General features: G+C 43.8%; 3 protein-coding genes and 1 long non-coding RNA gene across 5 annotated transcripts in view; 3 read left to right on the top strand and 1 right to left on the bottom strand.

Moving 5' to 3' along the window:
- The first annotated feature begins 4,359 nt into the window (after window positions 1-4,359).
- On the top strand, window positions 4,360-51,522 carry LOC129811698 (E3 ubiquitin-protein ligase pellino homolog 2-like). The gene is made up of 6 exons (XM_055863215.1): window positions 4,360-4,708; window positions 26,062-26,191; window positions 39,277-39,378; window positions 42,769-42,966; window positions 43,328-43,516; window positions 48,509-51,522. Exons 1-6 carry the CDS (start codon window positions 4,632-4,634, stop codon window positions 49,085-49,087), a joined length of 1,275 nt encoding a protein of 424 aa, XP_055719190.1. The 5' UTR covers window positions 4,360-4,631; the 3' UTR covers window positions 49,088-51,522.
- A 10,175-nt stretch (window positions 51,523-61,697) lies between these two features.
- On the top strand, window positions 61,698-93,203 carry LOC129811697 (transmembrane protein 260-like). 2 transcript variants are annotated; one of them, XM_055863213.1, is made up of 17 exons: window positions 61,700-61,859; window positions 62,229-62,336; window positions 66,942-66,973; window positions 68,644-68,807; window positions 80,056-80,233; window positions 80,487-80,600; window positions 80,722-80,901; window positions 81,022-81,062; window positions 82,104-82,190; window positions 83,690-83,798; window positions 84,435-84,607; window positions 85,323-85,494; window positions 85,701-85,840; window positions 88,316-88,492; window positions 90,675-90,728; window positions 91,029-91,113; window positions 91,210-93,203. In XM_055863213.1, the coding sequence occupies exons 2-17, from the start codon at window positions 62,231-62,233 to the stop codon at window positions 91,462-91,464; spliced, it is 2,067 nt and encodes a 688-aa protein (XP_055719188.1). In that variant the 5' UTR covers window positions 61,700-61,859; window positions 62,229-62,230; the 3' UTR covers window positions 91,465-93,203. The 2 variants fall into 2 exon arrangements, with proteins under 2 accessions (XP_055719189.1, XP_055719188.1); XM_055863214.1 differs by lacking the exon at window positions 82,104-82,190 and having other exon boundaries at window positions 61,698-61,859.
- Window positions 93,204-107,075: 13,872 nt separating this feature from the next.
- LOC129811696 (uncharacterized) lies at window positions 107,076-109,493 on the top strand. The gene is made up of 2 exons (XR_008752929.1): window positions 107,076-109,072; window positions 109,168-109,493. It is a non-coding gene; the product is annotated as an uncharacterized LOC129811696 (long non-coding RNA).
- Window positions 109,494-122,236: 12,743 nt separating this feature from the next.
- LOC129811694 (homeobox protein OTX2) overlaps window positions 122,237-123,746 on the bottom strand; it is a 5,288-nt gene continuing 3,778 nt past the window's right edge. The window contains exons 3-4 of the mRNA XM_055863211.1: window positions 123,375-123,526; window positions 122,237-123,014 (exon numbers count right to left, since the gene is read on the bottom strand). Of these exons, the coding sequence (XP_055719186.1) occupies window positions 122,391-123,014; window positions 123,375-123,526 (776 nt within the window). The 3' untranslated portion in view covers window positions 122,237-122,390. The remainder of the gene's footprint in view (window positions 123,015-123,374; window positions 123,527-123,746) is intronic.

Here is a 123,746-nt window from a genome sequence, read left to right as displayed (position 1 = left end):
AGCAGAATAATGTTACGCTGTCCTCCCCTTTCAAGACAAACGTCTTACTGTCATGTGGTTGGTGTAATTTTTGTTTTAGCTGCCTCGCTTCTAGTCCTTAGGAAACTTTGCGGTATTTTGTTGTACATTGTTTTGTTGTACATTGTTAGCCCAGAAAATCTTAAGTGTTATTACATACAACCGGGAAGAACTATTGAATATCAGAGCGGTGTCAACTTACCAGCACTACGATTCTATACTATCTGTTGCATCTTAGCCTATGCCACTCTAACATTGCTTATCCATGTGTGTATTAGGGATTTGTTGTGGAATTGTTAGATATTACTTGTTAGATCATTTGCTGCACTGGCAGAACTAGAAGCACAAGCATTTTGCTACACTCGCAATAACATCTGCTAACCATGTGTATGTGACCAATACAATTTGATTTGATTTGATACAGTGAGTACAGTCATTGCTCTGCTCTTGTTGTCGTCTGTAAATCTGCATGTGGTCCTTCAGGACTGTAGAAGAGTAACACAAAGTAACAAAACAACTTTTGTACAGCAAGGGGTCAGGGGAGAAAGCAGCACAGGATCAGCACATTCCAAACATTCTCCCACACTGTCATTGTCACGTCCTGACCTTAGTTCCTTTTTTATGTCTCTATTTTAGTTTGGTCAGGGCGTGAGTTGGGGTGGGCAGTCTATGTTCTTTTTCTATGTTGTTGTATTTCTGTGTTTGGCCTGGTATGGTTCTCAATCAGAGGCAGCTGTCGATCGTTGTCTCTGATTGAGAATCATACTTAGGTAGCCTGTTTTCCTACTATGATTTGTGGGTAGTTGTTTTCTGTCTTTATTTGTTACCAGACGGAACTGTTTCGGTTGTTCTTTGTTTGTTTATTTTGTATTTTAGTGTTCAGTACATTTTAATAAAATGACGAACACTTACCACGCTGCACATTGGTCCGATCCTTGCTACTCCTCAGACGAAGAGGAGAACCGTTAGTCATGCTGTAGTCAGCTGATTGTGGGCCTGTCATGGAGACCTAGCTAGCGACAAACAGGCTCCACACCATAACCTCAGTATACCCCTATATACACTGATATGATACAGGCGAGGCCTTTTCTATGGTACATCAGTGCCTCTGTCAAACCCCTTATCAGATGTATGCAACCTATGGAATAAACACAGTTGATTCACTTTCCTACACTGCAGATCTCCAGGAATCCAGTCACTAGATTTCTCCAGTGTTGGGGAAGCTACTCTGAAAATATTGTTTGCCAAACTACCAATTACTTCACACTGGAAGACACACTGTAAGAAGTTTAGCTACCCTAAAGAAAAATATAGTTTACTTAACTAAAGTTACTTTGAAAAAGTAGTTCACTACATCCAAACTACTTATCATTAATAAACATTATCACATCTATAATATCATTATTATCATATCTACACCTAATATGTAATAGACTACAAATTGCAAGAAGAGATCACTCTTCAATCAGATGTTAACATAATGTGTACTGTACCCTATTAAACACAAAACAGTGAGCATTAGGCACACAGTGTTTCAAGTGAGAATAAGCCAGGTCTGTTGCTGAAAATGCAAGGAAAGTCTTTCCTGTCACCCATATTTTATTGTATTTAAAAAAGAAAAATTGTGTGTAGTTCCAGTAGTTAGCTACACAACATGAAAAAAAGTTATGAACTACTGAAAACACAACCAATATTAGAATTTAGTTCAACTACCACCAAGCTACTGCAAAATTAAATTAAATTACTAGTTGAACTACATGTAGTTCACTACTCCCCAAAACTGGATTTCTCACACACATGCATGCATTTTCCTGTGACGCATGTCTCACTCTGTTTAAATTATGACTCATGTCTGATCTTGTCATGTCCATAAGAGTGTTTAAATGAGAACCATGTGAAGTTATGGAAATGTAGCTGAAATAGTAATCTACAACAATCACATCCCACATCCCACAAACTCTTAACAACACACACATGTACACACTCTCTCTCACATTCTAAGACTTCCAGGGAACTTAACCACAGAGGAGGGGAGGGCAGGGAGGGAGTAGGAAGTAAATAGGAGCTTTGTCTTTATTACATCATCATGGCTCATACAGTTAGTCACTATTGTGTGATTTCTTGCATTGAGTCTCTGTTCCATACCTATTACTAAGAAATATCAGACTTTGTACACAAACAAGCCAGACCCACCTCAACAGAGCAGCTCCCTCTCTGCATCTGCTTCCCATCAGTGTGGTATGTGCTAGAGAGCCTTTGATCCATCCACTCTAAGTGTGTGTATGTGTGCACTAAACTGTGTATGTGACGAATACAATTTTATTTGGTTTGTGTGTGTGTGCATGTGTGTTTGGTGGAAGCAGGGGGGGGCGGGGTATATGGAAAGGGAGTCTTACTGTGCTCTTTTAAACAGACAATATGCTCTCAATGAAATGGGGGGACAGAGACTGTCACACACAAATGTAAATAGTCATTATACCCCAGGCTGTTAAGACTAGCCTGGGGGGCAGAAAGTTGGTGTTCACAGCACAAATAGCTTGATCCTAATATACAGACAGACATGGAGGTTTATCTGTAGTAACAGTACTATTAATGGCCTGATATGGAGAACTATGAATGTAACCAACAAATGCCATGGTTTAAAGTGGGTTGCAGTATTACTTACAGATAGACATGATTAGTACATCAAAAATAACATCAAAGTCTCAGAGCTGCCAGAACTCCTTTTGGTGATGCATTACATATGAAGTATGAAATGTAAAGTAACACTCCTTAGACCGCCGTGCCCCCCCCCCCCCCCCCCCTCACCGACCTTTTGTTTTTGTGTTAACTGTTATTGCACTTTGAAATGTGCTATTGACAATGGAGAGTTAGGAGGTATGGGGCACTTAGCCAAGCAGAGCCTTGTGAAAACAGGACAGAGACAGCCAATTGTTGATGCAGACAGAACTGTAGAAGTGGCACATTCACCAGAAAGGTGTGACAATGACTGGACATACAGGATAGGGAGACCGGAGGGATTTCCTGAGTTGAAAATGTGAGATTAATTTAACATTGGTTTGGATTCTGCTACTCTTAGCTCAGTAAGACGTTCGAGAAAAGCATTGAATAGTGAATGGCACTGTCTTTTCTTTTATGCTCAACACATACAGTTACCTATCTAACAATATAGGATGACTCATGGGCCGTTATGTGGCTCTTTTTGCAGGAGATAGCAGTGTGTGCCATAAAGGGGCAGGTTTCCAAGTGGGGTAGCGAGAGTGTAATGTTAATGCCTTGTGAAGATGGGTAAAACAGGCCCATGAAACGTTAGCTGCATATACTGTAACTTGATGAGTGGTCAGAACCTCACCACTGGGTTACAGTGAATCACACTAAAGTGAGGCTAGAAGCTGGAAGGTGTAGGTCAGAGATATTCACTCCTGGAGGTAGACTAACTTATATTGAAAGGGAACTTTTCCCCAGCTCCTCCATTATTGTCACCAGATTGCAGCATTGTGTCTAACGGCAGTTGCTGTGTTATTCACTTGAGGTAGAACTGCTGACTTTTCTTTGACCAAATAGAGAATGGTCTAATTCGACCCTTGTCGCCCCTCATTCTAGTTAGTCACAGCAGTCCACAGTATTTACATTTGCATCACTTGCTCTCAACACAAAACCGAGAGAGGATATAATTTCGACTGCTTAGTTTTATGCTGCATTCTGATAATCAGGCAATATGTTTAGCCATAGTCATATGCACCGCCACCTACTTCTGTCCACATAAGAAGAAATCCCGGCATAAATTGATGCGTTTTTGGGATACTCACCTTATGGACAGCCTAAAGAATCATAATTCACAGGTGGGCTCTGCAAACTATATTAACATAGGAATCGTCTTGGACCCCCTGCCCATAATAGGACAGGTCTCATCTAAGTCTACGCTGTTATGGTCTGAAAATGAGAAAAATAGGCCTAAGGACGTGTGAGTTTCAAATGTTCTGTTCTTTCAAAATGATATGAATGTGGCAGTGTGAAATGTGAAAGCTATGATCCCTTTAAGAATAGCCAGATTGTACTCTTTGTTTACATAAGAGAAGGTGCCGCCTCATTCTAGCCATGCCCATGTGAGATATCGAACAAGGGACGTCTGTTCTAATTTGTCGTATTTATTTGACAAAAATGTATTATAGAAATCAAATTATGAAAAATAAATTATCAAATACCTATATCAGCTTACATCGATAAAGTGTTGTGTAAACAAATGGGTCCAAAAAAATGGTTGCGAGGAATGTGTCTAAAGGTCCCCCCTGTTTAAAGTAAAGGACTGCTGAATGGTATGGTCCACCCCTGTGCCTGGGTGTTTATGCATCCGCTTTTAGAGCGGATTGAACTGGCAAGTTGTTTTAATTACGACTTGCTTGTAACATGTCTAACACAAAAGTAATTATATTCGATTAATAAAAAAAAAAGAAGACGGCTATATATGGTTGTAAAGACGTATACGACGTGCTATTGTGTGAAATGGCAGCTGCTTACACTCTTTGAAGTGAATTTCCTATGATCTTTTGAATTTGGGCGAGTGCATTGAGATTGAGGGGCGCCTGCTGTCCATCGAAGCAAGAAAAAGACTAATGTTTTCGCCAAACCAGGAGGAACACTGCGGCCCGACTAAAGACCCAATAAAATACGGGGAGCTGGTAGTATTAGGGTAAGTTGGAGAAAGGCTTGTGTATTTTCTAAAGTCAACAAGTATAGCTAGCTAACATTTTGTAGGCTAGGTGAAAAAGTCGAAGCTATGGTTGTGAACGCCAGAACTTTTTTCCTGCACAGAAAACACGGGCTGGAGTTAAATATTTTTTCTGTGAATAAATATTCATGCTTGACTTCGATTTAGCTGTCGACATAACGTTTAACTTACATGCACACTAATAATTGTATATTAAACTAATTCAAATCAACTTGTATTTGTCACATGTGATGAATACGAAAAGTGTGGACTTTACCTCGAAACGCTTTACGAGCCCAAGTCACAGTCTGTACTCTCTGCGATCACCCAGCATGCAGCATGCAGTACCAGAGTGCCAACAATGCAGTTAAAAAGTAAGAAAATTAACTAATTGGTAAGAAAATAGTAACACAATAAAATAAGGTAGTTGGGGTGATTTAAGGTGATATGTACATGTAGGTTTGGTTAGGTGATTGCTTGAAGTACTAACTATGTACATGTAGGTAGGTGGCGAATAGCAGAAAGTCCATGTAGCTGTTTAATAACTGTAAAGCAGTCTTATAGCTTTGGGGTGGAAGCTGTTTAGGAGTCTTTTGGTCCCAGACTTAGCACTCTGGTACTGCATGCTGGGTGATCGCAGAGAGTACAGACTGTGACTTGGGTGGCTAGAGTCTTTGACAATTGTTAGGGCCTTCCTCTGACACCGCCTGGTATAGAGGTCCTGGATGACAGGGAGCTCGGTCCCGATGATGTACTGGGCTGTACACACTACCCGCTGTAGTGCCTTGCAGTCGGATGCAGAGCAGTTGCTATACCAAGCAGTGATACAGCCAGTCAAGATTCTCTCAATGGTGCAGCTGTAGAGTATCTGAGGGCCAATGCCAATTTTTTTTCATCCTCCTGAGGGGGAAGAAGTGATGTTGTGCCCTCTTCACGTGTTGGTGTGTTTGGACAATGATTGGTCCTTAGTGATGTGGAAATTGATGAACTTTAAGTTCTTGACCGTCTCCTCTACAGCCCTGTTGATTTGAATAGGGGCATGCGCGGCCCTCCGTTTCCTGTAGTCCATGATCAGCTCCTTTTGTCTTGCTGACATTGAGGGAGAGGTTGTTGTCCTGGCACCACACTGCCAGGTCTCTGACCTCTTCCTTGTAGGCTGTCTTAACGTCATTGGTGATCAGGCCTACCACTGTCGTGTCATCAGCAAACTTAATGATGGTGTGGCCACACAGTCGTGGGTGAACTGGGCGTACAGGAGGGGGCTAAGCACTTACTCCTGAGGGGCCACTGTGTTGAGGGTCAGCGTGGCGGATGTGTTGTTGCCTACCCTCGCCACCTGCGGGTGGCCTGTCAAAGTCCAGGATCCAATTGCAGAGGGAGGTGTTTAATCCCAGGGTTTAGTCCTTAAGTCCTTAACCAACAATGCATTTCAATAAATAGAGTTAAGGAAATATTTACTAAATAAACTAGTGAAAATAATTATAATAAAATAACACAAGAAAATTACATAACAATAACGAGGCTATATACAGGGGGTACCAGTTCCCGAGTCAATGTGCGGGGGTACAGGTTAGTCGAAGTAATTTGTAAAGTGACAATGCATCATTAATAAACAGTGAGCAACAGTGTGAAAACAAAGGGGGGTCAATGTAAATAGTCCGGGTGGCCATTTGATTAATTGTTCAGCAGTCTTATGGCTTAGGTGTAGAAGCTGATAACGTCTCTGGTACAAGTGGGACGCTAGCGTCCCACCTCAACAACAGCCAGTGAAATTGCAGGGCGCCAAATTCAAAACAACAGAAATCCCATAATTAAAATTCCTCAAACATACAAGTATTATCCACCATTTTTAAAGATAAACTTCTTGTAACTCCAACCACAGTGTCCGATTTCAAAAATGCTTTACTGCGAAAGCACACCATGCGATTATGTTAGGTCAGCACCTAGTCACAGAAAACCATACAGCCATTTTTCCAGCCAAAGAGAGGAGTCACAAAAAGCAGAAATGGAGATAAAATTGATCCCTAACCTTTGATGATCTTCATCAGATGGCACTCATAGGACTTCATGGTACACAATACATGTATGTTTTGTTTGATAAAGTTCATATTTATATCCAAAAATCTCAGTTTACATTGGCGCGTTATGGTCAGAAATGCATTGTCTCAAACAAACATCCGGTGACAGTGCAGAGAGCCACATCAAATTACAGAAATACTCATCATAAACATTGTTAAATGACACAAGTGTTAAACATACGAATAAAGATAAACTTCTCCTTAATGCAACCGCTGTGTCAGATTTCAAAAAGGCTTTACGGAGAAAGCACACTTTGCGATTGTTAGGTCAGCACCTAGCCACAGAAACCCATACAGCCATTTTCCAGCCAAGGAGAGTGTCACAAAAGTCAGAAATAGCCTTAAAATTAATCACTTACCTTTGAGGATCTTCATCTGGTGGCACTCCCAGGTCTCCATGCTAGACAAATGTTTGTTTTGTTCGATAATGTCCCTCTTTATGACCAAATACCTCCTTTTTGTTCGCGTTTTGTCCCGTAATCCAAATGCTTAAGGCGTCCAGACGAAAAGTTTTTAAAAAGTTTTTAAAAAGTACAATAAAAGTTAGTAGAAACATGCCAAACTATGTTTAACATCAATCCTCCAGTTGCTTTTGTCATAAATAATCAATAATATTTCAACCGGACAAAAGCTTCGTCAATAGGAAAGGAGAAACAAGAAAGGTGCGTTCCCAATCAGGCGCATGGCTGATGAATGGAAATTTCCAATGGCCACTGATTGAAAGTGCTGTATCTCCCTCATTTTTTAGAGTAAAAGCCTGAAACAATGCCTGAAGACTGGCCACATGCAGAGGAAGCCACAGAGCTCGTGAACTGGGTCCTAAGTCTTTGTATGGTGGATAGGCCTTCAATGGAAAAACAGCCTTTCAAAATAATAGTACTTCCTGGTTGGATTTTCCTCGGGTTTTCGCCTGCCATATCAGTTCTGTTATACTCACAGACATTATTTTAACAGTTTTGGAAACTTTAGAGTGTTTTCTATCCACATCTACTAATTACATGCATATCCTATCTTCTGGGCCTGAGTAGCAGGCAGTTTAATTTGGGCACGCTTTTCATCCAAAATTCCGAATGCTGCCCCCTACCCTAGTGAAGTTAAGGAGCCTTTTGGTCCTAGATTTGGCGCTCCGCTTGCCGTGCGGTGGCAGAGAGAACAGTCTATGACTTGGGTGACTGGAGTCTTTGCCAATTTTTTGGGACCCATATGGTCAGATGCCGAGCAGTTGCCATACCAGGTGGTGAGGATCTGGGGATCCATGCCAAATATTTTCAGTCTCCTGAGGGGGAAAAGGTGTTGCCGTGCCCTCTTCATGACTGTCTTGGTGTGTTTGAACCATGACAGTTCGTTTGTGATGTGGACACCAAGGAACTTGACTCTCGACCTGCTCCACTTCAGCACCGTCAATGTGAATGGGGGGCCTGTTTGGACCTCCGTTTCCTATAGTCCACGATCATCTCCTTTGTCTTGCTCACATTGAGGGAGAGGTTGTTGTCCTGGCACCACACTGTAAGGTGTCTGACCTCCCTATAGGCTGTCTCATTGTTGTTGGTGATCATTCAGCAAACTAAATGATGGTGTTTGAGTCGTGCTTGTCCATGCAATCGGGTGAACTGTGAGTACAGGAGGGGACTAAGCACACACCCTTGAGGGGCCCCAGTGTTGAGGATCAGCGTGACAAATTTGTTGCTGCCTGCCATTACCACCTGGGAGCGGCCCGTCAGGAAACCAGGATCTAGTTGCAGAGGGAGGTGTTTAGTCCCAGGGTCCTTAGTGATGAGCTTTGTGGGCACTGATGTTGATCGCTGAGTTGTAGTCAATGAACAGCATTCTCACATACAGGTCCTTGCAAAAGTATTCATCCCCCTTGGTGTTTTTCCTATTTTGTTGCATTACAACCTGTAATTTTAAATTGATTTCATGTAATGGACATACACGAAATAATCCAAATTGGTGAAGTGAAATAAATAAAGATATGGAAAAGTGGTGCGTGCATATGCATTCACCCCCTTTGCTATGAATCTCCTAAATAAGATCTGGTACATCCAATTACCTTCAGAAGTCACATAATTAGTTAGTCCACCTGTGTGCAATCTAAGTGTCACATGATCTGTCACATGATCTCAGTATATATACACCTGTTCTGAAAGGCCCCAGAGTCTGCAACACCACTAAGCAAGGGTCACCACCAAGCAAGTGGCAAGGAGCTCTCCAAACAGGTCAGGGACAAAGTTTTGGAGCTGTACAGATCAGGGTTGGGTTATAAAAAAAATATCTAAAACTTTGAACATCCCACGGAGCACTATTAAATCCATTATTAAAACATGGAAAGAATATGGCACCACAACAAACCTGCCAAAAGAGGGCGTTAATCAGAGGGGCAACAAAGAGACCAAAGATAACCCTGAATGAGCTGCAAAGCTCCACAGTGGAGATTGGAGTATCTGTCCATAGGACCCCTTTAAGCCATACACTCCACAGAGCTGGGCTTTACGAAAGAGTGTCCAGAAAAAACTGGGAAACTGGTCAGAATTGAAGGAATGATGGATAGTGCTAAATACAGGGAAATTCTTGAGGGAAACCTGTTTCAGTCTTCCAGAGATTTGAGACTGGGATGGAGGTTCACCTTCTAGCAGGACAATAACCCTAAGCATACTGCTAAAACAACACTCGAGTGGTTTAAGGGGAAACTTTTAAATGTAATGGAATGGCCTAGTCAAAGCCCAGACCTCAATCCAATTGAGAATCTGTGGTATGACTTAAAGATTGCTGTACACCAGCGGAACCCATCCAACTTGGAGCTGGAGCAGTTTTGAAGAATGGGCAAGAATCCCAGTGGCTAGATGTGCCAAGCTTATAGAGACACCCCAGGAGACTTGCAGCTGTAATTGCTGCAAAAGGTGGCTCTACAAAGTATTGACTTTAGGGGGGTGAATAGTTATGCGCGCTCAAGTTTTCAGTTTTTTTTCTTGTTTGTTTCACGATTTAAAAAAATATTTTGCATCTTCAAAGTGGTAGGCATGTGTAAATCAAATGATACATTTTAATTCCAGGTTATAAGGCAATAAAATAGAAAAAATGCCAAGTGGGGTGAATACTTTTGCAAGCCACTGTAGCTGTTCCTTTTGTCCAGGTTGGAACGGGCAGTGTGGAGTGCGATTGAGATTGCCTCGTCTGTGGATCTGTTGGGACGGTATGCAAATTGTAGTGGGTCTGAGGTTTCTGGCATGGTGGTGTTGAAGTGAGCCATGACCAGCCTTTCATAGCACTTCATGGCTACTGACAGGGCGGTAATCATTCAGGCAGGTTACCTTCGCTTTCTTGGGCACAGGGACTATGGTGGTCTGTTTGAAACATATAGGTATTACAGACTCCGACAGGGAGAGGTTGAAAATGTCAGTGAAGACACTTGCCAGTTGGTCTGTGCATGCTTTGAGTACACATCCTGGTAATCGGTCTGGCCCCGTGGCTTTGTGAATGTTGACCAGTTTAAAGGTCTTGCTCACATCGGCTACGGAGAGCGCGATCACACCGTCATCCAGGACAGCTGGTGCTCTCATGCATGCTTCAATGTTACCTCGATGCGAGCAATGAAGTAATTTTGCTCGTCTGGTAGGCTCGCGTCACTGGACAGCTCGTGGTTGGGTTTCCCTTTGTAGTAATATTTTTAAAGCCCTGCCGCATTCTCGACGAGCGTCAGAGCCGGTGTAGTAGGATTCAATCTTAGTCCTGTATTGATGCTTTGCCTGTTTGATGGTTTGTCTGAGTGCATAGCGGGATTTCTTCGATTAGTGTCCCACTCTTTGAAAGCGGCAGCTCTAGCCTTTAGCTTGGTGAGGATGTTTGCCTGTAGTCCATGGCTTCTGGTTGGGAAATGTACGGAAAAAAAAAATGCTCACCTGCCAAGGGGACTGGTAAATTAAAAAATCCACCAGTTAATCATATTTTTTACCAGCCAAAATAATAAATTTCCTTTTTGTGTCACATATACATTAATTTCAGTACGTTTCATTGAGATCATGAGGTATTATGTTGATTACAAACTTAGAGGCCAGAGCAAATTTTGAAACAAAATGATTTTATTATATTGATCAATGGTTAATCAAATCAAGTTTATTTGTAGAGCACATTTTAAAAACAACTGTAGTTGACCAAAAGTCCTATACATAGTGAAGAAATGCCAAACAGTGGGCACACAATGAAATAAACAAAACATATCAGATACAATGAATAAGCGTACATGGAAGTCAACAGGGCAACAACAATGGTAAGATAGAATTATGAGAAGTGCAGTGGACAGAACTGGTGCTCTCCTGATACGAAGGGGAAGCAGGTCTACAAATCCTTTACTTTGAGTAGAAATACCCTGAAAAAATACAGGTATAATAGAGACTTATCAGATGCTGGTTAATTTTGGCTGTGGCTAGATTTAATTTCCCAGCCTGAATACAACTGAAGAAGTCTTCAACTCAAAATTCTACTGAAGTATTTGCTATTAAATGTACTTACGGATCAAACATAATAGTAAATTAGGTTTTGTAAACCTATCAGATGCTTAATAAACTTAAACCTCATCAGACTCCTCACTCTCTACCGCAATCACCCTCTGCACGGTCCATGAAGTCTGGCCTCCTGCTCCTGACAGAGTCCTGGTGCCACAGTGTCACAGTTTTTATCAGACCATACTCCCTGATCTCTGGAGAGGACTGCTGGACCATAAGGAGATCTGACAGTGTATCAGACCTTAGGTTGGACCGCCAATCGGTTTTTATCCGTTTCATGGTATTAAAACCTTCTTTCACATTCATCTGTGGAGGCTGGGAAGAACAGGACCAAGTCAACCAATGCCGGAAATCGGGGCAGGACTGCTGATGGCTCCTGTTGACATGGAACCAGGACATCTTCTGCAGGGACTGGGGCTCTTAGTACATCAGCACCTTCAGGACAGTCCACTGGTCAGGGATCCTTTCAACATGGATGTCAGAGGTCTCGACAGGCTTGTAGTGGTCCACCAGGGTTTCCTTTTCAGTGTCTATAGAATAACTGTATACATTACAACAAGCATCATGCAGTTTTAATCCTCAAACTATAAAAATATGATGATGAACCTGAGCCTAACCTAACTGCCCTGTAATACAACATTAAGTAACCTGCTGCATCTCCTGGCTCTGGCCAGTTGGTGAAGCTGACCAGCTTGGTGGCACACAGGACCCGTAACACTCATACTCTCGACTAGCCCGTCAAGCGTTTTGTCCTGTGAGGTGACGAGGGTCTTGCTGTCACCTCTGTTCAATGAAATTCTCTCATCTGTTGGCAATTGTGGCCATCATGGGCCCATCTCTGATAAAAGGCTAATTTTACCATCCTTTCAGAATTTCCCTTTACAACACACTCATTCACTCTCTCCCTCTCTTATTGATGTATTTCTTTCTCTTGATTCTTTTAAGTTAGTATTTCTTATTGCAGCTTAAATAAACATACCTAGTTTTGTACTTTTTAAGTACTGCCTGTGTTGAGGAGCTGTGGGCTTCTGCCATGGTGATGGTGGCCCTCGGCAGACTGGTTGCTCAGGTGTGTTAGTGTGTCATGCAGGAAGCCACAGAAACGGATAACAACAGCCTCCCTCGCAGTACTGGAGTATTTCCTGGCCTTGGCCTGCTGGACACCTCTGACATTTTGGGCATTAGCAGATTGAATCTGAAATACATAAAGAACAAAGACATACAAACAGACAATTAATTGCTTTCCAAAAACTCTATTAGATATGACACATTTTATCAGTGCATAAAGCATTGAAACATGATGTTACCAATCGTAACCGTGTTTGTTATTATTTACTGGACATTACATATTGATGACTTTGAGTACTTAGCATGGCAATCTAGAGTCACTACCTGTTCCAGGTGCTGGACAAGCCCCTGATAACCTCGCAGGAAGTGGTCCAGTGCACATAATAGCTGTCCTACCCATCGGGTCCCGCCAATTCTGGTGGGCACCAGTGGTGTGTGCCCAAGAGCCTGGAAGCTGTTTACCAGGTTTGCCCTGTTCAGTGGACTGGTGTGGTAGAAGGTGTAGAGCCCACTGAGGAGGTCTTCTACTTTCTGAAACATCACGTTGGACCGGATGGCATCAGAAAAGGTCAGTTCAAGGCAGTGTGCCATACAGTGGATGCTGACGATGTAGGCCCTGTCCCCCTTCAGCCGGCTGACCACACCATTCTTGGCTCCGGTCATCACAGCAGCTCCATCTGTTCCCAGAGCGACCGACTTGCTCCCCCACTCATCACACACTCCCTCCATGATGGCACTGATGGAGTTGCTTATGTGTGCCGCGTCTGCCTTCTCCACCGACTTGATGCCAACAAACTTCGACTCGATCTTGCCCTTGTGACAGAATCTGCCATAAATTAACTCCTCCTCTTTCACAGAACTGTCTGTGGAGAGAGATTTGGTGTTTTTCAGATTCTCTCTGATATTGTTTCTCTCCACCTCTGTGATATGGGGCATAAGCTCTTTGGCCTGCTTCTCATTTCTATTTGTTGAGCCCACAGCGATTCCTCTCTTTCATCCAAACTGCAAAAATCAAACATCAAATTAATTCAATAATAATTAAATATACAATCATGTTATCTAATATAGCTGGCAGTTGGTTGTGCTAAATTAGCCTTCTACCCTTTGTTTTCTTCAGGATCAACACTATAAGGCTGGTAAAGTCAATTGTGTCACAATGCTTTAATATGTAAACAGCATCTGGAGAAAAACATTAAAATAGAATGTTACAGAGCCATAGGAAAGCGTGGAGATCCATGTCAGAAATAAAAAGATGAAGCTGGAGAACAATCGTGACCATGAACACAGCAAGTTTCACATTGAGCCCGGGACAAAGCACGGAGATCCATGTCAGCATCAGTAGGCCTATCACTTTATGGTATTTATACACTATTTTGAGGTGAACCAAAGCTTATCAAGAGCTGAGAAATAACCTACAATACTGGACCACGTCTGCTAAATAGACTTTAAAAAACTAGCTACAAAAGTACTAGTCTAGCAACAAGAGTAACAAAATTTTCACTTACTGGCACATCCACTCCAAGTCAGAAAGTGGTCTCGCCTTCTTGCCAATGGCATGTACAGTCCTTAACAGTATCTTCATCTTCGTGCTAGTCTGCTCTGACATTGCCATTAGCACTGTCACAGAAGGTATCAAGAGGAGAGGCTCCGAGTGAAACTTGCTGTGTTCATGGTCACGAATGTTATCCAGCTTCATCGTTTTATTTCTGATGACAAATGAGTTGTTTCTGCTTTTAATTTTGCCATACTGGCGACATACAGAACAACTCATCACTACAGCCTCAGCATCATACTGTAGCCAGCCTCTTGAAACTCCTTCATCTCCAAACCTCCATTTCTCACTACTTTCTTTTTTTTATGTGATTCATCCTCTTTTTCGTCGGTGGGTTTTTGTTTCAAAGGTTTGCTTACTCCAGGTAAATGTCGCCACAACAGCTATTTAATGAACGGTAGCTAGCAGCAGACCCGTGGCAAGTGAGCGATGTTGAGTAGCTGATGTCCCGAATGGTAAACAGTGCCGTGAAACTAGGAGCACTATGAGACGGTCTGTGGCTGGCAAACATGAGTAATTTCCTTCGAGCCATCATGACAGATATTTTATTACATGACTATTTTGGTATTAACATTTGCCCGCCAGTGTGGCGGATAGCCTTCTGAGATTTACTCGCCAAAATCTACCCGCATTTGGTGCTTTGCAGGTGTTAATTTCGGAACCTGGTACGGTCAGTGTGGGGACGACGTCGTTAATGCGCTTATTGAGGTGTAGTCGAGCTGTAGTCGATGAACAGCATTCTCAAGTAGACGCTCCTTTTGTCCATTTGGTAAAGGGCAGTGTGGATTGCGTCATCTGTGGATCTGTTGGGGTGGTATGTGAATTTTAGTGGATCCAGGGTGTCTGGGATGATGGTGTTGATGTGAGCAGTGACTAGCCTTTCAAAGCAGTCATTTAGACGGGTTACGTTCGCGTTCTTGGGCATGGGGACTATGGTGGTCTGCTTTAAACATGTGGGTAGTAGACACTTGCTAGCTTTTCGGCGCATGCTCGAAGTATGCTTCCTGGTAATCCGTCTGAATGTTAACCTGTTTTAAAAGTCTTACTGACATCGGCTACGGAGAGCTTGATCACACAGTTGTCCGGAACAGCTGGTGCTCTCATGCATAGAAGGCATTTAGCTTGACTGGTAGGCCCGCATCACTGGGCAGCTCGTGGTTTGGGTTTCTCTTTGTAATCTGTGACTGTTTCCAAGCCCAGCCACATCCGACGAGCGTTAGAGATGATGTAGTAGGATTTGATGTTAGTTCTATATTGACACTTTGCTTGTAGGATGGTTCGTTGGAGGGCTTTGCGGGATTTCTTATTAGCATCCGGATTTGTGTCCCGCTCCTAGAAAGCGGCAGCTCTAGCCTTTCGCTCAGTGCGGATGTTGCCTGTAATCCATGGCTTCTGGTTAGGATATGTACGTACGGTCACTGTGGGGACTACGTCATCGATGCATTTATTGATGAAGCCAGTGACCAATGTCGTAAACTCAATGCCATCAGATGAGTCCCGGAACATATTCCAATCTGTGCTAGCGAAACAGTCCTGTAGCTTAGCATCCACTTCATCGGACCATTTCCGTGTTGAGCACATTACTGTTACTCCCTGTTTTGAGTTTTTGCTTGTTAAGAAGGAGTTATGATCAGATTTGCCAAATGGATGGCGAGAGAGCTTTGTATGCGTCTCTGAAGCGTAGAGGTGATCTAGTGTTTTTTTTTTTTCTAGTTGCATAGGAGACATGCTGGTTAAACTGATTTCTGTTTCCCTGCATTAAAATCCCCAGCCACTAGAAGCACCGCATCTGGGTGAACTTTTTCTTGTTTGCTTATGGCCTTACACATCTTGTTGACTGCGGTCTTTGTGCCAGCATCGGTTTGTGGTGGTAAATAGACATCTATGAAAAATAGACATTAAAAGTCTCTTGGTAAACATTGTGGTCTACAATTTACCATTAGCTATTCTAACAAAGGTGATCAGAACTTCAAAACTTCTTTAGTATGACAGATTGCGTGCCAGCTAGGGTTCAATGGCGGGAACCTGGTTACTGAGATTTATCGCCCTAAACCACTCCCTTTTCCCGGATTAAAACTTCCAGAAACTGGTCAATTATTAATGAATTATTCATATGAACAGCATGACGTGGAATGGAACTGTGAAGTTAAATGCAATGTTCTTGCGCGAGATAGTACGCAGCATCATCTGGATATGTACGCAACAAAAGTTCAAAATTCACCTTCTGCTACCATTTCTGTCAAGCCGGCTACGCATACAATTTGACTCATATGTTCGATAAATCCAACATGTGCACCACACTGCAACTGCCTCTGCAACGCAATTCTGCAAGGCAAACGCAGGGTTTCATTGGAAATTAATGTAATTCTGGTGTACCAAAATGTGATGACACTGCCGGGTGTGATCGAAGCATAATAATACAACTATTGCAGTTGCAAGATTTTTTTGTTGTGAGAAGAGAAATCCATGTGGGGATGTTGTATTTGCGCTTGCGCGACCATCTGCTCACTCGACCACATTCCGCGTGCGCTCACGGGACCCATCCTCTGTGCGCTCGTCTCAGTGTTTGCTTGCTCACTGATGTTTAATCTTTCTCAACAGTGTCACCTCATCCTCAATGGACTTTAGAGGCTGATTTGACGCCATACCTGGCAATACAATGTCACATCAATCTTACTCTATGTTGAAGAATACCCATCGCAAAGAGCAAATCTGAACACACTGATTTTTGCGGGTTTCACAAAAAGAGATGTCCCACAGATTTGAACGTTCTTAGCACGGCACTTGCTTTACATTTGGGCTGTATAACGCCTAAATATCATAACAGACAGTATTGGGATTTTCAGACATGGGTAACAACTGCCACATTGTTTTCAAATGATTTATGTATTTTGAGGACCACATTGACATTTAGTGAAAACAGATTGGTTTACTGCAGTTTTGTAGAATTCTCACACAGCATCCATTGTTTGCCAGGTGAACTGACAGGACTACTCACATAATGAAAGTTATAAAGTATGTTCTCTCATTTTCGATAAAAATGCCGTTTAGGGAATTTAAAACTCCTTAATTCAATAAACATCTCCCATTGACCCATTTTCGGAAAATCCAAAACATCAGTAGACATGTTTCTAACATTTTACAAAATTGCATGCTATACAGTAAGTATGCCTTCACTACACAGCTTTTGTTGAAATTCTCATGTAGCTATGTGCCATAGATGTGATGTGTGTGTGTGTGTGTCCATGTATTAGCTCCTAAAACACTGATGGTGTAGTAATACCCCCCATGGGGCTAAGAAAAGCACTTTAATCTGAATTTTTCTTATCTTAGTGATGAGTTTCCGAGCCTGTTTTGGTGGGACATTGATTATTAATGGTCTGCCTGTCTTTACCATTGTAGATGTTACTTTCATTCAGCAGTGCTTAGTAGCTATCCTCCTTGGGCAACATTTCATTGTGCTTCAGGCACAACCACCTAGACTTTATTTCAACAACAACAAAAAACAATCTGGAAGAGAAGTGTGGCCTTGCAGTGCTTTCATTGTAAGGTGTTATTAAACATTTATGGAGAGAGAACGAAATAATACATCAGTCATTTCTCTGGTGTTTGGTGCTTTTGTGAATTTCATGTATAGAGCATCTGTTAAAAGCATTTTACATTTAAAATGTTTATGTGTGGCCTGTGTCCCCTGGACCCAGGGTTCTACACTAACCTTTTCCACTGGCGGCACTGAAAAGGTTGGTAGCACCAGCACATAATTTGGTCGCACAATCTTTTAAATTAATATAATAATTGATCATGACCTGGCCTCTGTCCCATAATATGCCTTTATTCCATTTAGAACCCGGCTAAGAATGACTTGCCACATTTTTAAATTAGCATGCCTTTGTGTTCTTTAATTAGGATAGATTTACTGTAACAGCAAAGAAAATATACTTAAAATAATGTGCAAAATGTATTTATTACGGATGTCAAAGTTACATTAGTTTTTTTCTGTTTTTTTTTCTGCAAAATCCTCTATAGCAGAGGTGTGGGCCACAAAACATCTGAACTCATGAGGGGCCGCAGAGACTCGTCGGTCTGCGTACCCACATCTCCCACAGGGCGGCGCACAATTGGCCCAGCGTCATTAGGGTCGGCCGGGGTAGGCTGTCAATGTAAATAAGAATTTGTTCTTAACTGACTTGCCTAGTTACATAAAATGTAACTACATCAGGGGACCATTTTGAGATCTGGGAAAAATCTGAGAAATTGAATTTTTGTTGTTGTAGTTAGCCTTTAATTCAGGTAAACGCCAGGCAGTTGTTTGGCCAGCGGTGTTTCTGTAGTGCACTTAGGATGGAGTTTCAAAATAAATGGCCACTGGATTGATGCAAATAATCCTGATTCTGCCAAGAAGGCGCAGGCTACTTTGTAGTTACATTTTTATTGTCTTTCCATCTACCTGAAAACGGTTAGCCTACACAAAGCATGGCTAATGGCTACACATAGTTGTGCACCGCACAAAGCAGGGCTCCACATTCAGGTAAATTTGCCAGGGGCACACTGGGCCAGTGCCAACTGAAAGCTACTTGCATTAAGTTGTTTATTGGTTAGTGGCTATTTATATCTTTATTTGGTCGAAATTGTGATAGCTACCTATGCAGGGAAAAAATTGTGGGGAAAAAAAGTTGTGTCTTTTGCTATCGTGGTTAGCTAATAGATTTACATATTGTGTCTTCCCTGTAAAACATTTTAAAAATCAGAAATGATGGCTGGATTCACAAGATGTGTATCTTTCATCTGGTGTCTTGGACTTGTGATTTAATAATATTTAGATGCTAGTATTTACTTGTGACGTTATGCTAGGCTATGCTAGTCAGCTTTTTTACTGATGGGGGTGCTCCCGGATCCGGGATTGTGACCAAGTAGTTAATTAAAGTATATACTGGCCCGGGACAAGATCTGACAGGAAATCAAATGATGAGTGTGTAGCAATTAGCCTATACAGGGTACATACAGACATTGGCACGTCAAATACCTTTTTTGACTAGGCCTACCTATTGTCATTATGCATTGACATTCACATTATTATTACATTCTAAAATATGTCAGAATAATGTGGGTATTGCCTGGCTAAATAGACAGCATGCTCCCGACACAAACACACTAATGAAGTCTGTCCATGTGTAAGGTTGTCAGCCTCGCCATTTGAGATGTGTTGCTGTATTATATTTTAAAATGAGAAAGCGACCAAAAAAGCGGGTTCCCTTTTGTAATGGGACACTTTGTAATTGGACACTTTGAATGGAAAACCAAGTTGAACCAACATTTAGATGTCTTGCGGTTAAACCATGTGCGGTTATTATGAGCAACAGACTAGCGCAACATCATTAAATTGAAACGCCGGGAAACAAATGGAAGCGCCTACGTCTCATAAACGGATCAGAAATGAAATCACAGAATAATTAGTGCCTTAAAGTATTCTTACCCTTTGACTTATTCCACATTTTGTGTTACAGCCTGATTTCAAAATGGATTACTTTTATTTTTTCCGTCTACACACAATACCCCATAATGACAAAGTGAACGTTGTTTTTAAAATGTTAGCAAATTTATTAAATTAAATACATAAATATCTCATTTACATACAGTACCAGTCAAAAGTTTGGACACCTACTCATTCCAGGGTTTTTCTTTTATTTGTACTATTTTCTACATTGTGGAATAATAGTGAACACATCAAAACTATGAAATAACACATATGGATTCATGTAGTAACCAAAATAGTCAAATCACAATACATTTCATATTTGAAATTCTTCAAAGTAGCCACCCTTTGCCTTAACGACAGCGTTGCATGCGCTTGGCATTCTCTCCAAATGTGGAGGAAGTTGAAAAAGATAAAACAGAAGGCTGTCGTAATCAGGAGACAGGTGTTTTATACATCTTCAAACTAAGGGCAAACATGGCATCCGTGACACAGAGGGAGAAGCGATCATCCATGTATATGGGTAAGAGTGTAGCTAGCTACATTTTCATATATTACATGTTTCTAATTTGGTGAAACTTGTTCCGTGCAAGTTAGTATACTGCGAACATTAGCTGGCTGGCTCGCTAGCTAACGTAATGTGTATGATCTGTGTAGTAATATTTGCATCTCAGCCATTTGCATTGCTAGTTATAGCCTAATGTTAGCTATCTAACATTGAACCTAGCTGTTTGGTTAGCTTTAGCTGTCTGTAGATTCATGCAGGGTGGTAATGTTATGAGTTGGGATTTTGGTTAATTGTTTAGCTACATGTCAAAAAAAGACTCACTATGCAAGTAACCAGTTTACACCTTTTGTATCCTGTCCATGTGACAAATTAACTTTAGATTTGATTTAATATAGTGTGTGTTTACCAGAGACGTTAATATGAAGAACAACATGACCTGCACCAAAGTCAAATTAGGATATAACATTAGGCCAACGAGACAGTGTCCAAGTTATACAATTCTCTGGTAGAATGCCCTGCTTTTATTTTGTCACACTCACAACCATAAGCTATTTTCTGTCATTAGCTCGCCATTATCTTGTCGCGAGTTTATTGTTCTGTAATAATGAATACAATTTAGCTAAAGTTAAGGCGTTATCAGCTATATGATATAGTAATTATGTTTTATTTAACTAAACAAGTCATTTACAATGACAGCCTACCCCGGCCAAACCCGGACGACGCTGGGCCAATTGTGCGCTGCCCTATGGGACACCCAATAACGGCCGGTTGTGATACAGCCTGGAATCCAACCAGGGTCTGTAGTGACGCCTTAGGCACTGAGATGCAGTGCCTTAGATCGCTGCGCATCTTGGGAGCCCTGAACTGGCTAGCTAGCTAACAAGCTAGAAACAAACCTCTTTTATTTTCATTTTTTTGAAAGTTGCTTTTAGCCTGGTTTGCTTGATTGACATATACTAAATTGGTGTTAAAATACACCAGTTATGCTATTTTGGACCCATCAAGCTGTTGTCATGCAGCCTGTTTTTGTTTATACTTTTCAAAACGACAAAAAATAAATCATGATGTCACTGCGACAACTGTATACAGACATGTCGATAAACATAGTATAAACTAGCTTTTAGTCTAAATCTTTGGTTGTACTCACTGTTTAGCACATGGCCTCGCATGTGAATCCTTAAAGAGATGGGTGGGGCTAAAGCTTAAGATGGTGTAAACGATGCTGAATGGGTGTAGACCAAGAAGAGCTTTCCAGTAGGTGTACCAAAACATTCAAGGGCCGTTTTCTCAAAGGTGGGGTTACAAGTTTATCAACTTTCAAAGCATAATTACTTTCCCATTGTTCTTCAACTGTACTGTATGATAAACATTTTTCTAGCTCCCAGTCTCTACTTTTATCCAATATAAAAAAAAAAATGCAAATGTTGCTACACAAGATCGAGCCGTTCGGCCACATGTGGAATAAGTCACGGTATGAATTTTCTGAAGGCAATATTAGCGCAGTAGAACTTCTAAATTGGCTACCATAACTTCAATGACTTTTCAAGGACCAAAGAGCTTAAAGGAAATGTCTGATTTTCAAGGTATACCATTCCATGATGACTGAATTGCACATCACAAATACTTAACCAAGACTTTAAAGTTTTTAAATATTTGGTTACCCATTCTTGCCTTAGCATTTAGTGGTAGTTATAACTTGGAACATCTTTCCTACAGTTACCGCTGTCACTCTTCGCTCCACGTAACAACCAGCTTTTTAAGAGCTGAGCGCTCTCTCTGCCTGACAGTTTGTCTGTAGGCTATATCTGTGCAGAGAGCATGTGATAAATAAGCATCCATTTTTTAATAGTTTTTTACAATCAATTATATAGCCTAGATTAAAAATAGCATTATTGCAATATTTTGTTTTTTCTCTCTGCCCACTGACTGGGATGATTGACTGGCCCGGAGGCTTTCCAAAACCTCCCTCATAAAGGCACGTTCTGACACGCACACACACGGGCATTCCCGTGCTGTTGCTTCTTTAAAAAGTTGCTTTATTTTTGCTCAATTGCACATTACTGTTTGAATAAATCATGGTAATAAAATAATTATAACGTGACCAGGTGCATTGTTTTCACTGGCACCCTTACGACCAATTAAAAATGTATGTCTCACTGCCAAGTCAAACGGTCGCAAGTGTGACTGTTTTGATCATGGTATCAAATCCTTCCCACACCCCCCATACACAACACATACACATTTTCAGTCAGGACTGTTCTGAATCAGTGTGTTGTTGTAGGCTATAGTAGGGATAAGACGCCTGCCATTTAAAAAAAATACAATTTGTGGGCTTATCCTTTCTGTTATAGTCTAAATTTTGATCCAAAGTTACATCTTCATGAGATGTAATTTGACTGGAGAGCATAGTCCTATTTGAATTGCAATTTTCACCCTGGTTTGTCTTAAGTCTTAACCCAGTGGTGGCGTTAGTGTTTGCACCGGCTTTGGCTGGCAGCACTGGCACTGGGCAGTGAGTGGGCAGGCTGGGTGAGTGGGTTTAGGAAATGAAAGGGGGGATTGATCAGGATACAGCCTCTGCCTCTCCACAGTCCTCTTTGTCCATTCATTGTGCTTGTGGGATTGAACCTATTGATTGTGCAAGTCTCCTCTGAAGAACGATTCTGTGAGGGAAGATTGTATTTGATGGGGACATCTCCGGGTAGGTGGAGCACAGACCTCCAAACACTAAGACTGGAGTAGGGTGACTAACTGTAGATAACATTACCGAGGATTACATTATAGATGATGAATCAGAAATGCTGCTATTGTCACATTTTGGACTGGTTCTGAAGACCTTAACCTAGAGCTGGGCAATATCTCGATTTATTTTATGTTTTCTCTTTGTTGTACAAATTTCTTTTCTTTTAAGGTCAAAATCACTACATTTCAAACAGTCAGCAATGAATTCAGGGTTGTGAAAGTATACCTAGGCTAGTTATAAGTCTTCCACAACCATAATACCAGCTAATAATTAAATAGTTTAGCCTGCATTTTTTTGCAATCAATGATCTGGCTTTCAAATCTGTCTTTTGAAAATGCAATGTTTAGTTCCAGATTGAATCAGAGCCATGCATAATGCACATTCACTAATAATGTCTAGCTTCTTGTAGCAGACCTTGGGCTGTAGAAAATGAACACCGGTCTCATAAACAATCACACAAGCCCACGTGCTAGTGAGTAGCCAGCTAATCTTTAAGTTTCAAGTTTAGCCAACTTGGATCTATTTTCTAGCTAACAAGGCAGAACAGTTGAATTGTTATAGGGAAATGTTGTTAAATTACAACTTCATATTCATCTCCAGCACCACCCCTACATCAACATATGTGACATAGAAACTCACCAATGTTTGATTGATGACATCATTGGAAACACACAAAGGTAAGTGCTTCCGATGTCATCCTCAACCAATTAGTAGGCAATGCCTACTCACAATAGGCCGACATCATAAAATGATTGTCATTGGAAACACCCCCCCCCTTTTATTTTTATTTTTTATTTTTACTACAAAACATAGAAACGCATCATTTTCACATGTTGGGGTGGTGCTGGAGATGAATGAAGTTGAACACTTGAATGTCAGTTTATGAACAGTTTTCTGTGTCTCCAACTTCGTGAACAGCATGTTAGCCTGTCCACTTTTGTTAATGTTGAAATCAAGTGACCTACCTCATTTCTCTCCAATTCCCAAAATAATTGTTTTATGCTTATTGCACATTTATAAAGACTAGACAGCTAATATAAGTCTTTGGTTAAAATGCTGCTATTGGTACTGGGTACTGCAATGCCGCGTGCGACAAACTGAACATTCATTTCCCAGAATCAATGTTCATTGATACTCTCGTTTTAGTAGTGTCTGTTCTGTGTACATTTTGAGTAGTTGAGACATGAAAGGGTATGGTTAGAAAGGTGATCTTCTCTATTACAGTCAAATGGGTCTCTGTGGACCAAACCTGAAATGCACATAGTGAGTTGAAACCACTTGTTAGAGAGGATCCCTCATTTTTGTTGTTGTGAGTGGCAGGTGGAGCGGCTTGGGGTGTGTGTGTGTAAACTATAGGGGAAGAGTCGAAGCATGAGGTTTCACTCGCTAAAATCTATGCAAAATAAGCCCCATGCGTTTCTATGGGCTAATTTTGGACCTAAGCTTGCCTTTGAGACAATGACTCCCATTGTTAGTGTGTAGACATGAGCATCTTGCCATTATATACAGATCTCTAGTGTAAATGGGAAGGAGCACACAGCACAGAAAGAGACAACCAAAAAGACATAACGACAAACTACCATAGAAAACGGGATTTCTTGCGATACAGGCATCTGGAATGTCACACAAACATATAAAAAAAACATTTTGCCCTACCTTAAGCCCCTCTGACCCATAATAACCCACTGTGCCATCTTCACATGACCCTAGGAGCAGTCATGGGGTCATAGCCAGGACTATCGCTTTAACACATTTCTCATACTAGGTTAACGCTGTGGTTAACGCTGTGCTGTCACTAAGTCGATGACTAGGGGACTGCTGGTGGCTCTTTCTTGTGTATGGTGGCAGGGCTGGAGTACAGGTGATGCTCAGAGCCTCCATTCTAATCCCTTCTAAGTATCAAGAGGCTAAAAATGCCCACTCTGGCCCAGGTCAAAAGGCAAAGGGATTACAATAAGCTAGAGCACAGATTTAAAAGGCTGTCCCGGCTAATGCAATGATGAAGAGGCCTCCAGGTGACATTGCACACTTCACTTCCTGTCCTTAAATGCCAGTCCATTATCCATCATTATGTCCAGTCTTCCTATCCAACGCCAAATGGCTTTACTGGAAAGGTAGAGATGTCATGGCCCAGTGTCATCGAGCAAGAGAGATGGCATTGACTGTTACCGCTGACAATAACAGCTGTGAATGGGTGGCTGCTGAAGGCTAACAGAAGAGTGGAATTGATCCTGCTTTATTGTGGACTGATCGCAGCGGTCATGACTTGTTTCATATCATATTGATCGCACTCGTGTGCAGTCAGTCAGCGATGGCAGAGCTACAATATTCCCCTGTGAGTGGGTTGTGTCTAGCAGACCAGCTCTCAGCCCTGTTCTGACTGAGACCATGTGTTTCCCAGGCTGGCTGGCTGTGGGGACAGGTGGCCAGGGGAGGGAGGAGGAGGAGGAGGAGGAGGAGGAGGAGGAGGATGGGGAGGAGGTGGTAGTCGTTGCAGTAACGAGGGCTTTGGGGATTACAGTGTAGTGGTTGGTTGTTTAGCCCAATCACTAATAAAAGGAAAGGTTGGTGGATTTTTATTCAATTAATATAATTGATTCTGAAATACTGTAATCAGTCAAAATGTCAACCTGAACTCTCTTATTGTGTGGGGGGTGGATGACAGAACAGAAGGCCTGTGTGTTGGATGGGAGGAGAGCATGGGGTTTCCCAGCTGTAGGGGCCAGCTGGTGGATGTAGAGTATTGGTCTGTTCTGGAAGAGGCACCTCCATTCACCAGGCAGACCAGGCCCGTAGTAACAGCAGACTGAGAGACTGGGCATCACAAGGGTGCACCAAGATAGAAATGTTAACCACACACTAAATAGAGAAGTTATGATGAGGCCATGTTGTCCTGTGTATTTTTAATTGAGTCAGCCAGTTCAGGCTCCAAGTTAGTGTGACTAATGCGGTAGAGGTATTATGCTGCTGAACCATCATGTGAGTCAGAGAGCCTCCCCAGTCTGGTCTGGATAGTCCTGTAAAGGAGACCTGACACACATCTTAAACTCTGCTCTTCTACAGACTAGTGCAGAGCAACAGCTGCGGTGTGGCTAGCTGACAGACGGAGGGGGAGCATTTTAAAGTGCTTTATGTAATAACCCAGCTATAATCCAAGGTGACGCTTAGATAACTAATACAATGAATGTGATCTATGTGGATGAATGAAAGTGGATACAAATGGCCCTGCTCCAAAACCCTAGGAACACACATTATTATTCATGCATTCACTTAGACAAGCATATTCTGTAACATTCTTTTTCAGAGACCTTTTCTCTCTTGGAAGAATATCTTTATCTACCCTTTGGGGGAATGAATGAACTTTTCCTGAAATGTTAGAAACTCTCACATTCTTTCTCCCCATTTCTCTGATAGGTACAATGGCTCCCTCCCAAACGGAGACCGGGGAAGAAGGAAAAGCCGCTTTGCCCTGTACAAGAGAAGCAAAGCCAACGGTGTTAAACCCAGCACCGTCCATATCCTCAACACGCCACAAGCCAGCAAGGTAAGGCAGGAACCTAGCCTACTCACATATTCATGCACAATCTAAGTAATTGGTGGATGAAGACTGAGTTCTCATGAATATGTTATTACCCTTCTTAGCAAATTGATAGAATGACCAACAATTGACACAACAGTGAGCACCAACACTGAATTTGACTCATTTGACTTTTTAACACTTTTTTCATGTATCTAACTTGAAATCCCAGTCAAGAAAAATTGTTGCTCTATTGATGGCTCTGACATTTACTACACAAAAGCTGCAGCCAGACCTAGCTTTGCTATGTGTGGTGTCTGCCAGAAAACTGCCCAGTCCAGTACAACATGTCTGTCCTCTTGCATTCCTACATTTGGTATCCTAGCAGTCAGCTAAACAAGCTAGAGTGCCTGCTGCTGACGTCTGCAGTTTTTAGAAGCACATGTTTCAAAGCACTTCTCCTTTTTTGTATTTGGGCCTTCTGGCTTAAGGCCCTTCAGTCTGTGTCAGTCTCCCACCCTGTAGCCTGACTGAGTCTGATAACCTCTTCTCCCAGTGAGAAGAGCTTAGGAGCTAGCTGATAAAGGCTGTATCATCTCTGACTGTTCAGTGAACTGTACTGGGCCCTGCTCTGTCTGCTGTTTCACGACACACACCAGTATGTGTAGGTTTATGTAAGAGGTCATGTACAGCCTGTTATATAATGATGGAGCTTTATTAACCCCCCTGCACCTTCACCTCCCATTCCCTCTGCCACCCTGGTATCAGGGTTAAACTTTTAAACTTGGTTTAGTGGGGTGAAGTGAGGAGGATGTTGTTGCAGTTGGCTGACCTTCCCCTCACAGCTGTACACACATTGATGAAAATAGCTGTTCCTTCTGAGGCAGGCAAGAAAGGGAACCTCATTTTGAGATTCTGCCTTTAGTAGCCTACCACTGTTGTCAGTGATTTAATTCACCATAGTCCTACATGCGGTAAAGAGATCAATGGAACGCAGACCATGGGTGGAAGAACAAGGACACTGTCATTGGCTCACCCCAAAAAAATCTGATATTCGTCATCCGTCATGAGTTTTGAGTTCAAACAGGCCCACAATGTGTGGTTATTAAAATCCGATTTGGATATACACTATATATGCAAAAGTATGTGGACATCCCTTCAAATGAGTGGATTCAGCTTTTTCAGCCACACCCATTGCTGACAGGTGTATAACATCGAGCACACGGCCATGCAATCTCCATAGACAAACATTGGCAGTAGAATGTCCTTACTGAAGAGCTCTGTGACTTTCAACTGTCATAGGATGCCACCTTTCCAACAAGTCAGTTTGTCAAATTTCTGCCCTGCTAGAGCTGCCCTGGTCAACTGTATTTACTGTTATTGTGAAGTGGAAATAACTAGGACCAACAAGGGCTCAGCTGCGAAATGGTAGGGCACACAAGCTCACAGAGCGTGTACAAATCGTCTGTCCTCGGTTACAACACTCACTACTGAGTTCCAAAATGCCTCTGGAAGCAACATCAGCACAATAACTTTTTGTCGTGACGTGAGCTTCATGAAATGGGTTTCCATGGCTGAGCAGCCGCATACAAGCCAGAGATCACCATGCACAATACCAATGGTTGACTGGAGTGTTGTAAACATCGCCGCCATTGGACTCAGTGGAAACGAGTTCTCTGGAGTGAGGAATCATGCTTCACCACCTCCCGCAATGCCTAGTGCTAACTGTAAAGTTTGGTAGAGGAGGAATAATGGTCTGGGGCTGTTTTTCATGGTTCGGGCTAGGCCCCTTAGTTACAGTGAAGGGAAATCCTAATGCTACAGCAGACATTGTAGACGATTCTGTGCGTCAGACTTTATGGGAATAGTTTGGGAAAGGCCCCCTCCTGTTTCAGCATGACAATGCCCCCGTGCACAGAGCGAGATTCATACAGAAATGGTTTGTCGAGATGGCACAGAGTCCTGACCACAACCCTATTTGAACACCTTTGGGATGAATTGGAACGCCAACTGCGAGCCTGGCCTAATTGCCCAACATCAGGTCCCGACCCCACTAATGCTCATGTGGCTGAATGGAAGCAAGTCCCCGCAACAATGTTCCAACACCTAGTGGAAAGCCTTCCCAGAAGAGTGGAACCTATTATAGCAGCAAAGGGGACCAACTCCATTTTAATGGCCAAGATTTTGGAATGGAATGTTCGACAAGCAGTTGTCCACGTACTTTTGGTCATGTAGTGTATTTGGCTGTTTTCGCAGCATAATATTTAGAAATGGTCCTTTTCGGGGTTAGAATAAATGTCTGCTAAATGCTAACTACTGTTTGTATAAGCTTGTAACATACTGTAGCTAGCCATATACAGTACATTCAGAAAGTTCAGACCCCTTTTACTTTTTCCACATTTTGTTATGTTACAGGTTTATTCAAAAATGTATTAAATTGTTTCTTTCCCCATCAATCTACACACAATACAATGACAAAGCAAAAAACATAGTTATTGAAATTTTGCTAACATATTACATTTACATTTTAGTCATTTAGCAGACGCTCTTATCCAGAGCGACTTACAGTAGAGTGCATACATTCTATTACATTTTACATACTGAGACAAGGATATCCCTACCGGCCAAACCCTCCCTAACCCGGACGACGCTATGCCAATTGTGCGTCGCCCCACGGACCTCCCGGTTGCGGCCGGCTGCGACAGAGCCTGGGCGCGAACCCAACCCAGCCTGGGCGCGAACCCAGAGACTCTGGTGGCGCAGCTAGCACTGCGATGCAGTGCCCTAGACCACTGCGCCACCCGGGAGGTCGTATATATATAAACATATATAAAAAATAATAACAAAATCACATTTCCATGAGTATTCAGAACTTTTACTCAGTACTTTGTTGAAGCACCTTTGGCAGTGATTACAGCCTCAAGTCTTCATGGGTGTGACGCTACAAGCTTGGCACACCTGTATTTGGGGAGTTTCTCCCGTTCTTCTCTGCAGATCCTCTTAAGCTCTGTCAGGTTGGATGGGGAGCGTCGCTGCACAGCTATTTTCAGGTCTCTCCAGAGATGTTTGATCAGGTTCAAATCCGGGCTCTGGCCGGGCCACTCAAGGACATTCAGAGACTTGTCCCAAAGCCACTCCTGTGTTGTCTTGGCTGTGTGCTTAGGGTCAATTATCCTGTTGGAAGGTGAACCTTTGACCCAGTCTGAGGTCCGGAGCACTCTGGAGCAGGTTTTCATCAAAGATCTCTCTGTACTTTACTCCACTCATCTTTCCCTTGATCCTGACTAGTCTCCCAGTCCCTGCCGCTGAATAACATCCCCACAGTATGATGCTACCACCACCATGCTTTACCATAGGGATGGTGCCAGGTTTCCTCCAGACATGACATTTGGCATTCAGGACAATGAGTTCAATCTTGGTTTCATTAGACCAGAGAATCCTTTAGGTGCCTATTGGCAAACGCCAAGTGGGCTGTCATGTGCTTTTTTACTGAGGAGTGGCTTCCATCTTGCCACTACCTTAAATGCCTGATTGGTGGAGTGCTGCAGAGATGGTTGTCCTTCTGGAAGGTTCTTGCATCTCCACAAAGGAACTCTGGAGCTCTGTCAGTGACCGTCGAGTTCTTGATCACCTCTCTGACCATGGCCCTTCTTCCCCGATTGCTCAGTTTGGCAGGCGACCAGCTCTAGGAAGAGTCTTGGTGGTTCCAAACTTCGGTTTAAGAATGATGTATGCCACTGTGTTCTTGGGGACCTTCAATGATGCAGACATTTTTTGGTACCCTTCCCCAGATCTGTGCCTCGACACAATCCTGTCTCGGAGCTCTACGGACAATTCCTTCGACCTCATGGCTTGGTGTTTGCTCTGACATGCACTGTTAACTGTGGGACCTTTATGTAGACAGGTGTGCTTTTCCAAATCATGTCCACATGTGGACTCCAATCAAGTTGTAGAAACATCTCAAGGATGATCAATGGGAACAGGATGCACATGAGCTCAATTTCGAGTCTCATAGCAAAGGGTCTGTAAGTAAGGCATTTCTGTTTTTATTTGTATTCTTTTGCAAAAAAATCAACCTGTTTTCGCTTTGTCATTATGGGGTATTTTGTGGTGATTGACGGGGGGAAAAAGCAATTTAATCCATTTTAGAATAAGGCTGTAACGTGACAATGTGGACAAAGTCAAGGGGTCTGAATACTTTCCGAATGCACTATAGAAATCGATGGTGTTACTTGAAGCCTATTTTTAAGTGTAATGCAGTTGATTGGTTACTGACGTATTGGTTTGACATCCATACAAGCATTATTCTCTTATTACCCCCAGGAGGGTATGAAATGCACATAAATATAGGCACATTTTGTTGGTAGGCAATAAGGAGATTTTGAATCTTTCCCGCATGGGGGGTGCGTCAGTGGTGTTGCCATGGCATTCCCATTGTTTTGATCGATTCGATTCATCTCTTTACCTCATCTATACCTAATGTCGTAGAGCCAGCACTGAGGGTTCTATTTGAAAGCAGAGATGTGAGATATCCATTCAGAGGGTAACTGTTACATGTGGATTTCCAAGTGTGTACTTGTCCACCGACGCTTTCTCTTGCTCAGCAGGAATGTGTTCCCTCTGTTCTCTCAGACACTACACCAAATCTCCCTCCTCGCACTCTGTAGTAGGTCCATGTGAACACGTTGAGAAAGCGCTCTGCCTGAGTAGGGCTCACGTGTCTGTGCACACGCTGGTGCTCATGACAGATAATGAGGAGCTCCCACGATCACTACCAGACTCCTATTCAAATCCTGCCTCTGCTCCCTAATCTGCCCACTTGATCTCAATTACAGGTGTCTGTCTGGGTGTGTTTGTGTTCCTTTGGGTGTTCCCTAACAAACGGTTTAGACCTCACTCTCTTCAGGTCTCAGTTGGTTGTGTGGGATTTTAGAACTGGGTATGTGGCAATCCCAAAAGTAGCCAAATGTTGTGTTGAAAATGTGGAATGCTTTACACTTGTGGGAATTGGCCTACCGGTATATGGAACAGGTTTCTTACAAAATAAATATGAAAAGTACATGCATAAGCATGTTAGCAATTGAAAGGGAACAGTTTGGAGATGATAGGACAATTATTAGACCAAAGTTTAGGACAGAACAGTTCACCTGACACAACACTGAATAAACTGTTGCTTTTTACGTGCATTTTTTATATTTACCGTACTTTTCGCCGCATTTTTGATAATGCCATTTTGAAAATACTCTGGATACATTCAGTAACATGATAATATTCCTCAAATGTGGGTTAGGTGCAACATAACACAACACAAAAAAATAACAAGGGTTTGAGTGAGAGGACTAAATGGTGTCTTCAAATGGTCACACACTTCTCCAAAGTGTGCACAGTTCTTAAATCATTTAAATGCTGCACCTTTTTAGGAACTAGAGCAAGCACACTTGTAGTTGTTTTGTTTGAAACCCAGCCCTGCGTCCCCACCTTTACACAATCACTGTTGTTTACGCAATCCAAAAACGGTCCATTTATAAATCCAAATGTGGGTCAGGTGAGCATAATATGAAAGCTTGTTCTATTGCCAATATGACTAGCTAAGTTATAAAATGTGATCTTAAATTGTTAGGCTTTCACAGGGAAATTCTGAGAAACCAATGGTAGTGTTGGTGCCCATAAAATGACATCATGAGTGCATTCAGGTGCGTACTACATTGCGATTTTTCTTCACAATAGACAAACCGGCTCATTCTGTTCAGAACAACCCAGGGTATGATGCCATGTCATCTTGTAACTGTACATCAAACATAGTGATCATAAACATTGACAATATGACATTAGTTTTATGATTTAAAAAAATATATACACTGCTCAAAAAAATAAAGGGAACACTTAAACAACACAATCTAACTCCAAGTCAATCACACTTCTGTGAAATCAAACTGTCCACTTAGGAAGCAACACCGATTGACAATGAATTTCACATGCTGTTGTGCAAATGGAATAGACAAAAGGTGAAAATTATAGGCAATTAGCAAGACACCCCCAATAAAGGAGTGGTTCTGCAGGTGGTGACCACAGACCACTTCTCAGTTCCTATGCTTCCTGGCTGATGTTTTGGTCACTTTTGAATGCTGGCGGTGCTTTCACTCTAGTGGTAGCATGAGACGGAGTCTACAACCCACACAAGTGGCTCAGGTAGTGCAGCTCATCCAGGATGGCACATCAATGCGAGCTGTGGCAAGAAGGTTTGCTGTGTCTGTCAGTGTCCAGAGCATGGAGGCGCTACCAGGAGACAGGCCAGTACATCAGGAGACGTGGAGGAGGCCGTAGGAGGGCAACGACCCAGCAGCAGGACCGCTACCTCCGCCTTTGTGCAAGGAGGAGCACTGCCAGAGCCCTGCTAAATGACCTCCAGCAGGCCACAGATTGTCTAGCCCAGCTGATTTGTACGGGTCCAGGTTTTGCAGCTCTTTCAGAACATCTGCTATCTGGATTTGGGTGGAGAAGCTGGGGAGGCTTGGGCAAGTAGCTGCGGGGGGTGCAGAGCTGTTGGCCGGGGTTGGGGTAGGCAGGAGGAAAGCATGGCCAGCCGTAGAGAGCTGCTTATTGAAATTCTCGATTATCGTGGATTTATCGGTGGTGACAGTGTTACCTAGCTTCGTGCAGTGGGCAGCTGGGAGGAGGTGCTCTTATTCTCCATGGACTATTTGGCTTGCTTGTATGACATTAAAGCAGTATTTATAATCCTGACAGCTTTCAAAATACATTGAGTCCTCTTAATGTACAGCATTTCCCTTACTCAGACAACAGTTGCCCAATTAGCGGGAGGGATGGGGGCAAGTTCTTGTCGCGTGTGGTTCAGAACGTCTGTCATTCGAAACCCATACAGAGCTGTGAAGCGGAGACCCTGAGATCTGACGTCGTGTACAGCATGGTACTGTACAACCACTGCGTTCCAATTTAGGAGCTTATCAGTGTCCAAATCTGCCATTTCGAACCTGTATTAGGGTACGAGTGTAAAAAAAGGCTCCCTGTAACATTGATTTTGATTCTTTTTTTTCTTTTTTTTTCAAGTGACAACTACCAGAATTTAGTGGTTACTGTTCTACAATCAATGAAAAAACAGGACCCATTTTGAATGTATTGGTATGTTGTTGTTTTCCAGCTGGCGAGCATGATGCAGCTGTCTTCAGAGCATAGGCAATTTTCTTTGCTGTAGTCTACAGTTTGTTACTGTTAACATTCTAAGTAACTTCTAACATTTAAACTGTTCTTCTACCTGTGTAATAAAACTTGTAATTACTTTTGGAGCAACATTTTATTATCATGTTTTTATTAATACTTTGATAATTGCATTTAGATTGCCCAATGAGCTGAGCGTTTTCAACTCCTGTACATGAAGAATAGTCACTTTTCCTTATTCCACGTATGTAATCACGCCATTATTATGCAATTATTAAGCAATTTACAAAGTATTATGAAACAATGTTGCTAAGTTACTACACATGTATAAGAACTTGATGTAAAGTGTTGTAAACTGTTACTTTACCACTCATTATGAAAATATATTTGTTAGTAATTCTGAAGCTGCAAAAGTGTTCTACTCTAATGTTGACGTGTCCCTCGTGTATTTCATTATAGGCTTTATTATTCATATATTTAGACTAATTCAATTAACTGTTGTAGCATTTGGTTCTTCATCAAATATTTGTCAGCCATCCATTTTATTACTGTCATAAAAATACCTTCGTATTTTTATTTGGTTTTCTGAGACCTGTATTTGAATATCAAAGAAAGTAGTTGACTTTTAGTTAACTCTATAAACTATATCTGACTACCTTGATTATTTGAAAAGTTGGTATTTTCTATCCAGGTCTGGCTGACTGAGTATGAATTGTATCTGACCCCAGAATCCCCCCTCATGGAGTTCAGCTGATTGACTGGCCTATGTTGACTGAGCCTAGAGTGGTCACTGTCATGGAAGTGTTACTTCACAGGAACACTGATCCCTACTGTCCCATTCCAAGAATTCCTTCCAACGTTTTTGTCCAGTGATATAATGAAGGGTTAGTGCAACCATCTAATGAGTCCCCATCACGAGTGGTGGCGCGGTTACGGAAGGCATTAGTTCCCATCCTGAGCCGCTGGCACATAGCTGATCTGATGGTGTGAGAACAAAGTAGACGCCTGACACTTCCTACCCCAGTTTAGACCCGAGTGGAACTCTGGTTTAGTATTATAACATATACCCACCTTGTAAATGATTTGCCCACGTGTGTCTCAAATCAAAGTGTATTTGTCACGTGCGCTGAATTACAGCGAAATGCTTACTTACAGGCTCTAACCAATAGTGCAAAAAAGGTATTAGGTGAACAAGAGGTAGGTAAAGAAATAAAACAACAGTAAAAAGACAGGCTATATACAGTAGCGAGGCTATAAAAAGTAGGGAGGCTACATACAGACACCGGTTAGTCAGGCTGATTGAGGTAGTGTGTACATGTAGATATGGTTAAAGTGGCTATGTATATATGATGAACGGAGAGTAGCAGTAGTGTAAAAGAGGGTGTGGTGGGTGTGGGACACAATGCAGATAGCCCGGTTAGCCACTGTGCAGGAGCAGTGGTTGGTCGGCCCAATTGAGGTAGTATGTACATGAATGCATAGTTAAAGTGATTTTGCATATATGACAAACAGAGAGTAGTAGCAGTGTAAAAGGAAGGGTTGGGGTGGGGGGGGGGGCACACAATGCAAATAGTCCGGGTAGCCATTTAATTACCTGTTCAGGAGTCTTATGGCTTGGGGGTAAAAATTGTTGAGAAGCCTTTTTGTCCTAGACTTGGCACTCCAGTACCGCTTGCCATGCAGTAGTAGAGAGAACAGTCTATGACTGGGGTGGCTGGGGTTTTTGACAATTTTCTGGGGACCTTCCTCTGACACCACCTTGTGTAGAGGTCCTGGATTAGCCTCAGTGATGTACTGGGCCGTACGCACTACCCTCTGTAGTGCCTTGTGGTCACAGGCCGAGCAGTTGCCATACCAGGCAGTGATGCAACCAGTCAGGATGCTCTCGATGTTGCAGCTATAGAATATTTTTAGGATCTCAGGACCCATGCCAAATCTTTTCAGTCTCCTGAGGGGGAACAGGCTTTGTCGTGCCCTCTTCACAACTGTCTTGGTGTGTTTGGGCCATTCTAGTTTGTTGATGTGGACACCAAGGAACTTGAAGCTCTCAACCTGCTCCACTACAGCCCCGTCGATGAGAATGGGTGCGTGCTCGGTCCTCCTTTTCCTGTAGTCCACAATCATCTCCTTAGTCTTGGTTACGTTGAGGGATAGGTTGTTATTCTGGCACCACCCGGCCAGGTCTCTGACTTCTTCCCTATAGGCTGTCTCGTTGTTGTCGGTGATCAGGCCTACCACTGTTGTGTCGTCTGCAAACTTAATGATGGTGTTGGAGTTGTTCCTGGCCATGCAGTCGTGGGTGAACAGGGAATACAGGAGGGGACTGAGCACGCACCCCTGGGGAGCTCCAGTGTTGAGGATCAGCGTGGCAGTTGTGTTGCTGCCTACCCTCACCACCCGGGGGCGGCCCGTAAGGAAGTCCAGGATCCAGTTGCAGAGGGAGGTGTTTAGTCCCAGGATCCTTAGCCTAGTGATGAGCTTTGAGGGTACAATGGTGTTGAACGCTGAGCTGTAGTCAATGAATAGCATTCTCACGTAAGCGTTCCTTTTGTCCAGGTGGGAAAGGGCAGTGTGGAATGCAATAGAGATTGCATCATCTGTGGATCTGTCTGGGTGGTATGCAAATTGGAGTGGGTCTAGGGTTTCTGGGATAATGGTGTTGATATGAGCCATTACCAACCTTTCAAAGCCCTTCATGGCTACAGATGTGAGCGCTACGGGTCTGTAGTCATTTAGGCAGGTTGCCTTTGCGTTTTTGGGCACAGGGACTATGGTGGTCTGCTTGAAATATGTTTGTATTACAGACTTAATCAGGGAAATGTCAGTGAAGACACCTGCCAGTTGGTCAGCACATGCCCGGAGCACACGTCCTGGTAATCTGTCTGGCCCCGCAGCCTTTTGTATGTTGACCTGTTTTAAGGTCTTACTCACGTCGGCTACGGAGAGCGTGATCACACAGTCGCCTGGAACAGCTGAGTCTCTCGTGCATGCCTCAGTGTTGCTTGCCTCGATGCGAGCATAGAAGTGATTTAGCTCGTCTGGTAGGCTCGTGTCACTGGGCAGCTCGCGGCTGTTCTTCCCTTTGTAGTCTAATAGATTGCAAGCCCTGCCACATACGATGAGTGTCGGAGCCGGTGTAGTGTGATTAAATCTTAGCCCTGTATTGACGCTTTGCCTGTTTGATGGTTCGTCGCAGGGCATAGCAGGATTCTATTGTAAGCTTCCGGGTTAGAGTCCTGCACCTTGAAAGCGGCAGCCCTTTAGCTCAGTGCGAATGTTGCCTGTAATCCATGGCTTCTGGTTGGGGTATGTACGTACAGTCACTGTGGGGACAGCGTCCTCGATGCACTTATTGATAAAGCCAGTGACTGATGTGGTGTACTCCTCAATACCATCGGAAGAATCCCGGAACATGTTCCAGTCTGTGCTAGCAAAACAGTGCTGTAGGTTAGCATCTGCTTCATCTGACCACTTTTTTATAGACCGAGTCACTGGTGCTTCCTGCTTTAATTTTTGCTTGTAATCAGGAATCAGGAGGATAGAGTTGTGGTCGTATTTACCAAATGGAGGGCAAGGGAGAGTTTTGTACGCGTCTCTGTGTGTGGAGTACATGTGATCTAGAATTTTTTTCCCTCTGGTTGCACATTTAACATGTTGATGGAAATTTGGTTTGAACTGATTTAAGTTTCCCTGCATTAAAGTCTCCGGCCACTAGGAGCGCCACCGCTGGGTGACTGGTTTCTTGTCTGCTTATTTCCTTATGTAGCTGACTGAGTGCGGTCTTAGTGCCAGCATCTGTCTGTGGTGGTAAATAAACAGCCACGAAAAGTATAGCTGAAAACTCTCTAGGCAAGTAGTGTGGCCTGCAATTTATCACAATATACTCTACTTCAGGCGAGCAAAATCTAGAGACTTCCTTAGATTTCGTGCACCAGCTGATTACAGATTTGCACAGACCGCCCCCCCTCCCTTGTCTTACCTGCTGTTACCTGTGTGCTTACCTGTGTGCTGTTCTATCTTGCCGGTGCAGCTTGTATCCCGCTAGCTAAATATGCTGAATATGTCTGCATGTTTGGTGACACTTTTCCCATGTCCGAATGTGTCTCCGTGATCGGAAGACTGTTCTGTTTTAAGAGGTTGTCGTTTGCATCGGCGAGCAGTGCCCAAGAAAATAGATAAATCCAATTGTTAGATGCTACCACCACCCTCCCAAACAAAACCAAACATTGATTCGATATGGTCTTCTCACTTCGTACGCACACCTGTTTCACACCTGTTTGTCCTCGCTAATCAGCCTAGCAATATAGGCGTCGTGCTGCCGCAGACAAGAAGTAGACTGGACGTGTGTGCACGAACATTGACATCCATGTTACATTTTGATTTGTAGGGGGGTGGTAGCATCTTAACAATTTCAGTAAATCATTTATTGAGCTCTGCGACACAAACAAGGATCTCTTAACCTGTCTAGGACTGGGGTTCTGCTAGCGGCAGGGCGCCAGATTCAATCAACAGAAATCTCATAATTAAATTTTTCGGCGAAAGCAGAACATTTCATTATGTTAGGTCAGCAACTAGTCACAGAAAGCATACAGTGATTTTTCCAACCAAAGAGATGAGTCACAAAAAGCTGAAATATTGATAAAATGAATCACTAACCTTTGATATTCTTCATCAGATGACACTCCCGGGACAACATGTTATACAATACATGTATGTTTTGCTCGATCAAGTTCATATTTATATCCAAAAACCTCAGTTTACATTTGGCTTTGTCTTCAAAACATCCCATGAATTTGCACAGAGCCACATCAAATCACAGAAATACTCATAATAAACAATACAAGTGTTATTCACAGATTTAAAGATATACTTTTCCTTAATGCCACCGCTGTGTCAGATTTCAAAAAACTTTACTGAAAAAGCAAACCATGCAATAATCTGAGTACGGCGCTCAGAAACCAACACAACCCAAGAAGATATCTGCCATGTTGGAGTCAACATAAGTCAGAAATAGCATTATAAATATTCACTTATCTTTGATGATCTTCATCAGAATGCACTCCCAGGAATCCCAGTTCCACAATAAATGTTTGATTTGTTCCATAAAGTCCATTTATGTCCAAATTCCTCCTTGTTGTTTGCGCGTTCAGTACACAATCTAAACTTACGATGCGCGGGCAGGTCCAGGCAAAAGTTCAGACGAAAGTTCATATTACAGTCCGTAGAAACATGTCAAACGAGGTATAGAATCAATCTTTACGATGTTTTTAACATAAATCTTCAATAATGTTCCAACTGGAGAATTCCTTTGTCTGTAGAAAAGCTATGGAACAGAGCTCGCTCTCACGTGAACGAGCGTCACGAACTCAAAGCATTCTGCCAGACCTCTGACTCATTCCCTTCTTATTCGACCCCACTACACAGTAGAAGCATCAGACAAGGTTCTAAAGACTGTTGACATCTACTGGAAGCCTTAGGAAGTGCAACATGACCCATATCCCACTGTATCTTCAATAAGGAATGAGTTGAAAAACGACCAACCTCAGATTTCCCACTTCCTGGTCGGATTTTTTTCTCAGGTTTTTGCCTGCCATATGAGTTCTGTTATACTCACAGACATCATTCAAACAGTTTTAAATACGTCAGTGTTTTCTATCCAAATCTACTAATACTATGCATATATTAGCAACTGGAACTGAGTAGCAGGCAGTTTACTCTGGGCACGCTTTTCATCCAAACGTGAAAATGCTGCCCCCTATCCATAACAAATTAAGAAGCCCTTTGTTTCAGTAGATTTATGATATCATTATTAATGAGCTCATACAACAATGTAATTTACATTTGAATGCTAATATCCTATTAACCCTTTCAGTGTAAGAACTGTCATTAGCATGGAATAGAATACCTCTTCTGATGTGCTTCCTCTGCTGTTGCAGGCGGTGAACTGCAAAGTGCAGCACAGTATTTCCTACACTCTGTCCAGGAACCAGACAGTAGTGGTAGAATACTGCCATGACAAAGACACAGACATGTTTCAGGTAAGTCCGCCCGTTTCAACATCCCAGATACTCTGTTGGTCTAACTTTAGCAGATGACCCTGCCGTATGTATATTATTATTCGTCAGTCCTAAAAATCGGTGTAATTTTCTTAACACTCAAAACCATGAGTTTACAAGGGAATCTGCTTAGTAATAGACATTGATATTGCATTTCAACAATCAACTGCGGTCTGTTATTATAGATTTTTTTTAAATGAAGTGCTAATCTGCCTCATGGATTTGTTTGCTACATGGCAGTGTTTCTATAGCATTCAGTCTGTGCTAGTCTCTCTCTTAGTCCCTCCCCGCTCTCCTTCCCTCAAGTGAAGACATGTTCTGTTACCCCCCTAGCATTAATCTAAATCCAGAGCACAGACCGCTCTACTCCCACCAGAGGAATTGAGACTGCTCCAGACCACCTTCACATTCAACCCTTTATTGTGTTCATGTTTCTGCAAATGGCACTAAGTAAACGGAAAGCCATAACCAGCAGAGAGATAATAAATACCAACTCAAGGCCAAACATTGAAACAAAATGATTATGGAAATGAGATGGAAAAGCATCGACTTTTGTGTGAAGCTGAAATTTATATAACTATTTAATCAGTATCTTTTTGTATTACAATTCATACAAATTCTATTGGTTTGTGACCTTGATTTGATAAAATAACAAATGGGTGTATTTAGCTAGCTGATGGAGGCCTTTTTATATTGATACATTAACAGTCACTGTTCATTCCTGTCTTTGGACCATTCAATGAGATTCTTTCATACCATTATTTTCTGGTTGTGGGAATTTGCGATCATTAGTGGTGGCAGCATCTAAGCCTATGGGTTTTATTTACTATTTATGAAGGAAATTGCCCATGATTGGGGACGTTGACCATAGACAACGATCGGGCCGATATTGGCCTTTTGTAGTGTTTCAGCCCTTCTCTATCGGCTTTGCCGAAAGTCTCTCAAATCAGCAACAGCAAGCTAGCTCATTCTCCAACTGAAGGTACAGTATTGAGAAATGGATGAATTGGCAGTAACCAAAATTGAACTCCTGTTGCAAATATTAGTTTAGTTAATATACTAATAATAAGCAGTGCTGCCAACTCTCACAAATTGGCTGTGAGAGAGACCCATTTGAACCTCAAGCTCACACGCCACGCCTCTTTATATCCCACTCATTGAAAAGTACTGCGTTTATTTTTCTAATTAGTCTATTCTATAGTCAGCGCATTCACTTTTCAACTGTGTTCCAAATCTTTTTCAAATCTGAGCATCTGCGCCTGCAAATTAACATCACAGAACCTCCATTGTCCTGCCACAGCACTGTGAAACACACCACATTGAAGCATATGATTGATAGTTGTAAGGGATCAAGGGGATTGGATGAGCGTTTTTATAGAAACGCCCCTCAAAATTAGAGTAGAGCTGAATAGCAAGAGAACGTTCTCCGCTGAGTTTATAAAACTGTAAAAAGAGCAGCATGTTAGGGCTGTTTTATGAACAATTTCCTTAATATGTGGTTGCTGTTACTTACTTGACAGCATATACTTAAGTCAATTTACTCCACACTTGCATTAGTCCCCTGTTTTGGTGATTGGCATTTAGGCTGTGACAACGACAAGGCAGCACCACAGACCTACAGTATGTTTTAGCAGGGAAGTTTGGTAGGGTGACCTGACATGTAACTATGAAAATAATTTTGTCAAACCGATTGTGAACCAAAAAGTGTAAGTTTGATTCAAGAGCTGGGACAATAAATATACAAATAATTTGGTTAGGGTGTAGGGGCAGGTTTGTATGATCTATTTACTTATTTAGTCTGATCAGTGGAATAATTCTCATTATTAACAATGGGCTAAAATAAAGGGTATATAGTGTGCTTGTCAGCAAGAACACTACTGTTATTCCCCACAATTATTGTATTATTCCACTTCCCAATTTTGCCAGTGTAATCACATATTTGATATCTGATATAATACTTGTCTTTGAAAATTAATTAGAGGCTATGTACTTTTGCAGCCTTTTCATGGACAGTTAAAAAAAAAAAGGATCTTCAACTAGTAGGCATAAACCACCTGAATATTGATATTCATTACATTTTTCTTGCAATAAGCACGCTAACTAAGCAGATAGGTATGTGACCTGTTAGCAAAGATTACGATAACTAACCCTTTCATCTGTGGTCTTAGCTAGCTATATTAGCTACAATGCTAGTTAGCGGGATAGATAAATATGCTGCAAAGATATCAGATAGGGGCTAAATGGCCAATTTAGCTAGCAAACGTTAGCTGGTTATCATTTTGAACATGCACCATTTTTGTCAACGAGCTATCTGATTTGTAATGTTAGCTATTTATTGGTGTGCTGATTTGACCAACCGCAATCGCAGCCATAAATGAACAGTTGCTAGTCGAATTAGATCATTGTCGTAATAGAGAAAGAAGATTTTAGTGTGTTTTAAGTGTTCTCAGTAAACAGCACAAGTGATATGAGCAATGGAGAGGAATGGGAACGGGAGCAGTGTTATAGCTTCGCTCTAGCCAATCGTAGCAGTAGGATCAAATTACAACCCGCCCATTTCTTGACCGCTGAACTAGCCAATTGAGTAAATCGAATTTCATCTTGGCAGCGGAGTTGTTTAGAGATGTGTCCTGACAAGTTGGGGGAAAAAATATTTTTTCTGATCACCTAAAATTACAATAAACAATATACTAGTTTGATTAGCATCCGTGATCACAAATCACGACATTACGTTGGACACGTTTACATTGAATAGATGTTATTTTATATTCTCAAACTAACAGCAGTGCCTGTATGATGTCCTTACATACAGGCGTGACATGTGGGAGTGATGCTTCTATGCAAATGTTGTTTATCTCTGGGCTAATATAAGTCCCAAATGGAAGTCAGTCATCTGTAGCACCATAGACTCCACTGATCAGCCAAAACAAGCTTGATTACTCAATGCATGCACACACTCTTATTGAATATGCATTCACCTGTATTGTGAATAGGCCTATTCTATCTTAATTTACCCAGTTTATCAAGAGATTTACCTTTTTCTTTTTAAACATATGACCGTTATGTAGTTAGATTGGTAAAAACATAGTCAAATGTATTGTTTTGATAAAGAAAGGGATGCATTAATGCACACATTGCTGTCTCTGGAAAATGTTGTCATCAACATTTTCAATTGTGATATTGAGTATCAGCCTAAAATATCAGCCATCGGCCTTCTTGACCCCCATAAATCTACATTGGCTCTAAAAAAAAAATTGCATCTGTCATTCCCTAAAAACAAACACATTCTAAACCACTGTTTTACAAATGGCTGTTCAGATTGGAATGGTGCACTTGTCTGTTCTAACCTGGGCGGATTCTGTTGTCCTGCAGATTGGCCGCTCCACAGAAAGCCCCATAGACTTTGTGGTGACAGACACGTTGTCTGGGAGTCAGGAGGGAGAAGAGACGCCCATCACCCAGAGCACCATCTCTCGCTTTGCCTGCCGTGTTGTCTGTGAGCGGGTCCTGCCCTACACCGCTCGTATCTATGCTGCTGGCTTTGACTCCTCCAAGAACATCTTCCTGGGGGTAAGACTGGGCTCAGAGGGCACTCTCCCAGGGATAGGAACGTCTGCAGGGTTGACTGGCATTCAGATACAAATGTTTTGAATGTAAAGAAAAAAACACATTTCACTGCACCTATCCAGTGTGACAAAATATATATATTTTTAATGTTCTTGCTACAGTATCTATTTTATGACAATGAACAATAGAACACTAGCATGTTTTTACTTTCTCCTCTTATTTTCCTGCTAAGATTCAAAGCCTGGTTTGCATATGCATTCCAAGCAGAGTAAACTAGATTAGCACACAATGTATACTAGCACCAGTGTTATGTAAGTTCACTACAGTGTGTTTGTGTCTGACTTTCCTCCTGTTTCACCCTCAGGAAAAAGCCGCCAAGTGGAAGAACCCGGATGGTCACATGGACGGGCTGACGACCAATGGCGTGCTGGTGATGCACCCCAGGGGTGGGTTCACGGAGGAGTCCAAGCCGGGTGTATGGAGGGAGATCTCTGTGTGTGGGGATGTTTACACCCTTAGAGAGACCCGCTCTGCTCAGACCCGCGGCAAACTGGTCAGTGGCACTGATGATGCTCCACCATTACACTCACCAAATCTGTTCTCAGTCATTTAAGTCAAGGAAAGAACCATTAACAAACATCAGGCCATTCAACAACATCAACACTGTTACATCTTTACAAATAAAATTCCATACCCAATTATACTGAAACCAAGGTAGCATTCTCTTAACCTTTCTAGGCCATGCGTTCGGCGAGCGGAACCCCTGACAACATTCCGCTGAAAAGGCAGAGCGGGAAATTCAAAAATATTTTTTAGAAATATGTAACTCTCACACATTAACAAGTCCAATACAGCAAATGAAAGATATACATCTTGTTAATCTAACCATCGTGTCCGATTTTTTTTAAATTTTTTATAAAAAAATCTTTTACAGCAAACACAACATATGATTATGTTAGATCACCGCCAAGTCCAAAAAACACACAGCCATTTTCCCAGCCAAAGATAGGAGTCACAAAAAGCAGAAATAGAGATAAAATTAATCACTAACCTTTGATGATCTTCATCAGATGACACTCATAGGACATCATGTTACACAATACATGTATGTTTTGTTCGATAATTTGCATATTTATATCCAAAAATCTGTTTACATTGGCGCCATGTTCAGAAATGCCTCTAAAATATCCGGAGATATTGCAGAGAGCCACATCTAATAACAGAAATACTCATCATACACTTTGATGAAAGATACATGTTTTACATAGAATTAAAGATACACTTGTTTTTAATGCAACCGCTGTGTCAGATTTCAAGAAAACTTTACGGAAAATGCACACCATGCAATAGTCTGAGACGGTGCTCAGATATAAAGTCAACAGAAATACGAAATTACATCATAAACATTCCCTTTGATGATCTTCATCAGAATGCACTCCCAGGAATCCTAGTTCCACAATAAATTGTTGTTTTGTTCGATAATGTCAATTATTTATGTCCAAGTAGCTACTTTTGCTAGCACGTTTAGTACACATGTCCAAACGCTCGGGCAGATCCAGGCGAACTCGGACGAAAACTTCAAAAAGTTATATTACAGGTCGAATAAACTTGTCAAACTAAGTAGAGAATCAATCTTCAGGATGTTATCATAAATATTCAATAACGTTCCAACCGGAGAATTTCTTTGGGTCTACAGAAGTAATGGAACGCAAGTCGATATCATGTGGAATGCGCGTGACCAGGAACTGGCACTCTGCCAGACCACTGACTGAAACAGCTCCCATCCGGCCCCACATCACAGTAGACGCTTCATTCAACGTTCTACAGACTGTTGACATCTAGTGGAAGGCATAGGAAGTGCAAACAGAACCATATTCCACTGGGATTTCAATAGGCGATGAGTTAAATCGACCAGCCTCAGAATTTCCACTTCCTGTTTGGAAGTTTGCCTGCCATATGAGTTCTGTTATACTCACAGACATAATTCAAACAGTTTTAGAAACTTCAGAGTGTTTTCTATCCAATAGTAATAATAATATGCATATTTTAGCATCTGGGACAGAGTAGGAGGCTGTTCACTCTTGGCACGCTATTCATCCAAAGTGAAAATGCTGCCCCCTATCCCTAAAAAGTTAACTTAGTTTCCCTATACTTAGTGCTCTCACCCATGGGTTACTGGGATCCCGGGACTGTCCCGGGATCATTCTTCACATTTCCCGGGAAAATAAAATGACAGGACCTGGGAAATTATCCTACAACATTTCCTACAATGTTGCACTAATGCAATTCCACAAAATAAACATGCACAGCAACAGATTAGCAAAAAATACAATAGCACATTATCCAAAAGTGTTGTCGCATGGAAGCTTTTAGCCTAGCGCATTTACTTCACACAAAGTTCCCATAAATTCAAAGCACATGCATAATTGACACTGCCGGACTGCACATGCGACCGTTAATAAACCCTACAGTAGGCTATAGCCTATAAAATAACTTGTGCCTCTTTGAGCTGTCATTGTGATTCTTCAGATAGTCACACATTTTGTAGGCCTATGCACAATTCACTACATAGGTATCTCTATCACACATGAGAGGCATGATGAAAAATTATTATTCTGTCCTAGAGCCTAGTCTGTTTTGCTGTCCAGTTCCAATCCCACTGAAACCCAAAGTCCTGACTTCTGTGTTGCGTGAAAATTCCTAACTTCATTCTGTGATTCATAGGTTGCATTATCAAAGCATGTCTCTGGACTATGCATGTCAAAATACCCCTATAGCATGTCCCCCGCTACTCAGCGTTGTCTTGTACTTGCTGTCCATATGAGATCTTCGGTAGAGAATGTGTGAACAAAGGTAGATATGGATATTTTTTTAAACATTTTTTTAAAATATGGGCCCTGTTAAGATAACTTACTATTTACACTAATCTCCTTGTTATTCATGAGCTGATCTGCTATCTGTATAATCAACTCGATTTTGACAAATATAGGAGATATTCTGTCATTTGTTGAAGGGTGTTATCTAGCAAGTTTAGCAACTTGGGTCATTTGACTTTTGTTTGACTGCTGTGACAAAGTTTGTATGATTTGACAAAGATATTCAGTGTGTCAAATCGGAGGGTCTGTTGTCCGGGCCTCTGGCAGTCTCTATGGGGGTGCCACAGGGTTCAATTCTTGGACCGACTCTCTTCTCTGTATACATCAATGATGTTGCTCTTGCTGCTGGTGATTCTCTGATCCATCTCTACGCAGACGACACTATTCTGTATACTTCTGGCCCTTCTTTTGACACTGTGTTAACAACCCTCCAGGCGAGCTTCAATGCCATACAACTCTCCTTCCGTGGCCTCCAGTTGCTCTTAAATACAAGTAAAACTAAATGCATGCTCTTCAACCGATCGCTGCCTGCACCTGCCCGCCTGTCCAACATCACTACTCTGGACGGCTCTGACTTGTGGACATATGTGTGGACAATATGTGGACAACTACAAATACCTAGGTGTCTGGTTAGACTGTAAACTCTCCTTCCAGACTCACATCAAACATCTCCAATCCAAAGTTAAATCTAGAATTGGCTTCCTATTCCGCAACAAAGCATCCTTCACTCATGCTGCCAAACATACCCTTGTAAAACTGACCATCCTACCAATCCTCGACTTCGGTGATGTCATTTACAAAATAGCCTCCAAAACCCTACTCAATAAATTGGATGCAGTCTATCACAGTGCCATCCGTTTTGTCACCAAAGCCCCATATACTACCCACCACTGCGACCTGTACACTCTCGTTGGCTGGCCCTCGCTTCATACTCGTCGTCAAACCCACTGGCTCCAGGTCATCTACAAGACCCTGCTAGGTAAAGTCCCCCCTTATCTCAGCTCGCTGGTCACCATAGCAGCACCTACCTGTAGCACGCGCTCCAGCAGGTATATCTCTCTGGTCACCCCCAAAACCAATTCTTCCTTTGGCCGCCTCTCCTTCCAGTTCTCTGCTGCCAATGACTGGAACGAACTACAAAAATCTCTGAAACTGGAAACACTTATCTCCCTCACTAGCTTTAAGCACCAGCTGTCAGAGCAGCTCATAGATTACTGCACCTGTACATAGCCCATCTATAATTTAGCCCAAACAACTACCTCTTTACCTACTGTATTTATTTATTTATTTAATTTGCTCCTTTGCATCCCATTATTTCTATCTACTTTTTTCTATCACTACTCTCTCTACTTTTTTACTTTTTTTTTTTACTTGCTATATTGTATTTACTTCCACCATGGCCTTTTTATATTTTTATTTATTTATATATATATTTTGTTTGCCTTCACCTCCCTTATCTCACCTCACTTGCTCATATTGTATATAGACTTATCTTTCACTGTATTATTGACTGTATGTTTGTTTTACTCCATGTGTAACTATGTGTTGTTGTATGTGTCGAACTGCTTTGCTTTATCTTGGCCAGGTCGCAATTGTAAATGAGAACGTGTTCTCAATTTGCCTTCCTGGTTAAATAAAGGTGAAATAAATAAAAATAAATAAAAAAATACTCCGGGTGTGCTCTGTGTATCCTGAGCGCGCTCTGTGTGGAGATATAACCTACTGCTGAAATGCGCTGAATTAATTAAGGAACATACCGCTCTGAGATATGAACTGCCTGTTTTCGAAATTCACAACGTCATTGGCAATCAAAGATAGTTACTCTATCATTACTAAATATCCGTTTAATTTGCTCTGAAATCTTTACATATTGGTGCAGCCAAGCCGATAAGGTGGGTCAGCGCGCCTCTTATTTAGGGAGAACCCTGCATTGTGACCATATCTTGGTTTTAAATGCTTTAAATTATTATTGCGGTATTTCACGGGACTCTCGGGATAAATATCAATTATTCCCGTTATTGAAACTTGGTAGATTGTTGGGAAAATATTAATCCCTAGTGTTGAGCCCAGTCTCTCCCCTCCTAACTGAATACACTGAATGTACAAAACATTAGGAACACATTTTGCCTTCAGAAAAGCCCAAATTTGCCGGGACATGGTCTCTACAAGATGTCAAATGCCGCCAATAAATATATTGTACAAAGAAAAAAGATGTCAAAAGCTTTCCACAGGGATGCTGGCCCATGTTGACTCCAATGCGTCCCACAGTTGTCAAGTTTGCTGGATGCCCTTTGGGTGGTGGACCATTCTTGATGCACATGGGGAAACTGTTGAGCGTGAAAAACCCAGCAGCGTTGCGGTTCTTGTGATACACACTCAAACCGGTGTGCCTGGCACCTACTACCATACCCCTTTCAAAGGCACTTAAATATTTTCTTGACAATTTACCCTCTGAATGGCACACATACACAATCATTGTCTCAAGGCTTAAAAATCCTTCTTTAACCTCTCCTCCCCTTCATCTACACTTAATGAAATGGTTTTAAAAGGTGACATCAAGTAGGGGTCATAGTTTTCACCTGTTCAGTCTGTAATGGAGGGAGCAAGTGTTTCCTAGTGTTTTGTACACTGTTTAGAGCTGTGTGTGTGTGCTGTGTTGCCCCCTGCAGGTGGAGTGTGAGAGCAACGTGTTGCAGGACGGATCCTTGGTAGACCTGTGTGGAGCCACCCTGCTGTGGCGCACAGCTGACGGCCTCTTCCACACGCCTACCCAGAAGCACCTGGAGGCCCTGCGGCAGGAGATCAACGCAGCGCGGCCCCAGTGCCCTGTGGGCCTCAACACCCTGGCCTTCCCCAGCATGCAGCGCAGCCGCGCCCTCTCCTCCCTGGAGGACAAGCAGCCCTGGGTCTACCTGGCCTGTGGCCACGTGCACGGCTACCACAACTGGGGCCATCGCTCGGAGCAGGAGCCCAACGCCCAGCGGGAGTGCCCCATGTGCCGGACCGTGGGCCCGTACGTGCCGCTGTGGCTGGGCTGCGAGCCCGCCTTCTACGTGGACGTGGGCGCCCCCACACATGCTTTTGTGCCGTGCGGACACGTGTGCTCGGAGAAGTCAGCAAAGTACTGGGCCGAGATCCCTCTGCCCCATGGCACCCACGCCTTCCACGCCGCATGCCCATTCTGTGCCACCCAGCTCAGCCTCACTCAGGGCTATGCCAAGCTCATCTTCCAGGGCCCCATCGACTAAGCTGGGGGACCTTGGGCTGGGGGAAGAGATGAAGCAGGAGGGCCAACATGCTGTGACACTGTTCAGACTATTTAGTGCGCTTAAGTTTTTTTTCTTCCCTGGACTGTAAAGATGACAAAGCTGATGGTGTACAACAAGTGTGTTCCAAATTTCAGTGGAGATTGGCCTGAAGTCAGTGGTCCATCAGTGTTTGGTTTGGGCTTCTGGTCCTCTGGATGGCCACCGTGGCATGGTGTACACAGAGACGTGGAGCACAGTGGACCTAAGGCACAACCACAGAAATCCAACATACTCTTCAGCTGCCAGCCATCAGCTTTCAACTGAGCTAACTCTGGACTGTGGACAAGCTAAAATGACTGCTCAGTTCAAGTAAAATGGCCACAGAACGGGTCGCTGGAGTACATTTTGTCCCCATGTTATCAATCATAAACTCCAAACGGGTTACAAAGAGCAGGTGGGGTGGGGGTTCACGGTCTGATTCTGAGGTGCATGATTTTCAGAGCCAAGACAGCTGGACTGTTGTCTGGGAGGAGGAGCGAGCCAGCGAGGTTCATAAGTAACTAGTTAAGTGCTCCCCATTGGCTCCTCAGCCCTGATCTGATCTGCAAAGGTATCCAGAACATTTATCCTTTCCAGAGGTGAGCTGAACTCTGCTCATGAATTCAGGGAACAGATCTTTAAAGAAAACACATTTTTCTCTCCTCTTGTACAGAGATGTATTCCAGTGCCTGGGGCTCCCAGTAAAACTCTGGGAATATTTTTACTAGATGAAAAAATAAATATATATAGTTGAGGGAGATAATTGTGCATACAGTAAACTAAAAAGAAATGTAACCCACATTGATTCTTTTCCAACTTTTTATTCTTAAGAAGTATTTTAAAACGCTGAGGCCCTTGTACAGTTTTCTATTGAAAATGTTAATATATTTTTCTCTATTGTAACTATTGGGAGCATGTGGGCTGGATCACGCAGGTATGTTTGAATGTGCCAACACTGGCTCATACTGAGACATAAGTCCCTTTTTTTATGATGTTACCAACAACAGGCCACTGGCTTCAACCTTGTGGGCCATGACAATGAATCTATTCAAATACATATTGTCCTCACCATTGGTGCTTTAGCCTTAATTATGCCATTGTTTTACTGAATGGCTAGGTCTGTTTTAAAATGTACTGTAAACCTGGGTGTCATATCAGTAAGGCCTTCATCTCCAGTGCAAGTTATTATCTTTTTGAAGTGTAACTCACTCAGTCACACGTCCACTCTCACCTGCGAGCTGTCTTTGGTCTTGTCCCACACTCCGATACTGTGTTCAATGTGCACTTTTGAATTTGTAGCTTTATCTAATGCTGGGTTTTATCCAATAATTTGTACACTTCCAAACCTGGGCACTGTCACTGCAGCATGGATCATACCAATTACCAAATATAAAAATAGTTTTCTCTGTGATGCTTCTTGCAGCCCAAAGTGTTATTGTTAACAAACTAAAAACCAAACTGCTATTGTAGAATAAAAAACTGTTCTGGATGACAGCCAAAGCTGTTTGAGTATAACCAATATCACAAGGATATTATCATGTGCAATGCCCAATTTAGCAAATAAAATTGAGGAGATGGATCAAGTTGGTCAAATACTTGTGTAGATAAAATCAGACTTTAAAGTTGGACAACAAGGTGGAAATAAGTTGCAACTGAAGAATTAGAAACAAATATGTGCACTGTTCTTAGATTCTGGCTAGTTTTGCCCATATGTAGAGTGATGCTCAACACTATATACAAATGACCATCGTAGCTTCATGGTTATGATAGTGAGCATCATGATACTGACATGTAAGCAATGTTCTTACCATGGCTTTCTACAAGTTGCGTAATGAATCAACAAGTTTGAAGAGATGGTCACAAGCTATTCTTTTCAGCTACACTTATAAGAAGCCAAATAATGTAGTCACATGTCTACTATGCACACAGGAACACTACAAATGTGGTGTGTCCTGTCCTCTTCCTTGTTGGTGGACTGCAGAGGTTCCCCCTCCAGATGTGAGGTCTGCTCTGTGGAGGGTAAAAACATGACCTTGGTAGTATGAAGCCAGAAGCAGTAGGACAGATGTGAGACCATAACAGGTGGTCATTCAATGGTGTTGTTTGTAACTTCCAATAAGCAATGAGTAGCAGGGTAAAGGAGGGGCGTCTTAGAGTAGTATTCCTCCCACAGTGCCCAGTCAGTGCTGACAGTACGTAGATGAACCATGCTCTGGAACAGCTGTAATGTACCTGCCTGACACCAACATTCCTCCTTGAACATTTGGGAGGGGTTCTGTTGTTCACCTAAGGGCCTGTTCAGTGCATTTCGTCTCCTAAACCTGTACACAGTTCATAGCTCGCACTGATGCTCCCAATACCTACTTGCAAAAATAAACAATTTGTTTAAAAACAAATGTTGCTTGTCTTTGTTTGGTTTCAGTTCTGTGTAGGGACTCGCCATATGTTTAGTATTAAAAAAAAGTCATGGCCGGAGTGCATTGGCTGAGCATCACACTGGGTGAACCTCATGATTTTAGGTGTTTCCCCTGCCAGGTAAGTATACATTAGAATTTCTACAACAGTATGAGTCAACTGATAATCACGTATAAAGGTTATTAGATGTCTATTAGATGCCGATATCTATCAAAATCACTTCTACTGTAAAGAGTGAGGCTTACATTAAGGCTCCCAAAGCCTCTGAAAGATAATACTCAGGAACACGTCTATGTTAAGACAGGCTTTGCAAAGGTAAGCAGATGTATTTTTACAGAATGGTGACCATGTTAAAACACTAGCGGAAGGAGGTTCCAGTTCTGAGTGACAGCTGGCCAAGGTTTATTTTGGACATAAGTAGCCTGAGATGCCCTGGCTGAGTCTCTAGCTCCCCCACAGGATAACTTATATTACTGCACTTCACTGAGGCCATCTTTCATCATAGTTGCTGACATGTTGCATCATTCCTCATTACAAACATTAACAATCTTCATTCTCGAATGTTGATCAAGTTGGCTCTATCAAAGAGGCACAATTTTAGATAAGATATTTTTATCTAGTAACTTTTTAGGTGTCATCTAATCAGTGGCAGCCTACTCTTCTTTTTAGCATACATAAAGGCCCATCAGCAACATTTTCTGATACTATCCTTGTTTCAACATGGTCATAGTATCAAATTGGTATAGGCCTCGTTTTTTACCGTAAGTAATGGCAAAATGGAACATTTTCTGACCTTTTCCTCTGTTTATGCAGATCACTGTACAAACCACTAGAGGACACTATTTCCTCAACTATGGGCATACTGCTACCCAGTCTCCTGTAAGGTGCAAATGATGCCCAGGGGAAACATTGGACACAACACATTGGCAGCAGGGTCGTCTCTAATTACCACAGCCACAAAGTCATAAGCCTTGCCTATTTCTACAATTTATCTTATTAAAATGTGATTTTAATTCAATTCAACCTTACCCATACTGCTAACCTTAAAACCAAAAAGCTCAATTAAGTTTTCATGAATTTTTACAATATAGCCAATTTGGACTTTGTTTGTGCTATCTAGTGGAAACCTGGCAGCAATGGATGACCGATGAAGGGGACGGAATAAAGGCAGCCATTTATTGCATTATGAATAACAAGACATAGAAGGCACATGTTATTGCGGGTTAAGCGTCATGCTTGTGTTCCTAGCTCCAACAGTGCACTATTAGCTAACAATACGCACAGAATGCCAAGGCAGCAGCTACTCTTCCTGGGGTCCAGGAACAATGTATGGACAGTATGTGGATATAATATTTAGTATATCTGTAGGATAGAATTGTGTGTGTGTGTCTATATACAGCAATAGATGGCATTGACTAGAATACAGTATGTAAACATTATTAAAGTGATCAGTGTTCCATTTAGCTATACCAGTGAAAATGATGGACTCATGAGAGTTCATTCAGAGTTTTCTTTACTTGGTAGAATAATTACACTACTTGGCCAAAAGTATGTGCTTGTATGGATGGCAAACCAATACATGTTTATGTCATAGTCACCAATCAACTGCATTACACCTAATAACGGCTTCATTTACCACCATCGATTTCTATATGGCTAGCTGCACTACATGAGCAAAAGTATGCGGACACCTGCTCATCGAACATCTCATTCCAAGTTGGTCCCCCCTTTTCTGCTATAACAGCCTCCACTCTTCTGAGAGGGCTTTCCACCAGATGTTGTAACATTGCATCAGGGACCTCCTTCCATTCAGCCAGGAGCATTGGTGAGGTCGGGCACACAGTCGGCGTTCCAATTCATCTCAAATGTGTTCGATGGGGTTGAGGTCAGGGCTCTGTGCAGGCCAGTCAAATTCTTCCACACCGATCTCGAGTAACCATATCTGTATGGACCGTGCTTTTTGCATGGGGGCATTGTCATGCTGAAACAGGAAAGAGTCTTACTTAAACTGTTGCCACAAAGTTGGAAGCACAGAATCATATAAAAAGTCATTGTATGCTGTAGCATTAATATTTCCATTCACTGGAACTAAGGGGCTCAGCCCGAATCATGAAGAACAGCCTCAGACCATTATTCCTCCGCCACCAAACTTTACAGTTAGCATTGTATTGGGGCAGGTAACGTTCTCCTGGCATCCGCCAAACTCAGATTTGTCCAGTCGGACTGCCAGATGGTGATGCGTGATTTTCACTTCAGAGAACGCATTTCCAGAGTCGAATAGCGACGAGCTTTACACCACTCCAGCCGACGCTTGGCATTGCGCATGGTGATTTTAGGCTTGTGTGAGCCTGCTCGGTCATGGAAACCCATTTCATGAAGCTCCCAACGAATAGTTATTGTACTGACGTTGCTTCCAGAGGCAGTTTGGAACTTGGTAGTAAGTGTTGCAACTGAGGACAGACTATTTTTAGTCATTGTTGCTCCTAGACATTTCCACTTCACAATAACAGCACGTACAGTTGACTGGGGCAGCTCTAGCAGGGCAGAAATTGGACTAACTGACTTGCTGGAAAGGTGGCATCCTATGACAGTGTCAGGTTGAAAATCATGTTTGTCTATGGAGATTGCATGGCTGTATGCTCGATTCTATGTAGCTGAAATAGCCGAATCCACTCATTTGAAGCGGTGTCCACATACTTTACTGTATGTGTTCATGTAGAAATACTGTACAAAGACAGCAACATTTTTCATCATACACAACTTGCTCCCCTCAACTAAGGGCACACAAAAGGATTTAAATAGATAACATGTCATTTTGCGGATGAGGATGGAACAGTGGGATGCCGTGCCTCCTAATTAACATTAATCCTGTCGATGTTCAGAGGGGTTTATGTGTCTGCACCCTCACCTGTTTTTCTGAATGACGGAGAAGACACTGGTGACAGAATGTTAATTTGTAGATCACTGGTTGGCTGCACTGCTTTAAGCGGGGCAGTGTTATGCAAATAAATGACACTGACACAGTGCCAGTTTCTAAATGTTAATATGTGACTTTATTACACATTTACTATTGGTAATAGAGTGATATAAACAGTTTATTTTATCAGCCCTTGACACAGGAAAGAAACATTTTTAAAACACAGAGAACTTTAAGAGCAGTGAATGTGACCTTCCCTTAGTTCCTATACTCTATTTTAATGTTAACTTCACAAATTCAAAGTGCATATTAACCTTAATGCAGGTGAAATACATACTGCTGCAGCAGCACGTTAAAGGGATTAGGCTGCAGGATTTTTTTTACATTTAACCTTTATTTAACTAGGCAAGTCAGTTAAGAACAAATTCTTATTTATAATGACGGCCTACTCCGGCCAAACCCCGACAACACTGGGCCAAATGTGCGCTGCCCTATGGGACTCCCAATCACGACCAGATGTGATGCAGCCTGGATTCGAACCAGGTACTATAGTGATGCCTCTTGCACTGAGATGCACTGCCTTAAACCGCTGCGCCACTTGGGAGCCCATGACTAAAGCATGAAAATAGCTTCCAGGTTTTTAACCAAGTACAAAATTTAACATTTGCCAAGATAGTATTCCTTTTTTGAGTATGCTAAATGTCAAAATTACTACCATTATTCACCTAAACAGCATTGCTATAGTATAGTCTTTAGCTAGTAATACAGCAGAATTTTGGGTGGGATTGATGATACAATGTTGAAGCATTTCCCATCAAGATGGACATACATGTAACCCATTTGTAGACCGGCCCTCGAAGTGTGGCGCTTAGTGCTACTGTGCTCTGGAGGCTTCACAGTATGTATGCCATTGCGGAGCGGTCCATCAAGAGTGTGCCACAAACAGAAAGGTAGACACAATGTGTGTGATTATTTCAGCCCACTGACAGACTGTTAGGATGCCTGCCTTCACCAGAAGCCCGTACCTGCAGGATCAAAGACAGAAGCAGGATACATGTCCTATCAGCCAAAGACACATGCACCCAAGGCAGGGGAGATACAGGTGCCCAAGGAAGGAGATTGAACCCAGAACAGACATCTGAGTCTTTGTCATCTCTCTTCGATAACCATGACTACATCACTCCTCCCTTTTCTGTTGCACCAAAACATATTTTGAAGTTATGAGGTGAACAGTGTTTGATGAGTAGGGAGTGGTGTGTTTTAACAGCTGTTGGACAGGTAGGTGAGGAGAAGCTGGTAGTAGGTGAGGAGGGTGGGGGCAGTTTTGAGAGGAGATCTGTTACACGGAGTGGAAGAGGGAAACCCAAGAGCAGACTCAGACGAGGAGACTGGGATGAAGTAACAAAGGTATTTATTGAAACGCAGGGGGGAGATGGAGTGCAGGCCAGGGGAAGCTCAGGCGGGTTGCAGGAAACCAGGTGCAGAGGCTGAGGCTGGAGCGAGAGGGGTTGGGACAGGGTAAGCAGGTCCGGAGGGAAATCCAAGGGAGCAGTAGAGTGGGGAATCCAGGGCAGAGTAGCAAGATAAGGAGACGTGAGACAGGGACCAGAGTCAGAGAGGACAGAACTGTAGCGGAGAGGAAACCCGTGTCAGGCAGCGAAAACAACAGGATCTAAATAGTAACTAACAGCTAGAAACATAGACTGACTGAGCAGAGATTACAATCTGGCAGTGTGGAAGTGGCAGGACTGAGTATTTGTAGAGGTCTTGATTATGGAACAGGTTGCAGCTGGTGGGGATCTGCTCTGACTCCAGCACACCTGTCTCCTCCCACACAATCACACACACAGAGAGAGAGGGAAAGAGTACTGGGGGAGTGGCGGCAGGTCAAGGAGACACCGGATGAGCAGTAGAGGGCATGGCAGGAGCAGATGTAACAAGATCAGAAGATGTCAACTTCAGTGAATGGTGGGTAATGATACTGGGAGGATGGTGTGGGTATCATGAATTATCATTTGCAGTCCATTACAAAACCATTCAAATTAATTTGATAATATCCATCTTATTATAGAAAAATGTGAGTCTAAACAAGATATCAATTGATGCCACTGCTACATATTTAGGAGGAAAATAGGTGGTGGTGATGGACAATAATCAAATAGTAGGGGAGAGCGGGAAAATGCTAGGCCTTACTTGAAAATGGTTTAGAAGATGACCATGTGGCATGGTGAGGGACAGCATTTGCAATGTATTGCCATGCAGCTATGTTGTCATGTAAACCTTATTATCCCAGCAGGAGACGGCATATCTCTTGCTGTGTCTGAACGGTGTAACCGTCATTTATCTTTTTCTCCTCATCTATTTTCTGTCCAAGACCCGGTGAACTGGCATGCGAAATGCCACAGGTGGCTGGAGGCTGCACGCCAAGCTATCAATAGGACACCTTAGCTGGCGACTTGAAGGCTGTGATATTTACCTATGTCCCAGCGTGCTACCGAGGCAAATAATATGCAGATCATCGTCTGTAAACAAGAGATAGGGTTATCCCCTTCGCTTTAAATGAAGTAACAACAACACGCGCGCACCGTCACACGCACAAACACAACAAGACGCACGTTTGTTTCCCCGCTTTTTAATTTAGTAAACTTGGCAGTCGTTTTAATCTCCCGGCAAATTGAACCGGTAGGGGATCATGGCAAGCGTTGGATGAATATTATTAATTGCTGGCTATATCTGTCTTGCGCAATTAGTCACTGTTTGCCGCAGAAAACGTCTCATTAATTATCCAAACCCGTTATTCAGCTATAACTGAAGTTACATTTACCTTGAAATAGTGCCAGGCAGAGGTCCACGCTTCCCTGGGCCCCATGGTCGAGCACCTCTGCAAATAAATCAGGGGTAGAGAGGGTATTTGAAATAATGTTTTAATTCCTGAACTCTCAACCTCCTATTTTCCTTGATATATGCAACAGCAGAATCCTGGTTCCCAAAAACAGGCATACTCCAGGTGTAGTTTGAATGTTAAATATTGCATATTGCTCTAGGACTGTTTTTTAATGTCACATTTGTCCCTTGTTACATTTACATTTAAGTCATTTAGCAGACACTCTTATCCAGAGCGACTTACAATTTGTCCCCACTCTCCCCTATGACCTATGCCTGTTGGAACTCAAAACAGGCCCAACCTGGTGAAGAAGACCTTGACTTTGATTATGACCTTTGTGCTGTTACTGGGCATGCTCTGTGCATGTTTGTCATCTACTAAATTTGTTTGTGGGCAGATGGCCTTTCTTCTTCTGATTTACCACCCTCTCTCGCCCTTCTTTCTCTTCTCTGTCACTCCCCCCTTCTCCAATTTCCTTTTTTGTGGAAGCTGTGGCATATAGTCTACTCATCCCAACAAGGGGACAAATTACTTTAATTACAGAGTAATTGCAGAGTCGTGTGTTAATTAAATCTTTATCAGTTTAAGTAAGTGGATTGCTCCCACATGGAAACCATGCTGTGACGTGCTGTCTCTCTCTCCCTCCTGTTATTTCTAAATTATTCACACCGCAGTCCTAGACCATCTTATTTCCTTTATTCTCACTCTCCCCCCATTCTCTCTATCTCACACACTCCTCTCTCTAACTTCATTGTGTAGGATTAGTGCCACGTTGGAGCGGTAGTTTGGGCCTACTCTGTCAGTAGCCAGCTGCTTTTCTAAAATGCCATAACAAACATGATAGAAACCAAAGTGAGGTAGTGGCCTTCACTGCAAACCGAGATACAAGATTTATCTTCAGGTTCCTGTTGTTTTGCAAAATTGAATCCTCAAATTTTAATTGGTCTCCATTAGGTGTACTGCTCTGGGCGATTGGAACAAGGACTCACTTTGTTGTCCTCTGTTCTCCCAAACCCATTGTGTTCCATTGTGCAAAATGTTGATTATGATTTGTTTATCCTTTCCATCTAGCGGTCTAGTTTAGGAACATTTTCTAAACCAAATGGTGCAAAGGGAAAACGGCTAACGCTAGCTTTAGTCTACAACATCCTTGTTATTCAGTTGATACACAAGTGCGTTGGGACCAGTGTGTATTTTGTTTCCCCTGTCAACAGACTTATATTGAGAGTGGTAGCTAAATAGCTTTTCAATCACAACCACATCAGTAAGAATCCTGTCTGAAATAGCTTTGCCACCTGCAGTGTTTAGACCACCTATCAGTACCCACTAGGAAAGACTCTGGATCATAAAAGATTAGTTTCTCTGGTGTAGTCCCTGTGCAGCTTTAGTGTTGTGTACGTGATCACTACGTTCACGGTGCTATATAAAAGCAGCAGCAAAGTATGAGGTCGACTTTCTGCTTGTTTGCATTTGATCTCTATGGATATACACAGTGTGGATAGTGTCAGTTAGTCTGTGTGTGCAACTGTTTGGCGGGAGGACGAACAATTCTATTATGACTGTGAAGCATATTTCACAGGGGCTTTAGTGGATTACACAGGGTTTGCAGGATGCTTAAAGTAAGATTAAAATAGATAATATAGTAAATCACAGTAAGAGAGAAATCAGACCAAATAGATATATTTGAGTAGCCACTTCTTTGTATGAGAGTGTGTATATGCGCTCTGTATGTGTATTTGTCTATGTAAGCCACTCAGTACGTTGTGGATATTAATGGTGGGCTTCACTCTTTACAAGGGCAGGGAGAGCACCAGTGTCATCAGACTCTCCTGAATGCTTACCTTTGCATAGAAAAAAAGCCTAAACATTTTTGAAAAACAACACGACCAAGTACCCATGCAATACTATCAAGAGTGCACTTTCCATTTTCAACATATGGCTCTTCGTCACATTCAGAGGCCATTGATTATTCCATCCTATTGAGATTGTAGAGCAGCTTAGAACGTACCAATGGACATTTTGTACAAGAGAATGGTGCTATAACAAGATTGACAAAAACACACATAATTACAGTACAGAGACAGATGTCAGACATTAACCCGCTAGCTAGCCTACTTTATCTAAGGCCCCTAACCCCCACTACCATTTATGATGGATGCCCTTTCCTTATCACTGCACTTTACAAATCACCATTGCTAACACATTAACTTTCTTTCTGTACACACAGGCTAACTGCAAAGATAATGAACGTAATACCACAGCCATTACAGACTAGTATTATTTGCTAATAGCTTGGCGCCATATGGAACCGGGGATTCACCCATGTGGGTAATTCCCATCGTTGGACAAGCTGTCAATAAAAAAGTATTACATTTTCAGCAAGCATGGGGGGAGGGACAGGGAGGGGGCTGTGGATGCTGTATAATCCCTCAGGCTCTTGGATGAGTTCTCTGTGTCACTAATGTGGCCTGCCAGCCTGCCACATACAGTACAGACATGCCTCTGTACTTTGTGCAGGCAGTTGAGTTTGTAGCTACATTAGCAGCCTAGCATGGGCTGTCTACAAAGTTCAGAAATGCAGAATGAGACAAATAGAAAGGTGAGTTGTTGTGGTGGCTGGTGGTCCAATCTGGGTTTCCTGGCCTAGAAAGACATTTTAAACTAGCTAATAAAACATGTTTCAAGCTCAAAAAAGGGAAAATACAGAGTAGCAACAGTGCTGTATTGTCCAACGATCCCCTTGGAGGATTCCTCTGTTGACAACCCTCTTGTTCGGTTGTTTGGGGGAGAACTTGAATCTGTGTGTATGCTAAATACACCACGATGCATCTGTGCATCTATAAGGCCTGCCATAAATCCTCCTTTTCTATGTGCCGGGATTTGTGAGAGTAATGGAACACTCCAACTTCCCTCTTCTCCCTCCTCATATCCCTCTGCCAGCGCTGCAGCCCAGCGGATAACCAAGCGTGGATTAAGAGTGACATTACAGTGAAGAGATGGCTGAGCTGAGAGTGAAGAAGGGTGAGTGCTGGTGTGTGTGTATATATGCTGGATGTGAGTGTGAGTGTGTGTGTTTAAGACTGATTAGACAGTACGGGTGTTGGTGAGAGGGGAGAGAGGATTAGAGAACCATCTCTGAGTTCTTTAGGTGCTGACACCACTCCACCTCGCCAAGGGCTCAATTTACTGAGGGATCAGACCAATTTATGATATAGTGGGATTATTATCAGTTCAATAGGGCAATTTCTTTATTAGGGTAACCCTTCAACTTGGAAATGTGGAAACTTGTGAGACATTTAGGGGTGCATGTACACCTCATTTCAGTATCATTGCACATTAGCCCACATTTGAACATATACTGTGATCTAGCTAGACTTATAGAAGAAGGAATCTATGCAGCTATAAAATATAAGAGAAAGGAGAAGTATATAAATGTGTCCCTACAATTATGTGTCAACACTTCCAGTCATGATTTAATGCCTAAAGTGAACCAAACACTTTTATCATTTTAGTACATTTTATGGACAGATTTGTAGAGCTTTTGAAACAAGAATATCTGCACCACCTACATTCTACACCAGTGAAAATATTATTTGATCTGAGATGTTGACATGATCATCTGCTGTATGTTAGTGTTATTCATATATTACTGAGGATGCTAATCTCTCCTCTCTCCATCATTTACAAGAACCTAACAGCTCACAGGTTGACCGTGGCGTATAGCTTCTTTCAAAAGGCTCCAAATCCAATAAGGCGGCTGGCTATGTTTGACTTTAAGTTTACCTGGTTTGTCAACATTCTTAAACTGGCCCAGTGTATTGGCTCCCTTGTAATGCATTGTACTTCCTCCTCTGGCTGATACAGAGTAGTCCATCATTGAGCATGTGATTACACTCAAAATCAGGTTAGAAGAAACAACAAAAAATGACAGAAGTCATGGTCCCCTTAGGTTTTTCTCAGCATATTGAGCAGGGCAATTTAATCTTGCTCTATCCTTCCAGAATCACTTTAAAACACCTAGGTTACAAACATATTCAATGTTCAACCAAAAAACACTTTATGGAGCCTTATGATGACCATAGGTCGGGATGAAGTATCAGATTATATCATAATGATGCCTGTCAATCAATCTCGAAAATAGCAGGCAAATGTTACATTTTCAAATAGATGTGCAAGATGTGGATGTTTGTGTGTGTTTGCCAAATGTTCAGACATTTGAACAGGATTACTGAGTAGTAGCAGGCTCTGGTAAAAGTGTAGGGTATCACACACGCACTCTATTCCCTCTTGTTGGATGTGCCCTAGACTAACCCTAACCCATTTTTCTCCCCAAATCTCCATCTGTCAAAACTGCAGTTCCCTCTGGTTGTCCCCCTGTCCCTTGGAGAATGCTGCTGATGGGCAGACCAGGAAGTGAAATCACCAGTGTCACTATTGTCATTTGAACTTTATACGGAATAACCTGTTGTGGACTATGCAAGTATTTTTGGAAGCTAGCTATTGATTTGTTTCTTACAGTAAGACATTTAATCAATAATGCCTAATATGCACGAGTCAATATGAATGGCGCGTCTTTGTAGCGGAGAAATAGAATGCGCATGGCATGGGTCTGGAGTAGTTACCAGTATCTTGGACATTACTTTCAATGAATAGGCTAGCTAGCTACCGTAGCTGGCTAGGCTACGTTAGCTAGGCTGTGCTTTAAAATTAAAATAGCTAACGTTACTTTGGCACAACAAAAAAACATTTGTAAATAGACGTTGGGGTGTTAGCATTGAAACCTAGCGCTAGCTACTCATTGTTTCAGTGCTAGCTTGGCTTTCCGGCTAATTGTGCATGCTAGCTAGCTAACAATTCGTGTTTTCCCCCTCTATCTATCTAACTAGCCATGGTGGTGGAGCAGAGAAGCTGGGTGCTGACTGGCGCCACTGTCGCCTTTGTCGCAGCGCTTTACCTGCCCTGCACGCAGAAGGCTGTCCCCGGTGGAGACTCAGGTAAAGCTTATGAACTTGTCAGGCAGCCAATCGTGTATGGTTTATGACGAGTGACTGACTGGTGGTGACGTCTCATCTACCGGTCATCTGACTAATAATACAGGTACTGTATGTAGTAGCATTGCCCATGTTAAGGATACAATTTAATCACAGTATATCATGGTTTGTGAGCAAATAACTTTTGCATACACCTTTTCAGTGTGCATGCAGAAGTAGCTAATGTCAGTTCCATACTCTTTACATTCAAAATGTTCTCTACTTACCCATATATAACTTGTTACTCAGTTACATCCAAAAACGTTCATATTACATTCAGTGCACACTTTTCTGGTGGCAACATTCCAGTGCATTGAATCTTCTCATTAAATGAAGTGCCTGGATACAGCTCTGTTCAGTGGCATTGGTGTTGAATAAGCCATCAAGTCCTTTGTTTTAGTTTGTACTGTACTGTCCATGGTGCTGAATGTTTGTTTTCATCCGTCCTACAGTAAACATATATGCAGTTCTATAGGCCTATTTGATAACATTTGCAAATATTCTTCTATTTGTTTAGTATATCTTGTGCATACTCAGTCTCTTATAGATTGTCTCTTTAACCATCACAAACAAACAGTAAAATTGTATGTAGTTTTATAGGCCTATTTAACAAAATGTGAAATGTTTCCACTATTTGTGGTCAGAACATTGTTTTGTTTCTCTTGTGCTTCCTCTGTCTCTTCCTATCAGAGGAGATTATTTTGGCATGAAGTGCAGATTGGCAGTGCGTATTTATTTAGTGATAAAGTAAAATTGTCATTCAAATTATGACAATGAAGCGACAATGAACTGCGTTTTAAAGTTGTTTAGTAATGTATTCAGCAGGTAGTGGTGTGTCTCTGCTTGCCTGCAGACTGAGACAGGGAATTACTCCAGTGTCAGGATTACTGATTCATAGATAATCATGGATGGGGAACTGTGACATTCACATCAGCCACAATACTTTTGTCAAGCTTTGGTGTCAAAAGTCTCCTCTCCTCCACCATTTGCATTGTTGTGAACATAATGTGGGTATATTTCCTAAAGAGAAACAGCATTTCCTTCAAAAACCTCTCAATAAGAACAAGATCCAAATGTTTCTCTTTAAGAAAAACGATTTTGTGTTGGCTAGTAGTTTACTAAGTTTAACATTCACTTTTGATGTACAGTAGTTACTAAAATAAGAAATGCCTCATGATATGCCTTGTTATTGCAGAGAGCAATGGTTAATTAGTGTAGGTAATATATAGTTTATATGTTGTTGCAGGGATAATTGCAGCTACTCTTGACCCATGGTAACAAATTTCCATACTAAATCCTCTTTTTATTATGATTTTTCACAACATTCATTTAATGCATTTCATGAAGTAATGGCCTGTGTAAGTAGGCTACAAACTGTGCTTAGATATATCATACCGGTATGTACACTACATGACAAAAAATATGTGGACACCTGCTCATCAAACACCTTTCCTGCTATACCAGCCTCCACTCTTCTGGGAAGGCTTTCCACTAGATGTTGGAACATTGCTGCGGGTACTTGTTTCCATTCATCCACAAGAGCATTATTGATGTTAGGGACTAATGTTGGGTGATTAGGCCTGGCTCACAGTCAGCGTTACAATTCATCCCAAAGGTGTTCGATGGGGTTGAGGTCAGGGCTCTGTGCAGGCCAGTCAAGATCTTCGACACCGATCTCAACAAACCATTTCTATATGGACCTCTCTTTGTGCATAGGGGCATTGTCATGCTGAAACAGGAAAGGGCCTTCCCCAAACTGTTGCCACAAAGTTGAAAGCACAGAATCGTCTAGAATGTCATTGTATGCTGGAACTAAGGGGTCTTGCCCGGACCATGAAAAATAGCCCCAGACCATTATTCCTCCTCCACCAAACTTTACAGTCGGCACTATGCATTGGGGCAGGTAGCTTTCTCCTGGCATCCTGCAAACCCAGATTCGTTCGTCGGACTGCCAGATGATGAAGCGGGATTTATCACTCCAGAGAATGCTATTCCACTGCTCAATAGTCCAATGGTGGCGAGCTTTACACCACACTGCGCATGGTGATCTTAGGTTTGTGTGCGGCTGCTCGGCCATGGAAACCCATTTCATGAAGCCCCCGATGAACAGTTCTTGTGCTGACGTGGCTTCCAGAGGCAGTTTGGAACTCTATAGTGAGTGTTTCAACTGAGGACAGATGCCTCAGCCCTCGGCGGTCTCATTCTGTGAGCTTGTGTGGCCTACCACTTCGCGGCTAAGCTGTTGTTGCTCCTAGACATTTCCACTTCACAATAACAGCACTTACAGTTGACCACGGCAGCTCCAGCAGGGCAGAAATTTGACGAACTGACTTGATAGAAAGGTGGCATCCTATGACAGTTGAAAGTCACAGAGCTCTTCAGTAAGGACATTCTACTGCCAATGTTGTCTATGGAGGCTGTGTGCTCGATTTTATACACCTGTCAGCAACGGGTGTGGCTGAAAAAGTCAAAGCCACTGATTTGAAGGGGTGTCCACATACTATTGTGTATATATAGTGTAGGTTCAGCTACAGTGAAAGTGGATTTGGGGGCATGAATGCTTTGCTCAGTAGGTTTGTGTTGTTCTGGCATACATTCTGCAAAGGGGAAATACATTGAAACTGCATTTTGCAAGATGGAACCATTTGAAAAGCCTGGGCCAGATATGGGGGAGTAGGGGAGAGTACAGGAGAAAAGCCCTGAGTAGCCCTGCTGGTTGTGATGCTGCCGAGCGGCCTGGGCCTTTGAAAAAACGTCCAGCCCCTTCTCCACAGCGTTTAGGGACGGTGCAGGATGCCCGCTCCTATAGTGCCAGCTGAACACCCTTTCCCAATTCTCCAGGTCTCCGTTTCCATGTTCTAATCTCTTTAGGTGTGATGCGCCCCAGAGAAGCTTGAGCACACCCTGCGGGAACGCTGTTGTCTAGGAATGTGGTGTGTGGAAGTGACAGGGATTATGGGAAGGCTGGTGTGGGTGCCTGTGCTCTGCTATAACAAAGACTCTTGGCGTCCACGCTGCTACCCTGTCGACTCATATATTTTCCCATTTTAGTAATGGGACAGCAGCACTGCTGCATCTCTGTGCCTCTGCCACTCCAATGTTGTGGCCCCATATTATTTAGAATTTTATGTTGGTGTGTAAAAGTGTACAATATGGAATATGTAGTGTGAAATGGAAGATGAGACAGAGTGATGAAAAATGATGACAGGTAGTTCTCATGCCAGGTGAAATGGACCAATGGAAACATTTGAGCTGTGCAATTGAAGAGGTTTCGGGTTTCATGGCCTATTAAACTGATAAGAGTGAGGGCGCTTCATGCGCCAGAAAGTCAAACATGATAATGCACTGTATCACAGAGGTTAAATGCAGAAAATAGAGGCAGGCGGCCAACTGTTTGAAATTATACTGCAATGTTCTGTAATTTTGTTATTGCATCAAAACCCCAGTTCTTGCAATTCTACAGTAATTTTGTATGTTTATGTGCGTTACTGATATTTATAAAAATCAAATTTCTCAACTGAAAAATGTATTTTAATTCAGTCAATATGGCCAAACATTAATTATAGCACAGAGCTAGAAGACCCATTTCCAACTATATAGCCTACCTTTATTGCAAATTGGCCACATTTAACACCATCAGTACAATTTATATAGACATATTTGCAAATACTCTTATACACAAATGTATCAGTCAAGTTATATTTCATACAAAACCTTGATGCAAAAATTACAATTCTCTTTTCTTAATCTGTTTTTATGTAGAAAAATAATGTCATTGAATTGTACCCCAGAGAAAACAATATCTGATTTATCTATATTCAGCCAGCAGAGGGTGCTGTGTAGGGCACACGCATTTATCAATTACATTTAATCTGAACAAAATTTCAATTTTCATGAGTGGGAGATGGAAACATTGGGTGAAAAATCTGTGTAATTGGAAACGCTTTGGATAGATTCTGGCACAAATGGGTTTGTGCCCAAAATGATCTGATGCATCCTGAAATAGCGTTTAGGGGGATGAATGCAGTTTATGCTGCACCCCACACAGAGGTAGAGACAGTCATAAACCTTGCAACCAGCTCCTGTGTCCTTAAGCTTACCTCATCATGCTCTCATTGTCACCAACACTGCCTCCATCTCTGTGTCCTCTCTGGACCAAAGGAGAGGCTGGGAGTGTGGGAACAGAGAGAAAAGGATGGAAAGACAAAAGAGAAGGGACCTGGTGCATGGGGAGGTTTGGAACAGGAGTGATACTCTCAGATCAGCCTACGTGTGTGCCTGTGTGGCGAAGCATTGGGGAGGAAGTGTTATGGTGCGTTTGTGTGTGTGTGGCGGAGATGGGAGTAGTTTTGCTGTGTGTGTGTGGGGAGGGGGGAGAATCGAGAGATGAAGAGAATGAGCGTGCCGCTTAGGAAATGTCACACTGGGAAGATTTGCAGGTTTTGATCCAGGCAAATTAATGCAAAACCCCAGTGCAAGTATTTGATTTGGGAAAACTTTGGAGCAGACTTGTCTCTTAATAATAATTATTGGGTTTACATTCATTTCCTCCCCTATTGTCTTCCACAGGAGAGCTGATCACCGCTGCTTGTGAGCTGGGGGTAAGCGTTAGCCGTATTGTTTAATCAATTCACTCATTAACTCCTTTAAGCATTACGGAAGTTTAATTAAGCATGGGCAGAAAGCAGATTAATTTACTTTCAGTCCACAGGTTTTTCCCTTCTTTCTATACACTTATTTGACTAAGTTGGAAGTAGAGAATGCTATAATTTGCAACCCGTTTTTTAAATCCAATTAAAGTCAATGGTAAGGCGATGGCTTTCTTAGGCTCTGCCTTATGTACGGTATAAGGCTCATTATATATTTTTTATGTGTGTATAAGCTGGGAAGAATGAACTAAATCGGGTTAACAGTTATAATAAGTTTTATTATTTAATAAAGTTTATTACGCTGCTGTGATCCTTTTAGGGAGGCTGTGTCGGTGTCACTATGCCAGTAATCCTGCCGTTAGTGCCGCAGTCCGTGTGGCCTGCGTGTCAGGCCTCCCCAGTGTACGGAGGTCCTCCCTGGGCCCGGGTACGCCGGCCCTCCCCTCTGGTCCCCTGAGCTCTGGAGCTCTCTCTCCCCACAGCTCCCAGTGGCCTTGGTGTCCCTCCGCTGTCCTTTAGCTCTTTAACAATGAGCCGGTCCATCTGGATTTGCCCCCACATCCCGTCTTTCCTACCTCCACCTCATGTTCACCTGTGTGGTGCTGTCTGACCCAACCATCTGTTTATCAAACTGGGATTTTTCACTGTCTCCCTTCACCCCTTCTTTTTCTTTCTCTCTATCTCTCTCGGACTCCTCCCCTTTCACTGTGCATTTTTACTGCCCACATTTCTTCTCCTTCTGTCTTTCCATTTGACCTCCCTTTGACCTCCCTAGCTTTAAAAGCTCCTCCAGTCTCTCCCCACTCTCCTCAGACCTAGCTGAGGCTGGTTGTTGTGGACATACCCAGGGATCCAGTGAGCCTCGGCCGTGTCCGTGATGATTGGTGGTGCAATCACTCTCTCACCTCTCAGTGGCGGCTCCATTTGAAGGGCTGCCCCTGCTCTACGGCTGACCCAGCCTTATCAGTGTCAGGGAAGGAGTCAGTGTGTAATGACTGAGCCCTTATCGGCCTGGAGGAGACTTAGCGGCTAATTGCAGTGATTGCTGGGATCCCCCGGGTGAGAGTGGCTGCGGCTCTGAGGTGATTTGGGGGGCTTGTGCACCACGTGCTGCAGCACGGACCCCAGAGAGTTGTCTTGTCCTTGGGAAGGGAGGAAGAGGAGGAGGAATGATTTGTGTAGAGAGACGAAAGAGGGTTGGGAGGCCCTCACATAGCAGAGTCAGTCAGTCAGCGGTCAGGTCACAGTAACAGTATGGCTGTCTAGGCCTTCCACTCCATCCCTTCACCTCCACCACCACTCCCCCTGGGACACTCAGGTACAGCACTGGTGGAATTGGGGCTAATTAAAATGACAGGCTTTCATTACCCTGCTACCACCTCTCCCTTTCATCCTGCCTCAGCACCGTGCCCCCACTCTGTATAGTTCCACCACACTTATTTAAACATTTCCCACTCCTCAAACTCTTTAGACTGATATCCAGGGCCAGGAGTATTTCCTGAACGGGCCAGGAAATCTTCTACCTATACACTGATGTCCTCAGGATAGTGGGCTCCCTCCTGTTGCTCTCCTCATCATCCCTCCCCGGTTACTGTCCTCTCTCTCTCTCTCTGTTGGTGCAGGTGGCTCACCCCCCGGGATACCCAGTCTTCACCCTCCTAGCCTGGCTGGCTCTGTCCCTGCTGCCCTATCTCTCCCTCTCCGTGTCTCCGGCCCATAGTGTCAACCTGCTGAGCAGCTTGCTGGGGGCCGGGGCCAGCGGGGCCCTCTGCTTCACTGTCTGCAGGTAAGACTACAGCACATCGCTAGGGCCAGGTGACTATCCTGGTCAGGTCACCTAGTCAGGAAAAACTCCAGGTCCTTCTTTCTAATTATAATCAACATGGTTAGTGTCTGCTGCATCCAATAGTGCTGTAATTCTGCTATTCTGCATGTTTGTCAATGATATAGATCAGTGGTTCCCAAACCTTTTATAGTCCCGTACCCCTTCAAACATTCAACCTCCAGCTGCGTACCCCCTCTAGCACCAGGGTCAGCTCACTCTCAAATGTAGTTTTTGCCGTCATTGACGGCCTGCCACACACACATTATACGATACATTTATTAAACATAATAATTAGTTTTTGTCACAACCCGGCTCGTGGGAAGTGACAGAGAGCTCTTATAGGACCAGGGCACAGATAATAATCTAATAATAATCAATAATTTTGCTCTTTACTTAGCCATCTTACATATAAAACCTTATTTGTTCTTCAAAATATGTGAATAACTCACCACAGGTTAATGAGAAGGGCGTGCTTGAAAGGATGCACGTAACTCTGCAATGTTGGGTTGTATTGGAGCGTCTGTCTTTTTCCGCACACAGTCTGTGCCTGTATTTACTTTTCATGCTAATGAGGGCCGAGAATCCACTCTCACATAGGCACGTGGTAGCAAAGGGCATGAGTGTCTTAACAGCGCGATTTGTCAAGGCAAGAAACTCTGAGCGCAGCCCAATTCAAAAATCTGGCAGTGGCTTCTGATTTAAATTCAATTTTCACAGAACCGCTTGTTGCAATTTCAATGAGGCTCTCTTGTTCAGATATCGGTAAGTGGACTGGAGGCAGGGAATGAAAGGGATAACGAATCCAGTTGTTTGTGTCATCTCTTTCGGGAAAGTACCTGGGTATATTGCGCACCCAACTCACTCAGGTGCTACGCTATATCACATTTGACTTTGTCCATAAGCTTGAGTTCATTTGCGCACAGAAAATCATACAATGATGGAAAGACCTGTGTGTTGTCCTTGATAATGCAGACAGAGAAGAGCTCCAGCTTCTTAATCATAGCCTGAATTTTGTCCCGCACATTGAAAGTAGTTGTGGAGAGCCTGTAATCCTAGATTCAGATCATTCATGCGAGAAAAAACATCACCCAGATAGATAGGCCAGTCATGTGAGAAACTCGTCATCATGCAAGCGGTCAGACAAGTGAAAAATATGGTCAGTAAAGAAAACTTTAAGCTCATCTCTCAATACAAAAAACGTACCAGTACTTTGCCCCTTGATAACCAGTGCACTTCTGTATGTTGTAAAAGCTTCACATGGTCGCTGCCCATATCATTGCATAGTGCAGAAAATACACAAAAGTTCAGGGGGCTTGCTTTAACAAAGTTAACCATTTTCACTGTAGTGTCCAAAACGTATTTCAAGCTGTCAGGCATTCCCTTGGCAGCAAGAGTCTCTCAGTGGATGCTACAGTGTACCCAAGTGTAACGCTCGTCTTGTTTGTGAATGAGTGGACCAAGGCGCAGCGGGTGATGAATACATAATGAATTTAATTAAACAAAGACGAAACACGAAGAACACTTGAAATGATTACAAAATAATAAACGACGTAGACAGACCTGAACTTGAGAACTTACATAAACACGAAGATCGCACGAACAGGTACAGACTACAACAAACAAACAAACAAACGAAACAGTCCCGTGTGGTGCACAGACACAAACACGGAAGACAATCACCCACAAACAAACAGTGAGAACAGCCTACCTTAATATGGTTCTCAATCAGAGGAAACGTCAAACACCTGCCTCTAATTGAGAACCATATCAGGCAACACATTAAACCAAACATAGAAACACAACACATAGAATGCCCACCCCAACTCACGCCCGGACCAACTAAACACATACAAAACAACAGAAAACAGGTCAGGAACGTGACACCAAGTGGCATTGGGAGGAACTGCTTGCACGCGCATTACCACTCCACTATGTCTACCTGTCATGGTTTTTGCACCATCATTACAGATACCAACACATCTTGACCACCAAAGTCCATTTGATGTCACAAAGCTGTCCAGTGCTTTAAAAATATCCTCTCCAATTGTCCTGGTTTCCAGTGGTTTGCAGAAGAGGATGTCTTCCTTAATTGACCCCCATAAACGTGACGGACATATACCAGGAGCTGTGCCAGGCCGGCCACGTCTGTTGACTCATCCAGCTGTAACGCATATAATTCACTGGCTTGTATGCGAAGCAGTAATTGTTTTAAAACATCTCCTGCCATGTCACTGATCCGTCGTGAAACAGTGTTGTTTGATGAAGGCATTGTCTGTATAGTTTTTTGGGCCTTTTCCCCTAGCATTGTCCCAGCCATATCCGCGGCAGCAGGAAGAATTAAGTCCTCCACAATAGTATGGGACTTGCCTGTCCTAGCCACTCGATAGCTCACCATTAAAGACACTTCTAGCCCCTTCTTATTAATGGTATCTGTTGCTTTTATACATCAAATTCCCGTGGCTTATTTTTCAAATCGTCATGTTTTGTTTCTAAATGTCTGCGCAAGAGTGAAGGTTTCATCGAGTTGTGAGACAGTACTTTTGCACATATAACACACTGTGGCTTAGGAAAGGCACTACTCTCAATATAATTGAACCCCAAATCAACGTAGTTCTCATCATATTTGCGCCTCTTCGATGATCCAACGTCTCTGTCTGTTGTTCGGTGCTTTACCGGGTAAGGGGGCAGTAGCTCTTCGGCTGCATCAGATTCACAACTGTCAGTGTCCATGCTAGCTGGGCTAACAATGAATTACTGATGCTAGCATTGGATGTGCTCGTGGAAGCAGAAAAACTTGTGTCATCGACAGGTGCAGGTGTAGTACCGCTGGTAGTAGCAGTATTACCAGTAGAGCTGGTATGTGTCTCTATGGACACGGGCCTTACTTTTTTTAACCATTTATCAATTTTCGAGAAAATGGAACGAGCAGCAGCTACGTTTGGCTACATATACGGACCCTTAGTGGAATTCCCGTGAGAGAGTAACGGTTAATGTGATTGGATGTTAATTATTTGGCTAGGTTACCTGTATTTGACATTGTGTTGTTATTTCACTGAACACTATATGGTTTAATTTTATTTTTGGCAGTGAAACAAGGCTACTCAGGCGAGGAAAAAAACCTCACCCAAAGGTTGGAAAATATAAATGGACTGTTTGAAAATGTGATAAAAAATATATATATATATTTTTATTAAAAAAAAAAAAAAAAAGTGAATCACATTTTTATTTGGCGTACCCCCTGACGGCATTGCCCGTACCCCTATTTGGGAATACCTGATATAGATAATAACTAAATGGATAATTACTAAATGAGCCAACAAATGGGTTTTTAGCACAAAATGTAAACTCTTCATAGCACAATTCTGTAATCCCTGAACATTTTCCAACTGACGTTTGCATCTTGCTGCTTGGTGAAAGGACTGGGGATATTTTTGGGTCGTTTCTGACTGGCAGTGGTGTTCCTGATCCCCCTGTTCTGTATTCAGAGCGGAGTCCCACCACACTCCTCCCCCACAAACACAACCAGCCTGTTTACCCATCGCCTACCCGTTGTGTGTGTGTGTGTCACACAGTCACAGACCCCTCCAAGTGCCTGACACCTCCCATCACCCAGCATGCTCCCAATTCTGACATGGCACGATTTCTAATCTCCCCCTTCTGCACTCCTGGGTCTAAAAGGGACAGGATCTTCCCTCCCTCCCTCCAATCAGGACCTCAGAATGTTAGCCACTGTGTCTCTGTACATTCCCATGCCACCCTGCATACGGCCCTCCTCCTGCAGCTCTGCCTGCCTGCCTGCTGACCCCATCATGTAAGGAGTCTTTTCCCCCCTCTCTCTCTTTGTGTGCTTTTATCTCACACTGTCGCCTGGCCTGTCTTACATCGACCGTTTGCTGATTTTGGTAGTTTCCTACATGTTTGCTCTATGCACCATTGGTGGCAGCTTAATTTCAGACGTTTTCCCCATTTACATGGCCCATTTATGCATGCAGTGCTATGCTATTTTGAGTATTTACTGTGCACCGTGTTAGATTTACCATTCCAACAAATTAATTGTGGCGTATGTTAAAAACTGTGCCATTTGTAGCACAGATACAGAACCAGCAAGCTGTTTTGGGCCGGAGAAAGCAGGTGATACAGGGCTGGTAAAGGGAGTGTCACTGCTCCCATGTGGGCTGCAGTGGGCTGGGTCCATTTCCTGTGTGCTTGGCCGGTGGTGGCAGGTGGGCTGAAGGGGGTCAGGGTACAGGGTCAGCCCTGCTGGAGCAGGACAGGGGCTGGGGAGGAAGTGCTCTCTCCATGTGGACTGGCCCTCAGCCCGGACTGACTGACTTCAGCCTCACTCTCAGCCCCTGTCCTGCCTCTCCTCCTCTCTTCAGAGGTGACTCATAACCTGAAACCGGCTGGCCTCCCAAGAGAGGACAGAGGAGAGGAAAATCCTTATTATTTCTTTCCACTCTCACTCACTCCAAAAATCCCAGTATGTTAGTGGCTAGCCAGAGCTTAGTGAAATGGTGCGATTGATCGTTTATGAAACAAACTCCAAAACGCAGTTGAGTCCATATCGGAGACAGAGACCGAGAGAATGAGATCCACAGAGCAACAATCCACAGAGGGAACAGCTAGAGAGTAGTTGTTCCCTCTGTGGATCTCATTCTCTCGGTCTCTGTCTCCGATATGGACTCAACTGCGTTTTGGAATTTGTTTCATAAACGATCAATCGCACCATTTCACTAAGCTCTGGCTAGCCACTAACATACTGGGATTTTGGAGACAGCATCTATGCATGCTGTCTGAAGATATTTGGACCACAACACATGGAAAGTGCTGCCCTGTTTGTAATCTCTAAGGATTTAGATCAAATTTCGGATTATAATTAAACTAAGTGAAAAGTCATTATGAGGACCCCCCTAATGGGCTGATGGGCACTGAGGACTTCAGCCAGAGCACCCAGTCATATCATCTAAGCTTTTAAGTATGAATGTATAATTTACGCTTTTCAATTTGAAAAATAAGCATAAAGGTTTTAGTCATTATCTGTCTGGAGAATGATTTGGGTTGAGGCTGTGGCTGGAGTTCAGCTGGCAGACTTGGTATGGTACTGATAGAGCTTGAGGGGGCAAGGGGGGTATATGGTTTCCGGAATGGTTGCTGGGGGCACTGGGTGCTTCGCCCGTGCCCGGTAGGGTGGCAGAGATGACATGCCACGCCCCTGTGGGGGTCCCTCCGGCCAGACCTGGCCCTCAGACTAAATGCCAAGACTGACCAGTCTGCACTCCCTCCTGCTCAGCCCTCTCAGGAACATTTTAGCTAATCTCACGAAGTTGAACTATAGTAATATCTATTCTATGTCTGTGATTGACATTTCCCCTCGTTTGTATGCAATCTCCATCTAACTTTTGTTTGTATCACAGCAGTATTTTGAGAGTGGTTATGCAAGTGGTTGCACCAGAGGAATAGTCCGTTTCAAATGCGTAGGGACTTATTGCATTGAAGTTATTACATGATATCCACTTTTGATTTTTTTATGGACTTGAAGGCAGTTCCTCCAAAACAGTAAATTGCAAGACCTTGAAATTTGTCTGTAATATTCCCAACATAGCAAGCCTTTGATGTATCAATTTAAATTAGTCGGACAGATTGCTGTTTTTTAATGTGGTGGAATGTAAATTGATAGACTTGGAAGCCATTTCTCCCTAAACTGCAAGTTGCGTAAGTGTAAAATGTAGCACTTAGCTTCCCTTTGATTTGTCAATTACAGCGCACTTGGCTTAATCACATGGTTTGATGGCCAAATTGCCCGTCTCCTATGTTATCACACCAGGACTAAACAAGCCTTTAAGGATGGTGGCCATAATGATAATAATTAGTAAATCAAATGTTTTTTGTCACATGCTTCATAAACAACAGGTGTAGACTAACAGTGAAATGCATACTTATGAGCCCTTCCCACAATGCAGAGAGAAAAATAGAAAAACAATAACACAAGGAATAAATAAATACACAATGAGTAACGATAACTTGGCTATATACACGGGGTACCAGTACCGAGTGGATGTGCAGGGGTATGATTGTACTTGAAACTTCCTAGGAATAATATATGACCCTATCAGTCCTACAAAAGTCCTCTATACAGTGAGTCTCAGGAGGACTTTAAGAACGTGTGTACCCTGTGAAAGAGGATAATCCAGAGAGCTCAGTATTTGGTGCTCCCTCATTTCACAGTTTATCTACTAAAGCTCCTCTGAATCTGTGCTACCTGAGAGGAATCTCTCTCACGTCGTTCCTATAGTAATCCTGAGACCAGAGACAGACGGAGTACACTGACACAGCCAGTGGAACGCTAAAACAACAAAAACACTGTCACCACCAACATCCAACAATCAGCACTTTTGACACGTCGTGTGATCGTACAATTACATAACAACAGGATTCCTGAGGCGCACCAAATATGCCCCATCCCCTCCCTCCCCCATCCCAAAGGCGCACCGGCGAGACACTCACCTGCCAAGAGCGGGCCTGTGTGGACCAGCTGATACGTCAGTGGACCGCAGGGCGGGCGGTGTGCCAGACCATGCCTAGTGCCCAGTGCTGTGGCCCAGGCTCCTTATAGGGCCTCCACCATATGGCCCTGATGGTGCTCCCCCTCCCTACTCCCCGCTGCTGCTCACTCAGGTGGCTTGTTTTTCCACTGGGCTGGGGCTGCTGGAGGGACATGTGTGGTGGGGTCATCACTGGATCAGTGTGTGTGTGTGTGTGTGTGTGTGTGTGTGTGTGTGTGTGTGTGTGTGTGTGTGTGTGTAGTTTTATAGGGATGAATGGGGTGGGGGGAAACAGCTGAGCATCCCCCTTTCTCCATCCGCTACCCCCCTGCCGGTGGCCAGGCAGCCCCTCCCTTTCACATCTGTTGTGGTCAGGTAGAATCTACATCAAGGCACTCAGTGTTCAGAGCCATACTTCTCTCAACCATAGATTGAAGAGTGTAGTTGTATTGATATTGTTTAAAAGCTCCTATGTTTGGACCTTTGCCGTGTCTGTATGATAGCCTACTGTGTCCTAGGACATGAGGCCTCCCTGCTCCTCTCACCCCCCATCCTCAGCATGACCAATGGTTCCCCCTAGGATTCATCCTGTAATACAGTTAAACAGATGTTTAATGAAGATGTTATTTCCTCATTACAGGCAGTGGGATGGGGATAGAGGGGGGTATGAGGGGGGTAGATAGACAGCATAACAAAGTACCAGTTTAATATTCCGCTCGCCTGTGGCCCTGAGATTGTGTCTGCCTCGGACGTAAATTTTACATCCCTCACCCACCACAGGCAGTCTTAATAAGGCACCAGGCTAGTAGACGGATCAGACTCGGCAATTACAATTCAGCCAGAATTAGTTAATGGAATCTATAGAGTAACATTTATATATCAGTGGTGGCTGCCTAATGACTTTGTTGAAATAGCTGCAGCAGCAGCATAAAAATGGCTTTCTGTGAATCGCATAAGCACAGGATTTCTGTAATTTGTTTTTTTCTGTTTTGTGTAATTTTTGTGTGTTGGGCTGGAGATTAAGATGGCATTCTGGGAGAAATTGTCATGTCAGTGGCTGCATTGTTTGAGCGGGATTGTGGTGATTAATTTTGCATGTAGTCGGGAGCGTTGGGGCGGGCGGGTGCTCTCCTGGAGGAGGGGTGACTGAGGCATGGTCCACTCTCTGGTCCTGATTTACCACTCCTCTTCTCTCCTATCTGCTGCTGTGGTTGCTGCTTCTGCCTGATTGGGGAATTTAAACAGGAATGTGTGCACATTTAGGAAGGTCCGTTTGCTAGCTGCTGGAAGGCTAGGTATTATGAATAAATTCATAACATTTTTATAATGATATATGTAGCACCCATAATATCATGTGTATGATCTACTTGTGTAATATATGCTTTATAGTAGATAGTTAAATTGTTACCTCTATTTTACCTAGCTTGGCCCAAAAACAGGGTTGCATGTCTGTTTCCCAAATGTGATGCAACAGAGCAGTTAGCCAGAAACACTGTCATATTATCTAAAGATCCTCAGTGTTCAGCCCACTGTCCTGTCCTGGCCACATCTAAACCCTGGGGTGCCAGTGTTACTGAGCCAAGGCCAGCTGGAACCCTCTGTCACACCAGACCAGGCCAGGCCAGGCCAGGGCACCACTTCATGGGCTTCATCCTAGCCTCTTCAGGAATGTGTGGTTCTTTTCCAGCCATGTCTCTCCCAAAGCGCCACTCACGGAGTGAGAGAACAGTGGAGGGCTGATCTGTGATGGCACGGCTGTGGCATTATATGTGACAGTCCATCCCCTGGTCTGGCCCTTTGTGTTGCCTCATTCCCTACACATTCACTACAGACAGGCTGCTGGTGGCCCTTTGTGTTGCCTCATTCCCTACACATTCACTACAGACAGGCTGCTGGTGGCCCTTTGTGTTGCCTCATTCCCTACACATTCACTACAGACAGGCTGCTGGTGGCCCTTTGTGTTGCCTCATTCCCTACACATTCACCACAGACAGGCTGCTGGTGGCCCTTTGTGTTGCCTCATTCCCTACACATTCACTACAGACAGGCTGCTGGTGGCCCTTTGTGTTGCCTCATTCCCTACACATTCACTACAGACAGGCTGCTGGTGGCCCTTTGTGTTGCGTTATTGAGGCCAGCCCAGACAAGCGCAAGGCAGGCAGGTGTTTGGTGCTGGGCTTCAGTGCAGTGCTGGCAAGCCTCTGGCCCATGTTTAGAAACTGAGGGGGTAAATGAGGTAGGTTTTGCTTTGACTCTTCAAAGTGACATTGGCAAGCAATTTGTGTCCTACTGTCTGTCCCCGTAGAGGCACTGGGAACTATATCTGTGTTGGTTTGAGGACATGGATTGTGGACATGGAGTATTTGTGTTTACCTTGAATGTATTTTTTCTTCTTCTGCTTACTGACCTACAGTTATTACTTTATTTAGGATATTTCTAATTTAGAGCATGAACTGTTGTACGATTTTGGTAGATGTATTTTACTTCAGTAAGAGCTTGATGATTATTGTTCAAATTTCCAGGATTCTTTCCTCTTAAATGGTCTGTATGTTTCTTTAGCAGGGCAATGATCTCCCAATATCTTCATGAAATACATAGAATTTCTGTACAGCATTTCTGTTTAGAATTCCTTTGTCATCCAGTGAATTACCCCAGTGATGAGACTGAGACATTCTGGCACACGAGATCAGTTCAGGGTAAAATAGCCTCACTGAGAACATATTATTCTCCTGCCATGTCTCAACCAGACAGCTATTGTCAGTGAGCCACAACATTACAGCACAGCAGCATCCTGCAGCACACTGAGCTTTGATAACAGGAAACATGGCCAAAATGGAGTCAGAGTCCCTTCCTCTTCATCTCTCTACCATGGGAGCAGCCAGCCCCAGACTTAGCCCAGAGAAGGAGCCATGGACAGGCTAAAAGACTGACTGGGAATCCAGGTGGTCCTCTGCAGACAGACAGGTCATTTAAACCTGAGAGTACACACATCACTGGGTTGTTACACACTGACAGGCCCTAGGAGAGAGATGTGTCAGTCTCTCAGAAGGAATAAAGGGCCAGGGGACAGGAATGTGGTTGTGTGTATGTGGGAGTGTGCTTGTCAGGCAGGTCTGTAGAAGCCAAAGCAAGCCTGGTGTAATATCCACATTACTTCCAGGGACCCCCACTAGTGCGCAGCACCCTGCTCTACCTCAAAACCAGCCCCCCTGCTAAGCGTGTGGGCTGGGGTTAATTGCCGCGCAGGGGGGTAGAATTGAGGGTGCGGGGAGTCCCTGCCCTTCAACAAAAGTCCCCATCTGCCCCCCACCCCTTCCTCCTACCCTTCAAGTTACAACTAATTCCTGGATCGGTGCAGTGAGAAAGACGCTGCTATCTCTTACTAAGACTGAACCCACCCCCACACCCAGACATCCCTTCAACACCCCCCACTACAACCCTGCATCACATAGAACACAGAGCAAAAAGACTGGAGGATAGGAGAGGTATTTTTTACTCTCCTCTCCCTCTTTTTTCTTGATTTACCGCGCTTTCCTCAGAAAGCTCCATTGTTCCCCTAGCCTAAGTCTCATCAGGCCTTTTGTGGCTGACTATCACAGCGGCAGGCAGCGAGCTGGAAATGTATAAATGGTATCATGCCTTGTGATTAATGGCGGTGCTTATGAGTCAGGTCTGATAACGGGCCTGCTCTCTACTCAATTTCAGATACCGTTAATGGAATCTGTCTTCTGCGATTGTAATGTGAGAGCGCCTAATTTGCTATGGAGCTTGAAGCTGTCACCGGCAAGGGATTGTGGGGTCATAAGGGACCTGGCAGCCGTTTGGCCTGCAGCTTGTATCTGCCGTGCTGAATAGAGCAGCTCTCTGCCTGTCAGTTAGCTGATAGGCTGATGAGGACTCTAAGCCACTCCACACAATGGCGGAAAGGGCCATACTGCCTGACTTCCTTAATTGTGGAGCCCGCTCATATTTCAGAGCCAGCGTGCCGGGGACTAGGCGGCTTTTTTTCTTCCTCTTTCTCCCCCACAACTTTTTCCTCCGTTTTCTTCATTTCATCCTCATACTCTCACCCCCCCACTCACACATCTTTTTACTATTTTTCTTTTCTTCCCCTTCTCCTCCTCATCATTTGTTGTCCCTCTTCCTCTCCCTCTGTCTCTCTTTCTAGTAAGTGGTGGGTCTTAGTATATGACGGATTATCCCAACTTTGCTTCAGTTACGACTCAAGAGATGAAGGCAGGAGAGGAAGCAGGGGGAAACTTTTGTGCACACGTTATTGAAGTAAAGGACCATATCTCCCATAATGGTTATTTACGTCAGGCTGCTCTGGTGCTGCTGGAGAGGACGGTTGAAGGATAGGTATGGGAATGGCCTAGATTTTAGATAATACCTATAGCTACGCAAATATACGATTTATTGCAATGACAAGTACTCCATAATTAACAAAAATGTGCCAATGATTTTTTGAGCAATCATATGGTCAATCCTAAATATGATTTTCAGATCTAGCTTTGGGATAATTACTCATGCCCACATTGCCCGGAGCTGCTCATACCTATGATTGGACAGTTACTCTACAATTAAAAACGGGGAAAAATGCTATGATTTCTTGAGCAGTTAAATTTGTGTGTTAACCCCTGTGCCTCACCCTCTTCCCTCTACTCTAGACTGGCAGGCTCAGGGCCGGGTGCGGTGCTGGCTGGGGGCGTGTTTGCTGTGTCCAGGCTCAGCTGGCAGTGGTCGGTGGTGGCTGAGGTCTTCTCCCTCAACAACCTCTTTGTTGGGCTCCTCTTCTCCCTGACTACCAGCTTCCACTGTGCTGACAGTGCCCCCCAGAGGAGGAAGGTAACCCAGCCCTCGGCACACACTCCCTCCACAGCTTCCACCCTCACACGGGACAGAACATGCATATCAGCCACGTCTCCCAGACCAGATAGACTGTTCCATGGTGATATCACAACTGTCTGCCTCAGGAAACTTTACCGTACAACCTATAGAAATATGGTTTCATGTTTCGTCATTTGATTTATATATTTTTTTCAATGACAGAAATGCTATATATAATATGAGGAATTAAGTCTCCTCTTGTTATTGTCAGGTTTCCCATTGGGGGGCGCTGTGCTGTGGCCTGGGTCTGTGTAACCAGCACACTCTGGTGTTGTACGTGGTGGTCATCATTCCCTGGGTCCTGCTCCAACTCTACTCTCACAGAGTAAGTTTAACGACACATCGCTCTTCTCCATCTGAGTGGCCATAGAGACGTAACACAACCAGGTAGAAGAACTGGTCCATCTGAAAGGATGCTGAATAGATGTTATGTGTGATTGTGTCAGGAGCTGTCTGTCTGTGGGCTGATGTCTCTGGGACTGTGTTTCCTGGGGGGTCTACTGCCCTACGTCTACCTGCCCATCTCCTCCTACCTGAACACAGCTCGCTGGAGCTGGGGAGACCAGACTTCCCTCTCAGGCCTCTTTACTCACCTACTGAGGACTGAATACGGCACCTTCAGCCTGGTACATACTTCTATACATGTACCTGTACCAACGTACATTATCTTTGAGCTTGACCACAAACTCTAGTGTGGGACGTGTAGTGGTGATTGATGTGGTTGTTTCTTTAATATGTGACCCTAGGCCAAGGCAGAAGGTACCGGGAACCTCACCATGATGCTAAAGTGAGTATGCCCATCTTTATTAGAATAGTCATTCACTTTATTTTACACATGAAGTCATTGCTATAGCATGAATTGTTCTGGTGTGTTGCTTTTAAATGTTGTGCATTTGAAGGTCATTCATTGGATAATGTGATCTGTAGAAGTGACAGAGTGGGTTTTCTCATGGTTTTGGCTTTAGACAGACCGGTTTAAACATCACACAAAAACCCATCAGTTCTGTTCTGAAGGAGGGAGCCCATCCATCGCCAGCACTGGTGCCCATCTCTCTCCTCTCTCCAGCTTTTGTTCTTCCCTCTCTCCCATCAAAGCAGAACTGAACCTGCTTAGAGGGCCAAATCCCTGTGTTCTGTTTCTCCAGCAGTTTGAAATGATCACTCTGCTCTGGTGTTTAAGCGTGACAAGCTGTGATGACAGACACTGCAATATAGCGGAGAGATTTGTTTTCCTCCAACAACCCCCTCCGTCATCCAACTTCTGTAATTGTCTATGGCTGACGACGGGTGGGGAGTATGCTTCTTAAGACCCCCCACCACCAGCCCCCCCGTCTGGCCCCCGCCCCCTTCCATCACCCCTGCTGGTTGATGGACAAGCACACCTTCAAGACAAGGGAGAGAGGCAAGCATGACAAGCATGTCACATCGGGGATGTAAACTCCGCTAGACAAGCTGACACACAAACACACACACACACTCTCTCTCTCGCTCGCTCGCTCATATAGAGACTCAATAAGCCATCAAATAGAGATGGGTATTAAAGAAGATGCTCTGGGAAAGTGTCTCTGTGACTGACAGGCACTCTGACAGGGGTTGAGTAGAGGACACATTCATTGGTGTCTATCGCTCGAATGGAAGGGTGGGGACTGGGGGTGCATAGAGTCAACAGAGTTAGTCTGTTTGATCGAGGGGGGGGGGGGGGGGCACAGTTACTGGTGTATTCCAATCTGATGAGGAGGAAATGAGAGGACATTCAGTAATTGGTGTCCTTCAGTTTGATGGAGGTTAGAGGGATGCGGCCATCAGAGGTTTTGTGTGTGTGTGTCAGGGCTCAGCTGGACCACTGTATGGCTGACCTGTCCCTCCCTGTGCTGGTCCTGGCTGGACTTGGCCTGTTCCTCGTCTCCTGGGACAGGTAAGGAAACACCTGGCAGACCAACCTTGCCTCAGGGCAATTATTAGCATTTGGGATGTAAATTTGAATCCCTTGATTTAGATATGTTACATTACATTACGAATGGACAATATCATATGAATTGGAGGACATATAGTATCATACTTCTTTCTCTGAGACCAGGCTGCTTGTTGCATGTACGAGAATTTAAGATGCTATTTAGGAGAACTAATGACAAAGGTTAAGAGAATTTATGCAAAAGGTTAGGATAATTAGGTTAAGGTTAGGGGAAGGGTTAGCTAAAATGCTACAGTTGTCCCTTGATGCCACTTGAACATGCAACCTTCGGATTACTAGACGGTTGCGGTATACAGCCAACCTTCCTCCTGACCAACCTGTCTTAAATAACCAGACCTTTATTCAATTTGTAACGTAACATGTCATACTTAATAGAGGTACAAACATTTATGTAAAATAGCAAACGTCTGAATTATGAGTTCAGTCTGGGCACATCATTCTCTCAGACAATCTAAAGTTGGTTGATCTCAACATGAGGCTAAAAGCTGTCGTGCTGTCAAGGCGCTGTACAATATAAAGAAGAAAAGGAGATTTTTATGTGTGTTTTTTGTATGTCTACTAGTTGAAATGATGTGTATGTGAAATATATGTATCTGTATGTAGCAGTGCTCTCTGATGCAGTAATTCATTACAGTAGTGGCTATGTTGGGGTCTGTTGGGTGCCACTGATAAGGCAGAGCAGAGCCAGGGAAACCCATGAGCAGGGCTGTCCCCAGGGCACTGCCCAACACCCTCTGCCTCCCCCCACCCCCCCCTGCCTCCCCCTACCCACCTGCCTCCCCCTACCCACCCCTGCCTCAGCCTACCCACCCTCTGCCTCCCCCTACCCCCCTGCCTCCCCTTGCCTTCCCCTGCCTCTCCTGGGGGGCACTTTGATACAATTGGCTTTACACACAGACACACAAGCATGTATGTACGTGAACGCGTGCACACACACGCAAACATACGTGGGTCATTCCATTGATATTCCATGGAAAGGCAAGTTTCCTGGAATACAGCACAATAAATATGCTATTTTTTCCAATTCTCATTTCCATTCACATAATTGTGTTTTGATTACCACTAGGGGATAGTGTTTTTTCGTTAGTTTATAAAACCATTTACAACTATCCTCTGTGCTGTAATGGTGATATGAGGCAGAGTGGTTGGCTCGTCACACAGTGACTCACACGCTGTCGTCCAGACCCAGCATTAGGAAAGCAATCATGCTGTGGGCTACAGAACGTGTTAGCTGTAATAGTGAGTCTGTCTACAGGCGGGGTGATGTTATCTCTCCTGTACCTTGATGAATTTGGGAGTGAATTGCACTGGGTGTGTTTTCATGTATTTGTTGGGAGGGTGAAAATAAATGTGATATTGAGAAAGTAATATATATGGTATTTCTGTGTATATGTCTGTGTAAGGCCAGTTCTCTCATGGCGATGCCTGTCCTTCTACTCCAGGAGGCGCCGTGTTGTTCCCTGGCTACTGACGACCATGCTGCTACTCTACTCCCTGTTCTTTGCCTGGAGAGCCAACCTGGACATCAGCAGACCCCTACTGCTGGGAGTGGTGAGTGATGGGCCATGGGGCTTAGTTAGGGCAGGCAGGGAAAACAGGCAGGGAGGCTACTGGATGGGCCTGAGTTGAGATGCCACAGTCTCCTCTGACCCAGGTAAAAGGCTGTGTTGTGTGTGATGGCTGGGATGGGCCTGAGTTGAGATGCCACAGTCTCCTCTGACCCAGGTAAAAGGCTGTGTTGTGTGTGCTGGCTGGGCTGGGCCTGAGTTGAGATGCCACAGTCTCCTCTGACCCAGGTAAAAGGCTGTGTTGTGTGTGATGGCTGGGATGGGCCCGAGTTGAGAAGCCACAGTCTCCTCTGACCCAGGTAAAAGGCTGTGTTGTGTGTGATGGCTGGGATGGGCCTGAGTTGAGATGCCACAGTCTCCTCTGACCCAGGTAAAAGGCTGTGTTGTGTGTGCTGGCTGGGCTGGGCCTGAGTTGAGATGCCACAGTCTCCTCTGACCCAGGTAAAAGGCTGTGTTGTGTGTGCTGGCTGGGCTGGGCCTGAGTTGAGATGCCACAGTCTCCTCTGACCCAGGTAAAAGGCTGTGTTGTGTGTGCTGGCTGGGCTGGGCCTGAGTTGAGATGCCACAGTCTCCTCTGACCCAGGTAAAAGGCTGTGTTGTGTGTTTGATCTCTCTGCAGGTGGAGCGGTTCTGGCTTCAGAGCGATGCTGTGGTGTGTGTGATGGCTGGGCTGGGCCTGAGTTGGACACACACAGGCCTGGAGAGGAGGCTAGGCCATGGGGGTCTGTGGAGGGCCGGAGGCTGGCTCTTCACCGTAGGTGTCCTGGCACACATGGTGCACTCCAACCATCGGTAAGCATCATAACCTGTCAACTGACTTAGGCTTGATGGCACATCCTGTGTGTGGGGTTATAACATTGTAGTATCTTTACCACCAACTTTTTTCAAGGTTTGCCGCACAAACTAGAAAATACATGTTGTCTTATAGGTTGGGGGTCACACACAACGTGTTGACTATTTTACTCCCAAAACTCCCTCCACACTAGTCTCACCTGAGCTAACCCAACAGTTCTCTCTGTACTTCAAACTGGAGCCTGCACTCCACATGGCAGGTATTTTATTCTCCCGTCTCTCCTCACCCCATGGTAGGGGCTAAAGAGAGGCACGGTTAGCACATAGATTTCACTGTGAATGCTGAGTGTGAGATGTTAGCCATGAGAGGCAGCAGATTACACCAGCATGGTGCTGCGCTCTGCCTGGCAGGCTGAGGCCGCTATCACACAGCTGCTTTGATCAGGAGGAGAGCCTGGCCTACACTGTCAGACCCATTGCACCTGTCTACCCACGATTAGATAGGCAGAGCTGGGGCTGTGACAACTTACCACAGAGCAACTTGAAAGCATGCATACAGTACATGAATGGACACACACAATCCTCAGAAGTGAAGACCTACAAACACAACCTCGCTGCTGTGTACACAAACGTACACTTGTTATGTGTCAGTGTGGTTAGAGAAAATATGTTTTCTCCCGTTGACTTGTAAAGGTTTGTGTTGCATCCCTCCCAGGGAGTGTGATCAGAGCATTAACAGTGTTGTGGAGCGGTTCGGCAGGGAGCTTCTGGCCTCTGTCCCTCCAGACTCTATCATCCTGACCCGGGGAGACCTCCCAGGGAACTCCCTGCGCTACCTCCACTACTGCCAGGGGGTCCGGCCTGACGTACACCTCGTTGACCAGGAGGTTAGTACTGAGCCTTGTATTGGGTTTATTTAGGCCCAAGACACCATGCCTAGCTTTATTAAATTATAATTAGAGCTATATTATAATAGATTTGGAAATGAATCTGAACCTGATACTGAAGACAGGCCATACAGGTTAGACAATAGAGTTGCGATGATGATGATCTCAGTAAGGCTCCTATTCATTACTACTCTCTCCCCCTCCAGATGATGACGTACAGCTGGTACGTGGCCAAGCTGGGCCAGCATCACCCTGGGGTTCATTTCCCTGGGCTCTGGTGGGACCCGGTCCACACTGAGGAGAAGGACACCTTCAGTCTGGAGCAGTTCCTCTCTCACAACACACAGTGAGTGAGAGAGTGAGAGAGTGAGTGAGTTGAGAGAACTGGTGAGGTTGAATGGGAGCAATGAGTGGTTGATACAATGATCAGTGCATTGAGGAAATAAGACTTATAACTGCTTCCTCAAGAGTAACAATGCTTCAGCCATATGTGGGAAAGACTGCAGAGAATTACTGAATACATAATGAGTAGATATGATTTACTGTGTGACTACTGTATCCATCTGACTATAGTAGTCTGGGGAAACAGAGATCAAATGGGTTGGACAGGAGTCCTTAAAATGCCAAGCCCACCAGGGGGCAGTGTTTGCTTGGCCAATATGAACGTCTCTAAGGGGGGCAACACTGGCCAGGGGGATCAACCCTGTAGGGCACAGCACTGGAGAGGAGAGTGAAGCGGAGCAGTAGGAATGGGAGAGAGTTGAATGGTGTGTGTGCATATGCTCGTCTGTGTATTTGTTGGGTAAGAGTGGAGGCATACAGTACCAGTCAAGAGTTTGGACACACCTACTCATTCAAGGGTTTTTCTTTATTTTTACTATTTTCTCCTTTGTAGAATTATAGTGAAGACATCAAAACGATGAAATAACACATATGGAATCATGTACTAACCAAAAAAGTGTTAAACAAATCAAAATAGATTTTAGATTTTAGATTCTTCAAAGTAGCCACCCTTTGCCTTGATGACAGCTTTGCACACTCTCTCAACCAGCTTGGCATTCTCTCAACGAGCTTCACCTCCTTCAAGACTTTTCCAACAGTCTTGAAGGAGTTCCCACATATGCTGAGCACTTGTTAGCCTCTTTTCCTTCACTCTGAGGTCCAACTCATCCCAAACCATCTCAATTGGGTTGAGGTCAGGTAATTGTGGAGGCCAGGTCATCTGATGCAGCACTCCATCACTCTCCTTCTTGGTCAAATAGCCCTTACACAGCCTGGAGGTGTGTTGGGTCATTGTCCTGTTGAAAAACAAATGATAGTCCCGCTAAGCACAAACCAGATGGGATGGCATATTGCTGCAGAATGCTGTGGTAGCCATGCTGGTTAAGTGTGCCTTGAATTCTAAGTGAATCACCAACAGTGTCACCAGCAAAGCACCATCACACCACCTCCTCCATGCTTCACGGTGGGAAACACACATGCAGAGATCATCCGTTCACCTACTCCCTGTCTCACAAAGAACCAAAAATCTCAGATTTGGACTCATCAGACCAATGGACAGATTTCCACCGGTCTAATTGCTCGTGTTTCTTGGCCCAAGCAAGTCTCTTCTTATTGGTGTCCTTTAGTAGTGGTTTCTTTGCAGCAATTTGACCATGAAGGCCTGATTCACGCAGTCACATCTGAACAGTTGATGTTGAGATGTGTCTGTTTCTTGAACTCTGTGAAGCATTTATTTGAGCTGCAATTTCTGAGGCTTGTAACTCTAATGAACTTATCCTCTGCAGCAGAGGTAACTCTGGGTCTTCCTTTCCTGTGGCGGTCCTTGTGAGAGCCAGTTTCATCATAGCGCTTGATGGTTTTTGCGACTGCACTTGAGTAAATTTTCAAAGTTCTTGAAATGTTCCTTATTGACTGACCTTCATGTCTTAAAGTAATGATGGACTGTCGTTTCTCTTTGCTTATTTGAGCTGTTCTTGCCATAATATGGACTTGGTCTTTTACCAAATAGGGCTATCTTCTGTATACCACCCCTACCTTGTCACAACACAACTGATTGGCTCAAACGCATTAAGAAGGAAAGAATTTCCACAAATTAACTTTTAACAAGGCACGCCAGTTCATTGAAATGCATTCCAGGTGACTACCTCATGAAGCTGGTTGAGAGAATGCCAAGAGTGTGCAAAGCTGTCATCAAGGCAAAGGGTGGCTACTTTGAAGAACCTAAAATATAAAATATATTTTGATTTGTTTAACACTTTTGGTTACTACATGATTCCATATGTGTTATTTCATAGTTTTGATGTCTTCACTATTCTACAATGTAGAAAATAGTAAAAATAAAGAAAAACCCTTGAATGAGTTGGGGTGTCCAAACCTTTAACTGGTACTGTATATAAAAAGTATTTGGACGCCCCTTCAAATTAGTAGATTTGGCTATTTCAACAACACCCGTTGCTGACAAGTGTATAAAATTGAGCACACAGACATGCAAACTCCATAGACAAACATTGGCAATAGAATGGCCTTACTGAAGAGCACAGTAAAAATAAAGAAAAACTCTTGAATGAGTAGGTGTGTCCAAACTTTTGACTGTACTGTATGTGCTTCCCATGTATGCCTATTCAGTTCTATCAGCAGCCACCTGGGCTGAGAGTGAGTAGTGTTTGAGGGGAGAGTGAGTAGTGTTTGAGGGGAGAGTGAGTAGTGTTTTGGGGGAGATGGACAGCTGGGGATAGGTCCCTTCAGAGGTTTCCAGCCTTGTGGTTGTTCTCTGCCCACTTCAGAAGCACGGTGCCTGCCTGATTGTGTGTGTCTGCAGGGGGGCTGTGCTGGCCTGTATCGGGCTGCCTAACGGGGACCCCAGCTGGGAGAGGAGCTTCTCTCGCTGGCCCCTAGGCGTGTGTGACCACCTGGTGCCTGCCCAGGAGCACTTCCACCCGGAGGAGTGGGCCCGTCGCACCCGCTACATCTATAACTGGACCGAGCCACACAACAGGTACACAGTACATTACACACAAAGCCCAGAGGGCCCACTGGAGGGGTGGGGGGCCCTGCTCAGCAGGAGAAGCCTACACTCCATGGGGAGTCTATGGGATTCTGCTAGTCGCCATGGAAATGGTCATATTGTAGACCAGATATCAAACTCATTCCACAGAGGGCTGAGTGTCTGTGAGTTTTCATCCTCCCTTGTACTTGATTGATGAAATAAGGTCACTGATTAGTAAGGAACTCCTCTCACCTGGTTGTCTAGGTCTTAATTGAAAGGCAAAACCAGCAGACGCTAGGCCCTCCATGGAATTAGTTTGACACCCCTGCTGGAGGCCTATGCCATAGCATTTCTGTACACTTACTGTATGTTTGTTTCTACCATGACAAACATGCTAGTTAGGAATCCATTGAGGAATCTTATGATCAGAGATACTCTTTGGTGTTGACTATTCCTTCTCTATGTGGTCTTTCACTGTCAGAGAACCGACGTTCCTACAGCAAGGTTTCCTCTGTTTTCCATGCTCTGATCCAGAAGCTCTTTCTGCATTATACCAAAGCAAGACATTAGGCCTTCAGCTATTTGAAATGAGACTGAAGATGAAACATAATGAGTTTCTTATTGCGTTTTGTCAATAAGTGTGTCAAAAGTGGAATTAGTCAAAGCTCCATATTCTGTTGCCGTTGCCAGCAGCCCCTCATTCACTGCGATAATCATGGCTGAATACTGTGACATTATTTCCCTTGCCCTCACAAGCGTGTCCGTCGATGCCCACAAGCCAAATATTAGCTCAGAACCCTGTTAAAATATCATTTTGAAGAAGAGGTCATGTGTTTATACGCAACAAAATGGAAAAGGATATATGGGTTATTCCATGTCTAATGTGTTGGTATTGTTGCTCTGCCGTCTGATGTTTTGACAGTACTGTATATATTCACATTAGATTTGTGAAAACCTAAACCTGCATACTTGGTTGAACAATATACCCTGAACATAAATATAAATGCAACATCTAAAGTGTTGGTCCCATGTTTTATGAGCTGAAATAGAAGATCCCAGAAATTTTGCACACGCACCAAAAGCTTATTTCTCTCAAAGTTTGTGCACAAATTTGTTTACATCCCTGTGAGCATTTATCCTTTGCCAAGATAATTCTTCCACCTGACAGGTGTGACGTATCAAGAAGCTGATTAAATAGCATGATCATTACACAGGTGCACCTTGTGCTGGGGACAATAAAAGGCCGCTCTAAAATGTGCAGTTTTGTCACACAACACAATGCAACAGATGTCTCAAGTTTTTTGAGGAAGCGTGCAATTGGCATGCTGACTGCAGGAATATCCACCAGAGCTGTTTCCAGAGAATTGATTGTTCATTTCTCTACCATAAGTCGCCTCCAACGTTCTTTTAAAGAATTTGTCATTACGTCCAACCGGCCTCATAACCGCAGACCACATTTATGGTGTCGTGTGGGCAAGCGGTTTGCTGATATCAACGTTGTGAACAGAGTGCCCCATGGTGGCGGTGGGGTTATGGTAAGGGCAGGCATAAGCTATGGACAATGAACAGAATTGCATTTTATCGATGGCAATTTGAATGCACAGAGATACCGTGACAAGATCCTGAGGCCCATTGTTGTGCCATTCATCCGCCGCCATCACCAAGTGTTTTAGCATGATAGGCTAATGCACGGCCCCATGTCGCAAGGTTCTGTTTACAATTCCTGGAAGCTGAAAATGCCCCAGTTCTTCCATGGCCTGCATACTCTTCAGATATGTCACCCATTGAGCATGTTTGGGATGCTCTGGATCGTCGTGTACGACAGCATGTTCCAGTTCCCGCCAATATCCAGCAACTTTGCACAGCCATTGAAGAGGAGTGGGACAACATTACCAGGCAACTACCCTTTTTTTAAAGGTATCTGTGACCAACAGGTGCATATCTGTATTCCCAGTCATGTGAAATCCATAGATTAGGGCCTGAATAATTTATTTGAATTAACCGATTTTACTTATATGAACTGTAACTCAGTAAAATCTTTGAAATTGTTGCATGTCGCGTTTATATTTTTGTTCATTATATATTAAAACCAATAGTGGTACAGAATGAATATGATAGTGTGGAAGGAATGATGCATAAGAAAAGCCCCAGAGGTGTTGAGATAAAGAGCTGTTTTTGTGTCTGGTTCCAGCTTCCACCCAGGGTCCTGGGAGAGGGTGGCTAATGAGGAGATGTGGCAGGCCAGGTACAGTAAAGAGTTAACCCCGAAGACACTGACTCCTTCTTCTCTGTTACGGTCACTGTATATGTATAGTTTACAGATAGAGCCTCTATGACAGATCACCCTTGTCTGCTAGCTTAAACAAATACATAACCCAGTCTGGTGTGGTAGAGCACCAGCTATTCTACATGAAATGCTGTTGTGTAGCTAGCATCTGCATAAATCACTCTATTCTGATAGTGCATCTCTGCAGATAGATCTCTACGGTTCATCCATCCATCCAGAACTTAGCCCTGAGCCTGTGATGTATCCTCTTTGTTTCAGGATGAAGACGGCTTTCTTTATGTTTGACCTGGCTGAGAGGATCCAGGGAGAGGGGAAAGCTCGCCTGTTTGAGCTCTCCTACACTGTGAGTCAGTCCTCCCATAGTAAACATATAGGAGTATGAGCATAAACCAATAGATTATGGTTATTGTGTACAAGTTGTGTTCTTTGTGATTGACAGCTGTATAAGGAGATCGTGGAGAGGCATACAGACTACCCTCCCAACTGGGATAAAAACCTGGCCCTGGCCAGCGAGAGGCTCCTGCGTTCAGGGAAGCAGGGCCACAGCCCTGACAGCTTGCTGACCTGCAGCATCCAGCACTTCAGCCTGTACCTGGACAAGGAGCCCACCGACTCCCAGGCCCCCGCTATCCGCACCGCCGTCTCCCACCTGCTGCAGGAGAGGACCAGGCTCCGGCAGAAACACACCCCGTGAGGGAGGGGAGTGTCAGATAGAGCAGGCATACAGGAAGTACTGCAGGACACCATGGAGACTCTCTGATGAGGAGAGGTCCTCTCAATGAGTGTGGCAGCCAGGGGATGTTGACTGACCTACAGGCTGCGTCTGGTGCTCTAGTGGTTGGGATGAAGGGTTTTCTCAGGGGTTGAACACGCCCAGTACAGTGGAGAGTAGACTGGGCTCTACCGGGATTCATCATGGAAAAATGTATGTATGGTGGCCTGGGAAATTCTGTGATGAAGTAGGGCAGGAAAAACATCCCTTGTCAAATACTTGGCTACAACATGGGACCTAATATGGAGGTAGTGCTGGTGATGGAGCTCTCTGTGATGAGGTGGGGTTGTCCAGACAAGCAGGAACCAGGCTGCACCTCACACTGCAGCAATGTTTTCCACTGGGGACATTACATGACTTTTGCAGCCTGGATTGAACCCAATCAAGCTGTTCAAGTCTCCCACACATACACACTTTTATTTACTATTTCCCCATCTCATTTTTCTGTCTCTCTCTGTATCTCTTTCTCTCTCACAGCTTTTAACGTTATGATTATGTGGCCGTGGCCACCTGCTGATTTAGTTATCTTTTTCTCCCATTAGCTGGCAGGGCTGAGATTGAGGGAAACCCAATTTGGGCGCAGAAATGGGGGATTAGAGCAGGCTCTTAATCTGTGACGGACTTGTGCATTGCCGCGCTGTCGCTGTCCTGGGCTCTGGGCTCTTAGCGTGACCCTGGCTCCCAGTCGCCACCACTGCCCACCGACTATCCATCCATCTGAGTTGGTCCTTTAAAAACGAATGGATTCAATTAGCTTTTTTTTCTCCCTTTGACGACAGAGCTATAATCCCTCATAGATTTAAATTAAATATGAAATGTTACAATGCCAGGGACCCTTTTAGAGGGGTGTGTGTGTGTGTGTGTGTGTGTGTGTGTGTGTGTGTGTGTGTGTGTGTGTGTGTGTGTGTGTGTGTGTGTGTGTGTGTGTGTGTGTGTGTGTGTGTGTGTGTGTGTGTGTGTGTGTGTGTGTGTGTGTGTGTGTGCCCCTCCAGTGATACGCAGAGAGGAAAATCACACGCACACACACCGAGCAGTGGAGCGCTTTCATCTCCAGAGAGACATTCCGTCACGCAGACATCGAGTCACAACCACAGTCACGCAGACACTCAGAGACGTTGCATCCAGGCATGCAAAGGTCCTCAGCAGCACGACCCACACTCCTGGATAGATGGACTCAGTCACTTGAGGCTGGTCTGAGAGACATGGTGATTCAGTACACTTGATTACATCTTTAACTACTTTCCTTTTCATTCCTTCTCCCCTCTGTTCTCGCATAGACTTTCTACCTAATTTACCGTACACATTCTCAGTCTGGGAACATGCTATTTCACTCTTTCGGGGCTGGTGTGTTTGATATTTGGGCGCCACTGATTTCTATGAGACCTGGTCCACAGCCACTCCTGTGTCCACAGCCACTCCTGTGTCCACAGCCAGCCTAGCCTGTGTCCTGTCCTGTCATCTGCTCTCATTGTACTTTTAATGGCATGGACAGAGAGGACAGAGCACTAGAAGTGCTGCTCCGGTCCTCTCAGAAAACAACCTGCCTTCTACTCTGTCCACGGGGCTGGCTGATGAGAATTGGCCTAGAACAGGTGGCTCATCTCTCTCTCAGAAAAAAGTGTTTTTCTGTTCTCCAAAGATTAAAATACTCTTAAGAAATACTTTTTTTTTTCAGAGCTTTACTTTACTGTTTCTACTGTATTAGTTAATTTTTTCTATGAGACATTTTATTTCTGGTGTAAGTATATTTACTGATTTATACAAATATATACAAATCAGTATTAAAAGGAGATGCAAAAAAATCACCAAAAATCTATTTGAAGCTGTTTGAATCTGCCATTTATATTTTTTGTGTTTTTTTCTCTCTGCCACCTTACTGTATTGTTAGCCTTTTCTCATCTCACGTCCTCAGTTCTGCTTTATTCTCCCTCTCTGTCATCGTTTCTGTCTCCCTCCCTCTCTAACACCCCTCTGTCCCCCTGTCTCTTGCCCTCCCGGCCCCCTGTCTCTGAGATTCAGTTGCCCACCCCAAATCAGCAAGCTGCCGAAGGATTGTAGGAACCCATGGAAATGCCATGACCACGGATGCAGGCAGGGAGCCACGGCAATGCTGGAATGTGGGGCGTCTGAGGAGATAAGAGCTGTGAGCCCAGCCAGGGAGTGGGGAGCGATGGAGGGAGAGGGGGGAAAGAGACAGGGAGGGTGAAAGAGAGAAGCAATCCTGTGAATGGGAGACCGAGACGACAGAGAAATAGGGGAGGGGGGGGAGAACGAGAGAGAGACAGAGAGAGAGAGGGTGGGGGGGGGCATAGGGGGCACTGGAGATGGGAAGCCAGCCTTATTCCTCTTTGCATTTCATTTACATCCCTGGCCGTATCGACCAATCGGATTGGGAGCAAAGCCCAGGGCTTAGGAGGGGAATAAAAAGACAAAATGCCTTTGCTGCTCTCATCCCTCCCTGATAATACCCCTTCTGTTTTTCTTTTCTCTTTTTCTCCGTCTATAAGTAGATACTGTCCGAAATGCCAGCGGAAAAGCGACACCTCCGCTTTCTGTGTATCTCAGATAGACCGAACGGGAGCAGGGGCTGAAAAAACAGCTTTAGTGGCTGGGTCTATCTCCTCTGCTCTCTGGCTGGATGGAGAAGGTTGGAGGGGGGTAGGGGGACTGGTGTTTGGTAACAGAATGGGGGGTTGGAGAGACATAATGTACTGAGCTGGCCACAGATTGTGCCGCATATTACACTGAAAAACTTCCCTGCAGATCAGTTTTCTAAACAGGGAAACCTGTTTCATGGGTGTTTACTCTGCGCGACCCATTTCTGTGATCCTGGCCAATGGCCGTGACTAAACTTACTGTGCTAAAACATATTTTTAGCACAGGATTGTTCTTGTTATTCATCCATACTTGCAGGTTTATCTAATGCGGTGGCTCTTGTCGGTTGGTTTTGCACCGTAGGTCTTATAGACGGCAGTATGGAGTGGAGTGTCCCCATAGTCATGACTAAGACTCCAAGGTGCCTTAGCGTCATACAGACTAGCTGGGATATTCAAGTTGTTTCCAACTTTTGTCGTTAGCTGTTTTTATACTGTAAGCACAACACAACAAGCCAAGTCAAATAGGACACTTATGGGTCCAAGCCTGTTCCTTTGTGTTATGCTATAGGTTATTTTCCTCTGTGGGAATGACTGTTGTTATGTGTGAATTGCCTTACAGATTAAGTTTGCCATTGCCTTCATGAGTGTGTGTCAGTGTGTGACGGGTGTTGTTTGAAACCCTGCAAGTACAGTGTGTTTGTGGGTTTACAGAGTGTCTGTTTGTACAGGTGCTAGCAGCTCTCTCCATTGTCTTTATGTGCTTGTGTTGGTTTGTTTATCTCCTGTTTACGGAAAGTCTCAAATTTGTATTCTCCGCCTTTAAGTGTCCCTGCCGGGTTTTAAATGGATTAAGTCATTGTGTTGATGAGTACTTTGTCCATGTATTTTTGTAAGAATATAAGGTCTATTGTGTTGTCACAGGCCCTTGTGTTGTTGCTGCTGCTGATATAGAGCTTATTGAAAGGGCTTGTTGTTGAACAGATGAGAATCCTTCACAACAGTGGCCTGCTGCAAAGCATGTAGACACAGGGAGGGAGGCCCTGTTACCTGCTTCCACCAGAAGCCTGGGGAAGATAAAGTCACCTCAGGACCCCCATTACTACACCTCCACAGCATTTTCCTCCTCCACCTCCTTCTCCACCTCCTCGTCCACCTCCTCATCGTCTCTTTAATAAAGACCTCAACAATAGGGACAGATATGGGAGGGATTAGGGGTCAGGGGTTTGGGGGATTTGGCCATCTACATTTCCAGGATCAATCTTGAACCCTTGCTTATCTCTGGCCCCAGCCCCCATATACCTCCGGTGGGCTGCCTGGCCCCAGCCTGGGTGAGGCCTGGCCCTGCCTGGCTGTGTTGCTCCTCTAGCAGGGCATGGGGGGCTGGTGGTGCCTGGCTGATAGGAGAGGATCCATGGCTTCTCTGTCCAGGCTGGGGAGGTGGGGAGGGATAAAGGCTTTACCCAGGCAGCCAGGGGCATGGAGGACCACAGGGGATTTGTGGACAAAGGGTTCTTACACTCTGTCTCTATAGTACACCTCCGCCTCTAAAGCTCCACTGACAGGTGTGTGGGTGTTTTGAGTCTATTTGTGTATGTACTTTAAATGTGTATTTTAGTATTCCAGTATTGCAAATGTGAAATAACCTCTTGGAGTTATACTCTGCTAACTGAATTTTATCCTAAGTTCCCGTTATCTTGCATACACACATTTGTTTATTTGATACAGCCCCTCTCTACCACTGCATTTTCTTATATCAAAGACAAAACAGTGCAGAGCGTAATTGAAAATGGCTAACGTGGAGAAAGGACTCTCTCCGCATTGACTACAGAGAGTCAGAAAAAGCCCCTTTCTCCGCTCTCTTCTTAGATCTATTTAAATAATTGAGGAGTAAACTGACAATTTAGGCCCTTTTATGGACGCCCCTGGCCTTTCAGGGGTCTCTCCATTTGCCCTATACAAGATGGTGCCACTGGGCATGGGATAATATCTTTGTTTGCTTCGAGAGGGGCTGAAGGAAGGGGATTGGCGGGGAGCGGGCCAGAAGCAGTTTTGCCAATCAAGCAGGCAACACTTTCTCCCCCAGGTTCTAATTTTGGGCCACATTAGAGAGCTCGGCCTCCATTTAGGACACAGAGGTATTTTCATAATTTGCCGCGTCTCTCGGCTCACTTGGGGTGCCACTCCTTCTCTCTCACTCCGTGTCTGAATGAGAGGCCTGGGGAAGAAGAGTGATTCATGCCCTTGGTTTCTGTCAGCTGACTGTTTCTGCATAAAGCAGCTGGTATTAGGTGAGGATACGGTAATAGTAATCATTATAAACAAGCTCTGTTTAGGACTAAATTGCAAGTTAAAACATTGTGTTTAATGTCAAGTGTACATCAATATAAATTATGTATCATCAACTCACAATAATAAGTAAAACAACATGACCCTATTAGAAATCAGCTCACATTGTTTCTAAACACGTGTTGTGACAGGTTAAAGTGGATGGTTTTTCTTGTGCTTGACACCACTGGTTCATGCACAGCACCAGCATGCGTAAGCAATGATTCACATGTGATTGGTCACATAATTCACTATCTCAGGGGGGCATTTCACCACTGACAGACAGGCAAGCTAATCTAAAATCCCTCAATTTACAAATGGAAATCCCACCATCCAATTGAGCTAATAGAGGGACATGAATGGGATAATAAGATGTGGTGTAATACTGTGTAAAAAGCCTGTAATGTTGTGTTGGTGTATGAGCCTTTGTGACTGCGTGTTTGACTGTCTGCAGTGATTACCGGGGCCTGCGGGCATGGCGGCAGCTCCATGGCTGGGACAGGGTGCTCCTCTCTGGGCTGGAAGACATGCCTGTCTACCCCTGGTGGTGGAGCCTTCGGTACTGGACCAGAGGTGCAGGAATGAGAGTTACCCTGTGCTCTGATTTCTCTCGGTTTCTCTCTATAACTGCTTCGCTTGCTTTATCGCTCACTGTCTGTCTGTCTCTGTCTGTCTGTCTGTGTCTCTGCTGATGCTGCAGTGCTCGCAGATGTGCACAAACAAGGGAGGATTAAAGCAAAACGAATCTAAACAGACAAACGGAATTAGAGTGATGGGTGTCGGTGGGCTGGTTCAGAGTGATAAACATAATGATGCTGTGTGTGTGTGTGTGCCAGTGTCTAGGGGATTATATCTGGTTAGGTGTGTATGGCTGGGTGACCGCTTCTGGGTGTCTTTGTGTGTTTGCCTCTCCGTCAATGTTTTTGTAATTATGTGTGTGTATATTTACTCGGGTTTTACTTGTGTATGTGACAAATGTGTTACTGCAACTTACCTCAAACCCCAGTCTGTGCCCTCTGCTTGTGACTATGTGTATGTCTCTCCTCTGCTTGTGACTATGTGTGTGTCTCTCCTCTGCTTGTGACTATGTGTGTGTCTCTCCTCTGCTTGTGACTATGTGTATGTCTCTCCTCTGCTTGTGACTATGTGTATGTCTCTCCTCTGTTTGTGACTATGTGTATGTCTCTCCTCTGCTTGTGACTATGTGTATGTCTCTCCTCTGCTTGTGACTATGTGTATGTCTCTCCTCTGCTTGTGACTATGTGTATGTCTCTCCTCTGCTTGTGACTATGTGTGTGTCTCTCCTCTGCTTGTGACTATGTGTGTGTCTCTCCTCTGCTTGTGACTATGTGTATGTCTCTCCTCTGCCTGTGACTATGTGTATGTCTCTCCTCTGCTTGTGACTATGTGTATGTCTCTCCTCTGCTTGTGACTATGTGTATGTCTCTCCTCTGCCTGTGACTATGTGTATGTCTCTCCTCTGCTTGTCAGTGTTTGTTTGGATCATGTTTTCCTTTTTGTTTATCACAGTGAAGGTCTGTGTACAGCTGTTAATTCCAGACAGACAGAACTGCTTTTGTCTACTGGATATATGATAGGCTACACATGTACACACATCTACAGTGTGTATAATGATATTTATGTGTACTGGCCATATAAACCAGGGATGGGAAACTCTAGTCCTCGGGGGCCTGATTGGTGTCACTTTTGCACCAGTTAACACACCTGACTCCAATAATCAACTAATCATGATCTTTAGTTTAGAATGCAATTACTTTAAATCAGCTGTGTTTGCTAGGGATGGGGATAAAGTGTGACACAGCTCCGGCAGCAGGCTTCTACAGCAGGCTATGTGTGTGCTGAGGAGTAGGAGATGAGTGGAGAGGAACCAGTGGGGGGTTCTGATCAGCAGTCTGGGGCTCCCCTGCTGAGGGGCTCTGGAATTAGACCTAAACCCTGCCCTGCCAGATGGCACCAGCACCACATCAGCCCCACCACCACCCACCTTAGACGTCAGGGCCAAGCTGAGCCCTGCTCCCCCTGGCCTGCACTGGGCCCTGAGGACCAGACACTAGGGAGATGGGACCCCTGGGGGAGCTCAGAGGGTATGGTTCTCCTCACCACAGGGAGGTAATGCTGATAATAAATAATGTTGATTGTGATGATATTGAATTTGGAATATACATTTTCCCCCCAATAGCTGTGGCATTTAGCCCTGGCCCTGGAACTGTCCTACACTGCTAGCTTACAAGACTCCTACTGTACTTGCAAACAAAATGAGGGACATCTGTGACAGCAGGAGAAGCCTGAGGTGAGGTGGACTGTTTAAAGATTCTGATAGTGGCTGGCCAGTCAGCAGAACTAGAGTGGTGTAGTAATATGATGTGGAAATAGGGCTCATGGTGAGTTGTTTTGATCTACCTGTCTGGGTAATATGTCTGGAGGCAACACTTCAGGGGTGGAGTTTGTTGTAAGTTTGTGTGTGTTGTTTGAACATGCTGGCTCAGGTGTGTATGTTGCATGCCCTCTGCACATACCTGCTTGGAAGTAACTCAAGAAAATAATGCACCCCTTTTCTATGTGTTAGTCTAGGTTTCTCATTTTTACTTTAACTAAAGTGTTGAATAATACATTATTCAACTGGTGTTAAATCAGACTAATTGCACTGGATGTATTATTAAGGGAAAATAGTAAATATTAATACTTCAAAATTACGAGTGGTTAAAAAAAAGAGTGGGTAATTTGTATACATTTTAAGAGTCATCCCTGGCAAGCAGACAACGCTAAAATATCTACAACAATGGTAGTATTTCCCCACCTGGATCAGTTATCCACAGCCTCTCCGGCAATGTTACTTAGGAAATCTTCTCTGAATTACTAGTAAGCAGATTACATGAGAGAAGTGTACAAACAAATAAAAGATTACAGGCTGTGAACATGTTCAGTCTAATGCCCTTTCAACAAGCTGTGCTCCACACAATGCCTTTCTCTCCCCGAGCTAAATGTGGATTTCTCCCTAAATATTCACCCCTGCTGACCAGCCATGTCTTCTTCCAGGAGCTATGAGCAGTAACTCAGCAGCACCTCTGTAATGACAGTGTTCCATGCCACTGGCCTGTCTCCTCAACTGGTACTAGCTAGGCTTTGGAGTTCAAGTGACTACAGGGTTTAGACACAGATTTTTTTTTAAAGGGAAGAAAGAGAATCTGGCTGTTCTTGAAAAGCTGTGTTTATCCAGGATTAGAGACACCAACATGTTAATAATTGTTTCTCACAGAACTGCAAAGAAGTACTTTCCTGTAATCCCCTAATCAGGCATTACACCTCTGAGCGGAGCCACAACGCAGGCGCATGCTGGCTGTGACGCAGCACACCCACAGTATACAGTAATACACCCACTTTTCAAAACACACCACACCCACACTGTATAAAACACCCACATTTTCCCTAACTTATCACGTCCACTTTAGACAACCACCACCACACTTCTTGCATCATGCCTTAAACAGTACAACGTGTAAATTTCATATGAAGTGCAATATAGTGAGAATAGGATTTCTGCATCTTGATGAATGGTGTAAAGGTGATTAGACTACCTGAGTTTAGACAAGCGTTATTGCCCCACAGTGCAGGACGTCCAATAGACATGCTAACATGAAGAGGCAACAGCGGGGTGGTCTGATTGTAGACTGGCTGTTCTAACAGCCCACTTCCTGGTCCTCAGAGGTCAGGCACTCTGCCGTGTATACCAGACTGCTCTGGGACTGGAGGTTATTGCTTTGTTTGACTTGATAGACACTTGATAGTCTGGCCCTAATGCGCCCTCAGACTCTGGTTAATAAACACTATTGTTTCTGTTGTTGATTGTGGTGTGATTTTTAAATGACAGCCACAACATTCAGTGTAGGGGGTAGAGAGATGTCACCTACCAGCCCTAATGCTAAAAAAAAAACACAAGATTTGTGTCAGCCTCCAACATCTTGGTTGGCATCATATTATAGACAGAGGCTAATGTTACGCCTCTTATTGGAGTTGAGGAGGTCACCAAAAACACCCTCAGAATGCCTATTTCCCTCTGTGTTGGGAGCCACAGGGTAAGACATAGGGCCACTTATGAGCAATGAATGCTGGGAGAATAACAGGGCCAAGGCCCATCTCAGTGGGCGAGGTGCAGGACTTCACACCCCTGGCCGGGACCAGGCCAGAGGGCAGATACACATGGCAGGTTAAGAGTAGCAATGCACTGATTAATAGGAAAGTTATTCCACATACAGTTTAAGTCGGAAGTTTACATACACCTTAGCCAAATACATTTAAACTCAGTTTTTCACAATTCCTGACATTTAATCAGAGTAACAATTCCCTGTCTTAGGTCAGTTAGGATCACCACTTTATTTTAAGAATGTGAAATGTCAGAATAATAGTAGAAAGAATTATTTATTTCAGCTTTTATTTCTTTCATCACATTCTCTGTGGGTCAGAAGTTTACATACGCTCAATTAGTATTTGGTAGCATTGCCTTTAAATTGTTTAACTTGGGTCAAACGTTTCGGGTAGCCTTCCACAAGCTTCCCACAATAATTTGGGTGAATTTTGGCCCATTCCTCCTAATAGAGCTCGTGTAACTGAGTCAGGTTTGTAGGCCTCCTTGCTCGCACACGCTTCTTCAGTTCTGCCCACAAATTATATATAGGATTGAGGTCAGGGCTTTGTGACGGCCATTCCAATACCTTGACCTTGTTGTCCTTAAGCCATTTTGCCACAGCTTTGGAAGTATGCTTGGGGTCATTGTCTATTTGGAAGACCCATTTGCGACCAAGCTTTAACTTCTTGACTGATGTCTTGAGATGTTGCTTCAATATATCCACATCATTTTCCATCCTCATGACACCACTCCCTCCTGCAGCAAAGCACCCCTACAACATGATGCTGCCACCACCGTGCTTCACGATTGGGATGGTGTTCTTCAGCTTGCAAGCATCCCCATTTTTCCTCCAAACATAATGATGGTCATTATGGCCAAACAGTTCTAGTTTTGTTTCATCAGACCAGAGGACATTTCTCCAAAAAGTACGATATTTGTCCCCATGTGCAGTTTCAAACCGCAGTCTGGCTTTTTTATGCTGGTTTTGGAGCAGTGGCTTCTTCCTTGCTGAGCGGCCTTTCAGGTTATGTTGATATATGACTCGTTTTACTGTGGATATAGATACTTTTGTACCTGTTTCCTCCAGCATCTTCACAAGGTCCTTTGCTGTTGTTCTGGGATATATTTGCACTTTTCGCACCAAAGTACGTTCATCTCTAGGAGACAGAACACCTCTCCTTCCTGAGCGGTATGAAGGCTGCGTGGTCCCATGGTGTTTATACTTGCGTACAATTGTTTGCACAGATGAATGTGGTACCTTCAATCGTTTGGAAATTGCTCCCAAGGATGAACCAGACTTGTGGAGGTCTACAAAAAAGATTCTGAGGTCTTGGCTGATTTCTTTTGATTTTCCCATGATGTCAAGCAAAGAGGCACCGAGTTTGAAGGTAGGCCTTGAAATACATCCATAGGCACACCTCCAATTGACTCAAATGATGTCAATTAGCATATCAGAAGCTTCTAAAGCCATTACATAATTTTCTGGAATTTTCCAAGCTGTTTAAAGGCACAGTCAACTTAGTGTATATAAACTTCTGACACACTGGAATTGTGATACAGTGAATTAAAAGTGAAATAATCTGTCTGTAAACAGTTGAAAAAATGACGTGTCATTGTAACGGCTGTCTAATGCCTCCTCCTCGGATGAGGATGAGGAGGAGGAGTAAGGGTCGGACCAAAATGCATCGTTGAATGTAGACATAATGAATTTATTAAAGAAAGACGAAACACGAAAACTCTTACACAAACTACAAAACAACAAACGACGTAGACAGACCTGAACTTGAGAACTTACATATAGACACGAAGAACGCACGAACAGGAAAGACTAGCCAAACGAACGAACAAACGAAACAGTCCCGTGTGGTGCAGCAGACACAGACACAGGAACAATCACCCACAAACAAACAGTGAGAACAGCCTACCTTAATATGGTTCTCAATCAGAGGAACCGTCAAACACCTGCCTCTAATTGAGAACCATATCAGGCAACACATTTAACCCAACATAGAAACACATAACATAGAATGCCCACCCCACCTCACGCCTTGACCAACTAAACACATACAAAAACAACAAAAAACAGGTCAGGAACGTGACAGAACCCCCCCCCCCCCCCTCAAGGTGCGAACTCCGGGCGCACCCCTAAAACTCAAGGGGAGGGTCTGGGTGGGCATCTGTCCGCGGTGGCGGCTCCGGCGCAGGACGAGGACACCACTCCACCATTGTCTTTGTCCCCCTCCTTAGCGTCCCTTGAGTGACGACCTTCGCCCCCGACCATGGTCCAGGAACCTTCACCAAGGCCCCTCCTAAATATAGACAACTCAGGACAGAGAGGTAGCTCAGGACAGAGAGGTAGCTCAGGACAGAGAGGTAGCTCAGGACAGAGAGGTAGCTCAGGACAGAGGGGCAACTCCGGACAGAGAGGCAGCTCAGGACAGAGGGGTAGCTCAGGACAGAGGGACAGCTCCGGACAGAGAGGCAGCTCTGGACTGAATTGTTGCTCCGGACTAGATGCAGCTCATGACTGGAGGGCAGCTCATGACTGGAGGGCAGCTCATGACTGGAGGGCAGCTCATGACTGGAGGGCAGCTCATGACTGGAGGGCAGCACCGGACTGGCTGGCGGATCCTGGCTGGCTGGCTCTGGCGGTTCCTGGCTGACTGGCTCTGGCGGATCCTGGCTGGCTGGCTCTGGCGGATCCTGGCTGGCTGGCTCTGGCGGATCCTGGCTGGCTGGCTCTGGCGGATCCTGGCTGGCTGGCTCTGGCGGATCCTGGCTGGCTGGCTCTGGCGGATCCTGGCTGGCTGGCTCTGGCGGATCCTGGCTGGCTGGCTCTGGCGGATTCTGGCTGGCTGGCGGCTCTGGCTGCTCATGGCTGGCTGGCGGCTCTGGCTGCTCATGGCTGGCTGGCGGCTCTGGCTGCTCATGGCTGGCTGGCGGCTCTGGCTGCTCATGGCTGGCTGGCGGCTCTGGCTGCTCATGGCTGGCTGGCGGCTCTGGCTGCTCATGGCTGGCTGGCGGCTCTGGCTGCTCATGGCTGGCTGGCGGCTCTGGCTGCTCATGGCTGGCTGGCGGCTTTGGCTGGCTGGCGGCTCTGGCTGCTCCTATCTGGCGGAAGGCTCTGGCTGCTCCTGTCTGGCGGATGGCTCTGGCGGCTCCTGTCTGGCGGACGGCTCTGACGGCTCATGACAGACGGGCGGCTTTGAAGGCTCAGTACCGACGGGCGGCTTTGCAGGCTCAGTACAGACAGACAGTTCAGACAGCGTTGGGCAGACGGGCAGTTCAGGCGCCGTTGGGCAGACGGGCAGTTCAGGCGCCGTTGGGCAGACGGGCAGTTCCAAGTGAGTGTGGGCAGACGGCAGACTCTGGCCGGCTGAGGCGCACTGTAGGCCTGGTGCGTGGTGCCGGAACTGGAGGTACCGGGCTAAGGACACGCACCTTCAGGCTAGTGCGGGGAGCAGCAACAGGACGCACAGGACTCTGGAGGCGCACAGGATGCTTGGTGCGTGGTACCGGAACTGGAGGTACTGGGCTGGAGACACGCACGACAGGGCTAGTGCGTGGAGGAGGAACAGGGCTCTGGAGACGCACAGGAGGCTTGGTGCGTGGTGTAAGCACTGGTGGTACTGGGCTTAGGGCACGCACCTCAAGGCGAGTGCGGGGTGCTGGAACTGGAGACCTGGTACGTGGCGCCGGCACCAGAGAGCTGGTGCATGGGGCTGCCACAGGAGAGCTGGTGCGCTGAGCTGGCACAGGACGTGCAGGGCTAGGGAGGCGCACAAGAGGCCTGGTGCGTGAGGCTGGCACGGTCTTCACCAGACGGCTAGCCCGCACCTCAGGACGAGTATGGAGAGCTGACTCAGGTGGCATCAAATCCCCGACACGCTCCGTCGAGCGGATGTCGTGCCTCATGCACCAAACCAGCAAATCCCTCATTACTCTCTCCTCCAATTTCCCTATTAAATCCTTCACAGTCTCTACCTCGCTCACCTCCAATACCGCCCTCACCGGCTCCTTACGGTAATCAGGAGGAGTTGGCTCAAGTCTCCTGACTGACCCAACTACACTCCCCGAGAACCCCCCCCAAGAAATTTTGGGGTTTGACTCGCGGGCTTCCAGCCTCGTTTCCGTGCTGCCTCCTCATATCACCGCCTCTCGGCTTTAGCTGCCTCCAGCTCTTCTTTGGGGCGGCGATATTCTCCTGGCTGTGCCCATGGACCTTTACCGTCCAATATCTCCTCCCATGTCCATGAATCCTTTGTGCGCTGTTGCTTTCTATTCCGCCGCTTGGTCCTTGGTTGGTGGGTGATTCTGTAACGGCTGCCTAATGCCTCCTCCTCGGATGAGGAGGAGGAGTAAGGGTCGGACCAAAATGCATCGTTGAATGTAGACATAATGAATTTATTAAAGAAAGACGAAACACGAAAACTCTTACACAAACTACAAAACAACAAACGACGTAGACAGACCTGAACTTGAGAACTTACATATAGACACGAAGAACGCACGAACAGGAAAGACTAGCCAAACGAACGAACAAACGAAACACAGGAACAATCACCCACAAACAAACAGTGAGAACAGCCTACCTTAATATGGTTCTCAATCAGAGGAAACGTCAACCACCTGCCTCTAATTGAGAACCATATCAGGCAACACATTTAACCCAACATAGAAACACATAACATAGAATGCCCACCCCAACTCACGCCCTGACCAACTAAACACATACAAAAACAACAGAAAACAGATCAGGAACGTGACAGTCATGCACAAAGTAGATGTCCCAACCCACTTTCCAAAACTATAGTTTGTTAACTAGAAATTTGTGGAGTGGTTGAAAAACGAGTTTTAATGACTCCAACCTAAGTGTATTTAAACTTCTGACTTCAACTGTAGCTATAATATATAATAAAATTAGTTGGACAGAAGGCAGTGGTTGGTAAAATTAATTATTAACTGAGCTGAGAGAGTATCTTTGTTTGGACATATACAGGACATCCTTTGAATTCTGTCTGTATTGCATGTATACAGTAGCTCTACATCGCAGTACAGAAGAGGCCATGTGGGCTAATGGCTATTGTTCAGGATGTTTTTTGTTAACAGCTTGGTCATATTAACATATGTCAATAGTGGCAGGTGTTTGTCTCTGTGTTCTGTTTAACGTGTTTCGTTTAAGTACTTGTTTATATAAAGATGCATTTCATGAAACATGCGCACAATACAGTAGGGTTATGCCGTTCCAAGCACACCCATCCTGCCATCTATTGTTTCATTATTTCACTTTGCTTTTTTACCTTCCTTTTGTCTTCTCTTGCTTGCGACCATTGTAGCTGTTTAAATTATCACGTTTATTGTTTGTTCTCCCTCCCCCTCTCCTCTCTCTCTCCTTGCAGGGACTGGCTGGAGAGTGTGATGAGTTGATCGGCAGGGATTAACCTGGGGAATTTAATTAGTGGAGCTGTCGTCCCTGCCCTTAACAGTTCAATTTCCCTCTCTCTCCCTGCCTGCCTGGCAGGCTAGCTGGGACCTGGCGCCGTGGGGAGGGTAGGCAGACAGAGGCAGGACACACATTTCACAAACAGATCAGTCCACCGGCCCTGAGTGGCCCTGATGGAGGGATGGGATGGGGAGATCCAGGTGGTGTTTTTCCTGTTGTAGAGGATGAGCGGTTGACTGGCCGTGTGCCTGGACTCGCCGTGACCGGTGGCCTGGCCACAACCATCCCCAGTTGTTGAAAGTGGGCAGTAGAGGAGGAGTAGGGGGGTTTAGACAGTGTGCGCTTGGGGTAATCGTTACTCAATCTGAAGCCGGCACTGTTGCATTGTAATCCTGATGCTAAACTTCCCATTAACCCATCTGGGACCTCCAACCCCACACCCCCTGCAAGACAAACACACACTCGCCAGGGTTGTGGTGGTTGTGTGCTAGAAGTGTGCCTGGCTGTGCCCAGATCACCTGATGGGGAGCATGTCCAGCCAGATCACATTAAAGACCTGCTAAAGGAATGTCCCCAACTCCCCAGCACTGCCCTGCCCAGTCCCCTGACCTACTGGTCACTGGTGATCCCCTGTTAATATTCCACACACACTCGCCTGTCTCTGGGGACTGGTCCCTCTGCCCCCCTATGGGGCTGCTGATAATTCAAGTCAAACATGATGTCTCGCTTGTTTGTCACACTTAGTGTTTCATTCGGTCAGGGTGGGCAGGGTCAATGTCCTAACCTTGCAAGATATCAATGGCACACTGCGTTTATAGGATAATCAACTCAGTTTGAAAGAGTTCCCCCTGTCATTTAAAAAACATTCGACAGAGATAGAGTGAATGAAGTTATGGACTCCTATGTTGCGTTTCGGGGGTGCACTAGATAGATTTGATGATGTTCAGGTATAAAAGAGGGAAGGGAGGTGCAACAGTATGCTTCTTGTTTACTCCGTCTGCCTCCTACCCCCCCCCCCCCCCCCCCCCGCGCGCTTCTTCTCCTCCTGCTCCCTTCTCCCCAGTGTGCCCCCCCCATCCCCCGCTGGGCCTGCGCTGTGTCAGTGTGCCACTAATTAAGGACTCTTAAAGCTATGGCCTACACTCATTAGTAAACTGTAGCATCCTTACTGTCCAGGGAGGGGGGGAGGGGGGGGGGCAGCAAACTCAACAGCTGATTCAGTTTGAGGACCTGCTGTCACCTGTGGCAAACACTTCTGTTGGGGTCCATAAGGTCATGAAGAACAACTATTGCGTTAAAATATGTATTTATTTGACATTGTTTTTTCTTTTTGTTATTGTGGTCTTCTTCCATCCAGATTAGTAGCATGTATTATCATTTATGTTTCTGATAAAAACTGCTCCTTCCAAAGAAAATACTGGACCAATGCTGGAGCATTTGTTGAGGGCTTGTTAGTTTTATTTCATTGTGCTGTTATCTTTTGTTCATTATTCACTGCCTATTAAAATTGACTAAGGCAGCGTTAATCAGAGTTGCATTTTGTTGTTGCTCTATTCATGTGAGTACTGTTCGTCAGCTCTTTTAGGTGTCGCCATTGTTGTCGCTATTGTTCTTGTTGTTAAACTCCATCACTCCTCCTCCCTCTCCCCCAACGTTCAGCTGCCCCTCCCACTTGCCGCTTTGTTTATTCCTTTTTCATGGAAATGAAGAACTAAACAAATGTGTTGTTGTTAATGAAAGTAGGCCAAACAACTGCTGACAAACAAGAGGGGTAGTTGTAGGTCAGTACGGCACAAGCCATGCGTTACTGTGTCAGCGGACAGGCTGGCGTCGGTCGGCCACAATAGACAATAACATGAGAGCTACATGCATGCTCGCCCTCTGAGAGGATGTAGACTGGGCACATACACGTCATCAACAGAATTATTATCAACAAGTCAACATAACTCAGAATACGAGGGGTCACAACCACTCATAATCCACAAATATACCAACAACAAAAAACTCCCGGACTGGATCATTTAGATTATATTATGGCAGATAGAATGGAAATATAAAGTGCAATTGAAAATAGAAACACTCACGTTAAGGTGACAGTTAAATCAGACTTTGATACCAATTCTTGGTTTACAGTCTGAAACAAAGCACTGCAAAACTTAAACTTAGTTTACTTACAAGCCAGAGTGTTGAATAAAATGTGATGTGAACTTACTGTAAGGTCTGTCGATTCGGTTGGCCCTTCGGTGGGTCGTAATTTGAGACCATACCCACAGGAAAGTATTATTTACCCTGACTTTTTAGTGCACCGGTACTGCCGTTGAAATTTCTATCACCTGGTACATGAGCAAAACCATGTAAACAACACCTGCACGACGGTTAGTATGCATGCATCACATGCATGTACTTCCGTCTTGTGCACGTGCCTTAGGTCTGCAACAAACTAATCTTGATTGCCACACACAGAGACCCACGTTTTGAAGTCTGTTTAATAATACTTTCCTGTGGATATTTTGACTCAAATTTCGACCGACTAAAGGACCAGCCCCACAGACAATTGGCAGAGTAAGTTCAAATATAGATTTTATTCAACATTCGTGACAGACAAAGGACGTTTCTGTTTCTATGCCTACACAATGGAAGGCGTCGCCACAATTGATACTAAGGTGACAGCTACACTAACTGCTTCTACTCACCCAACGTACAAAGATGTTGTTGATAATTGGCATGTTCCAGGACTCCGTATTTGACTAGTTGTTTGATACTTTGTTTAATTTTTCAGTTGACCTGGAGGTTAGGATCTTCGTCATCACAACCAAGAGGGACTTGACCTCAGTGACTCCTAGATGCTTCTGAAACTACCCCAATAACCTGTCGCAGATTGAAGGAGTTAATAAATCAAAGACCAACACAAGCACTTCATTTCATCTGTTTTATTCATCTGTGAAACAACAATCTTTTCCTATGAGTGAATAAGGCATTATCCCTACTGCCCTGAAGCAGCAGCCCATGGTTGAAGTACAGGTGTGACTAATTACCTTGTTATTACAGGAAGCAATCGCATTGATTAATTGAATGTTCCCTACCTGTATTTAAACCCCCCTGTTTTTGTGTTCTAGGCGGCCACCCACAGGAAGTCATGATGTCTGGCATGGTGGACCCTTTGTGCAGCTATGCTTGGTGAGAGCAAATGGATTTGGGGTTGAAAGTTATAATGGAGAAAACGGCACCTGCCTGCTGGGCTTGCTGCACTTCCTGTGCCCCTTTTTGTGTCATGTTGGTTTTGTATTTGTGATTTCAATTAGCAGGGTTTTTAAAGTAAAATAATGGAAACGGAGTAACTGATAAGGGGAGGCAAAGTATGGACAACTCAATGAATTGATGGTTAACATTTGAAATGTTTAATGGAGAAAGCCATGCCTTCAAAATAAATGTTAAAAACTGATCCACTGTTGTCTGCCTCCAGCCTACTTCACGCTGCCTTCTCAACCTAGATCCTAAGAACCTCTCACTTTTTCACCTCGTGACATACACAGAGACTCCATCCTTTGGTGAAAACCTCTGGGGGATCAGCCATCAATCAGCAGGCTATAGAGGCCCAGTTCAGACAGGTCTTGAATCAGGGGCTGAATACCCCAGGCTACAAAATGAGGGGATTGGACTAAAAACTGTTTCAACTAGGGGGTGCTGGAGGACTGTGGGAGGGTTCCCAAATGTATAGAATGCCTGCTGTATTTATTGAACTTCATTCATTAGTTATGTTTCAGCATGTATGGCACCTCATACTGACGCTGTATCAGTAAAGGGATTACGATAGTTGCCTACTACTCTATACTATAATAGATAGCAATCAGTAATAAAAATACAACAATAAAACCCAATACCCTATAACTGCACTATTAAACAGCAGTAACGGACAGCCGTGTGTATGTCAACAGCAGTGGAGACTGATCTGTTATGAGTGGGCAACGCTAGAGCCCACAATGCATTTCTTTGAAGACCTCATTTAATCATAATGGATACAATTGTTTTTAAACACTCCCAGTCCCCTCCCTTTCCCCTATGCCCCCTCCCCCTCTCTTCCTGGCCCTCCTCAACCCCTCCATGGCATAATACCTCGGGTGACACACACACACACACACACACACACATAACAGATGCCCCCTGACGCTCACACACACAAGCGGGCACGTGATTCAGGAGCCTGCGGCCACAGGCCCGCCAGCCTCATGGCATTGTGTTCCCCCTGGGCAGGCATGCTGCCCCCGGCCTGCCTAAATACCCTTTTGTCTGGGGTGGGATAATAACTGGTGGCCAAGCCGCTGGTATGGCACATGTGCGGCCGCTCAGCCCTAATTTTTGTCCCAAACAGGTGGGTAGGGGAGGGGAGGGGGGAGAGAGGGGAGATAGCAAGAGGGGAGGGAAGAGGCTGCATCTGTCCCTATACCCAACGACTCCCTCGCCTCACCCAGCCCCAGCTACCACCCCATAAGGTCTCACGAGAGAGGGAGGCAAACCAGAGACAAACAGGTGGAGTGGAATGGGGGGATTAGAAGAGGTAGATGGAAGACATTGGAAAACTGTCAAATAGGCCTTATAAGTAAGATTTCACTATTCTTGTAAGATTTCACTTGAATCAGACCAGTACCACTAAGCCATATTAAATGCTTGGCCTTCAGTAAGTGATGCCCTGTTGTCTTGTCTGGGCTCAGTGGCCTGTCATACTGGCTCATAGACCCAGAGAACATGAGACAGATACTATACATGACATGGCAATGTGTTTGTTGGCTCCACTTCCAAGCCAAAACACTGGCGTATTTATGCAGTGGGAATAGAGTCGGCTGGAATGGAGAACTAATTGAGAAAACAAAAGCCAAAAAGGGAAGGAGTTTGATGAACTGATGAGGAACACATATCATTTATTCAATGTTGTAAAGTGGAATGGGACTCAGCTTTTTGGATGTTTATTACATTTGTATTTGATTTATTACATTTTTATTGTGTTGTTTCTGTGTAATAAAATGCATATACTAATATGTTTATGTGCCTTTATCAAAAAGACTTCCATCAGTTAGTTATATTAATATCTGTGCCTAGTTTAGCCTACCATAACTACACCTGGCTGAGCCTCTGCAAGCATTATGCTGGTGACTGGTTATGGTCTGCTGTGGTGTGGGCAGGCCCAGTAGGACATGGGGTCTGAATCCAGCAGTAGTGTTGGATGGGCCAAGGAGGGTAATAGGAGGGCAGAGCAGTAAGATGATTGGGAGCAGAGCGGAGTGGAGCAGGGCACGCAGACTGGGCTTTCCTCATTCTGTCTAATTCTCTCTTAGCTCAGCAGCATGGTGGACCTGGGCCTGCGTGGGTTACAGCAGATAGTATTGTGACAGCTGGAGCAGCTTCTCCTGATCCTGCACTGTAAAATAAAAAAAAGAAATGATTCAAGGTGTCCTGGAGGTGGGAACAGGGTCTGAAGGGAGGGATGTGAGGGACAATGTTGATGGAAGTGGTCTCTCTCTGTGTTTCCTCCATTCTCCTTTGACACACTGCTCTTATACTTGTTACATTGCGACTAATATTCTTTACTTAGCCTAAATGACAGTAAGCACTTTGTCCATTTCACATCTTTAATATTCACAAAAATGTGTTGTGCTCAGCTGTGCACCCCTATAATCCACAGGGACATGGTGGTACATTAAGCTTTAGGGGAAGGGTATGAGTCATGAGGGTCAAATGTCCGATTACCCCAGTCACTGGGGTAGAGAGGGATCAAGGCACTGGTTGCCAAAACGCACTGTTCTATATCCAGCCTCAATAATCCGACCCTATTCATAGGTTGCACGTTTCGTCACAATAATGTTTTTAACGTTTGTTTTAGGACTAATGCCCAGCTGAGCATTCTACTCAATGCAGTCTCAATGGGCGCTGATGAAGATTTTATCTAAAGAGCATTACTGTGGCTTGGAAACACAGGATATTTCAAAAGGCAGCCTGGTCTCATAGACTAGACATAACATAGTAAATGTAAATCCGGGACACTCAAATTTGGCTGAACGAACCTAAAGGTCAAGAACAACTTTAGCATTATTGGCAAATTAGCAACTTTGGAACTACTTACTACTTTTTAGCTAATTTGCAACTACTTAGCATAGTAACTAACCCTTCCCCTATCCCTTTAACCTAACTCCTAACCCTTATCCCCTAGCCTAGCTCACATTAGCCACCTAGCTAACGTTAGCCACAACAAATTGGAATTCGTAACATATCATACATTTAACAAATTCGTAATATATTGTACTAAATTCATAACATATACAAAATGGATGATGGACATCCGCAAATTAATACATACCATATGAAACGTAACATATTAAACTAATTGGTGTTGCCAATTTGCATTTACTGTGTAATGTCTACCCCTGAGTCCAGGTTGCAAAGAATAAGTAATTAGTAGGACAAGCTTTTGTCATCATTGTGATGTCTCCAGATTGACAGATTGACTTTAGATGCAGTATAACTTTAGCTAGCTAGCTAAGATTGAGAGCGCCAAAAATTGCGACCAAGTGACAAAGGTGCAACCCATGAATTCTCTCTCAACCATTGAGAAGTAAACAGTGAAACTGGCCTTGGAACAGTGCTTTGGGTAACATACCCCCTACACCACGAAGAACACAATTCAACCTTGAATGAGGGATCAGATTTCTCCTGCCTTTGATCAAGATAATGAGGTGGTCCAGTGAGGGCTCAGTCACCTTTTCTCCTAACAATTCGATGCAATCTGAGCCTTTGTGGACGTATTATGAAGTAAGGCCTACAGAACAAGAAACAGAGTTGAATAACAGTGAGAGGGGCTTGGAGGACAGCAAGTCCTTTCCTTTCCCTTATCATGTGCCCACATTGATAACAATAACCTCTCAGTGAATATGAGATTTTCATCTTGAAGCAAAGAATACGTGAAAAGGCTCTGATCTGAGTGGAAAAGTGGATAAGTATTGGTGTTCTAGAATTTCCGTGAAAAAAGTTATGCTTTCGCTTCCCATAATAGATATTCAAAGCACGTTGGGTGCATAGTTGTGCGCCATGACTTCAAAAAGGCTTAGACTCTGTCTGGATGACAACTCGAAACAGTTCATTGATGTATAACACTTAATGGGGAAAAAATGAAATAAAAGGAGCTGTAGTGCTGTCTGTCGGGGGTGCTCTACATTAACCTCATCCCATTCCCAACTTCTAGTCTCGTTACTAACCGCTGTCCATCTAGGGGGGTCTCTCAACTGTAATCTGTTTTGGTTTCAGCTAATTAATTTCTGGTTCCTTGTACACTTTCACACAAGGGTATCTTGTTTGCTGGAGATTAAGAGCTGCCGAGAGTTCGTTAGAAAGGTGTAGCCTTAATTATCAGAGGCCTCATCGCGTGCACCTGCCTAATTGCCATAATGAGGTGTCTCAGTGGGATCATGTGGGAGAGAGAAGTGCCTCGCTCACTGGGACGCGCTTTTGGTGAGAGTGTAGTGGTGAGTCATCCAGCATCGAATCATGAATCTGTTTTCTTATGTTTGTTTAGATCAAAGCCTTCATGTGTTGGATATAGTCTGCATCACCATTTTTCTCTAGTTTCCCTGTCGAGTTGATTGATGGATGATGCTTAGGTAGGCCTGTACACTTTTATACAGGCCTAAGTGACGTTATAGATTTCTAGGATTAGAGAACATATGTGGAGGATAATATGAATTTCGCATGACCTTTCCAAACACAGCTGATGTCTACAGTTAAATCATATTAATATATGGCTTGTGGCCACACCAACGACCATTAGGGTTGTCAGTTCTGGGAATATTTGTTGATCAGGCGATTATCATTTCGCATTCCACCTCATTTCGAGCACTTTAGTCCCCATCAAGCTGCTGCGTGGAGGACATTAGATACATGTAATCCACCATAAAAGTATTTCCATTTGTCTCTTAAGGAGATTTTTTATTTATGGTTTGTTAGTCAAAGGGGGGTTGATAGATGTTTCCTCTCATGGAATGCTCTGTTAATCCAAGAGCTGTTAAATCCTTGGTCCTACATGGACTCCATGTTTAGTTCTAACTAGGTAGACATTAACTAACTAGGTATTAACTTGACCAATATACATAATAACATGTGGTTTTATTATAACATATGCTGAGATCCTGTAATCATCTTTTGGAGTTGAGTTTTCCAACAAAATATGATTCTTCCTAATGTAATGGATCACGCTACCCCCCTTCAAACCCACCTATCATACAAGTAGGTTAAGGCTACATCATGTTCTAATAAGAAACACCGCCAACGCCTTGAAAAGGCCTTAGCAACTGGCCCGATAAACTTCCATATTAATCTTCTGTGAGGGAACAGAAGACAAGCAGGGTAAGAAACTTACTGGCCCCTGACATCAATAGCCTGTGAATGTTATCAGTTTTTAATGACTTAACAAACCATGTAGTATTTAGTGAAATAGTGCTGCATCCCAGCAACTGTTCAGAGAGGAATACAACATTTGTTATTGATTTGCACATAGATATTATTAGCTACAGCTAGCAAATATTATTTTTCACTTTTTGATCTGACTTTTGGACCTCAATGGAATATGTGTTAGTATGCACCTTTAATCTCTGAAACTATTTTGATCATTCAAATGAATAATAACAAGTAAGTCAAAAACCTTGGTCTGCTCAGTAAAAAGTATTCATTGTAGCTTATAACCAGGCATGAGCAATATGTTACAGTAGGACTATGTGAAAAGAATGTGTGATCTTCTGCTTTACTGCTGTACTATTATCAGACCTCCAACTAGTCCTACTGTACTATTATCAGACCTCCAACTAGTCCTGCTGTACTATTATCAGACCTCCAACTAGTCCTGCTGTACTATTATCAGACCTCCAACTAGTCCTGCTGTACTATTATCAGACCTCCAACTAGTCCTGCTGTACTATTATCAGACCTCCAACTAGTCCTGCTGTCTATTATCAGACCTCCAACTAGTCCTGCTGTACTATTATCAGACCTCCAACTAGTCCTGCTGTACTATTATCAGACCTCCAACTAGTCCTGATGTACTATTATCAGACCTCCAACTAGTTCTGCTGTCTATTATCAGACCTCCAACTAGTCCTGATGTACTATTATCAGACCTGCAACTACTCCTGCTGTACTATTATCAGACCTCCAACTAGTCCTGCTGTACTATTATCAGACCTCCAACTAGTCCTGCTGTCTATTATCAGACCTCCAACTAGTCCTGATGTACTATTATCAGACCTCCAACTAGTCCTGCTGTACTATTATCAGACCTCCAACTAGTCCTGCTGTACTATTATCAGACCTCCAACTAGTCCTGCTGTACTATTATCAGACCTCCAACTAGTCCTGCTGTCTATTATCAGACCTCCAACTAGTCCTGCTGTCTATTATCAGACCTCCAACTAGTCCTGCTGTACTATTATCAGACCTCCAACTAGTCCTGCTGTACTATTATCAGACCTCCAACTAGTCCTGATGTACTATTATCAGACCTCCAACTAGTCCTGCTGTACTATTATCAGACCTCCAACTAGTCCTGCTGTACTATTATCAGAACTCCAACTAGTCCTGCTGTACTATTATCAGACCTCCAACTAGTCCTGCTGTCTATTATCAGACCTCCAACTAGTCCTGCTGTACTATTATCAGACCTCCAACTAGTCCTGCTGTACTATTATCAGACCTCCAACTAGTCCTGCTGTCTATTATCAGACCTCCAACTAGTCCTGCTGTCTATTATCAGACCTCCAACTAGTCCTGCTGTACTATTATCAGACCTCCAACTAGTCCTGCTGTCTATTATCAGACCTCCAACTAGTCCTGATGTACTATTATCAGTTCCAGATCTCTGTAAATCCACGGATTTGTGTGAGCAGTCGAACAAATTAAAATCACATGCTTTTTAGTGGTTTACTCCAATCCTGTTAGATTTCATTTTAAAACATCTAAATCTGTTATTATGGGTACAAAACCCTTTTAATTTAATCTTTGGCAAGAATATCAAATTCACTGATGATGTTACAAACTTAAATAAGTAATGCAGAAAATATAGGGCTGTGTTTGCTGAGCCTGGATAAGAGGGATAGTGCTGAATTAATGTTTGATATTATTATTATTATTATTGTACTTTAGTAGTAGTAGTAGTAATAGTAGTAGTAATAGTAGTAGTAATAGTAGTAGTAGTAGTAGTAGTAGTAGTAGTAGTAGTAATAGCAGTAGTAATAGTAATAGTAGTAGTAGTAGTGGTAGTTGTAGTAGTAACACCAACGACTCCCCCTAACACCATCGACTCCCTCTAACACCAACGACTCTGCCTAACACCAACAACTCTCCCTAACACCAACGACTCCCCCTAACACCAACGACTCTCCCTAACACCAACGACTCCCCCTAACACCAACGACTCTTCCTAACACCAACAACTCTCCCTAACACCAACGACTCTCCCCAACACCAACGACTCTCCCCAACACCAACGACTCTCCCCAACACCAACGACTCTCCCCAACACCAACGACTCTCCCTAACACCAACGACTCCCCCTAACACCAACGACTCTTCCTAACACCAACAACTCTCCCTAACACCAACGACTCTCCCCAACACCAACGACTCTCCCCAACACCAACGACTCTCCCTAACACCAACGACTCTCCCTAACACCATTCATCTTTTTTCCCCGTTTTTCTTGAATCATTAAACATTTGCCAAAAGGTCTCATTGATGGTTCAAGTCGAATTCTGCACAAATCTCATCATGATTGGTTGAGAATGTCTTATAATTATATATATATATTTTTTCTCCAAATCGCTCATTTGCGAGGTCTGCATGTGTATCATACGGATAGTGTGCCAGTTTTTCATTGCTCAAAGTAAATGATGGGTGTTTTGTTTACATGTAGCCATATATGCAGTATTTCTCGACAGTATATATGTTCCAAGCCATAGAGGATTTGTATCCATACCCGAGACTGATGGAAAGGACAAAAGAAAAGGGGGAACAAATTGAAGCTTTTCGAACTGATAATGAGAAAGTCTTTTGCATACTATTTTTGCAGGATGGTTCTTATAAGCTGTTGCTTGCCAACATTTGGAATTAGGGACACATTAGCCTACTCCCACTTTCCAGACCATATTCTTGCCTAAATAAATCTGTCTGGAATATAATGTCCTTCCTAAACGGTATATCGTCTGATATATGAAAAAGTTCAACCAAAAGAATATAGCAATAATTGTCATTGTCAGCACAATAGTGGACGCGGTTGTCATAAATGTAAACTCATTATCGTGGTCCTCATTCCTAAATCGTTATCAACTGATAACGGTTGACTTGACTTCTAATAAACTACCAATAGCCCTGTACATGGTGGGCTATCATTAATTATATTAATAATACACATTTACATTTGGATATTGTCTTTTTTATTTATTTTATGAATGAATGTCCAATAATAGTTGATCCTGTCTAAAAGAAGGTGCTCATCACCTGTTTCTTTGTTGAAGCGTCAGTCGATGGCCTCGTAGCCTGTAATCAGAGATCATGTTCACTTACTTTGAGGTAATAATTTGGGAATGCGTTTTAGGGCTTGTAAAAATTGTCCCAACATCACGCGGGCCACTCACGCGTCTTGCGCAGGTTGCATCCGGGCGTCTCCAGTGAGCACTTGGTGTGGGCCTTCCCGACGGTGGTTATGGTGATGCGGTGCATGGCTGGCAGGACCAGGAGTGCTGTAGGCTAAGTGCAGCCTATTGTTGTGATGTTAACAAAAGATCGGAGGGATTAATGCAGCGTCTGCCGGTCCCATATGCTCTTCAGTGCGGCTTGCTTTTTATTAAAACTCCGAGTCTGACTGTAGGAATGGTGTCTTCAATACGGGGTATGCGCACCTGGCGTCTAATCTCACCGTCACTTGTGCACGCTTAAAATATCACTTTCAAAAGTTATAACCCTCAGTGAGCCTGTTGTGCCTCAGAATGTCACTGCACTTATCAATAAGACCTGATTATTAGTGCATTGTTTAGGTGAATGATTTATCCTGCGTCTTCCTTAAATCTCGATGATTAAACACATCAGGAAGGTAAATAAATCCCATCCTTCATATGGAGGAACACATATGGATAGTTAGTGGCTCATTTCTTTTAATGATAGGTCTACAAATGCAATGGGTGTTTTGCACAAGCATGTGACATAGCAAGATTGAATCCTGTATTTAAAACCTAATCCAGAAATGAGAATTGCACCAAAAATGAAAGCAACTGTCTACGGATGGTGTTGGACCATCTGACATAAAAAGAAAAGGAGACAGTTGGATGAAAAAGCTTTAGATGATGGTGATGGTTGTGATTTTGTCTTCTTAGTATTATTAATTAGTATTATTTTTAGCATTACTATTATTATTATTCTCATTGGGTCTATTCTTTTTATTGTTATCATCAGTTATCACCATGGTGTGCATGTGCGTAAATTTGTGCGTAAAGTTTCCCTGCTTAGAGTTTCTCCTCAACGGAATATGTCAACCCTACTGTACTACACTGTCTGACCAGCCAGCCAGCTACAGCCCAGCCACAGCCCAACCACAGCCCAGCCACAGCCCAGCCCAGCCTGGTCTGACAGTTATTTAGCAGCCGATTTGACCTCTAAAATAATATTTGTTGAGTATGAGCATTCATAGATAGTATACATGTTGTTATTTAACTTGTGTTAACCCTAATTACAAAGGGTTTTTATTGCATTGTATGAGTTAGTTGATTTTTGTTATATTTCCATTAGAATCTCTCATGAATAGCTTATGTGCTGTGAATCAATCAAATGTATTTATAAAGCCATTTTTACATCAGCAGTTGTCACAAAGTGATTATACAGAAACACAGGCTAAAACCCCAAAGAGCAAACAGTGACGAAACCTAGAGCGGAACCAGGCTCTGTGCGCTAGGGCCCAATCCGAATCCTTAATTCCTGCGCCTAAAATTAATTCCACACTTTACACACATGTCTAAATTACGTGCGCTTATATTTGGGATTTCCCCTTATGAACACTGATCATTTATGGTCAAACCAAATGTTTATAGCCGACCGAAAGTTGTCCGTTATTATATAAATCTTCCTGCAAGTGACCTTCAATTTCAAACATGGAAACACATTGTACAGTCTGGAGGGCAGAGGCCAGTTGACACTGCACGAGGAGACGCAATCTCTTTAACATGCATGCCACAGACAACTGCATCTATTGTTTACATTTGAATGATTATTGTTTCATTGTTTGTTACATATACGTTTTTTAAATGTATTATTATATATATTTTTTTACAATTAATAGGCTTCTTGCACTCAACTTGACCTTTAGGTTGATACAACTGAACTTTCACTTACATCTAAACTAACCATCTATTATAGCTGATAATAATGATGATTTACATTACACACACGAACACCAACACGCACACACAAACACGCGCGCGCACACACACGCACACACGGTTCAGTCACCACTTTTTCTGAACTAAGGGATAAAATGGAATAAAAAGAATGAAATCCAAATCTTTAGCCCTCTTTTTAATGGTTTAATTATTTCAAACCCGGGTTTAAATTAGTGTGTTTCTTTTACTGAGGACTCGAATGAAAGACAGATTATTGGCAATGTCAAGGATGCTAATTGAATGTTCGACTTCTAACAATTACTGCATAGGCATGGAGTAATTAAAGATTCGATTGCCTGTCTGACTTTGCCTCAGTCAACTCACAATAACGTTAAATACTCAGAGTCAGACTTTCAAAAATAACCCGGAGCCGACGGTAAAACCCTTTCCCCACCCACTTTCTTTGCCTTCGCCAGATTTAGTTTTGTAGAAGTTCTCCATTGAGCTCCAGAGGACTCCGGGGTGCCAATTGTTCTCAAACAGTGTACCCCCTAAATCAGATTCTTAAAAATAAAAATAATACTATCAAGGCAGGCTTGAAACTTTGTGCAATGACGAGCCGTAGTGGAACTTTCCAGAGAGCTGTGTTTCAAGATATTTGAATAACTTAACTAATCGGACATCTTTTGTTGCCCTTTAATTGATTTCGGAAAAAGTTTGCAGAATATGGGCTGCTTCAGTTTAACAATCTGCAATTAGAGGTTCTTAAAATACATCCATATTATTACTAAGTGGCATGAATCGTTGCTATAACCTCATTATTTTTTGTAGAGATCGAGTCAATCCATGAGTTGAACAAAAACTCAGTCAAAGTGTGTTTGTAGAGAGGCTGCTTTTAACGAACTGGTACGGTAGGCCAGCTTTTGGAATGCAGGGTTGGGCAGAAGCATGAGGCGGTCTTTGAATGACTGTGCCCTAAAGAAACCCCGCTAGTAAAATATTGGGATTAGTTTCTTTTTGAGGCCAGGATTAACACTCCTTTCCCAAGAAGCACATTCCTGTCGCTGAGATTATCTGAAATGAGGGACCGGAAACTAAGAAAAAGCAACATATAAAAAATGTGCTATACCCTGGCTGTTGCAGAAATACATAGGCCCTAAACTCTTATTTTGTATTGCAAAAATAAACGACGCAGGCTGTTCACTGTCATCGTAGCCTATTTGTGTTGGTTTTAACGTGGAAGAGTCAAATCCATGTTTTGTGTATGTGGGTTTGACAAAGAAAAGAGCAACAACTATATTGTATGACTTGAAATAGCCCTACTCTGGTGTTATTTATCCAATGTATGACTGAAACACCGGCAAAATGTTTTATTTATTAGAATAATGGTCAATGTAGACAGTAGGCTGCGTGTTTACCGTTTGAGACTGATTGGAGGATATTGAACGGCCAAGTGTGGCTAATGATTGCTTACTAAGATAGCAATTACAGACTTAATTAACACACCTCAATTCAATTCGTTCATTAATTTCGTTTAGAAAATATCGTAATCCGGGGTAAAATAATATCATGGCATAGGCCTCCTGCAATATATTTTGGCTACCAAGATTTTGCTTGAATTTTTGCTTGAAAAGCTGAAGTCAAGTCAATATTTTGCAATAAACATATCCAACGTGCATTCTCTGTAAATACATCCAATAAATAGTATTATGGCTCTTCCTATGAATATTTATTTGTTCAATTCAAGGTGAGGGAACATACATATAAACCTACTTCCACAGGGTTTAATCCATATCTGATGTCCACGGATGACGTTGTAAAATACATAAATATGTATCAACACACACACACACAGTCAATAGTGAATCCATATTTAGTTCATTGATAAATGAGGGGGTCTGATCTCAGGACCTTTATTTATGTCTGTTCAGCGGTGGGGTCACACCATTTTTGGAGCCATGTTAGGGATCCACAATCAACGTGAGTGATCAATAGGGACAGGATGGATAGGGACGCGCTAGGCTAAGTCCAGAGAGGTCTCAGCAATCGAATTTATTTTCCAGTATCCCCTCAGATGTTCTACCATATGTTTGGACAGTCAGGTTGTCTCTTGCAATAATCATTATTTAACCATTATCCATTATTTTCTTGTTGTTCAAAAAGTTACAAATCTATTAAAATCACAGCAGAGAGTCATCGCTGATGCGAGGGAGCTCACAAATTGCATACAATACAACAGATCACAGTTTCGAAGGCTAGCACAGATTTAAAAAACAAACACATATGTACCATTTATATAAGACACACACTGATTGTCTCTTAGAAACTACATTTTGATTCCTTATAAACACTTTTTCTTAAATAAAGTAGTCAATCCGTGTCGCCTCGGGGGAGCGCAGTCCACACAACATTCCTGGTCAAAGTGTTCCTCCGCCAATAGGTCGGCAAGTTGTAAGAGGCTTAAATGAAGCCTGTCCATCCCAAGCACTTAACCAAAAGATTGGCTCCTCTAGCAATGTTGTTCTTGAATAAGGATTTGTCCGTGGCTGTGATGTACCATAAGTTACTGCGAGTCGACTTCAAGTTTTCCTTCAATTAACCAACAGGTGCTGTACTGTAAGCCTAGAGGTACATACACACTGACAGACAGGTGAGATGGCTTCAACCTGTGGGGTTAATGAAAATAAAATATCTTTGCCAGTGCTAAAATAAATTATAACTTATCTTCTGCTGGACCGGGCTAAACTTCATGCCAACAACACGAGCCGCTACGGAGAGTCCCCCCCCCCCCCCTCTCTCTTTCTCTCGCGAAGTTCCTTACCGGCGACACGAATATTCAGTCTTTTACGGATATATCTTATTGAAGGATGGCAGGGCTATATGTTTGATTTATCATCATTATCATCGTTTGAATAGTTTACATAGCCATATTGTTCTTTTCACAGGACTTGGAACTTCCACGATGAAGTCTGGTCTTTATAATCCAAGCAATCGGCATTGAAATTCAGCTTCCAGGATGCCGCTTGGTCTTTATAATCCAAGCAGTCCGCCGTGGAGTTGAAGCCTAGCCCCGAGGCTCCGTAGCCCTGAGTGGAGAGGGATGCAGGGGACTGGTTCAGATGGCTTGTGACGGCGTTGGTGCTCATAGGACTGAGTGTCGTCCCGGGGCCAGACAACTGGTGGTGCATGGGTGTAAGGTAAGAACCGCAGTCCATTCCGCCGAAGTATGACGTTGATCCGGCATAGCCTTGGCTGTATCCCGAGGCCTGTGTGTAGGTCATTGGGTAGGATCTTTGCATGCAGGAGGAGGATGTAGAAAGAGGGTCAGCCAGTGGAGAGATGGAAGCTGGACTCCAAATGGATACCGGTGCGGTGCTGGTTGATATGGAAGGGACTGAAGTAGTACTTGAGGGCGGTGTGAACTGGCCACTCGCCCCGCTCTCAGAGCTCGCTTCCCTGGCTGGAGAACTCTTCTTTTTGGCTGGTCGCACTTTGTTCTGCCCCCCGTTCTGCTGCTGCTGTTGTTGCTGGCGGCACTTTGCCCTTCGGTTCTTAAACCAAACCTAAAATAAACACAAAATAGCAAACACAATTAATCACCCAAACAGTAAGGAAAGGTTCACACCTAAAAGCCTATTTGCGTCACATAATAGGCTTTTACGTATGAACCGGATCATTTTGAAAAAGTGTGTTGTGTTGATCATACACTTCGGAGATGTGTTATTATACTGATGTTGAAAAGCACTGCTTGACACAGTAAACGTAGTCTGAGTAGTAGTCTGTTTTGTTTTTCAAAGCTTCTGTTTATGAATGCCATGCCAATTACTGTTATGGCCATCTGTCTCCTCTCGTTTGAGTTGCCACAAACAGCGGAAATGTATTATTCAGTGATAGGGAGTATTTGTGCCTGTGTCAACACTCACCTGTACACGAGACTCTGGCAGATTGATTTTCAGTGCTACCTCCTCGCGCATGAATATATCAGGATATCGAGTTTTGCCGAACAGTGCCTCTAAAACGTCAAGTTGGGCGCGTGTGAAAGTCGTCCTTTCTCGTCTCTGCTTGCGGGGCGTCGCTGTTGAAAATAAACATATGCACATAACTAAAAATGTTAATTCTACCCACATAAGATTATCAGAATATAAAGTAGGGATATTGAGACACAACTGTGAAACAACATTGTTTAACAACATGTATTTGCTATGCAGGGCTAAGACGAATTCAGGACCAATGACATTTTACAAACATTTAGTGAAATAAGAATTTTCAAGTCAGTACAACAGAATGCAAAATGT

The sequence above is a fragment of the Salvelinus fontinalis genome, chromosome 15, assembly GCF_029448725.1.
Source record: "Salvelinus fontinalis isolate EN_2023a chromosome 15, ASM2944872v1, whole genome shotgun sequence".
NCBI classification, from domain to species: domain Eukaryota; kingdom Metazoa; phylum Chordata; class Actinopteri; order Salmoniformes; family Salmonidae; genus Salvelinus; species Salvelinus fontinalis.
This window is presented reverse-complemented; position numbering and strand designations above follow the sequence as displayed.

Bases quoted from the DNA above. Each gene is read 5' to 3' on its own strand.
- LOC129811697 (XM_055863213.1), top strand. From the start codon at position 62,231: ATGGTGGTGGAGCAGAGAAGCTGGGTGCTGACTGGCGCCACTGTCGCC. The intron at 68,808-80,055 runs GTAAGACTACAG...CCTCTACTCTAG, and splicing joins CTCTGCTTCACTGTCTGCAG to ACTGGCAGGCTCAGGGCCGG. The intron at 82,191-83,689 runs GTAAGGAAACAC...CTTCTACTCCAG, and splicing joins TTCCTCGTCTCCTGGGACAG to GAGGCGCCGTGTTGTTCCCT.
- LOC129811698 (XM_055863215.1), top strand. From the start codon at position 4,632: ATGTTTTCGCCAAACCAGGAGGAACACTGCGGCCCGACTAAAGACCCA. The intron at 39,379-42,768 runs GTAAGTCCGCCC...GTTGTCCTGCAG, and splicing joins AAGACACAGACATGTTTCAG to ATTGGCCGCTCCACAGAAAG. The intron at 42,967-43,327 runs GTAAGACTGGGC...TTTCACCCTCAG, and splicing joins CCAAGAACATCTTCCTGGGG to GAAAAAGCCGCCAAGTGGAA.